The 106730-nt window shown below is 47.9% G+C and overlaps 8 protein-coding genes across 25 annotated transcripts; 5 read left to right on the top strand and 3 right to left on the bottom strand.

The window, feature by feature from the left end:
- Positions 1-811: 811 nt before the first annotated feature.
- On the top strand, positions 812-6429 carry arg1 (arginase 1). The gene is made up of 8 exons (XM_023831017.2): positions 812-1018; positions 1183-1255; positions 3935-4109; positions 4192-4351; positions 4580-4674; positions 5158-5262; positions 5626-5762; positions 5873-6429. Exons 1-8 carry the CDS (start codon positions 914-916, stop codon positions 6034-6036), a joined length of 1014 nt encoding a protein of 337 aa, XP_023686785.2. The 5' UTR covers positions 812-913; the 3' UTR covers positions 6037-6429.
- Positions 6430-7029: 600 nt separating this feature from the next.
- p4ha1a (prolyl 4-hydroxylase, alpha polypeptide I a) lies at positions 7030-26120 on the bottom strand. 4 transcript variants are annotated; one of them, XM_072703720.1, is made up of 16 exons: positions 25931-26120; positions 19330-19440; positions 18769-18865; positions 18418-18569; positions 18004-18141; positions 17637-17876; positions 17164-17354; positions 16505-16681; positions 15409-15479; positions 14662-14727; positions 11580-11679; positions 11261-11314; positions 10999-11064; positions 9057-9125; positions 8863-8959; positions 7030-8134 (listed from the first exon to the last, which is right to left on the bottom strand). In XM_072703720.1, the coding sequence occupies exons 2-16, from the start codon at positions 19409-19411 to the stop codon at positions 8064-8066; spliced, it is 1671 nt and encodes a 556-aa protein (XP_072559821.1). In that variant the 5' UTR covers positions 19412-19440; positions 25931-26120; the 3' UTR covers positions 7030-8063. The 4 variants fall into 4 exon arrangements, with proteins under 4 accessions (XP_072559821.1, XP_023686784.2, XP_023686783.2 ...); XM_023831016.2 differs by lacking the exon at positions 15409-15479 and having other exon boundaries at positions 14662-14732; XM_023831015.2 differs by lacking the exon at positions 14662-14727 and having other exon boundaries at positions 19330-19436; positions 25931-26119.
- Positions 26121-27381: 1261 nt separating this feature from the next.
- Positions 27382-32144, top strand: nudt13 (nudix (nucleoside diphosphate linked moiety X)-type motif 13). Of its 5 annotated transcripts, none has more exons than XM_023831054.2 (10): positions 27382-27466; positions 28016-28131; positions 28348-28490; positions 28731-28838; positions 29430-29536; positions 29709-29834; positions 30272-30383; positions 30600-30754; positions 31044-31243; positions 31462-32144. In XM_023831054.2, the coding sequence occupies exons 2-9, from the start codon at positions 28052-28054 to the stop codon at positions 31230-31232; spliced, it is 1020 nt and encodes a 339-aa protein (XP_023686822.2). In that variant the 5' UTR covers positions 27382-27466; positions 28016-28051; the 3' UTR covers positions 31233-31243; positions 31462-32144. The 5 variants fall into 5 exon arrangements, with proteins under 5 accessions (XP_023686822.2, XP_023686823.2, XP_072559844.1 ...); XM_023831055.2 differs by having other exon boundaries at positions 31467-32144; XM_072703741.1 differs by having other exon boundaries at positions 27437-27466; positions 28016-28227.
- A 124-nt stretch (positions 32145-32268) lies between these two features.
- Positions 32269-36297, top strand: LOC111853771 (uncharacterized). Of its 3 annotated transcripts, none has more exons than XM_023831060.2 (4): positions 32269-32674; positions 33542-33758; positions 34620-34917; positions 35151-36297. In XM_023831060.2, exons 1-4 carry the CDS (start codon positions 32631-32633, stop codon positions 35555-35557), a joined length of 966 nt encoding a protein of 321 aa, XP_023686828.2. In that variant the 5' UTR covers positions 32269-32630; the 3' UTR covers positions 35558-36297. The 3 variants fall into 3 exon arrangements, with proteins under 3 accessions (XP_023686828.2, XP_072559840.1, XP_023686827.2); XM_072703739.1 differs by lacking the exon at positions 32269-32674 and adding an exon at positions 32684-33323; XM_023831059.2 differs by lacking the exon at positions 32269-32674 and adding an exon at positions 33188-33459.
- Positions 36298-37111: 814 nt separating this feature from the next.
- On the bottom strand, positions 37112-39750 carry dnajc9 (DnaJ (Hsp40) homolog, subfamily C, member 9). 2 transcript variants are annotated; one of them, XM_023831049.2, is made up of 6 exons: positions 39651-39750; positions 39006-39194; positions 38733-38873; positions 38315-38569; positions 37888-37971; positions 37112-37746 (listed from the first exon to the last, which is right to left on the bottom strand). In XM_023831049.2, the coding sequence occupies exons 2-6, from the start codon at positions 39177-39179 to the stop codon at positions 37636-37638; spliced, it is 765 nt and encodes a 254-aa protein (XP_023686817.1). In that variant the 5' UTR covers positions 39180-39194; positions 39651-39750; the 3' UTR covers positions 37112-37635. The 2 variants fall into 2 exon arrangements, with proteins under 2 accessions (XP_023686817.1, XP_023686818.1); XM_023831050.2 differs by lacking the exon at positions 39651-39750 and adding an exon at positions 39524-39642.
- LOC111853766 (uncharacterized) lies at positions 39725-45513 on the top strand. Its single transcript, XM_072703830.1, has 6 exons — positions 39725-39838; positions 40149-40489; positions 41805-41997; positions 42584-42645; positions 43742-43841; positions 43937-45513. The coding sequence occupies exons 2-6, from the start codon at positions 40295-40297 to the stop codon at positions 45064-45066; spliced, it is 1680 nt and encodes a 559-aa protein (XP_072559931.1). The 5' UTR covers positions 39725-39838; positions 40149-40294; the 3' UTR covers positions 45067-45513.
- A 1208-nt stretch (positions 45514-46721) lies between these two features.
- On the bottom strand, positions 46722-58116 carry LOC111853765 (protein NDNF-like). 5 transcript variants are annotated; one of them, XM_023831043.2, is made up of 4 exons: positions 58009-58116; positions 49968-50166; positions 49352-49473; positions 46722-48659 (listed from the first exon to the last, which is right to left on the bottom strand). In XM_023831043.2, the coding sequence occupies exons 1-4, from the start codon at positions 58100-58102 to the stop codon at positions 47287-47289; spliced, it is 1788 nt and encodes a 595-aa protein (XP_023686811.2). In that variant the 5' UTR covers positions 58103-58116; the 3' UTR covers positions 46722-47286. The 5 variants fall into 5 exon arrangements, with proteins under 5 accessions (XP_023686811.2, XP_023686813.2, XP_023686814.2 ...); XM_023831045.2 differs by having other exon boundaries at positions 58001-58098; XM_023831046.2 differs by lacking the exon at positions 58009-58116 and adding an exon at positions 52270-52382.
- Positions 58117-58254: 138 nt separating this feature from the next.
- Positions 58255-99065, top strand: LOC111853763 (serine-rich coiled-coil domain-containing protein 2-like). Of its 4 annotated transcripts, none has more exons than XM_023831040.2 (12): positions 58255-58828; positions 68271-69477; positions 69875-70077; positions 78335-78434; positions 78831-78912; positions 79149-79326; positions 83766-83852; positions 84680-84766; positions 86711-86815; positions 90529-90613; positions 91498-91537; positions 94341-94544. In XM_023831040.2, exons 2-12 carry the CDS (start codon positions 68313-68315, stop codon positions 94399-94401), a joined length of 2193 nt encoding a protein of 730 aa, XP_023686808.2. In that variant the 5' UTR covers positions 58255-58828; positions 68271-68312; the 3' UTR covers positions 94402-94544. The 4 variants fall into 4 exon arrangements, with proteins under 4 accessions (XP_023686808.2, XP_023686809.2, XP_023686807.2 ...); XM_023831041.2 differs by having other exon boundaries at positions 91501-91537; XM_023831039.2 differs by lacking the exon at positions 91498-91537 and having other exon boundaries at positions 94341-94604.
- The last annotated feature ends 7665 nt before the right edge of the window (positions 99066-106730 follow it).

The raw sequence follows: 106730 nt of genomic DNA on the forward strand, positions 1-106730 counted from the left end.
CCAGGACCACACCCCTAAATGCATTGAAGCAACTGTCATGTGATTGGTTGATTAGATAATTGCATTAATGAGAAATTGAACAGGTGTTCCTAATAATCCTTTAGGTGAGTGTATGTGTAGTATATTAAGCGTTCCAAGGCAGTAGTTAAACATTACAATCATATTTGACTCAACAGTGTTATAAGTGTCATTATTAATTACTGATTGAATTTATATTGGAGTTGCATATATTGGATTTGCATAATAATTTTCTCCCACAAAGGAACTCTACGAACTTATCGAGTTCAGGGCAGGTTCTTCTGAGCATTGGAAAAACCTGACCCCTGACAACTATCAATATGTATAAAATGGAGTACATGCACACTTTATAAGACATGCCTGCCTCATTTGGTTTCAGAGCTATTAACCCCTTAGTGTGTTGCCCCATTGCACTTTAAATGGATGCAATATAATGATTAATATATACAGACAAAATAATCTGAAAATCCAAGGGGTGTGCATTGTTCCCTGTAGTCCACTGATAAAAGCACTTCACTAGATGTGCCTGTCTTGTCTAGTTTTAAAGTTATTAACCCATTCATGTATTGTCCCATTGCACATTATACGGATACCTTCGAACATTCAAAAATTAATAAAAATTCGTACGTAATTAAAGCATGAAATGACATTATGGTAGTGATTCGTTCAGGGTTGAGACTGTCCGAGCTGGTGCATGAAGGGGCATCATTTTATGTCCCAGCCCAGTGCTGCACCGTCCTGTCCTGTAATGCCCTTTACTGTCCTCCTCTCCCCTATCCTGTCCTGTTCCGTCCTGTCTTGCCCCATACCGGAGCTGCGCCGTGTCGTCACTTGCAGGCGATGTCAGCCCCTTATTACCGCGGACCGGCCATCCTGCGCACAGTCCCTCGCCGAAATGCTCGCAGCCCGGATGCCCGGCGCAGTTCGCTCCGCCTTCCATATCCATAAGCGTCCTCATCACTCAGTCGGCATTATCGGAGCGCCGTTTTCCAAAGGGCAGGTGAGTCCATGCTGACATTTTTATCCCAATTAATAACAGGCTAATAATGTCCTTTAAGTATTTCACCAAAGTCCCGAACTCGATACTCGTTTTACAGAGCAAATGCCAGCACGTTATTTTGTGTTTTTACGTAAAATATTTAAGTAGCCTATATCTCACGGCAGCGAAAGGATGGTGTCGAAAAAGGACCTGATCTCATTCGAAATGCGGGACTGGTGGAGAAGCTTAAAGCGCAAGGTAAAGACCGGACCCCGGGTTATTTATAGCTATAACTTATGTTGATCTTTTTTCTGTTTTTTTTTTTATAATCGAGTCAATATTTTCTTTATGTTGTTTTAATAGTGTTCCGTTAGAATTAAGGCTTAGCCTACTGTAACTAACCAGCTAAATATTGCATAAACAGTTCTGTCATCTTAATTTTCTACCCTGTCTGTTTCAACCATGGAAATAAGTTGTGCTAAATATTGTACTAAATTGGATATTAATTTTTGTTCCCGTTGAATCTGTAGTAATAATAGTAGTAATGGAGTTAATCAGTCATATTCCTAAACCACCTTTTGGGTATTGATTGATTAAAACGTAAACCATTATAAGAAACCAAACGTATCCTCAGCCTGGATACAGATTATTATTTTAAGGTTGATACTAAACATTAACTATCCTAGTATCGTTATTCCGCTTGGATTTTCCGGACTTTCAGAAAACTATAGTTGTTATAAGATTGGCTAGTCTTTAGTGATATATTGTTACATTTGCCGAAATTGAAGCTGTCACCGAATATATGCTTGTGTCTGTAAATTAATTTCGTTCCGGCGTCTAGTAAATTGTGCCATGACCCAGTTGAACTCGTTCCAGAGCTGTGCAGTAGTAATGCTATAGTTAAGATGTCTTATTTTGTGACAATGCACTTGTAACATCTTCCTGGTGGCGTAGGAAATGAATGCAGAACGGAGCGTCTCGTTAACCGTCTGCTGAAAGGTTGAGGTTGTATTTGATATGTTTTGCAAAATACACCGTGCCACATTTCAGTGTCCAGTGAAGTGGTTTGTACTGTGGTAAACACAGTAAGGAACATTACATTCATATTTGCAAAAAGGAATATTTAAGGGAAATGGATACTTGAGAGGGCAGCTCGGATAGGGATGGTACCTGCATGGGTCTCCACCAGCTCAGGCACCCTTGCTGCAATCCTACTTAGAATAAAGTTGGGTAACTTTGATTGCACAGTATTGTTATGCTAGTAAATATGGCCTAACACCCATGTGTCTTTTCGTAAATCAGGCCTAATTTTGTTCAGACATCAAATAAGTTGTGCCACAGTTTTTACACAGGTGTTGTTAAAATCGTGCACACAAAAATTACATCACAGTTTCTATGCTCGACTTTTAGCAAGATTTTGTTATCTTCCACTAAACAAATGTGCACCCAGTGAAAGTGGAGTGTGCTTTATTCACAGCGTACACTGGATGTGATCGGTGCAGTCTGTGTCAGAAACTCCCCCCTGACACCAGAGGCCCGGTGCTGGTCTTTACTCGGTGGCTGTACGGAGATATTTTGGACGTCTCTGAGAAGCCTCAAGCATTACACTGGCACAGGATCAAAAAACACTGTCAGGCTGGATTTTGTCCGGCTTTACTTTGAATTATAACAGCCAACTGACAGAGGCCTTTTCTCTTTCAAAATAGCACTTCTCTGAAAGACATTAGTTCCTAACAAGCATCCTTTCATCAATGTTTCTTTTCCTTATGCTCCGACTTCAGGCCTTAGTGTAATTTGGCAAAGCATAACTGGTTTAATTGTGCTGAATGCTCAAACACAGCCCCAGAGCGCCCCTCATGAAATGCCATAAAGTTACTCAGTCTCAGTCTCAGGACTAACGACCACAACTGTTGATTTGCTCGGTTCCTCACCCCTTGATGAAACATCAAGAGTAGTTTTGTATTAAATAAATTAAGGAATTAACAGTTTATTCACTGAATATTTAAAACTACTTGTGTCAAACCTTATCAGTCATGGACACATAGCACAGAAAATGAGGAGATAGGTGCAGGATGGAATGTTCTAGACATCAGGAGTGAAAATTGCCATGGAATTTTTGGCACTAGACCTACAGTGTTGCTGGTATTACCGGTGTTGCTTGTAAACATCACCTTTGGATAACCTTCAGGTCTAAAGTCTTCGTTTCAAAGAAGTTTCTCACGTGCTGCTGTATGACAGAGTCACAAAGTCTTTAAATACTTTAATACTGGGAATTTATTTTAGAAACGGCCACAGTTCAGACAACTAAAACGTGCTAATTTTTCTCAATTCATTAGATGTGACTGACAAAGCGATAATGTATATGACTTGCTGTAAGATTCGTCAGTTTTTTTCTTTTACAGTGAACGAACAACATGGTCAGAGGGTACATGTACTTAAAATAAATTGTTGCACTGCTCAGTGGAAAACTATGTTCACCTAATGACACATATGAAACGGTAACCATGTTATATAAGGGTTGCCACAATATGCACTTTACACGGTCCAGTGTATTAGGAGTACTTTTCTTGTTGCATGACAGGCCTTGTGCTGTCGTCAGGCATATGCAGCGACAGAAAGATCAGTGGGTGTGGGAGCTGAGAGCCAATCAGGTGACAAGTTCCGGTTTTATTCACGAGTCGTGACTCTGATTGGCTGAATCCAGTGACCTTGTGCCACCCACATATATGTCAGGACAATGGCAGCTTGTCAAGCATGTCAGCAATGTTTCAATTGATCAGCAGAGTACGGGAAAACAGGACTCTTGGTTATACATTAATCCATGCTATGAGAAACATTATAGCAAGTTTATTTTTCAGGACAGTTCATAAAGGACCTCAGCTTTGTTACCTTGTAACATGGCGTAAGTTAATTCCCCTCTGGCTGTTGTCCGTACAGGCTGCACTGTTAGAGACTATGGGAATCTGAAGTTCGAGGACCCAGCAGATGACCATCCTGTTGGTAAGGTGCAGAGGCCTCGGACTGTGGGCCTCGCCAACGAGCAGCTAGCTAAGGCTATTAACACCATCAAGAAAGATGGTCACACCAGCCTGATGCTAGGGGGAGATCACAGGTAAGCCCGTTCCTGAACCGACCGGCTGGCATCGCAGAGCTGTCGTCAGCTTCAGCTTGGGCGTGTGGCGGGTCTCTCCTAGCTTGGCGATCGGCTCGATCCACGGACACGCAGCCTCGCAGAAGGACCTGCGGGTGGTTTGGGTGGACGCCCATGCCGACATCAACACACCTCTCAGCAGTTATACGGGCAACATCCATGGGCAACCTCTGTCCTACCTGATCAAGGAGCTCCGCCCTAAGGTGACATCACGCAGCCTGATTCTCTGATGTCTAATCTCGCTGTAGGGGACAATGAAGGTCCCATAGGCAGCAATGGGTTGCTTAGTAACCTCTGCATACATCTCCAATGCTCTAGTGCTCGACGTGAGACATTAGGATCGAGTGTTGCCAGGTTGTTCTTTTTTGTAGACAAACGGATCAGTGTTGCATATCCAGATTGTAATTATAGTTTTATGCGCCCCGGAGCAGATGACAGCCTTGCCTGGCTTCTCATGGGTCACACCCTGTCTGTCGGCTGCGGACGTCGTCTTCATCGGCTTAAGGGACGTGGATCCTGCGGAGCGGTGAGGTCATAAACGCGACATCACAATCAGCTGGGCCTTCGCTCTACAGCGATCCAGTGTGTCTAAGGCAAAAATATGGCCACGAGTAATACAAGTATTGTCTTATTGGAGCCCCACGATAATTCAGCTGTCAAAGGCAAATCATGTGAAATGCACTCTAGTTGTAAAAAGGGGATTTCTTCTAGCAAAAATTTTGGAAATACCTGAGAAAGCTCATATAGCTTGAGCAGCAATGCATTTCTCATATAGCTCTGTCCCCTGACATATCCAGGCTTAGAGCAGTGTTTCTCAATCCAGTCCACGGGGACCCCCAGACAGTGCATGTTTTTGCTCCCTCCCAGCTCCCAGTAGCACCGTCTGGCAAGGAGCCGGAAGGGAGCAAAAACATGCACTGTCTGGGGATCCCTGAGGACCAAGCTGGGAAACACTGGTATAGAGTATATTCTCAATGCCTGCATGTGGCATGTTCCTGTCTGTCTGCAGCTATATCCTGAAATTGGTGGGGATCAAAGCTTTCTCTATGACTGAGGTCGACCGCCTTGGAATAGCAAAGGTGATGGAGGAAACGTGTGACCACATATTTTCAAGGTTAGCTATCTATGAAATCCATACAGTTGGGATCCGAGTATCTCAGTGTTCCTAGAACTTACTCCTAGAAGCTGGTATTGTGTAATATTATGCATCTATTTGTGTACCTAAAGAAATACTTGATTAAAAGGTTTGACTCGCAGTTCAACTGCCGTAAGGCGAGATAACAGTCATTCCATTCCCAAAAGAGCCGCGCCAACTACACCGTCAAATAACATTCTAGATTTAACCTGTGGTCTCAGCTGAAGGGACAGACTGTTCTAGAGTAACTCTACACATACATGCTACAGAAATGATATACTACAGACAATGGGCATTTGGAAAACCTGGGAGTGCCATGCCGACTGTTGTCTGTGAAACCAGGGGGAAGAAACCTGTGCACCTGAGCTACGACATTGATGCCCTCGACCCCTCTGTGGCGCCTGCAACGGGCACGCCGGTGGTGGGAGGACTGACTTACAGAGAGGGCATTTACATAACAGAGCGCCTATGTCAAACAGGTAGGAGATTCATGCCAAGTAGCATATAGTGAAGAGTGAGCAGGACACACACCTAAGGTCAGCCTGAAGCGTTCATCTTGTGCCTGATTAAAACTCCCGTTCTTCTTCAGATCTGCTTTCGGCAGTGGATTTGGTGGAAGTGAACCCCAAGCAGGGTAAAACGGAGAGCGAGGTCAGCTCCACCGTCAACTCGGCCGTGGACGTTATCCTGGGCTGTTTCGGTCGGGTCCGTGAGGGATCTTTCCCCGCAGGTTATACACTGCCTCAACCTTGAACATGCCGGTCATTCTTCATACCCCAAAGAGTCACTCAACAGTCGGGTTTCCCTTCTAAAGTGACTGCTTTTGTACTGGACTTCACACGTTGCCTTACTGGATTTATCCACCAAGTTAATATTTTTTTAGATTAAAATATGTTTTAAAGTATTCTGAGTGCACCTCGATGACCTCTAAAGTGTGGTTCCATAGGACATTCAGATCGGAAAACAGGCACACTTACTGTATTCGAACAACCCTTATTAGAATATGCTACTCTACAATGTTGCATCCAGGACTTCCACTCACCCATATATACGTGTGTCTGTCTCTCAAGGAGAACAAGACGGTATATGTGAATGCCAAAGGATTCCTATGTACTTGCACAAATGACAAATAAAGTAGTATCTTGACAGTGGCGGTCACCAGGTGAAGGAGTTGTACACAGGTCCTTGGTCTTTACTGGTTACTAAAACACCAAATTTTACAATGAGCAACAGACTTGTAACAGGTTGGTGACCCAGTTCTCGAGGTTTGGGCCCATTTGGTATGTTGATTCAGGACCTGAACTTCAGTGCTAAGTGTACTTTGGAAAACGGTAGTCATGAATCCTGAGAGTTGCTCTCTTGAGCAAAGTACTGGAACTGCATTATTACTTGTCAAGCTGGATAAAAAGTAAAACTTTTCTTTGAGCTTCCACACTTCCAGCTGCCCAAACATGGGGAATATTCACATAACTGCCCAGCCAACGTTCACTCGTATCATATATCGGTCAAGCGGATCATCGGGTCAATTGTCTTCTCCATCAGTCTTCTGAACTGTCAGGTCATCAATCCGAACTAATCCTGCGGTCGGCCATCTTGACGGCACATTGATGGTTACAACTCAACAGACTTGAGTTTTTCAAAGATCTCAATGGTTTCATTGTCAGATCATATGAAGCGATACTCAGACAATGTATTGTGAATGTGCCAAAAAAAAGAAAAACTGAGGAAAAATGATCAACCGAGGCATCAGTGACATAAAATTTATTTCTGTAGAAAACATTTGTTTCACTCGTACAAAACATCCCCACACCTTTTTACAGGACTACCTTTCAGAGGAGGTAAATGCCTTCTTTTCTCCATAGAAGTCCCAGGGTACCATAAGGTTGGAGTGAATGCAGGATATGTGGAGGAGTCATCCATTAAAACATCCAGTCGTACTTTTGTCTCTTCCCTGTTATAAAATTCTCCACAGTTTTGAGATCTCACAACCTAAGTGGTGAGCCATTCCCTGAAAGGCCTCCCAACTCAAAATCCGGTTGGCCAATGAGAAACAGCCTTGAGTGTTCATTGGATTATTTTCTGGCCTGGGCCATAGGGAGTGATCACGCAGGGGTGTTCTGTAAATGTGGCTTTAAAATTGTCAGCATTTTCCCACGTAGCAGGCCTAGCATTAGTCCCAGAGTGAATGGACACAGTGAGAAAGTATTAACCAGTAGTGCAAGGGTGGGGATACACAGGATTAACAGTTTGGGGGCTAATCCAGAAAGATCCAAAAGATAACCTGACACAGCACTTAGTCATAGCAACCATGCATCATAATTGTTGTCAGTAAGCCTGACCTTCTAGCAGCTTCTCTACAGCCAACTGGCTTCAAGCTCCAGTAACATGAGTCACCAAAACAAATGCTGCACAAAGTTATGGTGGGAGGGGATGGGAAGAGAGAATCCTTCCCATCCATGGGAGCAGACATGGAGTGATGAGAAGAGAGCTGGAGTGAAGCAGGGGATTCTGGGAAAACCCCATGAGTAATGCCAATAGAGTCCAGTGCTAAATGTGGGTGAGCTGGCGCTCCCAGCTCAGTGCCAACGGAGCTCGGACATGATGAGGGACAGACGTCGACACAGATGGCAGGCGTGAAAACCACCCCCGCAGCGCGATTTAGGAACGGAGGTGCGTCACAGACCTGTGAGGGGTGTGTGGAGGTGTGCTGGCAGAAATGTGCACTTCACAGCTCGATATCTGTATGGTTGAGGGCAAAGGAGTCCTGGGGGCTTGTGGCATCAGTCTGCCTCATCGAGGCCACATGGTCGCCTGAACTCCTGACCTCGCTCGTGGATCCACTTGTTAGACACTGTAGAGGAACAGGGGGCAGGGCAAAAGGGGGGGGGGTTCAGCTCCAGATTGCAGGGCTATTAACTGGGGGGGGCATTCTCACCAACTCGTAATATTGTTATTCTCTCACTTTTAAAATGAGTTTTTAGACTGACTCAAATTATACTTCGTGTTCTGAACTGTCGATTTCGCCTCTGGGGAAGTTAATCAGCTTTATTATATTACCACTTGTTTTTGTAATAAAAGTATTTTATGAAATCCAGGGCAAAACTGAGAAAACAACACATATTGTATTATACAAGTTCATAGTCTCTTATGGGTTACATGCAATAAAGTTGAAAGATTTACATTTTATCTAGTTTTGCGTTTCACTTCCTTAAAACTGTTATGGAATGGTAGCCAAATACTGTAGTAAAATTACTTAGGCAGTAACTAAAATCACGAGTTTAAACCCCCCTGAAAATCTGCTTCTGCCCCCCAGTCGATGAAATCGACCAAGACAGACCCCGCCCCCCCCCCCCCGCGACCCCACTGTCAGCAAAATCTGCTCCCAAAATTTATTTCTTGCTACCACAGCCCTGCATCGGAGCACAATTACAGCATTTTAATATACCTAAAAAGTATATTGCACAAAAGAACAGACACTGTATTTCATAGTTTTCTTTTCATTTGGAGATTGTGAGAATGAGCCGTGCATGAGGTTAGAAAAGGGCCAATGGGGAGCGGAGGAGAAGCCGCTGGACTCACCCCACTTACTGCCCACCAGGACTGGGCAGGCGGCGTGCCGCGTGCTGTAGTCTCCCTCCCCGCTGGCGAACAGGTTGTACCAGAAGACGGCGGTGCCCTGCGGCGGACAGTGCGGGGTTCACTGCAAAGCCAGTTCACGCACGCATACGGCGGCGGTATCCCGGACGCTTGCTGCTCCGCGTGACGAGCCGTACCTTTTTGGGCCACACTGCAGCGCCTACTTCCGGGAACACTGTGGCGCCCCCTGCCTTCACGTCGCTCATCTGCAATTAATACAATTACGGAATGCATTCAACGTACGACTAAAAACCGCACTGCGTGACGGGGTGACTCACTGGCTTAGGCATCTGTGCCCATGTTAGATCCCTCTGGATTAGGGGGAAATGATTCTGCTGGTACTTTGTTCTCATAGTGCAAGATTAAAACAACTAAACCGAGCTTAAATATCAAATGCAATATAAAGAGTAAATCTGACGTGGAAGTGTGCATGTGCAAAAAGGTGTAAACAGGATATCGTATACAGCGCGTGCCAAATAGGATGGGATGAGACAATTATGATGCATGGTTGCTATGATGTTATATAAATATTAATGAGACCAGAATCCAATGGTTTTGGGAAAAGCAGCGAGAGTCCAGTGCTTCTAGTACTTTTGCGGAGGTCTGCTTCTGACCAAGTAAGATTTTTGCGACACAAACGAGCACAAACGCAGCACTAACGAACGAGCCCGGTTTCACATCTGAACGCCTTTGTAGGGGGGCTGGCTGAACTTTCGACCTTTACAAAAAACCTTTAATATCTCATTAAGTAAAAGAGATAGAACACTGATTTGTGTGGCACAAACAAGCAGTTCGTTTGTGCTCGTTTGTGCCGCAAAAATCACTGTCCTACCTTTTATAGTTTTAAATAAATACACTTAAAATATATGCTTTAATAAACTAAAAGTGGGCCAATTTAGTCGCATGAAGTATACTTAATAAAATGAACTTTAAGTATACTTTTTTTTGGTAGGGAAAGGCCCTTAACCCTGTCTACTGGAGGCCAGCTGACCCCCCTTTCTGACCTTAGCCCCTGTCACTTTGGATGAAGGCATATGCCAAACAAATGCATGCCAAACAAATGTGACTTAAACAAGCGTATGACGAAATGCATGTCAAACAAATGTGACTTAAACAAGCGTATGCCGAACAAATGCATGCCAAACAAATGTGACTTAAACAAGCGTATGCCAAACAATTGCATGCCAAACAAATGTGACTTAAAGAAGCGTATGCCGAAATGCATGTCAAACAAATGTGACTTAAACAAGCGTATGCCAAACAAATGTGACTTAAACAAGCGTATGCCGAACAAATGAATGCCAAACAAATGTGACTTAAACAAGCGTATGCCGAAATGCATGTCAAACAAATGTGACTTAAACAAGCGTATGCCGAACAAATGCATGCCAAACAAATGTGACTTAAAGAAGCGTATGCCAAACAATTGCATGCCAAACAAATGTGACTTAAAGAAGCGTATGCCGAAATGCATGTCAAACAAATGTGACTTAAACAAGCGTATGCCAAACAAATGTGACTTAAACAAGCGTATGCCGAACAAATGAATGCCAAACAAATGTGACTTAAACAAGCGTATGCCGAAATGCATGTCAAACAAATGTGACTTAAACAAGCGTATGCCGAACAAATGCATGCCAAACAAATGTGACTTAAACAAGCGTATGCCAAACAATTGCATGCCAAACAAATGTGACTTAAAGAAGCGTATGCCGAAATGCATGTCAAACAAATGTGACTTAAACAAGCGTATGCCGAACAAATGAATGCCAAACAAATGTGACTTAAAGAAGCGTATGCCGAAATGCATGTCAAACAAATGTGACTTAAACAAGCGTATGCCAAACAAATGTGACTTAAACAAGTGTATGCCAAACAAATGCATGCCAAACAAATGTGGCTTAAACAAGCGTATGCTGAACAAATGTGACGTTAACAGATTCCTGTCTGATAAAACTGCTGAATGCAGAAACAGGAGTGATGGAAAAGAGGAGCAGGGAGGGGTAAATAAGGGCATAAGGGCGGAGACAGGATGGGGTGTAGAGCCAGAGATCCATGGCACACACACGGGACACTCACATAAAAGAGCCAGGTCGCGATCCGGTTCCCGGTGCCCAACTCCTTGAAGGCATCTGGTTCATCTTTCTGCGGGGGGTCAGGTAACAGAACCGTCAGAGCCGCCCAACTACTTGTCTGGCGCCTGTTTCCATGACAACCTCCCCCACACCGCACCACCAGGGTTGGCTCAGTGACGCCCATACAAAGTGTGACCACGCTAGCGGCGATCAAGCACTGACGTGTCACATTTAGCGACTAGAGACCCGAGGACGGCTTCACTCACCCGTCCGAAATCGAAGTGCGGCTCATACTGCCCCCCCATTCCGTAGTTCGCCACCTGGTGGGAGGGGATGAAAGGGTGCGATGATGTTAACATCATGGTTAGTTGTATTTTTGAATGAGAAGCTTGACGGGAACTGCTCTGGGATGCCGGACGTGTGCAAGGTGCTTCAGCAGCTAAAGAACACATGAGGGCACCCAGGGGTAAGAGGCACAGAAAGTCCCAAAAGCCGGCACCCGACGACAGAGGCTGCCTGACGTCAGCTTCCCATGATGCTCAGCAGTTTGTCCCCCAGACCCCGAAGGCGCACGCAGAACGTCACCTGGAGCTCCTCCGCCGTCTTGACGTCCAGGCCGGTGAGATCCTCGATGCGCTGGTTGATCTTATCCACCACGGGGTGCTCATGCGCAGCCAGCCAAGCACTGGGATAACACGACACAAAGACGAATGATACGACAGCAACCACACGCCCTCTCATCCGGGCAGACCACAAACTCATACTCAAGGTCCACCCTCAACTCTAGAGATACCCATCTCCCATCATCTACATGAAGAGCAATATTCATTCGAACACTATTTTTTGTATTATAAACATAATGCTATGATGTGTATTGATAAATAGCATTAAGCTCTATCTAAAGAAATGCTTATACAATTCTAAATCTATAGCAATGCTTATACATTTGAAAGTGAATGATTATATAATTGATCTAAATTGACATTACTTTTGTTCATTTTTAATAATGGGTCATTTTGCTATCCTCTCACCCTCTGGATAAGGACAGGCCTGCTAATTTATCCCATCACTGATCAGCATGCAGCAGATGGAACAGAACTTGGCACCAATTGGCAGAGAAGCACTCATCTGCATACTGTATAAGGTCCCGTCACTCGGAAGTCACTGCCACCCCCAACCTTCCCGTAACCAGATGGCGACCAAAGGTTCATATGTAAATATGGCCATTTGCATTATTTTAGTGAAAAATGTATGAGTGCTATGGGAGTATCTTTGGATTTAATCATCCTCCCAGAAATGGTTCAATGCTATTAGAGGCAAATGTCACAAGATGAAAATGGTTTATTACTCGTTCTCACTGCAATGCATTCATTTAACCAAAAAGAGGGACACGGGTATTGAAATGATAAAATTCCTTTTTCTAACATAATTAGCACGAGAAATAATGATGATACTATCAACTTATTAGTCTATGGACAGATCAAAGGTACAAAGCACTGATGCCCCCCCCCCCTCTTCAAGGTCTTACAGGAGCTTATTTAACACTTTATCGCATTCAACATTGTCATGAATGTTCATATCAATCCTAGACAATCAAGCACACAAATTAAGTTACACATGATGTGAAAACGGTGAAAGTATCATCAAAAAAAATAAAATAAAAAATCAATGAAACACAATAGTTGTCATCAGGCAGTCAGCATGGTTAGTAAGAGCATGTCTTGAATATGAAGCGGTTAGTGGAAAGTGGAGGAGGAATTAAAGGTTGTGGCCCCACAGAATCTCCAGTCGGTTTTGGGCGGGTTAATCTCTGGTTGAAGCTGGCCGTTTCTGCGTGAGGCTCGTATACCACCCCCAGGAATGACCTCATGTTTCCACCTCTCTGATGGAAGTTCATTCAGGGTTACTGGGGCAGTACCTTGTGGTCACAAACAACAGTGCGCTTGTTGCCACGGCGACGGGCCAGGAGATGGCAGGTGGGCTAACGGTCATCTCCAGCCGTCTGTCGTCTTACCCTCTTGTAGAGAAATTCTGGTCTGTCACTCAACTCGAAAGGGAATTGATTTAAATTATAACTTTATGATACCGCCGCTTTCATTATGAACATTTATAGTACTTTATCATCTTTAATACATATGCCATATATTTCTGGTTGTTGTATTAAGTAAACCACACAACGTTCTTGACAGTTGGTCTCACAGTGAACAGAAGGTTCAATTCGAAGGAAAAATTTATGTTTTGTGACACCACTAATCTTACTCCATGAGGAGGTGGACAGGTATGTAGGTCGGTGTAGGTCAGTACTCCTCCACCTGTGGAGGCTGTTCTCTGCTCTGAAGCTTTTAGGGAAAGTTACTGTGACTCTCCATCTTTCGCCGGCAAAGTTATATCAGGTCTTGAACACCCCTCCTTGTGGAGTGGGGGGGACACTACACCCACACTCCAAAGAGAAAGGGCACACACACAGCTGAAGAATCTGACGGCGGTGCATGCAGGCTGGAGTTTGGGTGCTGATGGAGGCGTTTTTTAAATCTGTGAGCCCATCATAGGGTAGTTAATCAACATAGAGGGTCATAAACAGCTCTGTTCTAGAATGTTCTAGGGGCTGCAGGCTTGCTCCAGAACCAGAAATCTTTAATATCCTCCCGGTAATGCCAATATTTTTTTTAAAAAATATTCTGGCTTTCTTCACTTTCTTAAAACGTGACTGTGGCATTTGCCTTTCTGAAACATTTTTTTTGACTGTCTGATTTAACGTGTGTTGTTTTAACGAGTTTCACCTGCAGGGGGAGTGCTGCGACCAGAGACAAAGGATCCCTAGATGTGTCACTGCATGACAGCAGATTCTGACTGACAGACAAGCATGCGGTCTCTTCAGCTTCTGGCAATGTTACATAGGGGAAAAATCCCCCCCCACAAGTCTTGGGACCTAAAGCTCGATGGGCGGAGGAAGGCGAATCGCGCTCTTCACGACAAATGTGGCATCATTCGAAGAAACCTGCAGCTCACACTGGGACAAGAAGTGGGGGGCTGGCGGCACGCATCTCATAACCTGGGGGGGGGGGGGGGGCAGACTAATGAGAAGTAGTTTAATTGGGCATTCCAGTTTGAATAGAAACAAACAAGGAGTGAGAGATGGAGAAGATTCACTATAGTTGCAAGTGGATAAGCTAACAATGGGGCTAGGGTAACATGCTAACGGATATTAGCTAGGAGACAGATGTATTGTAAGATAGATTTTCTTCTATTTAAGGAGTCTAATCACAGCTTTAACAAACAACTAACGATTCTGGTCCATTTGTACCAGTTTCGTCCGACTGAGGACATCAGTGATGCTATTAGCATATTGACGGCGTGCATTGTGGTGGGACCACATTTACATGGGGGGTTGCTGTTGAGCAAGGTTAGAGTACTCGGGAAGGAGACCTTGTTTTCCGTGGTTTCTTTAGGAGAGCTGCTTAAGCTCTAAGCGGGCTGAAGGTCAGCCTGGCTGGAGAGAAGTTGCAGTATGGTTAAGCCTTGCTGGTGTTGTAATGCCCATAGAATGGTTGGTGAAGAGGGGCAGAAAGTTCAAGAACTGGTTATGACCACTTGGGGCCATAACCAGTGTCCAAGGGGCAGACGGTGGAGAGTGAGTAAAGCCCAGCTTTGACCATTGACCCCTTACCTCTTGGAGACTCTGTACTGGGCCGTGGTGAGTTTCCCAGTTTGGGGATCATGCACGGTGGCGCGCCTTAGCTACCTCCCGGGGGGGGGGGGGGGGGGGCACGGCAGAAAGACAGAGAGAGAGAGACAGGGCGTCACTGGCATGAGGGGGGTGAGGTGGATCCTAGGCCATATCTCGACCCTTTTCCAACGCGAGGCGTCAGCCTGGACAGCATCAGCCCAGAAATGTCGCCAATCCCACTTTGCCAAAATAAGTTACATCACTGCTGTTGTCAGGCCAAAGGCATTATACGCGGTCATTTTGGGGAAAGTACCTTTTCTTCCATCTTAGCACTCAACACAGCATTGCTAATCCTTAGCATGAGCAAGCAAACAGCCTTTTATCTGCTAGCGGTTTTTGCTGGCATCTCTTAAAACAGCACCGTTTTATTGGACTTCACTGTAGCATACGTTTGATCTTCAATTTCATGGATGTGACACCAGAACCAAAAATATATAATTTTGGTCAGCACTTATTGTAAAATTCTCCCTTGGCCAGCGAAGGACCCAAAAAGTGTTTTAAGGAAGGAGATGCCTCGAGGTGGCCCTCTTTGGCCTTTAAGTGTACCAGGAAACTGTTGGGTGCTCATGCTGGACAGTTCTGTCCCAAGATCCTGTGGAAGAGAGGCCAGTATGGTGCTGGGGTGGGTTAGGAAGCAGGCTGTGTGGGGCCTATAGCAAGCCTGCCCCCTGCACCTGTGAGCCTTACCTCTTGCTGATCCTGTAGGGGGCGGTCTCGAGCACACCAGTGATGGGGTTGGAGATGGTGGCCCGACGCAGCTGTGAAGCCAACCGGCCGAGAGGAGAGGGGGTTACACAGCACTCACACCAAGGCTGCGGAAACCTCACCTCAACCTCCTTCGAGGGACCCAACAAGACCCCCCCAACCATGACCTTGACCTCCAGCAGTAAACCTTAATCTCCACAGTACCAAACCATCTGAAGGCCATATGAGCCCCACTGTCAAACCTCAACACTGCACTATATGATGTCTTTAGCTTCAAGGTCATGCAAGCGGCCGACCTCCTACAATATTGCCAGCCAAGTCTTATTTTGGTAAAAGGTTCTTACGTTGATCCCCTCTTAAGTGCCATGATTCTTAAAGGTCAAGAGTCTTGTTTCAAGCCAACTAAATTCAATTAAGCGTCACTGCCAAGTCCTTGGACACCGAAGGTGAATCCGAGCCAAAGATCCACTCAAATTGACATAATCAAAATTTACAAAACTTCCAAACCTGGTTTTGACTTAATGCAGATGAGTAATAAAAATTAAATAAGAATTAGGGTGACCAGATAATCCATGTCAGGGAGGAGACTTCGAGCCAGGACAGGATTTGTAATCATTCTGATACCAAAACTACAAACAACAAACGGTGCCACTTTACAAGAAGGCTACCCATATAAAGAGTTTATGAATGGGTTGTAATCTGGTTAATTAGGTTGTAACACTTTGTAAATTATTAATAGGCAATTTTAAACAAGTTATAACGTTATATAATTTTTATTAAAAGTGGCAAAAGGGGGCGTTATTGTATAGTGGTACCCAACAAACACAGGCACCTAGGTTGACCAACCCTATGACCATATGTAGGAATTAACTCAATCTGTCCTTCTATCTTTGTAATTTCTATACATTATTTGGTGTCCAATGGTAAAGTAGATTTTTCTTGGGAGTGCTGCTCCAAGCCAAGTAAACCGCTTTAAAACAAACTGGGGCTAAATCTACAAAGGACACAAGCAATTAGACAGCTAACTGCTCTGTACAAACCAGGAACACGTGGAGACTTTCCCCAGAGCCAAACTCACCCTGGGCTTGGCCAGCTCCTTGACCTTCTCGATCTCGCCGTCGGAGATGATGTCGTGGTAGCGGACAATGCGTGGGCGGTCCCATTCGTCCTCCTGCTTGACGGGGCCTAGCAGGTACCATGGGTGCTGGCCGTTGTCGAAATAGCGGCAGAATAGGCGGCTTTGCCTGCGAGGCGTCTGTGGGCAGTGGGGGGACAGTGGGGGGGAGGCAATGTGCGGGTTAGCAGGCAGCCATGTTCCCATGGCCAAGTAGCTGCTCCTACATCAATGGAAGCAGTAGACCACTGCCAGGGCACACGATCAGACCTGCCCTGGGCTGGCCCAGGCAACTAAGGCAAGTTCTTGCTAGAGGATTCCAGGATCTGGGCCAACATTGCCTTGAACACTGCAGACTATGGATCACCAGGAGTTCATGGGAGCAGGATCATGTGTGCACTTGGAATGCGAAGTCCCAACCATTAATGTAGTCATAAAGAAAATCCAAACCAGGATTTTGTTTCAACCAACCAGCTGAGTACTCTGTGACTGTGATTCATTATACTCAACTGGTTGGCTGAAACAAAATCCTGATTTGTATTTTTACTTTCTGGACCTCTGCTGAAGTGTTACGTTATTAATATTCATTTGTGTTGACTTTTTCAAGAAGTAGCCCATCTCACCAGCTTGATTCCTTCTCCCCGGCACAGCTCCTCGTATTTGTGTCTCTCTGGCAGGTGATCCACGGCCTGCCTCCTCTTTACCCGGCCGCTGCTGTTCTTCTTCACTCCCGACTCTGCCTCAGCCTTCCGTTGCTTCGCCAACTGGTACTCAAAGTACTTTAGGTTGCCATTGGCTCGCTGGTGCTCTTGATCTTTAGGGGCAAGGCAAGACAAAGGGAGGATAAAAGCCACATACATTCCAGACCACAAGCTTTTTTAGGCTATGCGTCATCCTGCCACAAATTTTGTTCCAATGGTATAATAATAAAAAATTTCATGCCTAGTACTTATATCTCATGAAAGTGGTCAATGATCAAAGGTGTGTCTGACTAGAGTGCCTCCAGCCCACTGTACTTCTCCTTGATGAGTCAACTGTGGCTCTTCTGATTTTCCTGCAAGACTTCAAGGCATCCAGCTTGGTGAGATGGCCTTACCCAGCTCCAGAAGCCTCTTGGTGAGCTCCAAGGCTTTCTCAAGGTCCCCCTGCTGGTATACTGAGTAGCTGAGGTAGTCCAGCACTGAGACCTTGTCAATAGGAGACTCCTCTCCCTGGTCCAGCTGCTTTAGGGCCTGAAGCATCCACAGTTCAGTGTGGTAGTAGTCTGCTTCTGAGTAAGCAACCTTGCCTAGGTCGAAGCAGTCTTCCACTGTGAGGGTGGCCTTGCATGTCACACCTGCAGAATGGGCAGCATGAGTGGAGATGCGGGGGGAAAAAGGCACTGAAAGTCCTACGCATCCCTTCAAGCGGCCAGCCCACTCTCCACCCCCTGGCCTTTATGTTCTCTTCTAGCGCCCTCTCACCAGGCAGGTTCCCACGGGATATAGTCTCTGTTTCCAGATGGTAGGTGTCTTGTAGCCTCAACAAGGCCTTGGCTGCTCCTATCTCGTCCTCGTCATTGGGGAAGTGCTGCCTCTGGATGGTCAGGTTGGAGATAAACCCTGGAGAACGAAGGGTGTCTGTTTATAGCCCATAGCCATGACAGATGTTCCAACCAACACTGTAAACCAGGGTAGTTAATCCAAAACCCTTCAAGGACAAGAAGATCATGTTAGACTCAAGCCAGTATTCTTAACTACCCAAGGCTGTGAGCAAGCACTAAGACCAGGACAATAAATTAGCATATTAGCATGGTTAATGGAAGCCTTGGGAAGTCTCACAGCTAGACAAATACCGGTGCCCGGTATTGGTTGGATGGGCAGTGAAGCCATTCTAACCATCTGACATGTCCCTGAGCACCAGGTTCTCCAGCTCGCCCCACTCGGTGTTGAGTCTCTTCATCAGCTTGAAGGCATTGACGGGATGGCCCAGGAAGCCCTCGGGGTCCTGGGTGGCAGTGGCTGTCAAGGTCTCAAGCTTCATTGCCCAACTAGACACATACGGAACATTAGATTTTGCAAGTCCTTAAACACCACTGTAAAACGTAGATAGCTTAATGAATTATCAACTGGGTAGCTGGGTTTGGTGCTCATGAGATGCATCCAATGCACAGCAATAATCACTTTAGTAGAGCATGTGAAAGCAGGCGTTTGTGTGTCTGTGAGTATAACTTCTTCGTAGACCCTCACCGTTTGACCTGCTCAAGTTTGCTCTCCTCTGCCAGAATGTAATCCTTCAAGGCGGTGACCAGGTCCTTCTCTGTGTAGAGCAGATCAGTCATGTGACCTGGGAGGGGGGGGAAGATCACAGTCAGCATTCACTGCAGCTGTTGTGGGCACTAATTAGGAAGGCTGATAATTAGACTGGGATTTGTGGAGGACAAAAGAAGTAGCGCTTATATGCAGTATTACATACATTATAAGTATTTCCTCAGTAGAGTGACTTCGTTGTGTTCTGCGAAAAATTGTTCTGGGTCATATGGTGGAAATTTGGCCCTACTCAGCTCCGGACTTGACTGACCCCCTCCTTACCCAAGTGCTGAGTTGGGCCAAATTTACTATGTCAGCAATTTATGGACCATGGTTAACATATCCTGAGAGTCTTCAGCCTGCTGACTGTATAAGAATGAGGAAGCATGTCTACGAAAACAAAAGTGACAAAGCATGACACTTCGGGGGGCGGGGGGGGGGGGGGGTACAGGAATAGATGGTGTCCACACTCTCTCACTCTCCCTCTCACTGCTCGCTTACCGATCGATGTGAAGAAATCGTTAGCGGAGGATGTATACAGCAGGCAGCTGAGCACCAACAGACGGCAGAACGGCGGCTTCATTCTCAAAGCGAAGGTTCACCCCTGACTGCCTGGCAGATTGGAGAAGTGAAGTCAGTTACTGTTTTACCCTGAGCACGTCTAATACAGTCTTGCGAAATTGCTTGGGGGGCTGAGCTGGCGATGTAATCACGTCAAAAACATCAGTCAACGTGACCAGCTGCTACGGACGAGAGGCTGGTTAGGGTTACGGTGTATCGTGTAAAGGTGCGAATGCCTGTCAAAGTATGAGATTAGTGCACAGCCCCTGCTCCTACGAAAGCTCATGTCAATGGAAGACCAGCCCTTGTAAACTGAGACTCAAAGGTTAGGATCCCACATAAAATGAACCCCCCCCCCATTCTCACTGAAGGTGGTAAATTCCACTAGAGCACTGAAGGGGGAGCACTGGTAGGCGACAAGCCTCATTCCCAGCCTGTCCACTGCAGTTACAGAACTCCAGTGCCACAGGCTACCAGATGACTCTGCCAGGAGAAACCTCCTGCCCTTCCATATTTAGGGTTATTGGTGTCACCTGGACCCCCATTCTCACCCTGATACGCTAGAAACTGATCCGTGCAGATATACAAGATACACATCTGCTTCAATTTAAACATCAGGTGTCTGTTTCAATCAGAAAGCTACATCGATATCATGGACGAGCCAGAAAGCAGTGGCTCGGTGCCGGGAAAGTGGAGACATCGCAGTGCAGACACTGAGCCGGACCTGGCAGCGAGACACCGGCACACGGCCAAATACGGTAAGACCCTGTGGGAGAGAACCGTGGCACCGGGGTCTCCACACGGCCCCTCTCCTCCCTGCCCATGTTCAGCCACTTTCCCTGCCTGCCGCCTGCCCCCTAATCTTCCGCCAAGTGCCGCCACAGCCCGAACATTCAGTCCTATTGTCTCGGCACTGACGCTACCGAAGGAAAGTCACACAGCTGTGACCTGAGGGGCAGGGGCATCTGCTGGCCGCCCCTAAGCCCTAGTTATCTCGCCGAGAAAGTTCAGGTCCAGAAAGTGAAAATCCAGACCAAGATTTTGTTCCAAGTGACCCGTTGAATATAAAATATCACAGTCACAAAGCACTCAACTGGTTGGTTGAAACAAAATCTTGGTCTTCTGGATTTGTACTTTTTTGCACCTGAACTTTCCACCTCGGCTCTCAAGATTCCCTCATATCACACTGAAGGTGTTGAAGCAGGGTTCTGATTGGAACCACTCCAGAAGGCTGCAGGCCCTCGAAGAAAAACCAGCATACGCCCTTGCCTTCTAAATGATTTACTGGAGAGCGGAGCTCTTTATCCACAGATTCCTTATTGCCATTGAGACACACACACACACACACACACACACACACATATATATATATATATAGGGGTGATATGTGACTACAGCCGCCATCCATGTGAGCAGAAGGTCGCCGGTTTGAGACTGTCCTGGGCATGACAGTCATATCTGTGGGTCTGTGATCAATGCCCTTAACCCCCAGCTCCATGGGTGCAGCTGCGGGCGGCTGCCCAGCTTCCTCTCACCTTCGTAAGCGTCTGTGTGTCATAGAGAGCAAGATGGGGTAGGTGATCTACAGGGATCAATAAGGTGTCATTTATTTAAAAATCCTTACAAGGTTCTCTTTCCTCAAAATCAGTGTAGAGTTTAAACATTTTACCCCGATTATGAATCCTGCTGCTCCACTAAAGTAGTTTTCTTAGACGGCAGCATTTTGCTGGCGGAATGGGTGTCAAATAACTGGAGCGTTCCAGAAGACAGGCATCCGACAAAATCGTAGGCAAACACACCCAGAATACCTTGGCAAGGGATGCACAATGTTTCGGGAATCTGCTCCTGATCTTTCATGCTGTCGGAGACACCGGTTATGCAGCCAAGAAAGCATTTTTAAAAAGTGAACCCAAGTCAGGCAGGATTCCTGTGTTCGGCAGCACTCGAGCCCGTGTCTCACTGAGAGCCGATTTTGCTTTGCCGGCAGAACGAGAGTTGCCATAGGGTGGAGGGGCCGGCTTCCTGTCTGCTACAACAGGCACGCCAGCCAATCACGCGGCATTTAATAAGCGGTATTCACGGCACAGAGATTTTTGGCATTACTGGAGCAAGCAGGCGGTGATTTGGAGTTTGCCAGCTGCATCAGCACCAGTGTACATGGTATTGGACTTTCCAGATGCAATATTGAAGCAAACTGTGCAGGTCAAATAATGGCTCTCCGCCCTGGTCATGGGTACCCATCATGGTCACGGTTTGGTGACCGAGTGTTGTGGACTGGCACCGCTCTCAAGGAGGGGAATGTCCTTCAGTTCTGCATATTATTTGTGCTATTCAGAGTCAATGGAGAGACCGAAACTCCAAGAATAAAGAAAAGTAAATTGTTTTCCTTTTCCCAAACAAGCCCAGGTATTTAGGGAATGCAGAAAACTTGGGGGTGGGGGGGGGACAAGGAGTTAGCCATCGGTGAATTGTGAAAATTATCTCTGGTGGCGCAAGAGATCACGGGGAATCCGGCTCGCGCCAGAAGGGGGCGATCAGCACCACGCAGGCTAATATTAACCGTGGCTGCTCCGCAGCTGGACACAGGGAGGGCCAGCAGCATGTGGCTAGCAGCCAGTTAGTGTGGGATGGTTCTCTGCAACAAGGCTTACGCCCCCTGCTGGAAAAAAGGTGCCAAGAAAAGGCAGGGGTAAACAAGTTGTGTATCCCTTCTCCGGCCCCTTGTATAAAGACAGCTGGGTGGACGACCACGCTGATGGAATGTCACCTCCTTAATGACCCCATCTGTGCCGACCGACGCGTGCCTGTCTGTTTGGGGGAAGGGGTGCTTCACTTTAAATCACTCCTCACAAAAATGCTCTGAGGGCAGAACGAAAAATGATTGGTTCAGAGAGATAACTATTTACATTGTAGAGGAGGCGGGCCCAAGCAACTAGAGAAGGTGGCACCAAGACATCTGATTGGTTCATTTTTCATCCTGCTCTCAGAACATTTTTGTGTAACACTCCCGTGAGCTAAATGCATGACCACAGCAGCTCAATTCCACAATCCTTTTGTATGTTTATTCCTCTAAATAAACCTTGTCCCTCAAGGAGTATTTGCTTGCGCCCTATTGCTGCATGGCAGTACTAGAACTAGAACACTGAAGTACGTTCATACTGCATGGTTCTCAGTTCCTCTGGAGGCAAACACTCGTGCTACCCCCCATCAATTTACAATTTACACTATGGAAAACCCTTTCAAGATGTACATGAATGCACCATCACGTCATACACAGGAAGTGCGTTATGTAACAAAACAACAGGCAATGAGTAATGCACTGTGTGATCCACAGGCCATTCAAGGGAAGAAATGAAACATGGAGAATTCTATAAATATCAGGTGGAGTTTGCACAGGCATGAAAGGGTCTGCAGATCTGCAGCAGACATGTCAAGGTCGTGGGGGCGGGGGGGGATGATGGCAAAAAGAGAAACCCCATCTCACAGCATCGCTCATTCGCTCAAGGCCAGCAGTACAGCAGCAGCACACCCTAAGAGCTAATTAGCACCTCTTCATCAAAGGATCTCATTTCCTTCGACCATCCACTAATCTGCAGTGAGCTTGGCTATGAAACACACTGTGTTTCAAGTGGTCGTTTCACTGGATAAGGGCTCCCTGCTTCTCCCAGCAAGCAAAAAAAAAAGAAAAAAAGAGAGAGACAGAAAACAGAGTGTGGCCAAATGTCCCCGCAATGTGCTGAAGCCTGTTACTTTTTAGCTTGTGAAGATATTTTTTAGGTCCCCACAATACACACCTCAATTTTATCAAAATCTGTGACTGCAATCAAAAAGCATTGGTTATGGTTAGGACCAGGTAGGGGGTACGGCTGGCATAGCTCGCTCTCCTGTTTTTCTGTGGATCATTTACAAAACAGTTTTACCACTATGACCTCACAAAACCCACCGCATTAATGCTCATCAAACAGCAAATATCATTCAGTACGTTTACATGCACAGCTAAGCTAAGCCACGGTTATAGCTCGACTATGCCATTGAATCAGACTACGGTCCTTCTCACAGTATATAAGCACGGGAGGGGAATCAATTTATTGACCGGAGTGTGTCCAACTCCGCTACAAAAGGTGAAACTGAAAAGTTGACCTATTACATCACAGACCTAAAAAAATAAAATTCATAACGATGGATGCGTGTGCAAATGAAGTGACACAAGCTTTAACAGCGATCTTTAAAAGTCCAGCTTTAGTCGGACTAACACAATAGTTCAATTTTCTTAGTGTGCATGTAAACAAACTGAGTGATGGAGACAGCAATGTCACACCTGCCCCTGGTTTGAGCATGCTCTGGCCTGGGTTCAATTAGAGCCAACATTATTTCAGCAGTTCTTCTCAGCCAGCATTGTTGATTTTGTGCATGGGGCTCAGGTAACTCAGGCAGAGATTAGTTTTATAGGGGCTATGGAGCAGGTATTTTCCAGGTACTGCCTGGGTGGTTTGGTTGACCTGCTTGGTTCTTGCTTACCAGCATTCTGCCCTGGGGTTTCTGGCCAACTGGTTTCTGCTTAGAGCATCCGTGGGGTGTTTCTCAACACCAAGAAGGCAAAGACTGTACTTGTGATCTTGGCAAGACCGGTCTTGCTAACTTGCCTTCCAACAACAAACTTGCGGGGCAAGGAATCATGGGATCGGTCTCATTTGGCGGGGATGCAAACGATGTATCCTTGATATCTGGGGAGGGGCAAGAATGACATCTGGGGGATTTTACAGTCTTCTGTACTTCTATTCATAGTATTGGAACTGTTCTTCAGCCATGGAAGACGACGTGAGAAGGGTATGTGAGAACACAAGTATGGCCAATATGAATAGAGAAACACCAATGATTCCAATGCCCAACCCAGAGTTATACCCTGGTTCTCGCCCCTTCGGGTTCCCTAGTTTAGTCTAGGCCTACATCCATCAGTCTTCTGTGGAGGCTGCCTTCTCCTTCACCTCATCCTGTGGCTGACCTTCCAGTCAACAGCCCCAGTCCTCCTGCTTCCCTGTCTCTAGCAATGGTGGGACTGTGGGTCTCGAAGGGCCAGGGGCCAGAAAACAGTAACGCCTCTTAAGACACTTGCCTCTTAAACATTGAAATCTGTTGATAATTAAGGCTGTGGTAGGCTGTAAAAAAATTTAATGACAAATGGGTTCCATATTAAATTAAATTCACTGGGAAAATGATAAATTGAAAACTGAGGCTTGCCGCTGGTGAGCAGTACATTTCTGCAATTAGCCATAAACGCACAAGCTTTCATCGACAGCATATTACACTTTTCTTTACCGCGTGTGAAACTTCGGGAAAAGCTGTTTCCAAAAAGCATCGTTTCGGAGGCAACCCGGGCAGCATTTTAACACAAGATAAAGCACACGATAGGTGACAACTGATCACTGGGAAACTTGACAGACTGACGACCAATTCGTTATGTTACAAACAGCAAGGGTGTCTATGCCGCCGATACTGTTCATTCAGAAAAGGGAGAAGACTGCCACGTCCGCGCCCCTCCCCCCACAGTTCCGGAATGGGAGTAAAATATCCTGCCCCCCAGTCCCAACAGCAGCCAAAGCAGGCTCCCTTATCCATGCGGCCGCCAACTGAAGCAGGATTGGAAGACCCCCCCGCAAACGGCTCATTCCCGCAGCATGTACAAAACCACAAATACCTGTAGAAACATGTACATGTGCATGTTCAATACTGTGCACAAGTGTACAAGCATGCAATGTGCATGCACACAACTGTGCAAGAATGCACGTGTGCATGCGATTGTACCGCAACTTCGCCTTCCCGAAGTCAGTTATTAAAGTCTTTAATTCATTTTCGCTATTTAGTTATTTAGTATCCTTAGGGGCAGTTCATTCTCCATTAGCCTGTAGCTTGTATCACTGGTAACTTAAAAAAGTTCAGCATGCACGCGCCGCGACACAAGCGGTGGTCAAAGCAACGGAGTAAAATGACCACAACATGCAGAACTTATTTATCTATGTGCTGCATTATAATATTTGTGACCAAGTGGCCCCCATATTGCTCAACACATTCGCAGCTATTCTGAGACTATTCTAAAAATACAGCCATCACACCGCAAGCTAATACTGTATATTTAAAACGCAGGTTAGAACTACGTCGCTTCCCGAATGACTACACAACTAGATTTTAATATTTTTTTTCTCCACCACGCAAGGGTGGAGAAGGAATTTCAAGGGACTGCGGCAGCCGACTTGCTCCCCATTTTCGCCGGCCGAAGGGCGTCAGACATACACGCCGCTTTTACTAATATCACTTCCAAATAACAGGATTAAATGCTGGGTCATCCAGGACGTCCCCGTGCGGGTTATTGAAACATGGATCGATGAGCGATCGCACCGGAGAAAAAGAGCAGGGCATCACCAATCAGGATGCAGCTACTTCGGATAGAAGAAATTTCTAGACTTCCCCCGTAGAGAGCTACAGGCTATTAGAATCGCTAACATTACAAGCAATTCCTATAAACTCAAAAGTAACAACACCTCACCCTGCAGCTCCAAAAATGACAGTGATCGCAGTTATCTCTGATTTCTTTCCCTTCGTGCCCTCATCCACCGCCTATTTCCCCGCTCCGGGTTCGCAGGCTCGCCGACTCCCCAATCCCCGACGCCGGGCTCCGATGATCCTAACCGCACGGCTGATCCTGCTTTTTATATCCGTCTCCCCTCGGCGTCTCCTTGGCCTTCTTATCGCCATCTGGTGGCTGAGTGCAACATAGTTACGTGCAGGAAGTCACACACTGCAGGGTTTGGGACACACGGGGGAGGTTGCCGGCCTACTGATGGGGAGCACGCATCAAAACTAAATGATATTGGACGTTTATGACAATGATGCTTAATAATTATTGTAACATCTGAAAAGAGGAGATTATTAGACAGACCAGGATTCGTACTTTGCTCAAACCTCACATCTCTCCCATTTTTATTTAACAAATTATTGCCCTGTACTTTTACATTTAAAAGTTGCGTTAAACAATTACTTTGCAAAAGTAAATCAACAGTCAACATAGCAGGCGAAATAAATTATTTCTGAGGTAATTTTAAATCACATTGTACAAATAATACTCTTTGTAGATATCAGCTTGTGTAACTGATTTTATTTTCAGTAATTTTTTGTTTTACCGTGGATATGATTACAGAAGTGACCGAAATTAAAAATAATTCAAACTGTTTATTCTGTCTAAAGCAATGAATTCCAAATTCCAGAAACGTCATGTGCCTGGGATATTTGTGACCAGTCTTTAACTGGGAAAGATTACTGGCTAGGACAAAAAAAATTTTTTATTTAAATTGTCGATATATTTAAATAAATTACAAATCTAGACTAGATTTAAAATGTTTGAGACTGCATTATTCCCTCTATAAATCTCATTTACTATGTGCTTGGAAATGCAATACAAACGAATGTGTCAAATTCACAAACTAAAAACAATACAATTAATTATTTCGCCTTTCTAACAACAAATGTTGGAATGTAAGCATGATGTATTGGTTAATTACTCGCACAGGTTTGGTTATTATAATACCAGTTAAGTAACTGAATCGATATCAGTGGGACTTTTTTATAGGCTTTCTTAGTGTCAGGGTGGGGGCATAGACACTCTGGCAGATTCAGGGGGTCCAGCACTTTGTAGTGCAAACATTTTGTCAGTAATTCAGGCAATAAAATTTTATGACTTGTAGCACAGGTACGAAAATACAAGATGTAAAGTTAAGGTAATATATGGACTTGCAAATATGAACAGTGACATGTACAGTATTTTATTCATAGAGGATTGTGTAAATAACACATTGAAATGACTGTTAGTTGAAATAAATACAGTAAAACCCAGAAGGAGTGAAAGGTCTGAATACCACCAAATTGGTGCCAGGGTGTTGCAACAGCTGAAAAAACATGCCGTTTGCACAGCTGCATCTCACCTCTCGAAGAAGAGAGATTGCTGTGCGCCTGCGCAGTGCTAACAGTTCCTGTGTACACAGCGGATCCACTGCGGGTCCCCTTTTGATGACGACAGCTAGCTGCAGTAGGTATTTGTTCAAATTAATCAGGCAGGATTTTATTTCGCTACCTGTGTCGAAAGGGTCGTAATGCAAATCAGAAAACAGTGCGGCAGTTAGAAATCTATATAGAAACTATGAAAGAGCATCCATTTGATTTTTTTTACGGAGGCGGTGCGACTGCCGATATTTTAGGGAGAACTTTACGGAGAAGTTTGTCTTAATTGAGTGTAATTGGCGGTTTCCGAGTAACTGAGGAAATCGGTTACTTTGTGTCGATTAATGGGATCGTGAAAAATTGTTGTATTTCTTTACGAATAAATAGGGTGTTGTTAAAGAAAGTAGTACACACTGGAAGTCGCTCAGCTAGAACGTAACTGATTGACATTGTTAGAGTAACTCTAAAGTAGGGGATCTCTACCGCTCACGATCTATGACTCTGAATCTTTGAATAATGCAAAAGCAGCAGAAATACAAAGGATGGCAAGCAATGTTTATTAATTTATTTGTTTGTACCACGCCACACATGGGTCACACTTTGTCAAATATCTTGCTATTCATATTGTGTCTTGTAGGTCCCCGCTCGCTGCTCACTTTCTACGAATTAAAGTATGCGCTGGATCCGCGCGCTGCCCATTAAAATCCAGCCGCTTGGCTCGCGCTGCTGCTCGAGCTACGTGTCCAGAATGAGGTCCCTGACATTGATTAGATGTTTCCAGTCCATAAAATGACCAAATCTTTCTTTCATCAATGTGTATCACTGTCGATTGTTGTACTGAAGGTGAAGGTGAAAATGCAATAAATAATCTGTCCTTTTGAACAAATCCTGGGACAATTATTTTTTTTTAAAACACCGGGGCTAAGGGACCCGCATTCAGTCTTTGATCTCTTCCGCTTGTCCATCCAGGTACTTAATGAATCTGAAGGAGGATGATGAATTGTGTCGCAGGGCTCTGCAGTCTGGTACTGTGCTGCTCTACCACAAACTGAGCCCCCTACTGCAGAGGACAGACAGGGGAGGGTACAAGCTGCCCATCTTCCAGGTCCCAGGTATTTTCTAGAAACACTGGTCACACCTTTTGCAGTAATAAATGAAATAAGATGCCCAGCAGTGACAGTTGGTGTTGCACCTAAGTTACGTTTTCACTTGTTGAATATCGACATGCTTATACACATTTTTACATTAAATAAATGGCTTAGTGTCTGGATCCTTTGAGCCGTGAGACTGATTTAGAAATAGCAGCCCTGCAGCACCATGGAAAGACTGCAGGCTTTTCTGACTTTTTTCAGTTGTAAATGGGATGCTGGAGAAGCTTGGGAAGGACGCCGAGGTCATAAACAGCTCTGTCCTCGTCGGCTGTTCGGACAGCCTCCTCGCACAGTTTTGCCTTGATGTTGGTAAGAGTGACAACCTTTTATGAATCTGAACGTCTTCTAATTGGTATAAAGTTACAATTGCTTAAAACAATAGATAATAATGGATGAAAATGTTTTTGAAATAATACAAATTCGCAAAATAATTTTACTGGTGTTGAGAGCTGGGGGGCGCAAAATAATGATTGGATGATTGGATGTCACTACAAAAGTAAATGCATTTTTATATGACAAAAACATAAACAGATTTTAAAAACATTTGAAAAGTAATTTTCTTCTGTTTCCTAGCATTGATAGTAGTTTCACCCTACTATCAATGTCCAGACTTTTTCCTCAGTATTCAGGATTGTAGCTATGGGCCTTGCTGGACCCTCTTCACTGGGACACGTGCCCAGTATTTATGTGCTGTGCTCTAGTCAAATCTCATGTTCAGTTTTTAAAGTCATATTAGTAATGGGGGGTGGGGGAGCAGTTCCCCAGTAGAGCTTTATGTCTAGCAACACCTCTGATTGTAGCTAAAATGGTTTGACAGCATTACCGTTCCATATTACCGTAACTTTGCTAGAATTTTTTGTCGTCTTCTCACTATTTGATGTGGAACAATCTGTGTTACAGCGGAGTTAGAGCAGAATGCCATGGAGGAGCTCTGCCAGGGCGTCTTCACAGACCTGAGGAAAGCATTTTTTCTCCTGAGGAGTTCAGAGGTCCCACTTGTGACCAGGGTACTGCGTGTGCCAGTTCTGCTTCTGACTAATCCACTTTCACAAGGCTGAAACGAAGTCCTTTCTCTCGTTCATTTACCATGTATGATGTACATTTTGTCTTTTTGCTAAGAACGCGTAGGTAATATGCACTGTAAGTGTCTGACTGATCCAGTGCCCGTCTTGTGTGAAGGGACAGGCCTTGCTTCGCTGGCATCAGACCCACAGCTACTGCAGTGCCACTGGAAAACCCACCCAGCGGAACCAGGCGGGTAGCCAGCGAGTGTGCCACAGCAGCGGAATTACTTATTACCCTCAGGTGCGTGAGCAGGGAATGGTGAATAATAGTGAACGTGGGCTTATCTCCATTTGTGACCAGCATGACTCCAGATCCCTAATATTTTCTGTCACTATAAAGATAGAATGGTACTTATATAGCTCCGGAACAAATTAAGAGACCACAGCAAAATTTTCAGTTTTGCTCTTTGTAAGAAACTCCAGCCTGGCTCTTCCCTGCATCTCATTGATGAAGGGCTGCTTCCTTGCTTTATGGGTCTTCAGTCTTCAGTCCTGTCTGTATATATATATATATATATATATATATATATATATATATATATATATAAAATATAATATATGTATATAATATTTTATATATATATAAAATGGCAAAATAAGTTGTACTGCACTAGTAGTGTATCTGTTGTATGTGTGTTTTAGATGCTTACACTTGTAATTGATGTGTTTCTCCTGCAGATGGCGCCTGTGGTGATAGTTTTAGTATCTGATGGCGAGAGGTGTCTCTTGGCCCGGCAGCCTGCTTTCCCGCGGGGCATGTACAGTGCACTGGCAGGGTTCTGTGACATGGGTAGGCCAACGCACACCACTGCGCCTAGCAATCCTAAAGCGCGCCGTGTCTCGGGATATTGATATTGCAGTGCATGTCACGGAGTAGCTTGTAACGTTCTTGCGTCGGTGGCACAGTCACCGCGTGCGGTACCGAAGGTTATTACCGGCAGGAAGTGTTCTGTGTCCTTTGTTCTGTGACCTGCTCGCTTTGACTCGGTTGCGATCGCCTCGGCAGGCGAGACGGTGCTGGAGACGCTGCGGCGGGAGGTGGCTGAGGAGGTTGGCCTGGAGGTGGAGTCGGCGCAGTATTCCAGCTCGCAGCACTGGCCCTTTCCTCAGAGCTCACTCATGGTGGCCTGCCATGCCACTGTCAGCCCTGGAAGCTCGCAGGTTAGAAAGACATACCAGCTGTTTGTCTTGACATGAATCCATGTGTGTGTGGGGGGTCATTTACGACCCACTTGCTTTTCAAGGGCATATTTTACCCCTCTGTGGCAACAACCTGCCAGTGTTAAATTTTGATTTTATATAGCTATTAATCCATCAATCTCCCAACCATGAATTGTGGGAGCCTATCCCAGGCAGCATGCCAGTCCATCACCTTGTAGCTACTTAGGTGGATAATGAATGTCGGGTATACTAACTGTTAACGGGCTTGTTTACTTTTTTTCCACGACAGATAAATCTGAGTGGGGCAGAGCTTGAGGATGCACGTTGGTTCACTCTGCAGGAAGTCCAGGAGGCCCTGCAGAGGAATAGTCCGCCACGTGACATCAAAGGGGAGGCTAATGTATTCTGGGTCCCGCCCAGCTCAGCCATAGCCAATCAGCTTATACAGGAATGGGCCAATCAGCAGCTCAAGTCATAGGCAACATTCTGGTGGGTAATAAATTACTTTAATTGTTTATTAGAAAGAGCCTCAAGATAAATGATTTTAGTAGGAAAATATAGAGGCAGGTGACATGATAAAATAAATGGAACTCAGGTCAGACATGCTGTAAAGACTAAGCAGTTACATCAGTTCCACGTTATTTTTGTGACCGTAAACATTACTGGGTGTTGAGCTACTTCTGAATTCCTCTTCTCTACTTGTCCAGGGCAGGAACATTGTGAGCCTGGAGTCTATTCCAGGAAGCAGAGGACAGGTTACATCATGGATGAGATGCCAGTACATTTCAGGGCGCACAAACACACACACACACACACACACACCCACACCCTACAGGCAGTTCACCTAACTGCATGTCTTTGGATCATGGGATGAAACTGAAGTAACCAGAGGAAACCACAAACGGGGGGGGATGCAGGCTCCAAATACAAAGACCTGGGGGTGGGTTCAATTTGATATTTTGTCAGGGGCCCAGAATTTCTAGCTATGCCCCCTGGTGGTGGGATTCCCAATGTCCAGCAGCCAATGATACTGGTAGAATGTAAAATTCCCAACCATAGGATTGCAACCTTTGTATATTATAAACACTGCCTCCAAGCCTGAATTTATATACAATACTTGATTTTAGTTTGTTTTGAGTGATCAAATGTACTGTTTATGTATGTATCAAACGTGTTTCCTTGCTTTTTAATTGTAAATAGATATTAATCTGGTTATTGGGTGAAGTAGATCATTTATAAGCAGGCAGATTTTAAGTATTACTGGTGCCCGGGTCTGTAACAGGTGCCTTAGTTTACTGAAATATCTCCTGAAAATAAAAAATGCCTTAAACTCTTTGTGATAGTAACTTCTGACGAAAGCATATACGAAATAAAGCAAAATATACAATAATTTGTGCAAGACCATTGCATTTTTTTCTGTTAAATGTCATTAATTGCAGTTCACCTATAATTCATTTACGCGGTATAATTAGAGAATATTGCATTCTGGGTAGAAAAGAAAAACAATCTTTTACTAACCTGCGCTGCTGCTGTTTGCACCCGTGATTGAAAACAGTTTGTACAGAGTCTCTTAGTAAATGTTTACCTGGAAGTTTATGACAGTCTAGTCCAAGAATAAGGATCTAATTAGTAAACGGTGATAGATTTTTTTTTTTATTATTGTTTACCGAGAGTGGATTGGTGACCACCCTGCAGTGCATTGACCTACTTGCCTGGTTAAATTATACTTAAAAGTGAAGAAAAAGAATGTTACTGAGGCCTAACATCAACTGAGAATATACATTTAAAAATATTACAAAAAGGGAGAACAGAAGAAGATGACTTTATGGATGTTTGATTTTTGTTAACCGACCAGGGCTAAGAGTATAGACTGTGCATGACTGACAGGGGAGATTCAGCGGTGGGGAGACGCTTCAAAAGGTGATTCATTTATTATTGTTGTTGTATGTACAAATATATAATTATCATCGTTGATTGAGTCAAAAGTTGACGTCGACTGGATGTTTATCGACGGATCGTCACTAAGCGCAAAAAAGCCGATAATTAAAACGACTGTGGCTTTATAGGATACTGTAATTAAAATATGTTAAATTACACGACAGTCCTGAAAAGGAATTGTAACTTGATTGTAGCAAAATTATACGTAGGCCTACTGAAAATAATGAATAAATGTCTTTAATATCTTGTTAAACTGCACAGGTTTAACTTGCGTATAAAATTATATGCGTATATATTTATTTGTTTCAGTGAATGCGAAAGCGCTGAATGTTTAATGTAGGATTACACTGCCTGCGAAATCAAGGAGGAAGGTTTAATAACTAAATGAAAATAGTTTGTAAAATATATATTTTACGTCTTCTATATGGGTCTAGAGAGATAACGGGGACCTTCGCCTTCCTAGTTGCAGCTGTGTAATCATTAACAGACAGCAAACATAAAGTGCCAAGACAATGAATAGCATCCATTTTACGTACCTCCTCCGAGTATATAGCTACAACCACTTTATTTTGATACTGTTGTTTTGTTTGTTTGTTTGTTTAGTGTTTTGGTTATATTACCTTTATGTCAGGTATAGCATATTTTACATTGGCCTATAATGACAAGTATCTGATAGTGTAGTGTAATGTAATAACTTATTTTATTAAATTGATGCCGTTCAGAGCTCGCCGGAGATGCACGAGTGTTTTTTGGAAGATATTGCAAAGGTTAAGTATTGACTTAAAAAAAAAAAACGCCTGCAGTATTTCTGTTTTCTGTGTTTCGGTTTAATCTTGGTGTCCTTTACAGCCTGGCCCGGGCTAAGAGGAGCTGGAAGCTGCCTACTTCGTTACTGGGAGTGCTTCAGGCTGGGAAATGGGAAGCCATCAGCGTTGTCACTCAGACGGGCACCATCCTGTTCGCCCTAACCTTATATTCCCTGAATACCTGGCTGTACAAACTGCTCACCCAGATCTTCGTCTCCCAGTACCGCTTTCCTTATGCGGTTCAGCTCGCGTTTGCACAGGTAACGGGGGGCATGGCTGTTCTTTATTCATCCAGTAGAGTAGTGTTTCCTAGTCCGGTCCACGTTTTCGCTCCCTCCCGGCTCCCGGTGGGGTGAATGATAAGATGCGTGACAGGGTTAATGTTACTGCTCTGTCACTGTGTTGGCTACACGATTAAACAATAGCACAATGATTTATAATTATACTAGGTGTTAACTAGTAGTTAAAATTATACATGATTATTATATACAGCTAATAAAATTAAAGGTGTATAATAAGTTTAATTTTATGGACAGTACTGTGACAAAGTCTTAGGCAGTCAAAGGACATGCTTTAAGATATTTATCTAGGAAGCAAGTGTATATTTGCTCAGAATATGAAAACAATAAACAATACAATGAATAGAAGAAAAATAAATAGAAGAAAAGGGAATTTCTATTGTTCTCCAAGAAGTTACTGATTTCTAGTTGGATGGTTAGATGAACCGCTTCAGTTCCCAAACCTCTCCTCAGGGGCACCTCAGCCATTCCATGTATTTGTTACATTTCACCACCGGCTCATTTAATTAACTTAATTACTTAAATATCTCAATGAGGTATTGATTAGCCAAACAAGCCGTGCTAGTGGTCCAGTCCAAATATATATATATATACGGTTGCATTGGACAATTCTTGCAAATACTGGGGTGACTGTATTAGAGCTTTCGAAATGGTTAACCTGACACACACTGACGTACAAAATATCGTAGTTGTGCCCCAGCATGTAGATCATTTCGACATCTTGTCTGACTGCCTAAGACTTTTGCACAGTGCTGTATATATAACCATGAGTGTGTGTGTGTGAGCGGCAGGCAGGCTGACCCCAGCTCATGCTCTTCCCAGGCCCTGCTGATGCTGGCAGCCCTCTCCAGCCTGTGCTCTCTTGGCTGCCTCCCCCTGCAGCCGTACTCGCTGCACCTGGGTGAGCGCCTACTGGTGCCCGCCATCTGCCAGGGTGCTCATGCCGCGCTGGCACTGTGGGCGCAGGCCAACGGCGCCGCCGTCCTGCATGGACTCGTCGAGCGCCTGCTGCCCCTGGCCTGCACCGCCTGCTCCCACGCCCTGGCTCTGACCCCGCCGCTCTCTGCCCGCTCCGCCGTCCTGTTGGCCACGGCGGTGCTCACATCGGTCTCCCTCACCGGTAAGCGCCATGTGCCACGTGGATGCCCGGTGGGGGTTTTCGATGGGCTTCTGGGCAGGAATTCTTTCACCCCGGCTAATATGGGCACTACTCACTCTGCGTCTGGCTGCCAGAGCTTGTACCCAATATAATTCAGGGCTTTTTTATTGGACTGGTTTGCTTTAAGTGCGTACCTTTAACACACAGTAAATCTGTATTGTTAAACACTACGCCACCTGCTGTTCCATTTGCAGTCATGCAAGCCTCACTCTGGATTGATGCCCTGATATGCCTCTATGCCGCACTGAGCCTCTTCCTGCACAGCCTCTCCCTCTGCTGGCTAGCCAAGGTGGGGGAGGGCGAGGCTGTCTGTAGGGGTGGGGGGAGGCGGGTCTCCTCGCTGGACCTCTGCTTCTCCATGACCATCAACAAAAGCCTGGTGCTGGGTTTCCTGTGTCTACTGCACCCAGACGGTGCGCCGGCGCTCAGTGAGGGTTCCTGGCAGAGCCTCCTGTTTCTGGCCTACCTGCTGGGCGTGCTGTTGCTGGGCGCTCTACAGCACCTCCTGCTGGCCGTCGCGGCACTGCGCTGCTCCCCTGTGGCCGCTGCGCTGCTGCACACCGCACAAGGCCTCGCAGAGCCCCTCACTAGCCTGTTATAGGCCAGACATTGCAAGTTCCTCCATACCTGAGATATATCACTGCCATTAATTTCAGCAGAGGTGGACAATTCAGGTCCAGAAAGTACAAATCCAGACCGAAGTTTTATTCCAATTAACCAATTGCGTCCTCTGTGACTCTTCATGCTGAACTTGTTGGTTGAAACAAAACCTTGGTCTGGATTTGTATTTTCTGGGCCTGAACTTTCCACCTCTGAATTTCAGACTCAGTTACTGAGAAAATGCTGTTGTGTTTAGCTTTTTAAGATTATTTGTAAATAACTGTGTAGAAGTTAGGTAGCAGGTTGGGTTTATGCCTATAGCATCCTTACCTCACACCCCCATGGTTGGGGGTTCAGATCCTTGCCCCACTCTGCATGTGCAGAGTTCCTCCCTTTGTATGTGTGTGTTTTTGTGAGGCAGAGGTGGAAAGTTCAGGTCCAGAAAGTACAAATCCACACCAAGATTTTGTTTCAAACAACCAGTTGAGTATAAAGAGTCACAGTCAGCTGGTTGGTTGAAAGAAAATCTTGGTCTGGATTTATACTTTCTGGATCTGAACTTTCCACCTCTGCTGTCAGGTATGGAGGTCACATGTAGTTGGATGAGTTGGCATGACCAATTCGCCTGTAGCCTCACTATGACCCTGTACTGCGGATGGATGGATGTTCAGAAGTACTTAGCCTGACTGGATGTCACATTGCTGTTTGTGTTAAAACCAAGTAAAGAATTACATTAACGAATCTGGTATTGAATACCTTGATGTGTTGTAACACTGAGTGATGATCATGCAGCCTGATATCGAGATGGGTTTCAGGAGAGAGCTACGTGACGTGCTTTGGCTGCGGATGGGGGTCGTGGCTCGTGGTGTCCCAGCGATGCCGGCGAGTCGTGTCACTCACAGTAATGTCACACTGACATCCTCAGGCCCTTAAAAACCGCTGCCTGGTTTTTATGATGAATGTATTAAATGCAAACTGTGCAGTCAGTACCTCAGATTCTTGGTACATTGCTGTATTTGGAGAAGCCCGCAGTCACAATCGAAAGACAAAATTTTCATTTTAAAGCTCGGAGTAAGAGTCCAGAGGAAGACTACAGTCCCTAGAAACAAATCATACCAAGCGCCTGTCATTCAACTGCTGCGCAGCTGCAAATCATCCCTGGAGATACGAATGGTCAGTCATTGTGTCAAAGTCATATTCATGCAACGTGAGCGTTGTGTAGTGGGGAGATAATAGCCATTTGCGGTCCTCCAGGTTCACATTGATAGCTTCATAGCAGGATCCCGAAGAAGCTTCTCTCCTTCGTTAATGTGGCATGGACGGACATGTAATTGAGTATTTAGATTTCACCTGCACAAGCACCTGTTTTTCATGCACTTTAATCAGGGTTGCTCTCTGTTGCCCTCTTGTGACTTCAATGGTTAACACCAATAGTAATACTCTCAGCGATGGATTTTATACAACTTTTTAAACCTTTAAAATGTTATTCTCCTGTAAGCTTATCTGTACCGTTTGTTGTGAAACAGACATGAGTAGGAATGACATCACATAAAGGTGAGTGAGACTCAACTTTATTTTCCTTCAAACATTTCTAACTTAGAGTCTTGAATGTATGACAGAAATAAAACGCATTAAGTACAAAAAAATAGGGATTGGACAAATGGGTTAAATCTTGCGGGTGCAACACTATCCCAAGCTGCTAACGTTACAAGATTATCTCCTATCAAAGTGACCTGTCCCACTGCATGCTCCTTAAGGTCGAACAGCAGAGTGTTTGCTGCCACTGGACACTAACTATAAACTTTTTTCTTAGCCGTTTATACAAGACTTTTCAGTTATCTCTACCTGAATGGTGAACAGCCGACATAGAGCATGATAGAAGGGGTACAGCATACTTTTACTCCCATCACAGTACACACACACACACACACACACACAAACACAGAAGCCAACAGCCAGCAGCCTTCAAACACTCCTGAATAAATTTCGGGACTGATACATTGCCCTCTCTTCAATCAGTCCCTCCCACTCAACAAGTTCCTACATGCACGAGCCCCGGTCCTTGTACACATCCGGAAATCACTTCTTCCCCTTCTTGCCGGCACTGGCTTTCCCTCCCTTCTTGGAGTATTTCGCTTCCAAATCGGAGAGGAAGGAGTCGAACCCCTGTTCTCTGGACTTCTGCCTTTGCTACAGTTTACAGTGGGTGGAGAAAGTACAGCATTAAGCAAGATGGCGATCAGCTGGAGTCACGCATGACCTGCACTAGGCAGCCCGAGACGAACAGAGCGTATGCAACAGGAAAGCTCAGAGTCACCTAAGCAGGCCTACCTTCAGCATCGCGACCAGGCTGTCCTCGGAGTTCACCCCCATCTCCTTCTGCATCTCCTCCGCCTCCTTCTGCTCCTTATCAGCCTGACGGCACAAACGACACCCATCAGTAGGGGAGAGTTAGTCCTTAGGTTATCCTAGGCTATAACCTAGGGCCCTGGCAAACATCAGCCTGCCTTGGGAAACACTGAGTGATTAAATTGATTAAATTTCAACTCAAAAACTAGCTCAAGTGGCCTGATTGGGAGAACACCCCTTAGCCATGTCAGCCCAGAGCCCCCAAGGCCGTTAATCTGCCCCCAGGGCCGTTAATCCGTCCCCAGCTCATTAGTGACCATATGCAAAGCTAATGGCTACCCAAATCCGGGGGTGGAGTGAACCAGGAACCCCAAACATTCATAGGGTAGGGGGCTGGCAGACGTCGTACCCTTCGCTTGCGGGACTTCTTTTTCTTGTCGCTCTCGTGGGTGAAGGTGCGGAAGGTGGGCACGTCGCCGGCGTCGATGGCACCCTGGATGATGGTGGCGATGCGCGGCTCGTCCTCGTGGGTGCAGCAGAGCGCGGAGCCCATGATCTGGTCCATGTCGCCCTCAAACTGCACGTACAGCCTGCACACGTCGTGCTGCTCCTCCTCTGTGCCCTTGTACTTCTTTTCAAAATTCAGTATGTCCTCCACCGTGATCTGACATGGGGGTTAATATGCACAATCGCTAATCAGGAATTAGCTGGGCTTGATTAGCAGACAGAGTTGTTGGACTGTTTTCGTACTTCATAAATCAGAAAAGTGACTGATGTTTCAAAAACACGCATTAATTATTTACAATAAGTATACCAGGAAAAGTCACCTTGGGGAACAACAGTCTCCAGTACTCCTCCCAGTTACGGTCCTGGTCCACAGAAACGGACTCTTCGTCCAAAATGCCCTGCTCGTCGTACACCGCACGCTGCTCTTTGTCACTCAGAACGGCGTACACCTTACCCAGAGCCTGCAAACGGAACGGACCGACAGCACCGGTTCTCAAACGCCAAGAAAAAATAGCAAGAAAGGGAAAGGCTTTTGATGGGACAGGCGCGCACACGCCATGTCTCCGGGCGGCCACGCGCACGCACACACGCACCTGGAACTTCTCGGTGGCGCGCCGGTCATCGGGAGCTCTGTCGGGGTGCACCTGCAGAGATACTTTGTAATAGGCGCGGCGGACCTCAGCATCCGACGCCTCTTTCACAACGCCCAGCACCTCGTACAGGTTGGACGTCTTGAACAACTTCTCGCACTGCTCCAGGAGGCCCATTTCCACTTTGTACACCTTTACCACAACGCAAAAACGCGGTCACATGAGTAACGTTTTAGGCCGGAAATTCAGATCACAAACACGACAGAAGGAAAAACAGACCAGCTAGTGATAATTCAGATAACTATCCATCCAGATTAAGCAGCTGACGGTACCCAAGCACGCCTGACCTAAGGCTACAGGAAATCTTTCTTGTAATATCAGTACAAACGCGCCTTTGCCATGGTGCAGTCAAGCGTAGTAATAGCTATCCTGTTAAAGAAACTAGCAAATCAGGTTAACTAAACTTTACCAAAACATTAATAACCCAGGCTCTCATTCAACCAAGGCGCTGCAGCAGCTACCTGTGTCTTGATTTACTGTCATATAAAAACAATGAAAAAAATCAGTCACGATCATTGAACATGGCGTGTTGCAGAATAACGGATTAGTTGTCGCGGATAACCCGTCTTATAAAAGTAGTTTACTCACTTTCCGTAGCCGACAACTTCACCTCCTCCTTCTCCACGACAAAATTTGGCGCGTTACGTCATTGCGTCCTAAGCCCGCGACGCCGTCGCAGCACTGTACGCATGCGCATGCGCACACGCACTTCCGCCCGTGACCCACGCTGATAAGTGTGCGAGGTTCAAAATACACGCCGAACAACGCTGTAACTAGTACGCTATTATTGGCTTTCTCAGCCAATAATACAAATATTAGTATTTGTTTGTCTGACAGCGAAATCGCTTAACGTTATGGGGAGGATAATCTTACTTTCACCGCTCAGTTTTTGTCCATATCAAAATGATTGTGTTTGATTGCGAGCATTTTGCATGGAGTTTGAACTTGACTGACTTAAGGAACTGTTTAAGGATTTTTTGGTTATGCGTTTATTTAAAATGACCTACTTATCCAGCAGTAGTATAGTTAAAAACTGAAGTCCTACAGGCCCCTGTTTTTTTCAACCTTTGTTTTTTTCCTTTACAGTAGGTGGCAACAATGAACATTAAAGTTGTAAAACGCGCCAACGTAAAAGGGCATTGAACAGCAGAGCTGATAGCACATCGCACCCCTTGACTTTTCATTATTTGCAAACACGCCAATAAAAAGGTGGACTTTTAGAAACCAAAAAAATGTCAAACTGTGACTCTTTCAAGGTGCAACTAGTCTCCATCATGGACATGTTTGTCCAAGAGGCCGTACTGGCGATGGGTAAGTTGTTTGACGAGGGCTCTTCGGTCATTTTGCGTGTGGAGTTAACACGGGATCTGGATGAGGACGCTGAAGTTTTAAGGAAGAAATTACAGACCGATAGCAAACTACGGACGGTAAGTTAATAATGAAAGGCATCACCACCCTCTGCCTGATGCACAGTTTTGTGTCGCATTTGCTTATCCTCTTAATCACTTCTGCTTTTGAACATCGCGATGAATTATGATGTGATTCTTATGACGGCGTATACCTTTAACTTTCACTGGGTTTCGGATTAGCTACGTCCAGTTGTATTTCATTTTTTGGTGTTGTCATCCTTCGGTTAAAGTCAGAGGATGCAGGTTTAGTGGTAAGTCTAGAGGTGATCTGCATCACAGTGGGTACCGAGCTGCAGCTGTTACAGAACAGTAGATACAACTGAAGCTGACTGACGGTTTCCTGAAATGTTAATACTCAAGTAAACCCGAACACCTGTTTTTAAAAGCTAGGAAAATCACTAGCATTTGTCCAGTTATTTAAATAGAGTGACCAAATAATCCATGTAAGGGATGACACTTTTTCAGCTACTACAAGATTTATATACTATAAAATTGAAAGGCCCCTATGCTTGGATAAATAGTTCAGTTCTTCTTGTGCTTAGTTCAGTTCTTTTTGTGCTTTGACTGGTTTGTTTCCTTGATTGAAAGACTCATCCAGCTGTTTCACATTAACATTAGTGAAATTAATGATTAATGTTAATGACAACATTAACATTAATGATTATAGGAGACTGACTAATCAGCACACAGCAAGATCTCACTGCTTAAGCGAAATCCAGGTCCTTTTAATAGAAACGGAAACTTAGAAATCCTGTCCTCTCTGAAATTGATTAGTCACCCTAATTTAACCCACTCCACTCCAGTCCTGGAGGGCCAGAGCCCTGCACATTTTTGGCTTTCCCCTCATTTAACACACCTGATTCAACTCTTTGTGCTAAATTACCACACAGCTCTTGAGCTGAATCATTTATGGTGGAACACGGAAAGAACTAAGCTATACAGGGCTCTGGCCCCCCAGGACTGGAGTTGGGCACCCCTGCATACACCATGAGGCTTCTTTCAGTGTTTAAGTATAGTCCGTTTGTAGTTTAAACTGGCACATGTTATTTGCTTGATTAGTAGTCACTCAATTTACTGGGCAATTACTGAATAAATTGGCTTTGTTGTCCCCCTATCTCACTTGATCACTCATGCAGTTTACACTCATGTTTGCATTTTAATTAGGAGAAACGTTTGTCCAAAGTGACTAAGAAGTAAATAAAACAACACATGACAAATGTTCGTGCTGGCGAGGATTCGGCTAGGTATAAGTACAGCAACAACAACAAGAACCTAATAAGACTATTCAAGGGCCAGAAATGCAGCATTTACAGGAATGTTTTAACTTTTCTAGATCCGATTCGCGTCCGCCCTGGAGACTTTGCGTAATGTTGCCGTGGAACAAATAATACAACTGGTGGATGAGACGAAGATGCTGGTGCTGGCGCGCGGCGCGGAGAGGAGGGCGACTCTGCAGGCGCGCGAGGGGAGCGCGCGGGCGGCGGCCCCGGGGAGTCGCTGGCGCGCCTGCGCAGTTGGGCCGGGCGGTGAGTGAGTGCGGTCTCGCCGGCCAGCCTTTGGAAGCACTAACCGGGGACCTGCTGTGTGCGTGGCTGTTATCTCATGATGTTGGCTATTCGGTACGAGACTCAGTGTGCTTCGGGTTCATGACCGACTCATGCCTACGTCACACTTTCATATGGGCTCCTACTTGTAGCAATATGGTAATAATATGCGACATACAATATGTTATAGTATTTTTTTCTTGGCTCAGATATTGAGCTTACTTTTTTAAAACTGGTAACTATACAATAAAATTATTCTGTAACTGTTTTCAAAAGATGCTATAAAATATATATTATAATATAATACAGTTATTAAATTCCAGTTTGAGTGTAATATGATTTGGTAAAATATTGAATTCATTTTTGCAACATAAAAATTCCCATTTTTACACTACTAAATCATAGTTTTGTTCCTCCAAATAGGATTTTATTTCTGCTTTATATAGTGATTTTCCAAGTTCTTTGAACAGGACAATACATAAGTATTTGCTTTATTAAAACTTTAGACCACATGTTCATAACTAGTGATGCTCAACCCTTTAACAAAACACTTAACCCATAATTCCAGAGAGAATGTCCTTGGAAGAAGAAGAAGAAGAAGAAAACTCTAAATCCGCTCCGAGGAATGAGGTCAGTTCGTGTTGCTGGGTCTGGTTAGGATGTGATTCTTTCCAACTACTTACCCACAATGGTTTAGCAATTTTCCCCACTTTGTGGAAAGTTTATTATTATTATTATTATTCATAATTAATAATAATAATAATGCTTATGTATATTTCTCTTTAACATACACAGTAATTTTCATTTTTGGCTATATTCATGAATGAGTGTTCTATTCCACTTATAGATTTCCAGTTTGCCCTGCAGATTTCTGTAGTTTTTATAAGCGAGTCATAGATTCCTTGCGTCGGTCTCCCCAGTGTGTGATTGTCTGGCACCCGGTAGCGCACGCTTCTGTAATAAGTGAGGGTCGCTCGCCATCCCAGGCGTGTCAGCCTAAATTAGGAAATGAACCAATTCAGTTGGAAGCTCCAGTGCCTAGAAATAATGAACATCTGCATATATCCCAGACCCGTGCTTGGTGGAATCCAGCCAATCGTTGTATCCGTGGCTCAGTCCATGTGACCTCCGTCCCCGCCTCCCGTCGCTCGCACCACATCGCTCACATGCTCTTGTTCTTTGAAACAAGTAGAGCATAAATAAATCTCCCTGACAGATGGGAAATAAGGGCGGTGGTGACTTTGAAATGGGAAGTGGAAACGGTTGGTTAGTCAGTATGATTGATTTGACCGCTAGTGTGTTCAACACACTGTTGTTTATTTTGTCTTTCGTAGTTCTTCCTGAGCTTTGACAAATCTGACCCATATAATTTGTGTTAAATACTAATTTATATGTTAAATACTGATTTCTTTGACTGTTGGATGCAGGCAGGGAAATGCCAACCATAGTCTTTCTAAACTTAAGAGATTTGCTGCTGTTGATTCCTAATGTGTTTCCTGACTGTATGTAGCTCAAGAAGTAGAGTTCTGCACTAACATCACAGAGGTTGTGTATTCAAGTCCCAGAGTAATAATTATGAATGTGGTGGTTGTCACGACGGCGCTTTGTGCTGCTGATGATGATGGCGATCCTCCACGATGGCGGTTTCCCGTTGCTCTGCATGCGTTCAGTGCAGGAGCTGGTGTGACGCTGATGGTGTCGCGCTTGAATGAGTTTCTGTGTTAAGTCCCCAGACACAAAGGAGGATGTTTCTGAGGTGCTCTTGACTGGAGAAGCGCGGCTCAGAGATGCCCTTGGAAACGATTCCCCGGAAGGCGCAGCAATCGGTAGGCGAACTGAGCTCGTTAGGCAGGCTGCATAATTTGCAGTTAATGACTGGCTGTTTCTGTCCTGACTGATGGTGCCTGTGGTCTATCTGCAGAATCTGCTGGCAATGATGGAAAGGGGACCGAGCATCGAGACTCTGGAGGTGTCGATGCTGACGGGAACGGCCCGTTTCCGGAATCCGGGCTTGGCCCTGAGCGGCAGCAACCGACGGGCGTAGATCTGGAAGATGATTTTGATGTCGGGGAAGACGACTGCCACCAAAGCAGCGGGTGTTTCGAGGCTCTTGGGAAGGCGGGAAGAGGAGAGAAACCGTTCAGTTGCAACAGCTGTGAGAAGTGTTTCTTTAAGCTTAGCCACCTGAAATCGCACCAGCGAATTCACACGGGAGAAAAACCGTTTTGCTGCGCCCACTGTGGGAAGAACTTCACACAGAAACACAGTCTCACTGAGCATCAGAGGATCCACACGGGTGAGAAACCGTACGGCTGCGACCTATGCGGTAAGAGTTTCAGTAAGGCTGCCCACCTCAAAACTCACCAGATAATCCACACCGGAGAGAAACCGTTCAGCTGTACTATATGTGGAAAGAGCTTTACTCTGGCTCAAAACCTAAACAGGCATCAGCGAATCCATACCGGAGAGAAGGCGTTCAGCTGCGTTGTGTGTCAGAGGAGTTTCACACGAGCCGTCACTCTGAAAATACACATGCTGATTCACACGGGACAGAAACCCTTCAGCTGCGTTACCTGCGGGAAGAGTTTCCGCCAAGCGGTCAACCTGAAAATACATCAGCGGATCCACACGGGACAGAAGCCCTTCAGCTGCTCCATGTGTGGGAAGAACTTCCGCCAGGCTGTGAACCTTAAGATCCATCAGCGCGTTCACACGGGAGAGAAACCGTTCGGCTGTGAAGATTGCGGAAAGAGTTTCACTCAACAAAGCAACCTGAGTTTGCACCGGCGAATTCACACGGGGGAGAAACCATACAGTTGTGTTATCTGCAGCAAAAAGTTCAGCAACGCTTATAGTCTCAAATTGCATCAGCGCATCCACACGGGGGAGAGACCGTACAGTTGTGACAAGTGCAACAAGACTTTTAGCCAAGGTAGCCATCTCCGGACACACGAGAGAATTCATACGGGCGAGAAATTGTACATGTGCGATAAATGTGGGAAGAGCTATTCCGACCTGCGAAACCTTAGGCTGCACAAGTGTGTTTACTAGTGAAAGAATTTCCATACAGCATATGGGAATTTTCACTATCATTTTGCAGGCCCAAATTTTGTTTTGAGAGCAGTTGAAAACTAAATTTTTTCCCCAAATTTAGATGATAAAAGATATGTTTAAACCAGATTTTGGTTGTACATTATTATTTGGATTTCAATGCATTTTATATGTTAACAGACTATTGATAAGTAGGGCGATTCCTTCATATCACATTCCTAACTTTGATATTCCCGTCATCCATTTACAGAGCTGGAAACTGGTATAATCTTCTTGCTTGGGTACATTATGAGACCTGTTCATGACTCTGCCTGCTACCTGCTGCCTGGGTTGTGATTAACCTTTCATATGGTGTTTTTGAGGTATCTCATTATTATGCACCCCGCTGGTGACTTTCAAAGTCTTTACTTGGCCTACAAATAAAATTCAATATATAGCGGACTTTTTTTTAATTTTTTTTTACGCCCGTGGCACATACAGCAGAATAATCTGCTCTTCGTAGATGCTGGTCATGACGGCGGCACAAAGTGGAAACTTGCTGACTGTGTTGTGTTTGTATGTGTGCTGAACGTGCAGCAAAGACGGGAATTGGACAGGAACGAAGCCCAGGTCCAGGTGGCTGGTCTTCCTCGTTCAGCAGCCTCCCAGCAGCCAAAGACCAATCAAGACACTATTTCATACATTTACTGAATTTCCAAATAACTTGACGCAAGTGTTTATTGCAGTTTTAGTACCTTTTTTTTTTAATTGCATCACTTGCGAAAGGCAAAGGCTTACAGGGAAATGAAGGTACAGGCCACGGTAAATTAGCTGCGGCAGAGATTACCGCTGCTATCGCTAAGTGGCTAAATCGTTGCTGCAGATCTGCTTAATGAAGCAAGGCCGTGGATAACCTGACTGGGAGCTGTTAGCTTTTAAGTTAAGCTCTTTGTCATGCTGCACATTTAACATGCTTATGAACCTCGTTGTGCTGGGATGTATGTGTTCTTGGGTTAAAAAGACCTCTTTCTGGTTGATATTGGCAAGATTCGGCAACGTTTTTGCATCACTTTGAATAGTGGGAGTGCAGTTTTGTATATATAAACCCCTATGGGTTGTATTTTTAACTTGGTTTAAAGACATAACATAGACTACTGAAAATAGTCTTCATATGTCTCAAATGTTCAGAGAAGTTCTCTTTGCAAGTCCCTTGCATAAAATAAAATGTACCATCCAAGTCGGCTGGTCATTCAAGAAGCTTGTTGGGGATTAAGGTAAGTATGCCGTCTCCATACATCCATTCATTTTCTGCATCCGTTTACCTTATACAGGGTTCTCAGCTACCATCTCTTGTCTATTCATTTAAAATATTTATTGTGTCATTTGCCGTTACGGTCAGGAATGTTGCATGAGCGATGAAGGTGACCCTGACCCACCCACTGGAGTAGGTCCGACAAAGCCATTATGTTGGTGTTGCTGGCAATATGGATTGGAGACCGTCAGCTGGCTGGCTTTCAAATTACACTGTCTCAGTGTAAGGGATTACCAGGGTGGACACAGAATCCAGCATGTGACGGCTCGTGACGAACCTGCATGCTGGAAAATTCCATCAGTCCCACTTTAACACGTGCCTGGCTAGTCTCACCAGTGAATAAAAATTATTTAAACAAAATAGATTTGTTTTTGTATTTTAACCTTTATTGTTATGGCAGGGAACATTGCATACGTAACTAAGACACCACAAACAGAGACATTGTCATAGACAGGGTTTAATAATGACAGTTCAAAGGATCACAGACTAATAAATTGGTGACTTGTGTGAAATACACATCTTTGAATGCAATGACACTACAATGAAGTGTGGAATGGAAATCCAATGAATACACTGAAGTAACACACGGACCCCTCAAGTGATTTAAAAAGCAGACGTCAGATTCCCTGGAAAGCCATAGTTGGGATCTTCTCATTTCTTCTTCTCCCTACTTGTGTTTACACTCCTAACCCCTTAGACCCATGTTTCCCAATACAGTCTGAGGACCCACAGACAGTCCACCAGGAGCAGAAACGTGGACTGGCTGTGGGTCGGGGGAGGACCGGATAGGGAAACTGCCTTAGACGGTATCAGTAATGCTGATGCATACTACAGCATCGGCGTTGGAACAGGGTGTCTAGCCTGAAGCTGTGAGTAGCATACTGCCCGTCTGTGGGTGATCTCTCCAGGGAATGATAAATCGCTGGTTCTCAGCAGTCTTTTTTGGTGCGCACGATCTTGCTGTGGTATTTGATCGCGATCCCGAAACGTCTCACCATATAGACGTCGAACAGGTAGGACGTGCCAGGCTCCAGGCCGCCAATGGTGGCAGTAGAGACGGCCTCCTGAGGGTTGAGGTCCTGGAAGTACTTGCAGACGGCCCGCTCTGTGTCGCTACGGGACTCCGGGCCCAGGCACTGCTCGAGGCCTGTGGGCCCTCCTTGGCTGTCCAGCTGCTGGTGGTAGACACAGTACAGGTTCCTTTCCTCAGTCCCGTGCCAGCCGACGGTGACGGAGTTGCAGGTCTTGAGCTTGCTATAGGACTTCACGGTCCGGAGAGGTGGGAGGACAGGGGCTTGCCGGTGATAGGCGGAGGAGGCCTGGATTTTAACAATGGCCTCTTCCGCCACTGTGGCGGGGGACTCGTTTTCCAAATATATCAGGTAGGATGGACTTCCCTGGAGCCATATCTGCACTGGTTCCTCAGCCACGATTTCTGCTGCCAAAACCTGCGTCTGGCCAGAAGCCGTGACCCTGACTTTGTGGGGGCTGCACACCTGCATGGTGAGGAGAGCTCGGGGCGGCCAGCTGCGGGGTCGGAAGCTGAGGAGCCGGCCGCCGTGCGGTGCCAGGGCCACCCAGCGGGGCTTGCTGTCCCTCAGTGCGGTTCCCGTGGGCCGGGCCTCCTGGTGCGTGCGGGCGGACGTCCCAGTGTAAGCCGCGCTGCTGCCGCTCGAGCTGTCGAGCAGGAACACGTCAAGATAGTAGAGCGTGTCTGGCTGCAGCTCCGACACGGTGCATGTGTTCTCCACACCCTGGCAGACACATGGTAACTCCGGCGGGCCGTCCGGAACAGGAGCAGGGAACACCACATCCTTCCTGTGGGGCCCCAGCTGCTGCTTCCACGCCTTGGGTGTGGGCCACAATGTCGCTCCCTGCCGCTTCACCTCCTCTATCTTCTTATCCCTCCTCAAGGCCTCCAGAGCGGCACAAAGGCCTCGGTAGTTATGCTTGAGGTTGACCAGCACGCAGTACTGCAGGCTGGTGTTGCTCTGGTGGACCTTGGGGACGGAAGGGCTGGACGGCCAGCGGAGAGTGACGCTGCTCATTCCCACCCCCACCACGCGGACCTGAGGGTCAGGGGGCAGCTCCGGGAAGACCTTTGGAAGCCCCGCCCCCTCCTGCAGGTACACAGATACCTTGGTGCTGTGCTCCCTTGACTGCAGCTTGACGACATAGATGGATGCAGGCGCGTAGGCTGGACCTCTGTAGGTGTCCACGGCGTTGCCTACGTTAGAATAAACCTTGATGTTTTTCCTGGAGTTCCCCCACCAAACTTCTGGCATGCTCTTCTTGTAGGTCCCTAAAAGAGGATTTATATTTTGAGTTTAATCAAACGATGTTGGTCAAACCCAATGCTGTTACCCAAACCTCTGCCCTGCCTTGTTGCTTTCCATCTCTGCGTGATGACGCTCATTATATGAACTTTAAAATCCCACAGTATGCCACCAGACCAAGGCTGAAATGGATACCACATGTGTACCTGCATGAGTGCATCAATGTTATGAAAGAACAAACCATGGATATCCTGTCTGCAAGCCCTGGAATGCATATAATCAGGTCAAAACTTAAATATACACATTCTTTAAAGGAGCCAAATTCAACTCTGCCGCACTGTGATCTGAGGTTAAAGGAACTGGAAGTCTCACTCAGAGGATAAGTTTCCAGGAATAACTAAGACTTCTTTTGTATTTCAGGTAAAATATTGTCTAGTGTTTTGTTTTCCACCATTTTAAAAATCAAAGTACTTTTGTAAAAAATTAAAATGAATAATGGTTATTTTTTAATGTTATGCTACTTATTCTATTCTATTGTCCTGTTTGACACTATTAGTATGTGTGATGCTTTAACTAGAAAAGTACTACCTCATTTTGAGCACATGTGAACAATGACAATACAGTTGACTTTGAATTTGACTTTATGGCTTCCTTGGATATTTGAAGGAAGGACAACCTTCTGTTCCGCTGCTGTGAGATTTTGTGGGGTGCCACTCACGTTGCTGCTTGGGGGGCTCGTCCTCTGCCGTCCTCACCATCAGGCTCCATTCGACGGGCACGTCACAGGGCACCACGGTCACGGAGAAGGCCGAGGTCTTCTTGGGCAAGGTGAAGTAGAGTCTGTCGGAGCAAACAGGCATGCTTCGCAACCGGAGAGTGGTGGCATTTCGATAAACACGGACTATTTATAAAAGCAATCAGCGTTCTGTCGCTACCCTGGTCTGGTAGCTTGAGGTCAAATCTATCGTGGAACAGACTGTGGCTCAGTGTGACCCACTTCACAATTTACACTTGGCAGCTCTGGATGTGACCCGAAAGAGTCCGGGGAAAGCTGGCTCCGCTATCTGGTCCTTGGTGTTATAAATGGGCTTCGTATTCAGAGACTGGATCAGAACGTACTTCGTTGGGTCCCTTCCCCCATTGCGACGGAGTAACAGCTCTTTAGCATCACCCACGAAACTCATGCTAGTCGCCTGAATCACCCCAGCTTGTGTTCAAACACCCCCCCCCCCCCCAAAGGGTACCTGAGGAATTACATCCTCAGCAGAAGCGGTCATCTGTTAAAGTCCCTCTGTCCACGAAGCCGCACCACTGCCCCCGCCTGCCCCGCTCACCTCCGGGGGCGCTCTTTGGGCAGATGGATGGCTGTGATCCTGCCTTCTGCTAGCCACGCAGCCGTTTGCAGGGGCACGTCGTTCTCGGCGGTCCGCCCTGGGATCCCTGGGGGGCGCTGGGTCCGTGCCGGGCCACAGAGCATGGCCGCCACCAGGGCCCAGTGACACAGAGCCATGTGTCCGCAGGCTCCTCCTTTACCTGCGGAAGGTCAGAGGTCAGGCACCAATCATTTCAAATCAAATCACTTTATTGGTCACATGACTTGACACTTGGTAAGTACAGCTGAGTGAAAAACTTGTGCGCGAGATCCCAACAGCAGCGGCGAAATAGTGCAAATGGAATTACATGTAAAAATGACAACACGCAGCATTGTAATAACGAATAATGTGCAAGTTAGAACAGAGTAATACAATGAACAGCCATATAAATGTCAGTATGGGTCAGGTGGACATGGAGGATAGAATGATTTTATTGATCAGAATTCAGACAGGTGGAAAAATCTTCCCAGAGTCTGCTGCTTTGGGCCTCATACTGCAGCACCGTTGGCCTGAGGCAGCAGTCTGGTAGTGTTCTAGTTCATTAAAAGAGCCAAAATCCAATAATCAACAGTGTAGAATTTAGCGGACAGAGAAAAGAGAACACACTTGAAAAATCGTGGATTTTTCTGCTGCCACTGACATGCATTCCTGCTTCTTTTTATTTCATTTTTTAAATATCAACTACAAACATCAACTGGGTCATTTGTGACCATTGTCTTGTCTTAACTGTGTATCTACTGTGTGTTTGAGAGCCACTGACAACCAGACATTCTCCCCGTCAGTGTGAACAAACTCGGCCAATGAACCTGATTCCTGAATCTGAAATAAGCAAGTTGTGAGGACAAGACGCCTATTCGCTGTTGCAGTCGGGCGAAGACGATCCCGACATCTGTTCTCATAACGGCTTCTTCCCTGGCCCGGCGCTGACTCCCAGCCCGAGCGCATCATTACTGGCTCGCAGACGTTGCTGAGAAGGAGGTAGACTCAGAAGAAGACGCCAAGGAGATGCAGAGGCCCTCCAAAAGAGCCGATTAGCATCCTCCCTCCCAGCACGGTTACCGGGCCTGTAAGCCAGCGCACGGCGCTGATATGCAACCTGTCTTTAGTTTATTACCTCCTAATTAGGATAGTGCAGGAAAGTCGGCGGGTTACAGCAGAGTCTTGGAAGTAAGCCTGCTCTAGGACTCATAAACCCATAGAACCTTCAGTTAAATGCTTAGTTGATGGACAACAATGTGTTTCTCCAGGCGATAGGCACATGCTGGTTTAAGCATATGTTTGGGAGCCCCAGAGCTGTTCTTAGAGGTGACATTCAACAGTTTTGGTATTTGGATGAGCCCCATCTACAACAATGTCGAATAAAGACATTTAATGATTTAAATCTCCCAGCAGCCATTAGGATATCCTTATAAATAAGACTGTCTTTGTTTGAGACTGGAAATTTCCAGAGTGGAAAAATCTTCGGAGGGGATTAATACACTGGAACGATTACAGCTCACTAAGTTTCGGTCCTTCCACCTTCTATTCTTTTCAGTCCCCTGGTGACTAACTTACTCAATTTCAAACATTTCAACTTGTAATAACAAGCCATGGGAGAGTGAGAAAGAGAGAGAGAGAGCAGAGTCATAGCATCTTTGCATCTATTGTTTTTAAACAGAAGTAATGTATTCTTCACAGAGATTATATCTAAACTGAGATTTTGAACAATTTTGCATAAATTTTACATTTATAAACATTGCTATTTAATGATGTAGAATGAATTCTTAAGGGATGCATCTTAACAAAAATCACGCTACAATTCTCCAGTCAGAATGACAGCCTCTGAACATTTCTATTACTCATTACCGTGTCAACTTGATCTCAAAAGTAAAAGATCTGAGACAAGAGTATTCCCGTTTTTTTCGTCAATCAGACCTCTACACGCCTGCAAAACTTCCGAATACAGAGAAGTTGAAAGTCCGACAGCATGAAGCCGAGGCTGCAGACTCGATGACAATGACAAAGACCACCGCCCACCGCCCCACCCACCAGTACCTGTGCTGGACCGCGTTTTGCGGCCACAGAGCGGGAGAAGATGACGACGAAAGGGTGCCTACGCTGGTGACCCGCCTGGCGTGGATTTCAAGGCGTGACAGAGGTGGAGAGCTGAGCAGTGCCCTTCCCCACCCCCCACCCACCCACACCAGCTGTGCTTCAGGTGTGAGGCTCCAGCCCCTGGAGTGGTTCCTGGCCTCCCTTAAGGATCCTGTTGGCTGAGGCTCACCTGCACTCGCACCCTGACTCAGACCCGAGCGACTGGCCAGTAAAGCTCCACAGATCAGCAGAAGGAAGATGAAGACCCAAGCACACGTATGTGTGCGCGTGTATGTGCGTGTGCGCGAGCAGAAAGTGTAACAGGGGGAGTAACAGGGGGATGGTGGGGAGGTGTCAGTGGAGGGGGGGGGGGGTGGGCTGTCAGGAGCGGTGGTGGTGACTGGGGGGGTGGTTAGTGGGATCCGGCCATGCATAAAAATCTCCCGTTAACCATTTGGGTGCCATGACCAGAGGAGCAGCGAGGGCTGGGATTCGATGGATTCGCCTCCCTTCCATCGGCACCCGGTGGGTGTGATTTGCAGTTTTTCTTACTCATTTATGACGAACCAGTCATTGAAAAGCGCCATGTCTTCCAGCAACCTGCTTTCAAGATCTCCTCCATGAGCACTGTACTGACCTTGGTCGTGGGCTCTGAAAGAACTTGACTCCCCTCTGTTTTACAGTTCTGCAATATGCAGGGTGTGCTTGCAGAGAGAGTGACAGCGTGCAGTACACAGGAGCGGAGCCTGGGCACGTCCACGTCCTTCAATACACTGTTTACTTGCCTAGAAGATACTCGGTCAATTTCATCCATTTGTGCTGCTATATATTTTTGCGCCACCCAAAATGACCTCGCTCAAAGGTACAACAGAAGTTCCCCAAATACTGGAAAAGGAGCTAGCAGTCCATTATTTACAGTTCAAAGACTAATGCAGGCACCCCCAAACTGTGCAATACTATGTAAAATCTCTGTGCAGTTTTTTTTATACTTGATATGTGCATTTTAGAGAGTTGATCCCTCTCTTAACTAATGAGATTAGAGAAAGATCCCCTCCATCTATTCTTGGGGCATTTTATTTTTCCATTTAAAAATTTCAAAACGCTAGGGACAAATAAAATCAGAATCACATGCAGCTTAAATGTGAGATAAAACCCTTAATCGGGGCATTTAACACCTAACGCAAATCTCACCTGCAATATATTAACCAACAATTACACAGCAGCCAAAAAGTGCTTCGCTAAATAACCTTTCCCGTGGTGCATCTCTGGCTGTTTTCCATGCGTTCATATGTCACATCCTGGAACGACGCCAGTTGACAATTTAATGGGTGATGAAAGCTATTGGGAGAAAGATGAGCCTTTATCTATGGCTGGAAGGGAAATGCAGGTATGCTGGATTTATTTGTTACATTTATAGTTCATTAGATTTCATGCTTGGCGACAATGTGTCCTACTGGCTCTCTCCAGCCTGCCAGGGCACGTGGATAGGATGGGCCTGCAGGGTGCATTATGGGAGAAGGCGCTCACGAGAATGGAGCCCTTCAGCACAATAGCCAGTCAGAGGAATGAAACGCTGTCGGTACATGGGGGAGAGAAAATCGCCGGTGCAAAGTGAAGGACACCTTTCTGCTGACCTTCAGCACACAGCAGAAGAGAGAGGTCCATTTGCAAGCTATCATCGATAATGGTAGACCAAGTAGGATGAGATTCAGACCATCACTGGAGGTCAATGTAGTATTACGGCATGTAGCATCTCCTCCCCCCCGAGATGACACCTGCATACAAACGAGATTACAACTGCCCTCTTTTTCACCATCATGGCGCCATTTTGCCCAATGAAACACCGGGATGTCTGGGACTGTGGCTCTGCGGTCGGCGACGGTAACAGAGAACGACTGGTCTCCTGTACTGCTGTGGTTTCTTAGCATTTCATTGTTCGTGGAGGAACTCTGCTCATCTGCATGTGTGCTAGAAATTTACTGAATATTGCATGATGCTAGGTGATGCCTCTGGCAAGACTAATGAGACAGAAGAGCTGAATCTGTAGGATTATCTCCAGCCAAGCAATTTCTAATTATTTCTATAATAATGAAATATAATTAAGTCTGGAAGCAACAGCCACTGAGAATTGCAGGGTCTGTACATTAGGATGCCCTATATTACACCGTATTGGACTATTCTGTCTTCTACGTAGAGTGAATTAATGCCATTCATTATCACAGTCTCTGCCTTTTTAGTGTGGTGTGCATCTTCATTAAATTTCCATGAGATATTTTGATGAATATTTTGAAAACTACTTACATCGAAGTTTTAGATGAAAAGAAGGGGAGGTGACTTTGAAGGCGATGCGATTGTGGCCAGTTTGTCTCTGAAAATGCTGTCCCAGGAAACATCGGATTTCAAATGGAACATTAATAATGTCGCCTGGTGGGAACGGCGGCACTCAAAGAAATGCCTGAGAGTGCTGGGAGAGAGAAAGCGTGACAAGTTTATCAGTGCTTGAGAGCATTAGGTGTCCTTAAGGGCCGCTTCTGGCCGGGTGACATACCATGGGTTGGGTACTGTGGATGTGGTACAATGTTCTCGCAGACCCAGACCATTGCTGATTCCATCAGACGTGATAACACCTTTCAAGGTAGGATGAGGAACCTTGTTGTTATTCTAATAACATATACGTGATACTCTAGTAAAATCTCAAAGTCAATTTATTTTTATATAGCCCCTTTCACAACATAGGTGTGTTCTAACACATTCCTGCATCAATTATACAGAACAATTCAAAACACCCAGTATTTAAGAGATTTTACTCTCTGGTATGAACTGACAGTTAATTGGACCTAGTGTTGACCTGTAGAGTGTATCTTTTTCAGCAGGTGTTGTTTTCTAGTACCTCAAATGGCCTAACTAGAGCTTTGGGCAAACTTGGGGAACCAAATATGGATATACAAACACCCTTCATATACACCTGCTGGGTCATTCTTTGCTTTCCGAGTCAGATTAGCTCACACAGAGGGTAGAAGCATGTCAAGTGATGCACTCTACTGAAGAAAACAAATTAATGGAAATGAAGACCCTCCGTGATACACGCACAAAACCCCATCCCACCAGGTTGGTAACTATGGAGACAGGCTTCCCAACCGAGAGAGCAGATTGGGGGAGGGTTCTCACTGGAGGAGGTGTGGGGTGCAGCCCTCTTGGGGCATCTGCTTGTAAGTCGGCTTATTTAAGTCCCAGTGAGGCACATGCCTAGTTAGAGACAGGGTTAGCTGGAAGACACAAAATAAAGCCCCCCAGGGCAGACAGGCAGACCAGAGGGGTGTCAGAGAAGGCTGAGACATTGAAGAGGAGGCAACCAGTGTATCAGGGCAGAAGCTGGTCTGCACTTGTATCCTCTTATAGCTTCTGTCGCACTTCATGTCTGTCTCTGCTTTTCACCCTCAGCCTCTAAAAGGCAAGAAGATGCACTGTGATGTCAGTCTACAACCTTCTACAATCAACAGTGTGAGGAAACACAGGAAGGAATTCTTGTGTGTCTGATTTAACCCACGCACCCAGATCAACAGCGCACTTATGCTGGCCATGCCCCCGCTCTGCTCCCTCCCAGCTATTGGTCTGTCAGGGGAGTGCTGTTGTCATGGCATTGTGCTGTCCAGCGTGAACACGCATATTCATCTCTTGCTGTTTATCACCTGCCAATCATGTCCTTCCTGTAAAGACCTTAATCTTTCTGCCTTAGACTTGGGTTACGTCCACAATGCAAGTGCAGTGACAAGTGTGGCTTTGTCTAGAAGATGCCCTTTAATAATAATAATAATAATAATTAATAAATAAAAAAAATAATAATAATTTTCATGAATTATAATCTTTTAAATTTATTATGATAATAATAAACATCTAACTAAACTATATGAAAATAAACATGAACACTGGATTTGAAAAGCTTCCACTGTGAAAAAAACATTATATGTATATTTTTAGAATGTTGATTCAGAAAATATGTCCTACTAATCCTTAAGGACTTGTTTGTCCCATCCTCTGTTTATTTGTACATTATGCTGCTGTATCTTTAAAACATTTCATCTGAATAGTTTTTCAAGAAAAAGAGAAACACAAAGCTCTCCTGGTTTCAGATGTTTAAAAGCATATGACCGCAGGGACTAAGCACAATAAATGGCTTTCTAGCTTTTGTGTGGATGCCCTCACACACTCACATGACCTCTCAGCCCCAGGTCTTTCTCTTTATGTGGCTTATGGACCTCTGCCAGGCTTTGTGATGGCCATCGCCTATCCAACCATGCCTCACCTCAGAGCATGCATAATTTATGTCACCTTGGACACAAAGCCCACTGAAACCTGCTGAAATCAACAATTTTGAGGCAGAATCCATTTTTGTCTATACTTGTTCATCCTAAAATTCACGGTAAAAGCAATAACTGTGCAGATTTGAAAATATTTATAGTGCATTATGACAGAAACAGAAGAGACCTGACACAAGCTGTAAGTTTTTTGCACGGTGGAGTATTGTTGCCATCTAGTGGTTACATTTATTTTGCGTCAACAGTATTAGAGTCAACAGTTCCACCAGTGCCAGCTAATCTGTCAGTCCAGCTACTTGTTAATATTAAAATGGCACTTCATTTGCTATTTGTACAAGCATGGGTACATAGGAATTCTTTATTCACAGATATCCTGTCATGTTCTCTCAAGAAACACACAAGTGATGTGATCACTTCTCCACCCACGACATTTGACCCAGAATCGGTTCGATCACATGCACTAACCAGCAAAACCACCCCAGCCCAATTAGGTGTGAATCAGATTTTTGACTATTCAGTTTATTATTTGTAGTATCAATATACAACACAGCATATCTGGTCCAAAGGGTTTAAAAAACTATGTGGACAGCATGAACATTAAGCAAAGATTGGACTTATATAGTATGATGTTTGTTATACAAAGACAAAATGTTGGAAAGCCATGGTCAAATGGTTGACCAATCCCCACTGAGCATGACAAAACACGTAATTTAACATGAATGTTTCTGTCCAAAATGATCTGCTGTGGATTCGCTATACACCGCATCACCATGGGGATAAGGCCTGAGGGTACCGTTGACTAGTGGCTGTGAAACTGTTGCTTCTTATCTCATCGTTTTACAGCGGCCCCTAATGTTCACTAAGCACCTAGAGGGATGGACGAGATGAAGCATTTTCTTGCGGTGCGGTATGGAGGTGCAGATCGGCAGCGGGTAGGCCTACCAGACCACATGTGAGATTGATTGGATGTCATGAGGGAGATTATTATAGGATTAACTGACCATTCCCAAAAAGATGGTTAATTTGATAAAGGTAACTTTTACACGAGACTTTTCAAAACGCCATCTAACAGTATATAAAATTATATATTTAATTATAATTTATAACACTAATATAATAATATGACACCTGCTCTCTCTTGAAATATCTTTAATATTAAATGTAATTTGACATTTCCTCTGCGTCATTTAATATATTTCCAGTGTCGTGTCGATTTCGTCTCGGTTAGCACGAATAACCCACGTGTTCGGTTTGTGTACGACGCCTAACTAGTCGCGGTTGACAAACGGTACAGCGCAACACGAGTGGGGGCGGGGCCGTGGGCGTGCCCGGGGGGCGGGGACAGGGCGGTAAAGTCTGTCGTCAGGGTCAGCTGTTTGGCCGTGTGTGAATGATTCAGCGAGTGCTGGAATCGGGAGACGCCGGGGAAGGAGGGGAGGAAGGAGAAGAAAAAGGGGAGAGCGGACAAAAAAAAAAAACCAAAACAAAACAAACGAACTAATGCTGATGAGAAACGATGGTGAATGTGTCTGGGGGATTTTAGACAAACGCATTACGTACATAAAGCCGCTACCAGAGTCGGCGGTAGGGCGGCCGTTGTGTTACCTTGTTACCTGGCCGGCGGGCTTTAACGTGGGTAGCTTCATGTCGTGTTTCGGTTCGTCTCACATCCACGTCGCTGCTCCGTGACATCTCTGGAGAACACATTTGGAGGGGAGCCCCAGCCTCGGAAACGAGCTGCGGCGATAGGCGAGCCGTGGCCACCTGCCTGCCGTCATCCCCAATTAGATTAGTGACCGCTTATTTCCGGTTTTTAACCCGTATCGGGGAGGCGAAATGCGGCTCGAGGCCGCGCGTCTCGTGCCTTTCGCGCTCAATTGAACGCGGCCGGTCGGCCGGCACGTTCCGCTCGGGCCGCCGTTTAACGCCGGTAAACGCCAGGGTCGCTCGGGTTTAACGCGGTCAGCTAGTATACTTGTCAACCGCAGGTTAGCATCCGACACATGGCTGCGTTTATGCGCAGTTCGCCGTATTACTAGTATTGGTTATGCTGTGTCAGTCTTACTAACCGGTAGTCCTTCCACATCTGGATTTTTGCTATATTATTCCCGTTTCGCTGTCATGGTTAGCGGTATTACTAGTACTGGTTAAGGTGTGTGAGTTCTCTGTTCTTCCTAACCCATCTACATCTAAGACCTGACTACGTATTCCACCGTCACGGGTAGCGGGGTAACTAGTACAAGTTATGGTGTGTAAATTCAGCAGTCTTTCTAACCGACAGTCCGTGCATCTCTGTATCCTGACTTTGCTGTAAGCGTTTGGCCGTCCTGGTAGCGGTATTACCAGTACTAGTTATGGTGTGTCAGTTCTCTAGTCCTCGCACCTCTGGATCCTGACTCTGGTGACTGCGATGATGCTGTGAAACGCCTTGAGGTAAGAGCATTTGTCGTGTGACTTTTAAATTGATATTAATATCGTTTATCCTGTACTGAAATATGGCAGTTAGTGTAAACTGTCAGTCCATGTCCTTGGATGCAGTTTCCCAGAAACTGATTGGGGCATTGCATTGCTACAGCCACTTTGACACACAGGCCCGGGGGCTGGTGGTATGTGCTGCTCCCAAAACCTGAATCCTTTTTTCGGTTTGCTCAGGCTTTTGCTCTTCATTTCTTTATGGTTGTCGCGCCTGGTTAGTGCTGGTATCATGGCTTTCACAGCTGCCATTCAGCAGAGTCATGCCGCATCTCTGGCAGATAGTGTGCCACCACACCACCTGGCAGGTCTAGGGTATTTTCCGCGGTGTCGTTTTACCTGCAAGGTGCATGAAGGGATGGATGTGACATCCCTGTCTCTCTGATTCACCCTGCAGTGTCTGGACTGTCTCTCTTTCCTGGAATTGATCTGCCAGTGTCCTCTCCTTTCCAGAAAAGTTGACTGGGGAAGTACATTAAGTAGTCTGTAATGATTAAGTCTTTGACACCTTATTGTTACCATATGACTGTTCAGTTTGTCCAAAGTGTAAGTGATTAATAATAATAAATGTGCCATAATGTAGGTGCAGTTTGTACTGTTTCATGTGCATCTTTGTCCACTAGTTTTTACAGTACCTCATATGAACTAAATTATGAAAGTTGAAGTCCATTTTAAATAATCTGTAGTGACTGAGAAGTCTTTGACACCTTATTGTTAACATATGACTGTACAGTTTGGCCACAGTTTACTCAATGAATAACAATAATAAATATGTCATGTGCATGTTTGACCATTTGTTTTTAGAATAAGCCTCATGAATTTACCAAATTGTCAATGTGGTATTCAGTAGAGCCCTGTGACCCTCACTGGACAAGCAGGTATCACAAATAGATGGATGGTATTGTGGAGGTCAAAGGAAACGGGTTCTGATAGAGATTGCTTGGTTGTCTGTGTTATGGTTTTTTATTTTTAACCATAATATGGAAAAGAGGAGATGCTGGAGTGCATTTAGCAGGGAAAGAGAGGCAGATGTGCTTTGGGTCCCTAGACAGATGGATAGATGGGATGCTGATTTCCCCCCCTGCTCTGAGCCCAGCATGTTGCGTGTGGCAGAAGTCTGGTCAGGTTGCCATGCCAGCCCCCCCCCCCCCCCCCCAACTGGGCTTGTCTCTATATGCTGTGGCTTCTATGCTGTGAGTTCATCTTACAGAGATGTGATTTTCTTCTCATGCCATGCGTCAAGTCATCACTTACGGCCCGGCCCTGTGTTTTGCGGTCACATGCCGAAACTGCAGCTGACGCCAGCCGCCTCGCCACCCCTCAGGGTGTGCTGTCAGCGGCCGATAACTAAACCTACGTCTCACTCTTCCTCTAATGTGCTCCTGACTGTAAAGAAGTCGGCAGGCATACTTTTTTTTTTTATTTTGCTGGGTCAGGTCCTTCATCATGACAGACTCCCAAAGGAGCTGAGCAGCAGTGCTGCATTTTGCTGCGCACTAACTTGGTGATTTAGTTCATAGCAGCGATGTCCTGGGGTAGCGGAGTAACTATTGTACCAGTGCTGCTGCTGTGAATGCTCTGTGCCTGGTTCCTCTCATACCATGTGTTTGCCTTTTGTTAATCGTTAAAGGGCCACACCCTTCTGCCCCCTGCCTGGCCTAATTTTGCTTTCCATGGTATCCATCAGGCTGACTGAACGCACTGTCCTATTATCTTGCATGCTAATGGTTATGGGTCATAAGCAGCTAAAAGCTTGAAGTACTATCCCAAGGGGACCCCCCCCTTGCTGGTGTAACAATTATAGAGGGATAAAAGCATTTATGCACTGTGATGGAGGCCAGAACTGCTGGGGAGAGACTGGCCTCGGGCAACATGACACTCCCAGTAGACCAGCTGTGGCACAGGCCAGTGGTATCATCTTGCTGAGCTGTACATAGCAGTTGTGGTGGAACGTTTAGCCATATATATCTGAAGCTTGCGAGGGATTTCTGCTAATGATATTCTTTAGTGGAGTGTAAAATGGGTACTGCATGCAATAAGAACATGCTGTAAAATTTGTCTGCAACGTGTTGTATTTATTAGAAGGTCTGTCTGCTGTGGGGCTATGGAATGTATGAAGTTGGTTCCCTTTATCTCTGTGGTTTTCTCTCAGGGCATGCCTGCTTCTGTGCAAGAAAACATATAATCTCTGCATCTTTAACCTTCTTGTTAATAAGTGCTTTTTCTTTAGTGCAGAATTAAAATAAAACCAGTCGAAGGTCGTGCAATGTTTAAGGAACAGGGCCCCTTGCCCAAAACTTACAGGTCAATGTTTCTGTAGGAGCTGGGGTCCTGCTGTTGAACTAGTCCTAAAATCTGGCAGTTCAGATTATTTTAACTTAAAAAAAGCAGATACAGTCTCTCTTCCTAAAGCAGTGACTGCAGTACAGCAGAATATGAATGACTTTCCAGGGATGATTTTAATTAGCATCTTGGATATTCATGTCGTGCTAGGTCTGTAAGCTGAGGAATGGCTTTAATCACTGGGGGGATGTGATTAACAGTCTTACCACACTTGGTAACAAGATTAGCAGTTAGCCTAAGCACACAGTAGCCGTTGCCCTTGCCTATGTGATGGCTGTGGGGCATGGCACAGAGAGTAGTGTCAACAGTGCAGCTGTTTTCTCTCGGGCTTCTGTGGTCCAACCACCTTGGGGTGGGGCATTTGCATGCCACTGCTGGGCTAGAATGAAGGCGGGGAAGCCCACTTGCAAGGAGGGCAGAAGTTAAATATAGTCTTTTTATGGATATACTTTATGGATCTCAAGCGGGAAATTCTGGAAGGGACTTATCTCGGCTTCATGAGACTGATAAAGAGAACCAGAAATTCGGTCAACCTAGGTGGTGTTTCGGACCCGTGAAGGCGGGCTGCCATTCGGAGCTAGTCTCTTCAGCTGGCTGTGGTGAATTATTACCCAGAAGGGCTCTTGAGTGCTTGTGTGGAGAGGGATCTTCTGCTACATTCACGGGGTAGAAAAAAAGAACAGAAGGCAGGTCTCACTTTTGTGCCCTGTCAGTGTGGCACCCGGTCAGGCAACACTGTTGTCTTTCTCAAAAAGGACAGGGGGTCAAAGTTCAGCTTCTGGTACGGAGGTCAGATGGGTCACGAGTTTTCCAGGTTTTCCCCACTGCTTATAACACTCGCGTTAAAGGGAAACCCTTATCTGTTGGCCCCATCCCATGGCCTTTGTCTCAAGCGAAAGTGATTCACAATGCCGGCCCACACTCATCTCTCTGTCCTGTGAGGCACGTGAGCTTGCACCTTGATATCTGCTGAGTAGCCACGTGCCATCCCTCATGCCCTCCCCCTTTCTCTTTATGAGCTCAAGGCCTGCCTTGTTGCTGTGGATGATGCCTTTGTGGTCGATTTTGTATTGCGGTAGATGGCTATTTGTGACCTGTGTGACTGAACTGGTTTGTGTTGTAAAAGCTGGAGATATGCGTGCTTACCATCTAATTAATGATGTTAATATGCAGTTTCTATTGGGTAGTCTGAAGAACCAGATGAAGACAAGTCATCCTGGAGGAATGTCATGTCTATATCAGTTTTACAGCAACTATTAAAAATTCTTAAGTGATTGATTTGTTTATAATAGAAATTGGACATTTTTTTTAATGGAGCAGTTCAAACTATGGCTCTCTTTAGATGCTGGTGTAAACTCCGAGAACATATCTGTACTTTAAAATGATGTTGCTTGACCTTGCCGCTGTCAACTGCATAATTGTTGTCTGTGGTAACGGAGACTTCTGACTCACCATAGCATCAAGACTTTTTTGCCCTGGTGCCTCCGTCATACCTGTTAGATAACTGTCTGCATCTGTGGCACGCATAGACAGCCTCAAAAATGCCCAGACACACACACAGAGGAATGTCCTTAGTGACACACTCAAAGAGCCTGTAGCACAGTGGATGACACCTGTAGACACACCCCGTTGATATAATATAGTCATCTGTGTACATTGTTACAGAGAATGTGCACAGACGGGCTCCCAGACTTGAAAACATTCTGTTACTGTCGGGCTTACTTTTGTTAAGAATGCCAGTTCGTACAGTTTAACGTTTCTGGAAGTTTTGGGATTGTGGAACTAGTTGCTTTAGGGATCTCATTGATATGGGTGAAGTTAATTGAGGAACTGAGGTGAGAATAATGGGTCCTTTTGTGTGCAGCTGATTGGGAAGAGCGCACACCGAGGTCAAATTGTCTCCCGGAGCTCCAGGATGGAAAAGGGAAAACAGGAGCCTCATGAGATGTGTTCAGCAGAGGAGGCCCCTGTTTTCTGGTAGCTGTGCAGTGTGTGGGAAGGCTTGTTGTTAGAATACCTAGTTTATCATCATCAAAGGCTGGGTCACCTTTATCCAGGTGCATTCTTGAAAAGTGACACTCGTCTGTCCATGGTGGGTTTTTTTAAATGCATGTCCTCAGCAGTTTGTAAACAAATTTCAGCCTTTATTTGGAAGTTTCAGCTACTAGTTAACTTACTGAGTTTGTCTTACATGTATTACTTTGCAAGAGTATTCATGGAACAAGGCATTAAATCTCACATGGTTTTGGATTATCGTGTCTGTTACCCTCTAGTTTAAAACCCTTCCTGGCTGATTATACTTGTCTTTCAGGGTGCATGCTCCAGAAATAGGGCTGCATGATATATCGTGCACACATGCAGTAATCACATCGCTTTTGTTGACACTGCTTGTCTGTTGACACAATTTGTGGCACCACCACCAAATTATTTGACATACTCTGTTGGTGCATAAGTTATGTTTGGCTAGAGTTTATTTTGAGGAATTTCATCTCTTTGTTATAAATATCACATTGTTACTCGTGGAAATTTCACTTATTGCGATATGATATCGTGCAGCTCTATCCAGAAATGTAAGTTTCTCGCACCTGAACCTAGGTCAGGGCTGTCTGTGTACCTGATACGTGATCGTCTAAAGTCTCCTGGCTCACCCGTGCACCACGTGACTGCCGCGTGGTCGCAGATTACGGAAATGTTTGGGCCATCCGTCGTAAAAAATGCATGATGTCTCAGTTTGGAAGGGATTTGGATGGGAGTATTGTCTAACTTTAGTCACCGAGGCTAATGGAGACGTAATGGCTTCATGATTTATTCAGCCTGATTGGTTTGATTTCATAGCCGTTCGTAGAAGTTGTCTGCACACATTGAATATTCAAGTTGTGTGGGAATGAAAGGATTTTGCAGATGGGCTTTGTATTGTATTGTGCTGGCGAACAGTGTGACTGATACTTAGTTTGTTATTAAATAAGGAGTTCATGTGAAAAGCTTGCAATGGTCCCTATTGTTATGGTATAATCAAATAAAGAACAGTGTGTTTGGCCTCCAGTCCTCGATGGGGGTGGCTTTCTTCTGCTGCTACATCGGTCAAGTGCTCGAAGGACATTTGACTTCTCCGGATGCTGTGATGTTGTGGTGTTCCATCTAGAGCAAAGCTTGAGTGGTGCTTGCCAAGGTCAGAAGCCAGCTTCTGCGGGCCCGGATCCGGAAAGTGGCGGACACGCCCTGCGGCTCCGACCATCTGCCTGCGAGCGCGGTGCCGTGCCGTCCCGCTGGTCTTCATCGCTGTACACTATCAGTCTGCCGCTCGTATTTCCCTAGCTAGCACGCTAGTCTCTTTGTGATGCTGTCAGTCTGGAAGGAGGCTGTTACAGCTCAGCTTGACTGCTCCAGCCCCACCCTATTAATGTGGGCTGCAATATTTCCTGCTCAATCAATGACATATTACTGTAGTAATAAATGAAGTGCTTAAGACTCATCTAATCAAGCTAGATTTCATTAATGTTATATAGTTATATTTACATGTCTTTAAAATAAATAAAAAACAACTATTAGAATTTAATAGAAGTGTTGCTGGATATGGTAACTAAGGGCAAGTGCCCGGAAAGGTCAGTTGAATAAGAGTGCAAGCTTGGTAAATACCTTTTATATTTGACCCTCTGGTGGGGAATTGTGAAGGCCTCCTCCTGTTTGTTTATTTAGTATGTTGCGTTCAGTTTAATTTGTCTTCTCGTGGGCTGTGGGTAAACTGCTCGTTTGCAGTCTTCTGTAGCAATGCTGTTCTCAATGTTTCCCTCTCCCTCGTGGCCTGCATTGATCCGGTCAGTAGGCTACACCAACGGTTAATGGCCCGTTATCGATGAGTACGTAAACAACAACAGGGCTGCTTGTCACCGGCTGCCCGTCGTGCCAAGGAAGCGCCCTAGTCCAATCTCAGGCCGAGTGCCTCCATCAGTGGGAATTACCCTCTTAGTCCGGGTCACCTAAGCTGAGCTCTGATTTCCCCTGCAGTCAATGAGCGTGCCTGGAGAATGCAAAGATCTGGGTCTAGGTGGTGATTCCTAAGCTGTTTTCTGCAATGTTTTATGAGGGATGCCAGTCCTTACTCGACGGCGTCTTTGTTTGGCGGGACACCCATGTAATGGAGCAGTAAGGAACTGATGGAACGGTTTCTCATTCTGTTTTTTCTTCCTGTGGGCCTTCCGAGTACACCTGACCTTTGTTCCAGTGTCTGCTAGAATTGCTCCAGTTCCAGGGTCACAGTCCCGAAAAGGGGAACAAAGTTATCGATGTGAACGACGCGCTGTGTACAACAACCTGACTGCCTCGTGAGAAGTCAGCAGCTCCCACCCCTCTGCCTTGGGGAGGCACAGCTATGCAGCTATCAAATATTAAAGCACCTGCTTTCAAAAGCTGCTGCTGGGATCATGGCTGCAGGAAGGGGGTGCACAAGGGAGGGGTCCTAACGTCTTTTTCCTCTAACGGTGCTTTGCTCTGTTTTTTTTGTGTTATATAATTCTGGGGGGCGGGACAGAGAAGATGGTTCAGTGGAAGGATTTTCCCCAGCTGCAGTGAGGGTGTGTAATACTGACACAGTAACGCAGGATGCCACCTAATTGGCTTATCCCAGACTTAATCGCTGTCTGCTGTCAGTCAGCCCTCACTAGTCCAAGGAGGCAGCTCCCAGGAATTTCGGCAGACGCACCTCGGTAATCTCCCGGCGCCTCAGTGAAACTGCAGGGCACGGCATCGTGCATGATACCGCACATCTCCAAGACCCATTACAGAGTGTAGGAATAGCCTGCATCTTCTTCACCTGCAGCGCCACCCCGTGGCCTCATTGCACCATAAATAGGTATTGCTCCTCACTGCAGCTAGTTTGCTCTGGGTACATTTGATACGAAGATGCGATTTTTGTGATGGCGTCACGTCAGTGTAGCAGTGTCACTTTCGCAGTTCCACATCTGGAAATGAGGCCATGTGTGGCAGCAGCCATGGGTGGGTTTGGTGTGGTTTAAGGTTTTCTAATCCAGCTATTACATGGCATGTGATGCTTCTCCAGGGTGCGGAGTGGTTTGAGCTCAGCCTCTTTTGAGCTTCTAGCCCTATCCTGTTGTGTCTTTGACTTTGATTGGCATGTGATGTCAAGCTCCAGCAGAAGCCTGCATGACATGACAAGCCTTCAATGGCTGCACAGCCCCAGTGACACAGCCACAGTGGACCCCCTGGCAAGAGGGAGACAGGCTGTCCAGCAGAGCTTCCCCAACCTCCTGATACTGATCAATGTTTAGCATGTTAACAGAAAACCGTTTGAGGTCAGGCTTCTTTTCCTCCAAGAGATTGATGGCAAAGTAGTGGGTTTGGCATGGTAATGTTCCTCTACCATGGATTGGAAACCGGTCTGCTGGCACTTCTGGTTTGCCCTCTTTGCTGTAATGCCTCACGGGCACCAGAGTGGACTGCAATGGCTGAGGGGAACCTCTTCAGGACACGTAGAGGGACTTGGTGCCCAGAGCCGTCCCACTAAGCAGAAACAGCCTTTTCTGCCCTTCAGAGAGTCCCTGCTGTCTCCTTATTTACCTCCAGAATCCCTGTGGGTAAAGACTTCCATAAACACAAGTGCCAAATAAATCTGATTACACCAGTGGGCTATAGATATAGATATGCTGTTTTAGATCTTTGGCTCCCCTCTCCCTGATTCATTGTCAGATTTCATCTTGGGTGTCGTCCCTGTGCGTAATTACCCACGCTTCTGTCTTTCTGTCTCCTGCACCCGAGGGTGTTGCAAGCCGGGGCTCCGGGATCTGATCAGCGAAGCGTCATATCGTAACTGTCTTTTTTTTGGCTTACGCCCCACCCCTTCCCGCCACCATCCCCCGGCCCTCGCCTTGTTCCGCATGTTTATTTGCTCAGAAATGTAAACAGATGCAGAGGGGGACGTGTGCAGAGCGTGGGCAGATATGTGCAATAAAGTCCCTTCCTCCTCCTCCTCCTCCTCAGGGGGAGGATTTTGACTCCATTACTTCCCCAGCTCAGGTAGGCGGCTGTCATAGCCGACAGGCCTGTGGTACATTGATGTTGGAATAACGTCTGATCTGCAAGCCTGTTTCAGCCTCCCCGTCATGGACTAATTCTCATGCTGGGAATGACCTTTGGGATGTTTCTTGTCCCCAACTAACGGGATGGGTTAAAACGTGTTGGGTGTGACTGTTTTTAATGATCTCTTTCTGGTGTTTTGTATGACTGCGGGGTGACGATCTGTGTGTCAGAGGCAGCACTGTGGGGTTCGCCCGCCCCGCCCTGCCTACAAATGTCTGTCTGTTCTTCAGCTCGCGGCCTCCTCATTTGTTAGCTGACCGGTTGTACAGTGTCTAGATGGACGGGTGACAGATTGTGAAAATACTAACAGGGTCTCCTTTGAGTAGATCTTGGGTCTGTGATAACTCACACTGCTTATATTTACATATTTTTATGGGTGTGGGCAGGTCAGGCAATGACTACTGGAAGAACAGGTGTGGCTGCATCGGTGTTTGATGGTGCTGGGCGTGTGAGTGGCGCGGTAACAGCACTGGGACCTGCTTTGTTGTGTTTTTCCCATTTGTGCAGAGCTTTTCAGCACTTATTTGGCTGACAGAAAGTAATACAGTGGTTCATACTGGCCTATTGAGTATTTTAGTCTGCTGTTTGATATCACATTTGAAGTACCATGTTTTTGATCTGTCTCTTGTCAGAATGTTAGTGGCTTTGTCATGAGTGAGAGAAACATGTGTGCTTGTGTTTCTGTGTGATTTAAACTCCCAGGAGTGTATGTGTTTAGACAAGCCTGTGCTCCCGCGTCCTGCCTTGGGCACGGCCCATCTGTCAAAGGACACGTTTCAGCGGTGATATTCCTGCACAGATGTACTGTGCTTTGGCTCTGACTTCTAAGAGCCATATGACTTTCACATTCGTTAGAGGCATTAATTAGCCTCACTGAATCATGTGCTAATGGAATGTTCTTAATGTTATCTTCCTCCTAAGCTCTCCTAAGTCAGCGTTACATTGAACTTCACTTTCTCTCTTCCAGTTTCATCCGCCGGTCGCTCCTCCATGACACCGCTAACAGCTGATGGGAGAGAACCTATTCCACAAGCCCACCATGGTCTCCAGGCTGCCAAAATTTGGTGCCCGGCCTGCCGGTGGCACCAGCCCCATGTTGAATGGATCCGGCCAGTCCACACCTAGTGTCGAAGGGAAGGTTCCCCCTCAGGGGAAGATCAACGGAATGGTGCATGTGTCGTCCCTCCCCGCCCTGAAAAGAAAGACCGGTGGTGGTACTGCCAGCGTGCCGATGCCAAGGTCTGAGCAGGACTTGGAGGAACAATTGGTGGCCATGACGAGGGAGGTTAAGAATGCTCCTGCCACAGCCTCCCAGCCCCGACGCGCCTCCCCTGTCCCCAGGGGGACCCCTCGTGGAGGTCGTGTGCACGGTACGCACAGCAGCAAACTGAAAGGTTCGAACGGTGGCCCCGCACCGTCCCGCTCCAGCCTGCGGCGTTTGGTACCTGGCCCTAGCTTGCGACAGGGCCTGTCTCGGTCCAGCGACAGCCTGAAAGCCTTGTCCCTAGACAACATGGTACGTTCACAGAGCTTCAGCCATTTCAAGCAGCTTCCCTCCGCCAGTCCCTTGCCTGTGTCCAATTCCCTGTCTTTTAGCAAAGGCCAGGCACGCTGCAAGCCTGTTTCCGGCAGACCCTCCCCTAGCACTAAGGATCCTGCAGCAGCTGTTGGTCTGGCGCCCCCTAGTGTTCCAAAGAAGGCTCTGCTACCCGGGAAGCCCTCGGTATTGAGCTACAAACTGACCCGGCCTTCCATGGTCAAGCATCCACGGTCATCATCGAGGCAGGGAAGCAGGGACTCCATGGTGACGCCCCTCACCTCCCCTGATCCTCCAAGTGACCTAGGGGGGACCCCGGAGGAATCCCCGGGCCCCTCGGAGGCAGAGCATATCCCTCAGTGCCCAGCAGAGTTTCCGGAAGACATGTCATTGTCTTCTACCTCCTCCTTGGAGCATGTCGACACCAGTGAGGAGTACCTGGACGACTTTGATAACCTGGGGGACGTGAACGGGCTGCTGCAGGTGCTCCCGCCCCCCAGGGAAGGGCTTCTCCAATCACAGCCCCATGCCCTTATTGACAACACCCCCCCCAGCCGGCAGGAAAGCACGCCCAGCCAGACGAGTCTCCACAGCTTGCTGTCCGACGGTGTGGATTGGGCAGAGATGGGCCTGACAGGTGAGAGCAGACACAGCGGGAGGCCCGAGTTGGGGGGGGGTTTGGCTGCTGCAAACCTGAAAAGGCTGCTTATTCCAAGCTGTTTCCCATGATAGTGCCAGTTAGCCATACAGTGACAAGCAAAAAATATGTCTTTAGTCAAAGTAATTTTAGGCTTAATGCAAAACAGTGTCTTATACAGATTGTAAGATTATGTGTAAAACAAGTAATTTGTGTATTATATTGGACTGTGATACATGCATGAAATATGAATCACTTGTTGGACGAGCACTTGGTGTTTACTCGTTTTTTGTAGTGGTGGATGAGATTCCATTACAGAGTCCCCAAGCAAGAAAGAATTGAGGCCCTGGACAGGGCAACGACTGTACTTCTATGCCCTTTTGTGCCTCACCACCAGGGGGAGACAATGATTTCGGACTGCCGAACTGCCACAACGACCAAGCCCTGTCCCCGGACGTGGGCTACCCACACGGCTCATCTTTAGACCTCTCCCCCTCCGACAGCTCCGGGGGCACCTACATGTGGGACGAGGAGGGATTGGAGCCCCTCGGGGTTCCCACGCACCCCTGCGGCAGCTATGACTCTGACATCAACAGCATGGTATGCGGGCAGCCATCTCCTCCTGCTCCTCTGCTATGAGGGGAGCCGCAGGCGTCTCATCCTCCTCTATTCTTCAGTGTAAAATGATGTTTAATAGATCAGACTTCATTACCTCCATTACATATATGTGTTCTGGATTATCAGAGAGGGGTTTCATTCGAATTTTGGACAGCTTTCGTTTGCTGGTGAAAAATGTAAAAATGAAAGACCTACCAAATACGCCTAATGATCTGCAAACATATTGGCACTCATGTTTGACCCTGAATATGGCTCAGTACCGACGACTTAGTTGAAGGGTTCGCTGAAGTCACGTTTCCCCTTTTTACGTGCTTTTTTGCAGCTGCGCAGAGACGTCCCGTAGGTCGGTTCTGCTAGGCAGCCGTGGGTCGAGGGCGTGGCTGACACGGGGATTGCGATTCTCTTCGTCATGCACCTGGGGCATTGTGGCATTGTTGTTATGCAGCGGAACGCATGACTGGAACATTTTATTGCCAGCAGACAGTCTTGTATGTGTTGGAAAAAGCAGTCTGGGACAGGACCTTGCAGGCTCATCATTTGTATTCTGCAGATGAAGGTGCTGAAGGTGGGGGGAGGTGTCAGGGGTTATGTGGACCTGGAAAGCCTGTCCCACCCCCCCTAATTGTTCCTGATGTTAAGGCTTATCAATGAAGTGATGTGAGGCTGGAATAGAAGGCCCCTGCCTTAGCCCTTACTTGAGGCACATTACCAGTAGATGACGTTGCTCTTTATCGTCTTCCTTCTGGAAGACGCCAAGCGTTCGGAGTGGAATGCAATACGTAATCTTATTAGCTTCCCTTTTGTCAGGCTTTCAAGTTGGCCCAGGAACCATTGGCTCAGCTGAGCTTTATTTTGTGTTTAGGTGATGGGATGCATTAGTAAGGCATTCTGCGGCTGAAATAATTCTCTCTTTGTGGTGCGTGCGCTTCTGTGTGGCTGCCCGTCGAAGTAGGATGCAGTGTGTGTCGCGGCGGTTAGGGGCTCCAGCTTGCAGGGTTGCTGCTTTGAGACCCAGGAGAGCCTTTCCGGAGCGACATCCTTAACTTCTGGTAAGCTGCTCTGGGGTTACTTTACTTTCTTTGGTTCCCACATTCTTGTGAAGGAGTTCGTCAGAGGGCCACTGCTCTCTTACCCAGAATCCTTTGCCCCATGAGATATGGCCGTGTGACCCAGCTTGCATCTCCAAATTGATTATTTGAGTTTCCCTGCGTCTTTCACAGGGCTCCATATGTATTGCATGCGTGCAGGACTCCATTTGTGTTTGAACTGCGTTTGCAAAGATATGCCAGGACCATTCGAGGCTTTAAGACACCTCCCTGGAGGCTCGCTCTCCTTATACTGCAGTGTTTCCCAGACAGTCAGAGTCTAAGGCCTTATTTGGGTAATGGTACTTAAATGTACAGATGCCCAGAGGGTCTTCTAGAACAGCTGTCCTAAGAATGCCGGCTGTAAAATCCATACACTATGCAGCAGGTTATTTTGTAGGTAACTGTAAATACCAGAGCCAAACGTGCTTTCTTCATTCCTGTGCTTTTCGTATCAGTTTGTTCCGGCCCGGTCATGAGTCTCCGGACCTACGAGTCGCCCTTGGCTTCCTGAGTCTCTGTGGTCCTCATCCTGGCAGGGTGGGGCATAAGTATCGCCAGTTTATTATGGCAGAACGTGTACTTTCACTAAATGAAAACTGACATGGATCAAATGTAGTTTATGTGTCTATAGCAGTTTCATCTTAAAGGCAATTTAACGGCAGAATTGTGTTTCACTAAAACCTCCGGTAACAGCCTGACACTGTGCCAAAATAACTCGTCGTCTGTCAGACGTATTAGGGAGAATTAAGGTTCTGAGAACTTCATCCTTTTATCCTTGACCTGCGTTACACTGACATGAAAGCTAAAAAACGTAAGGAGTTTAATTCCCTTAAAACAATGTGCCTGTAGGAATTGTGGCCTCTACAGGACACCGTATCATCGATGCGAGGCGCGGTCCAACGGGTCATGAAAAGCAGGCAGGTGAGGGTGGCTGCTGCAGTGTCACGGCGCCGCTGCCGTCTGCTTCATTTCCCTGGAGAGTCAGACTCTTTGACTTGTTGAAACATTGACACTAGGCTTGGGTGGTCTCAAAGGTCCTGGTCAGGTTGTGGTAATAGAGGGTTACTCGTTTTCTGGGCCCGGTCAAGCAGCAGGCTGCACTGCTCACATTGGTAAGTTCAAGGACAGGTGGCGCTGGGAGGTGCGTCTCCAGTTCCCGCTCTGAGACAGATAAGCTGGATTACATAAAGTCCTTAATCGCGCAGAAAACCAAAGAGCCTTTGACAATGGCTGACTTGGGCCCAGACTCAGAGCCACTTTCACGGATAACTCTATGTGGTGACTGTCATCTAGCTATCACTGGTCACATTGATGTCATGGTAGATATTCTTTGATTAATAAGCAAAAAAAAAAAAAATCCAGATTCAGAAGTGAAAAATATTTAATCAATGTCAATGACTCCTGAACCCTGGACAAAAGTCTTTCGTTATTGGCTGTTCTCAAAGCAGCGATGGCATTGTAATGTTTAATGGGGAAGTCAAGAGTGCCTGAACCATTATCCGAACGGTTCTCTAGGCTCACTTCCTCCGATGGAATTTTGGAGGGAAGTGCTTTTATCAGTCATAATACATTGTCTGCTGAAATACGAGCAGGAAAGGATCTGAATAGGCAGCTTTGCTTTTAGATACATGCGGCTGGGTCTGAAGCCCGTATTGGGGGGGGAGTTATCACACTCATTTGATTGGGATTTGAGCTGCTAATGGAATGTGCTGCCCTGTCTGCTTTAGAGGAAGCCATCAGTAAGTATCCCCATTTCCGTTTAGTAATGCTCGTCTGTAGGCAGCATGCTGTGAAGAAGATTGTCTTCACCAGACTGAATTGATTACCATTATATGACAGGAAGTTGAATGATTTCCAGTGGCCCTGGGTTGTTCTGGATAGGAGTAGGCAGATGTTTTTTAGGTAGGAATCCTGGTGTTATACATGTGATCCCTCCCTTTCTTGCCATCTTGACAGACCCCTGTACGGCACTGCATCCGGCTAAACCAGGGGTGGGCAAACTTATCCACAAGGGGCCATTGTGTGTGCAGGATTTGGGGGTAACCTTTAGCTCAGCTGTTCAAACCCAGGTGTGAGGACTCTTCAGCCAATCAGTCCTCTAATTAGTAACCTAATTGGGGAGTTGCAGTGAAAACCCGCACACACAGCGCCCCTTTCTGGATAAGGATGGCCACCCCAGGACTAAGCAGTTTGTCCAGCCTAGGGTGATGATGTCCTGGGGAGAAGTGGTGGGAAGGGGGTTTCTGATGGGTAGGGGTGTGAGAACAGCAGGCGTAGGACGTCTCCTCACCCCTTCCGGTTCTGAGGACTCCTTAGGAGAAGAATGGCGCAGCTGAGATTCAGATGGATTCATGACAGCACTGATCCATCACCCTCCTATCCTGTATTTCAAACTGTTTAATGAAGCTGTCCGGTCCCACCTTCCTGTATTCCTTCTTTATTTCACCTGATGTTATACCTTCCTAGCCAGATATGTAAAAACCTCCTCCAGGTTTTCTTTTGTGGATTTCACCATATTTTGGTTTTAATTCAGACTTTTGTGGCATGAGATGTGATAAAGACAAACTAACTTTTGTGAGTCAGTCAATGTTTTATGGTTATGTTCCTGAAATTCTCGGCTCATGGTGAGCTGTCCTGATGTCTTGGCAAAGGTGAAGCAGTGCTGAAGTCTGCCACCAGATGGCAGTGTTGCTCTAGGCTGAGTTTCAGGCTGCCAGTGGGACTGCTCAGGTTGTTGGCCCAGAGAAACGCACGGGCTGTCACACCGAGCCTCATTCATGTCTCTCTGCAGTGCCCCTCTGGGCTCTTGGCGTCCCGTTGCTTTACATAATCATAATCATTATAATTATAATCTGGCTGGGCTGACTGTAGGGAGGCAAAGCACATTATCCACTGAAAGACTGAGCTGGCTGAAAATAGTCCCTCCGAGCCCTATTGTTTTGTGCAGGGTTGTGGTGGGCAGTTTGTACTATCTGGTTTTAAAGAGGCCGTGTGTGCGCTCAAATTCTGTGTACCTGCAGATTTGTTACGAGGGACAAAATGTTGTAAGGATTCAGAACTGCGTAAACAATTGGGCAACAACACCATAACATCACTTATCAGTTATACTGGCCTTTTAATTAGCACTAAGCCCCGAAAATGGAAAAATGTGTAAAAAGATGTGTACTGTTAGAGATATTCAAAGTTCAGTGTTGCCCTGAGTTTGGATTGCTCCCCCCCCCGCCCCCCCCCCGAGTTCCAGAATCTTCCTTTTTGCACATTTTTGACCAAAGCCAAGAGAGCAGCGTGAGCCAATAGCCCTGAAACAGCTGAGATTAGGATCTCTGATCAATGGCCCAGTAGTGGTGATTACTCTCCCAGCCGTAGGCTATGAATCCACAACCTTCGGGATACAGGCACAGGTCCCTGTCGCCGAGCTGCATGCTGCCCCCCATGTTAGATCCCCATTCTCTTTTCTGCTATAATAGTTGAGCCAGAGTTTAGTCTACGTGTGTCAAAGTTCCAGGGTTCCACGTCTGATCACAGGCAGATAGTAACTCATCAGGTAGGATGGCCCCCCTCCGAAGTGCTCCTCTGCCCTTTTCTGGGTGGGGGCTGCAATTGTCCCTGCGGTGGTCCTCCTGGGGTTCCCGTGCCCTGGGGGGCCTCTGGATGTCTGGGGCCCGGGTCTCCTCCGTGTCGGCTTCATGTCCTGGGTGGGCGGGGCTGTGGCTCCCCACACACACTACTAGACATTTACATGGAGAAACCTTATGAACACCAGCGCGCTGACACACACCAGGTGTGCACACAGGTGCTCACGGACACATGCTCACGGACACATACTGTCTTGATCGGCTGTTGTTTCTGGGCATGTGTTATAATGCTGGTTGTGTGTGCTGTTCAACAACATTTAACGTTTGATGTTTGTTGTGATTAGTACAGATGTTGGTTGTTGTCTTTCTCTTTTCAGCAGACATGGAAGCAGATTATCTGTTTTGTTTTTTTCTTTTCTTTTTTTTTTTTTCCTCTCTCTCCCTCTCTCTCTTTCCCCCTTCTTCTCCTTTGTTCCCCCCCCCCTCCTTCTTTTGAGGAAGTAAATACAAATATAAAACAAATAAATAAATAACATAAATAAATAAATACAAATAAAGTAGTCCTCTGCAGAGGGGGGGTGGAGGAGGGAATTTAAAAAAAAAAAAAAGAAAAAAACCTGCTGGATACCAGCACTCCAGGATCAGGGTTGCCTACCCCTGACATACTCCATGCAGCCAGTGGTGCCCCCCCCCAAAGGTGTGGGTATGGGCACGGGCAGCCAAACATGTGGAGATGCTGTCTGCCCACGTGTCCTGGGGGACGTCTGGTACACTGTAAGCTGCCTGAGGGGCCTAGTGTAAATTACTTTTGTGGTCTGGATGTTATAAGAAAATGAGGATTCATTTCTCCTGCTTCAGAAGGTCTGGCCCCACCCTGCTGGGTATACCTGGGTGAACCCTGGTAATCGGCGTGGCGTGCCCTGGATTAACTCCCCCGGGGAGCGCGCGGGTGATTTAATCACCCCGTTGATGGGCCTGACCTTTCCCTCCTTTATGGACGCTAGTTAGAAATTTCATTACCCCCCCCCCCCCCCCAAGCTCTCTCTTCAGCGCTCATGACTCATTTTAAATCCAAGCATTATAGTGCACTCCCCATCATGACCGATCTCGGCATCTTCAGAATTCAAGCGCTCCCCTCTGCTCATGGTCCTATGCACAGACTCTCCACTGCCCCCACCTGGACACTGGGAGTATGACGCATAAGTAATGGACCTGCTACTCCCCTTAAATGATGGATGAGTCTGAGGTGGCTTGGCTTGACGGCGCTTGGATCCGGAAAGATGTTTTATTTATTTGTTTTGTATATGCAGGCACGCATAGTTTTATTACACCCCAGCAAGCAGGGCTGTCTGAACGGCTTGCCGCCTGCACCGATTGTCGGTTTGGTTTGGTTTGGTGGCAGGACTCGAATTGCATCGGGGCTCCAGCAGGCCCTAACTGCAGCCTTTCGTATCTCCCCGAATGCACGGCCCCTGTCTCTCGTGCGGTGTTTCTGTCCAGAAGCCCCCCCGCCTTGGCATGTGAGTGCCGGGAACCATTTCAGCAGATAAAGCTTGGCAGAATAAATAAAGCAGGCGAGAGATGGATGCTGTGAATGGCGCTGCGCGTGCGGGGCCGCAGAGGTTGTGCTCGGCGTGCCGAAGTTAATCCCACATCTGGCGGGTTTGGACACCAGCCGCGGCACGGCGGGCGGCCCTGTCCTCATCCGCATACGGGCCGCGTCACCGGTTCACAATGGCAGCGCACAGAAGCGAGCTCATTGTTCCGGAGAGGCCAGCGGCTACATAAAAATTGTAGTTCACATTCTGCAGAAGCTTTGCACTGCTTTTTCTTTTCTTTCTTTTTTCCTTTTTTTTTGAGAGGAGATGGGGAAAAAATGCCCTCAGACTGGAGCGAAACATGAACATATCAAGGCTGCTCTTAAAGGAAAGTGCAAGCAGAAAGCGAAAACTTGGCCGGCCAATAGAAACGCAAGGAAATCAATGTGGCCGATTCCAGCCTTTCTCCCCTTGTTTTTTTTTTCTTTTCTTCCCTGCCTCCCTTCCATTTTGAGAGGAGTATTGATCGTCTGTTGAGGTTATTTTCTAGCTCGTCTGGAAGATGACGCCATTGTGAATGGTGAACCTGGTCGGCGTCGGCGCGGTTGTCTCCGCTGGATGGAGGCTGCCTGTGGGGGGGGGGGGCATCTCGCCCGCGTGGGCATGGCGTGGGGGACCGCTTGGAGTTATTAATGCAGCTTGATCTCGCTCATGTTCAGGCTGCATTAACCTTAACGCCAGTCCTGATGGGAACTAAATAGTGTAACAATTAAGGCCTCAGTAATCCCCCTGGCCAGTGTAGAAAGGCCCCCAGGGGCGATTCTAGGATTTTTTTTAAGTTGGGGGCCATAATTCATACAGAGGGGGTCAACCTTATTAACCAATGATACGTTTTGAATCGGTGAGTGACAGGGTAGGGCGAACTCTGGAGCCAGTCTGCTCTCCCCCGGTCGCGAGTGCCTTATATACGCCCCAGAGGGCTTGATGTGGATAGAGGTGGTATATAACCTTTTTATAAATAAAACCGAACATAAGACAGCTTACTTGGGTGGTTAACTAGGAATGGCACTCATAGGTGGGGGATTTTTAATTCATTTAGTTCATCGGCTGCGTTAAGCTCCTACAGGCTGCAGAGCGTCGAGCCCCAGAACTGCCTCCCTTTTCCCGCGCGGAGATAATCTCAGCCCTTCCAGCACAGACTGCTGGACCCCCCCCCCCCAAAAAAAAAAGGGAATGCTTCCTGGGGAGCAGCCCGCTGTGACTAAGCCCGACTCGGCGGGAAGCACAGGGGCGGAAAACTGGGGTAAACGCCCGGAAGATAACCAAGACCTTTCCGGTCACAGACCAACACTGTTATTAATTTTGGATGGAGAGTGCACTATAGTGCTTGGATTTAAAAGTAAGAAAATAGAAAAATGAGAACTGTAGTGTTTCTCGCCAGACTTCGATTTCCGGATTCAAATCTATATCGTAAACTGGCGGGGTTTTGTACTGCTTAGAGCGACTGATACTTCAGCCGTGGTGCCCTGCACTGGGCAAAACCCTGGCAACTGTTTGAATGTTTACAAGGAGGATGGTGATGCTGTTCGCGCCGGAAACGCCACTGCTGTGGCAGGGCTCTGTGGGTGGGGTGGAGGTCTCGGGCACTCTGATTTCACTGGTGATGGAGCACTTCTATTATAGAGGTTCCGAACTTATTGATTTGTGCCCTGCCTTTATTTTGCCTGCTTATCTTCCAACTGCTGGGGAAGAAATTCAGCAACTTCTTTCTTTATATAACAAAAGAAAATGTTGCAATTAATAGCAGGGGTTTTATCCTTATCCTTTTCTTTTATGGATTTTTTTTTTGGGGGGGGGGGGGGGGATTTAAATGCATTGAAAAACTTGTAGTCTTTGACTCCCAGGACTCTACCTGTTAGAAGTTAATATGCTTCCTGTTAGGGGAGCTACAGTAAATCAGTGTAGTCAGTAAAGCAGGAAGTTTTCTCACATTGTAATCCCTGAATCTTAGCCGTAAGGTTTTCTCTCTCGCCTGCAGGACATTTTGAACAACCTAGACAACCTGGAGTCATGTGACTTGGAGGAGGACGACCTCATGCTGGATGTGGATCTCCCCGAAGACTGCTCGCTGCACAGCGGTGAGTGCGCCTCGTACCCAAGGCCTTCGCTGATCTGCCGCTGTGCCTGTAATGGGTTCGGTGCTGTGCGTTTTTTTATTCTGTGCGACCTTGGTTTCACTCCTCCTGCGTTGCTTGGCCGCCTTCGGCCTCTTGGTGGCAGCACACGCCCACACTTCTCTAGCAGCCCGCTGATGTATGGCGAGCGAGCGGCAGCTTGGCTGTCTCAGCGATGCTGGAGCCGCCGTCCGCGGCGGTGCCCCGCTCTTGGCACTTTTGTGAAGTGCGACCCGTAGCGGGGTTTTCAGGCTCTCGCGCACGTGCGAGAAACGCTTCGTGAAGCGCTTTGGTGCCTTGGTGTGACCGCAGGGTGCCAGGATCGGTGGCTCAGCGGTCACACGGTGTCCCCTTTCACAGATGCGGACATATCGTCCTGCACGGAGGGGCCAGGCGACCCGGGGCTATGGGGGCGGTCTGGGCAGGGCCACGCCTCTGACAGGTGAGCAGACTGCGGTGTCCCTGTCAGAACCACCGGCTTGACGTGTTTGAGCCGTGCTCCTGCCCGTGTGTGCTTGCAATGTGCCTTTGCTGGGATAAGAATATATATCTGTCTACATATATATGTTATATCTGCAGTTATGTCAGTGGGGCTGGTTGGGATGATACAGGCATCACCGAGAACCTGGTAACCCATTCAGCTCTGTCTCCCCGTCTCTCTCTCTCACCGTCTCGCAGAGAATCCATGTTTCCGGAGCTCGATATCTACTCCGCACTGGGAGTGGACCAGCATGCCGGAGGCTGCGTGCCACGCTGCACCAGTCCGTCCGACGTCGAGGCGGAAGCGCTGTGGGACCTGGCCCAGGACTGCTCCACTGTCAAGGCCCAGCTGCTCCACCTGAAGGGGCTGCTACAGGTGTGTGAAGCTCCTGGGGCTACCGGCACCCGCGCACACACACACATATTCGCATGCAATAACACAGACCCACATGCAGGGGGCGCACCATCACACCCATGCAGCACAGGCTTGGCTGGGATCCAGCTCGCTGAGATTTTAAAGGAGCTGCGATCCTTCCATAAGTATGACCACATGATGTGCTTTTACCAGAGGATGGGGATGTGTAACAGAGACGCCCTCAGACGTGGGTTTGGGAATGCTGAAGTGGCCTTCGTTGACGGTCCGACTGTGTTGCTCTCAAAACACATCTGTTGATACCCTCCATCTATCGGCAGCCTTACGCCCATCTCCACCCTATATCTAAATCACTCAGGTCTCCACTTCCGCCACCCCTGGGTGTCTTCTTGCTTTAAATGCCAGGAGCCCTTCAGAGGGCAGGCGTTTCCTGCTGCGCATTCAGCCACATCCTCTTCAGATCAGGGGAGTGCACCCCGCTGCCCCCCTACACGTCGTCCTCGACCGGCACAGAATCCCAAAACCCGGCTCCTCGCTATCCTCATGCCAGTCCGCCTCCCGACGCCGGCCCGTATCAGATCTTCCGCATAATTAGTTTTGTTTTGGTTTGGAAATGTCATTTTTAGCGGTGTAATTATTTAATGAATGTAATTGTTTGTTTTGCTTCAAGTGGTGGAGATCAGGGTAATTTCCAGCTTGAGAGTTTGACTGGAGGTGGATAAAGAAATTTCAGTGAAGTCAGGTAAAAGCGAGAGATTACATCAGTATGAGAGAACGTCAAAGTGAAAAATATGTATTTGATAGCCTCTCGATTTTGTTCAGACACATGTGGACTTGGATGGTTTTCGATAAAAACCGGCACCACGGGGGTGCTAAAACTGTGATGTCTTTCAAATCAGTTACATGAAAGTAAGACCTGTAGGTTGCTTGGAGATGTCTTTTGAAGTACCGAAGGCGATTTCATCGCTTGGTCTGCGACTTTTGGACAGAGGCTTTTGGGAGGACTTTGGAGTGAGGGAGGGCTTTCTAAGTTCCCCAGTGTTTTTGGTTGCTTTAGTTAACTTTGAAATGAACCTTGAAAGTTTTCGCATGTGCCAAAAATGAATAGGCTATGCTTATGATGTGATGACCTGGCGTGAAGCTTGGGGTGGGATAATGACAAAGTGGTATAGGGACCTACGGGCTGCACAGTCACCAAGAAAACACCTTCTGCAGATGTCGCCAAACGTCGGCTATGACCCCACTGTCTAAATGTCATTAAAACCTTTGACAACCGTGCCATTGTGAACTCTGTTCCCCCGCTGCCATAATGTGGAAATTGCCGTGGTAATTTTGGAAATATCCATATCTAGAGGCTGAAGTGAGTTAGCTGTTGTGTGATGCCTTCCCTACCACTGGCCCACCAAAGATTGGAGAGATCCCCCTAGTGGAGGGAGGTATGGAGTGCACACAGGGACACAGGGCGTGGTACATGGAGGTAATGGCCCTGAGAGCACACCTCCCTCAATAAATAACCATGGTGGCTGTATAGTTATTTAATTCCTCTGCCCCAGGCCTGTATATGGATATTAAAATAGGAATTAGTGAACGGTTCGGTAGAGAAAACGACATGCGTGTAATTAAAGCACCGTTGGAATGATTGCTTTGCCTTTTAATTTTGATGTGTAGTTTATATATAAGCTCTTATAATGCTCAGAGTCGTGTTCCTGCACCCATGACAAAGCAGCGAGAAGCTGCACCACTCGATCCATAATCACTTAATTGATCTTCGTCAGCTGGAACAAAATAATTAACGCGGGGGAGGAAAGTAAATGCAGTTGTTGCTGAGCGGTGCCAGAATTTCTGGCAACTTCTGAGCCCGCTGCGTGTCCCAGCAGGGCATAAGTTGCTCGTTTGGGCACACTCTGCAGGCCGTCGGCCTGAAGTGCGGCTTCCTGCATGGGCAAGGCGTGGTTCCGTGTGGGTGTCGCGTGGGTGCAGGGTGACACTGAGCTTTGGGGGTACTCTTAATGGTGATGTTTCTGCCAGTGCAGTTGTTAGAACTTGGCGCAAACCTGGTACTAGATTCTGTAGTTAATGGAGGATCACCTCTCACTCCAAGGGCCTTTTCGGTTCAGCTTGAGGCTGAACGGTTTGTGACAAGTCGCTTTGGCTTTTCGGAGAGTAATAAATGGCAGGTGGCTGTTTAACACCAATGCCGTTTACGCGTGTCGTTAAAGAGGCGGGCTTCTGGCTGCGTTTGCATCTCTGTTATGCGACCAGTCGGCACAGAGGAGGATCCTGGGTAATGGCTTCGTGTGGATTGGAGGTTGCAGCAGCCAGCTGGTGCCGGTGATTGTAATGAGGGCGGTTTGGTTGCCTGCATGGCTCCAAACCTCCAGAGGTTGGAGGTTAGACTACATCCTGAGTCCACAGGCACATTTTCTTCCTGCCTTCATATGAAATAATACCAGGAAACTCCTTGAAAATCCTGATCTGAGTGATGTAAAACGATGGATAATCGGCACGACTGGATAATTTTCGATCAGATGAAGAAACATCACAGGGAAATCAGTTCTGGGTCCGGAGCTTTCCACCAGGAGGTGCTGTGAGTCTTTCCCCCTGTGCACGAATGCGAGGGTCTGTCAGGAGGTCTGTATGTTTATCAGGAGCTGAGCTGATCGCTACCCTGGAACTCCTCTGCAGAGTGTTTTCCTTCCAGCATTTTCCGGGGCTATGCAACATACAGGATCACAGTCCAGCTCTGCAGTACCCCCCCCCCCCCCCCCCCCCCCGCAGATACTGCATCCCTCCATCTTTCAAACTCTTATTTTGAGCCGGATTGGCGGGGGTGGGTTTCTTGGAGCCTGTCACAGGTAGCACAGTCCACAAGCCAGAGGTACATGGGCAATTTATAAATCATAATGTGCTGATTAGCTGTGCTGGCCTGCACAGTTTTTCTATGGTGGCACATCGGTAGTCTGTCCCAAGGTGTCCTGTCTCTCACTAAACGACTGTCACGAGGACTGTTCCGGGAAAATGTTTAATGCTAATTGTGGAAATGACACTAGTCCATCAGCCTATCAATTATGTATGCTCATTTTAACTGGCAGACATTTTCATAGTAGGGGATTTATTCATGCATAATGCAGGGTCCCTCCACTGCGTCCTCAGCTGCCGTCCTTCTTTTGAAAGGCCTGATATTCCTTTGTGAACTATGGAGGTCTTTGTGGCTTTAATTGGCTCCTTGACTGTGGAGACAGGGCTCAGGTGTGGTGGGCCTAAATGGCGGCTGTTTTGGCGCAGTGCGAGCGTGACTCTGCAGCACCCTGCCTTAGGCTCTCCGCCCACCTCCTTGGTCGGCGCACAACAACTGGAGGGTCAAGATCTGGTCGTCAAGGCCGGGAGGGAATGCCACCAGGACGCCCAGCAAGACTGCAGTGGCTGCAGTGGAGAGGACGTGAATCTGTATTTAGGAATGGGGACTAGTTAACGCACAAATCACATGACCCCTACTGAGCGCTCACTGGCTGCAGACAGAGCCCCCTACCCTCCGTCCCTGTGACACCCTCTTACGGATTGTACCCCTGTTAGAAGAACAAACATGTGCGTGTCTGTTTTCAGACTCTTAAGCTGTCCTCTGGATGCTTCCCTCCAGCTGGCATCATCAATCAGGGTCCTTGGCCTGAGGAGAGATGGATTGCTGCTCCCACTGTTCTCAGAAGCATCTAGAAGTGTCCTGGCGGGCCCCCAGGGACTCCATGTTCTTTTTCACCACATCAAAAGGGATCATTTTATATGTTCATACTGCCATCCTTAACCCTACAATCCAGTGCTACTCTGTGGTTTATGTGCTTTAAATTGCCCTTAATATCCTCACAACCGTTCACTCATGGTCCAGTCACTAATGGCGAGGCTTCTGAACATGAAATGGCGGTTCGCGCCATTGCTGCTCTGTGGTGGGCAGGGGCGGGACCACAGGGGCACCAGCTGAAAGCTGATTGGCCCCCGGAATGCCCCTTCCCCTGTCACTCACTGATTCAAAGCATATCATTGGTTGCCCCCCCCCATTCGAATTGTAATAAGCTATAATAGGCTCAGTGCATCACATGCCTCTTGTCACACGTTGATTTACTCGCAATATCAGGATGTCAGGGCCTGATTTGCACACTGGTGGTGCTCTCTGCCTACATTAAAATCCAGAGAGTTGCTTACCGCTACAAACCCAGATCTATTAACATCTGTTTGCTTAACTGGGAAGCCGCAAGTTCGACACAGACCGAAATATTGATTTAATCTTCATGTTATTAACGAGGGTGTAATCACACACATGGAGGGGGTAGAGAGGTTTAGTGGAGCGTGACGCAAGGGGGGGGGTTAGCGGCTGGCACCAGAAGTCGGGTTCGATTTCCAGCCTCCATCTCATTTCTCTTTCTCTGTCTTCTCTCCCCCCCCCTATTCAGAGTGAGGCTGAGGACACAATACAGGAGGCCTTGCAGTCAGATGCCCAGAGTCAAGAACCAAATAAAGACTCCAGTGCTGCCTTCCAGGTAAGGCCACCGTTCCCTCCGCGCCGCAGTGCACCGGAACCTGCCGTGGTCTGTTTTTGGCTGCCTGCGTCCGAGAGTGAAGGGTTTGGGTTTTGCTGGCTCGGTCCTGTGGCCCCCCCGCCCCGTTTGTGGGAGGTGCAGGAATTGCTCCGCTGTCCCGGGGGCTCTCGGGGATGAGTCAGCGAGCCTCTTCCCCTCCAATCTCCCTGACGACAGCGGGACAGGGCCTGCCGTCTCCCTCCCCCATCCACGGGAGTGACACACGTGTTATATATTCCTCCTCGTGAGCTGGCGAACATCAGTCCTTGAAGGAGGAATCTCACCCGTGTGACTCGTAGGTGGCGGCAGCCTCTGGGGCCCCTTGGGAAGGCTGTGGTGTCGAGGAGGCCAGAGCGTGTGGTGACCGGCGCCGCCCTGGTGGGCTGGGCCTCATTAAAGCTGCATGCAGCATTCGGTCGGGGTCCCTTATATGACCCACCCTGCGCTTACCCCATCTCCATTGGGACTGGCACTGGGGTCCCACAGTCCAGGGGAGCTACAGCTACTGGGCCCACTTCCCTTCAGCAGTGATAAACCTAACAGGGGGGAGAGGAGTCTTTGAAACCTGCAGAATCGCCCAGGGACACGGCTGCCGTTGGGTTAAAGTGGACAGTGATGGAGAGTGTGCGGTAATGTGCCCCCCCCCCCCCCCCCCCCCCCCAAGCCACGCTTCTGATAAGACCTGGTACGGGTTCTGAGCGCTGAAGAACAGCTGCCGCAGAGGTATCTGTCACGGAGCCGCGGGCTCTCGCTAAGGTGCCTGCCTTTGTGTGACATTTCTGTGCCAGGTGGAGGCGCTGTTGAGGGAGGTTCAGGAGCTGCGGGAAGAGCTGAGGAGTAAAGAGGAAACCATCTCGCTGCTGACTCAACAAACGGTGAGAGATCTCAAGCGGAATGTTCCAGGGAAAGCCTTGTAACTTGTTTTTCTGTAACTAAGCTAATGGTCAGGGATCCCCTGAAGCTGGATACAGTGTTCAGCACAATTAAAATAATTACTGAGTGGTGTTAAGCAGCTAGCGTTCATTTCATTACATAACTGTTACGGGATATTTAAGGTTGTGCTGCTAGACAGAATCGAACTACCCAAAAAATACGTATTTTGTGGACTGGATTTCTTTGGTTTTTTTAAAAGCTGTTCAAGGTTTTTTTCAGCGTTTTGTGAGAGAGACGGCCAGGCCTTTCCTGTCCTGTGATTACCGTGAGTCTTCAGAGATCTCCTGAGAAGACTGGGCTTGCAGAGAATGGGGAGTTTGGGCCATCATAGTGGATTTTCCAGTGGTTTAACTGCAGAAAGACCTTATGAATGCATTCCCATGTGTCCCTGTTGTCAGTGCAGCCCGCTCTTGAATCTACCTGGAACGTTTTGGCTTTGATGTGAATAACCTCCTTCTGCGTTACCTGGCTCCTGTCCTATCTGCCCAGCACCTGGCCCGGCCGCGGCCCGCTTCGCTCCGTTCCAGTCGGCTCATTAGCTAATGGTGCCTCCCCCGCCATGAGCTGGCCACTGTTCTGTCCTCCAGGCACAGCCCGAGCGCCGGAATGTTCTGCCACCGCCGCTGCCAATAGGCTGTTAGGGCTGTGCCTGCACGCTCTCGAATCTCGGGTTGTGATGGTCTGGGGGGGGGGGGGGGGGTGCATTCACCTGAGCATGATGGTTCTGCTCAGACCTGCAAGCCCCCCCCCCCCCAGAACATCTATTAATGAAGCGCCTGAGAGCTTTAGCGCTTTAACATCTGCATCTACCGTATGGTGAAGGAGGAGAAGCGTAATGCCCCAAGGGGACATAAAGAGGAATTAAAGTCACCTTAAATTTACGTTGGAACACGCCCTGGTGTGAAGTTCAGCAGAATAGAGGAGTTCGTCCGTCGGTACCTTGCACTGAGGGTAACATTACAGGTTACAGACCGGCCCTTGGCACCCATGGCCTTCTGGGAAGACACTGGGCGGTTGTTGCAAAAATCTGTTCGCTCTTTCACTCAGTTGCGGGGAAAATACGAGGGAAACCTTCATTACTTTATTTCCCTATTTCCTGGTATATTAAAGCAGGGAGCTCGGGCACGGCCTGAATCTCCCGAAGTCCTTTGTCTCTTTATTCATACAGCCTGTGCCCTTCTTTGTGCTTTCTTAGCTTTCTTAGTATTTCTGTAGTTTTGAGCTCGGCGAGGGATGCACATCTTTTTCATTCATAGTGGCCAAAGTCTCTTGTTGGCTGAATGTATATGATGTATGTAATGCCTCTAATGTCATCATGCTGCTCCTCCGCTTCCTGGTCTCCTCATGTCACCCCTGGATCTATGATCGCGTCTCTCGCCCCTCCTGATGTGACGGAGCTCTCCTTAAGCCCTCTGTAGCGGGTCGAACGGCCTGTCAGCAAGAAGTCACAAGTTTGATCCTTGTGTTTTTTTTTTATTCACCTGCTTCCGGAGCCGTGAGATTGGAAGCTTTCTGTCTGTGTCGTGATTCGCCCGCCCTGCCCGGGTACTCAGCCACCCTATCCCTTCGCAAGAGGACCTCTGGCCGTACGAGTGGCGCTCCTGATTGGTTGCGGTCCAGCCGTGCTCAGACACCTTACCCTCTGTATCTCCCACTTTTCTTTTTCTTATGAAAATGTACATGGAGCTACTTCAATAACGTCTGGTCGAGTCTTCATCCCTCAGCAGCTGTAATTGATTGATGTCATTTCCTCTGCAGGCCCCTCCCTCCAGCTGGGAGGAGGTTTGAGAGCTAAACATAACAAGCTGCGGCGAGTGGCTCCGCGAAGCCGAACCGCCCCACCGCGTGTGGCCCTGACGCAGCCATCTATGCCTCTGTTTCTGCAGTCTGCGTCTGTGCAAGCCGGCGGGTGCACGTGCCGGAGGAGAGACTCCGGAGAGAGACGGAGCAGCAGCGACAAGGCCACGCAGACGCCCTGGACGCGGAGTGTGGTGAGGCCCGTTTCTCGTCTGAATCAGTCCGAAAGTGCCGACGGGTCCCAGGGACCCGCTGACAGCTCCGCCCTGAGCTTAATCAGAGGTGCTTGATCAGAATCGCTACAGTGCTTCCTCTGTAAATTTGTGACAGTGGCTCACTTCAACCACTATGCCCCCTGGCTGTCTGAACTGGGATTCCAGGTTTCATACCCGCCATGCCGTTGGCTGTGTGCAGCATTGAGGCCCATGCTGGGGTGGGGGTGAGGCGCCCACGTTTCTGGATCTTCAGAAGATCTGTCTCGGCACCTGCTGGGCACCTCCTGGGCCGTGGGTGTGAAGCAGTGGCGGGCGGTCTCCACCAGGGGGCGCCCTCCTTGTGGTGAGATGGTCCCAACTGGTTTCAATGCCACTGGGCCTGGCTCGTAGAGTGGGGGCGGATGGGTGCATTGCGAGGCAACGGCAAGTAAGATGGCTGCAGTACCCAAAGACTTCCGGGCCTGTTTAATCGTGACGAGAGGCCTTTTTTCTAGCTGCCTCTGTGTTTCTCCCCTTATTGTGCTTTTTGTAAAGCCCCCCCCCCCTTTATCTTCACAGCTGCGATTCAGAAGAAGCCGCGTAAAGGAGAGGGGAAATTGGTCACGCTCCGCGGCCCCATTTGCTGCACACCTGAGTGGGACGATAAAGTTCCCCCGGACAGGTGTTGGTATCAGGGTGGGGGGGGGGTGGACGCTCTGCCAGCGAACGGCAGATAAGGCACACGTGCCCCGAAACAGCACACGGCAGCTGGGGGCTGGCTAGAGAATCTGTGGGCCGCTAATTGAATTCCACTGCGCTTAGAAGGGGGTGCCACGAACGGCATGCGGAGATAAGTCGGGGAAAGTTAAATTAAAGCGTGGCATCTGCTTTTTCCGTGTTTCTCAAGCCAGGCGTCCGTCTGTCCCGATAACGGTCGCCACGTGAATGGAGCACCCCCCACCCCCGCTGTTTAGTTCCACCAAGCCGTGCGCGATGGGGAAGTAAGCCTGCATATCTTTTTGCCTTTGTCTCAGATAATGAACAAGTCGGAATGGGTAAACAAGGCGGTTCTTGCTCCAGAATGTTCCTCTGAAGGCCTTCAATTCGCTGGGCTTGTCAGCGGGATGCATCTCGCTTGCCCCCCCCCCTCCCCCCCCATCCAGGACTGGAGAGCCATGACAGTCCCGACCCACCCCCCCCACCATCACCCACCACCCACCACCACCGCCTTCGGCCCAGAGCATCACAGATATTCCTGTCCCTGACATTTTTGCTGATCCGAGGCCTCCGGTTTCCCATCGGAAGGTGAAAGAGGGGCCTGCTTCCGCCACATGGCCGGACCGTTCCCTGCGTGCCGTCTGGGAAGCAGACTGCATCTCCCCCGCTGCCGAGGTTCTGGCTCCGCACGCGCTGCTTAGCGCCAGTCTGATATTCAGGAGAAACGGCCGGTGACATATTCCTGCTGCTGGTCACAGACGCCCACATCGTAGACACTTAATTTAATGTCAACCGCTTCACTAACCGCTTATGGCCAGCATGATGTGGAATGTAATGTAAATATAACATAAGCGATAAACTGCCACTTTCACAAGATGAGCTGCTGGTGTTACTGGGGTGATTAATTGTGTCCATTCCATGTGCGTGAGGATACAGTTCAGTGTATATATAAATAGTTCTCGCCATTCAGCATCTTTACTGTGGTTCCAGGGTCTGTGCTTCTGTGACCGTGTCCCTTGCGACGTACGTTAGAGTGCCAGGTGCTGTACGCTCTGCTGCTGGGACGTGGGCCGACCTGCCTGAGGTCCAGCAGCATGCGATAGCTGCCGATCGCATGTTAGTCTGTTAGTCTTGGCTGTATTATGAGCATTGTCTGCCTGTGGCTTGGTTAGTAAAGACGGTTAGACGGCTGTAGACAGTAGAAGTGACAGAAAATGGCCAAGAAGGACCCCAGTGGATTCGGTGTCCAACTCCAAGCCAGTGGTGCTAATGGTGGCGCTCGTACAGCTTGCTTCTGGAAGGCTGTAAATGATGATCCGGGGTCAGATCTTCCAGAATGCCTGTGGACCTCCTCGGAGCTTGGCCTGACTTCCTACAGCCTCCGACAAGATGATGAGACCAGTCAGGAGTAGCACAACGCTTCCCTCTGGCTAGAAACTGTAATCTTTGGAAATATTTATGGAAGTATAGAATGGTTGCGTTTTTTTGCATCACCTTCTGGGGAAAGAGGAGAAAACAAACATGCTGTATGAGAAGCGCGATGAAGTGGAAAGCAGCCTTCAGTGATGGGTTAAATAAGTGCATTGATGGTATTAGCAGCCATAATGTTAAGCATTTGGGCTAAAGGCACGGTGATGGCATGCACATGTGCACAAGCATCTCCTCCTGTAAGCTCCTCCAGCGTCTGAAGGCATGGGTGGAGGAGTAGAGGAGGCGGCCGCTCGCTTCCCACATTCTGCCCCCTCCTCACCTCCCCAGCAGGTGGCGCTCTAGCCAGATGGCTGTCAAGCAGGGGGTTGAACATAATCACGTTGTTCATGGAGACTCGCGGCCTCGTCCATGCAGGAAATCGACTGCAGATCTGGGGGGGGGCTTAGGAGAGCCGCAGCCACTTTTGCCCTCCAAGCCTGCATTTGCCCAATTTGAGGATCCTGACAGAACTACCTAGGAACAGATTATGACGACTGTAGCTCCTTCTCCCTTGCTCCTGCACCCCTGGAGAGATCCTCCATTCACTCCCCCTGCTGTGATTACTGTCTGGCTTCTCCTCTGATCTGGGCCATCGACGTCAGGCCCCTTTTCTTGTGTCTTTGCTGGGAGACGGGTGTCCGTGTGACAGGCGGGGTGCCAGCGATGGGTGAGGAATGAGGAAGGTCAACAGGATCGCAGTATCTGTCTGCGGTACCGACCAACGTGGGTGTGTTATAAATATTGTCAGGCTCACGGTGCTAACTGACCTTAGGTCTCTCTGGCACCCAACTGAGCGAATAAACCTCACAGCAACTCTTCTGACGCCTTATTGTCTCTCTTCGTTACATCAACCAGCACAAATGGTACTTCTCCATACTCTGCTCCAGGGACAGCATTGTTGGAGCTTCAGCCTGTCTAGTGCTCGTGTTGGCAGTGCTGTTGGGTCTATTTTGCCACCCTCAGCGTCATGCTTATAAGAAAGTCTGACGCCTAACCTCCCGCTTCCTGTCTTCATGCCCTAGCCCCGCCCAGCTGTTCCTTACTCTGACCTTTACCCTTAAAGCTGTCAGCCTGACTCTACCTCAGCCTCGTCTAGCTTAAGTCTGCCCCAGTTTTCTTCACTTCTCTGTGGATCTGTAGGGCTGGAGGTCTGGTAGCTTCTCTAAAAATGTACCCGTCCCACACTGTCATGGTGGGATCAGCTGTGGGTCTCTCTCAGTCTCTCTCTCTCTCTCTCTCTGTCTCTCAGTTTCTCTCTCTCTCTCCTCTTTGTCTGTCTCTGTCCTCTTTCTCTCTCTTTTTATTTCCTCCCTCTCTCTCCTCTGTCTTTTTCTGTCTCTCTCTCTCTCCTGTCTGTCTTCCCTCTCTGTCTCTCTCTCTCTCCTGTCTGTTTCTCTCTCTCTCTCCTGTCTGTCTTTCTGTCTCTCTCCTCCCTCTCTCTTTCTCTGTCCTCTCTCTGTCTCCTTCTTTTCCTCTGTCCTCTCTCTCTCTCCGTCCCTCTCGTCATCTGTGTTCTCTCTGCGCAGGGTGTGCTGCCTGTCCCCCTCTTGTACCCCTGGCAGGGCTTGTACCAGGGGACCCCCCAGGCCTTCGTGCCTCACCGCCAGCAGAGTGAGTTACCCGTGCCGCCCCCTCTCACCCCCCCTGCCCCATTACCGCCTGGGTGTTGCAGTGCCACCCACCTGCCCACGTGATCGCTTGCTTGCCCCCCATCCCCCCCACCACTCTGTATAGCCCTTGCTCTATTGGTCACCCTCGTCCCCCCCCGCCCCGCCCACATACCACTGTCCTTCTTGTGCCAGTGCCCCTTATTTTTAGTGAAGGATCACACTGATGTCCATATCTATTCGGTAAAAGCAACAAAAAAATCTGCTTTTTGTTAAAATCGAGGAAATATCTCTGGTCTCAAAAGAAAAAAGGAATCCGATTTGCTCTAAGAACCTCAGAATGACAGTACAGGCACTCCTACACACACGTATACGTGGGAGTTTTCTCATGATTATATCGATACATGTAAATTTCCATCCGAGTTGAAAAGGGCTGTTGTCCGCCCCCCCCCCCCCCCCCCCCCCAATTCACAGCACATGATGCACTTTCTCCTGGGACATCCCTCCACAGGACGTCTGGGACACAGTGCCCGCAGCATCGCTCAGTCTGGTGGGGGCATGGCACCCTGCCCCCTGCCCGCTTGTCACAGATCTCTGCCCTGCATGTGTGTATATGAGGGGGCTGCTTAATTGTACATACTGGAGAGAGTGCAGAGGATTTTGGTCAACGTGGACTACTGTTTGTGTGTGTGTGTGTGTGTGTGTGCGCGTGTGTGTGTGTGTGTGCGCGTGTGTGTGTGCGTGTTGTCATTGAGTGTGTCTGTGGATTTGCCACAGTTTTAACATGCAGATGCGGTCTACATTAGCACCAGGCACTGATATCTGTGTGACTGAGCTTTCCTGTTTCTCTCCCTCTCTGCCTACGTCTCCCATAATGCCTTGGGAAAGAAGTGGAGCATCTAGTGCATTACTTCCGCGATAAAGCGTGGTACAGTACTGTTTTTTTTTTTTCTCCACTTTTGTCTACCACCATCCCTATCACAACCTCCACCCCACCATCACGCCCTTTGCATGACCCTGGGGGGTGTCCATTGCTGCCCCCCCCCCTCCCGTGTTTGAAGGCCAACATTGGGCCCACTTTGCTCTTGTCTACTGTATCAAGCTCACACCATCTTCCCTCAGACTACCTCTCTCCCCTGCCAGTCTCCCCCAGTAGTGCAGCACCATGCTGTCCATCTATTTAACCCCGCCCCCTTATCTGCCTCTGTGTCCTCCCGTGCTCTTGCGGTGGAAAACGGGCCATCTCAGGAACCTCGTTTGATGTCCCGGAGTGTCAATCAATCAGTTTCTCCGGTCTGGTTTTGCCGCGATGTTTGTTAGCGCAGTGCAGAGGCACAGCGCTACATGGAGCCTGGGGTATGGAAATGTGCACTGCAAGATCTAAAGTCACGCACTGCATGATCTAACGTCACGCACTGCATGATCTAACGTCACGCACTGCATGATCTAAAGTCACGCACTGCATGATCTAACGTCACGCACTGCATGATCTAACGTCACGCACTGCATGATCTAACGTCACGCACTGCATGATCTAACGTCACGCACTGCATGATCTAACGTCACGCACTGCATGATCTAACGTCACGCACTGCATGATCTAACGTCACGCACTGTGCTAATAAATGCTGCCAGGATGCAAGTATGAAACACACGAAGTTTAAATGCAAGCGCAGATGATGAAAAATTGCCCAGGTGCTGCTATGATAAATTCTGGGAATTAGCATGTTCGGCTCAAGCTAATCACTGGAGAGGAAATGAAGACTGTAACAGGCAGTGTTTGTTTGGGGAATTGCTCTGTGGAATGAATGTTTGAGTTTTAGTTATTAATTCTGTTTGTGTTTCGCGAATACGCTAATTCAGAAAGACTTAGGGCCGCCTCCCCACCCCACCCCCCCCACACGCACATGCGCACACACACACACACACTATTAAACGAATGGCGGGAAACTGGGTTCATTTTCCCCGAGAGCTGCATCTAAAAGCAGGCTGGTGCTTTACTGATTTGTGCTTCTCACTGCGACTTTGTTTTCATTTACAGTTGATTTTCTCCTCCTCCTTGCCCTTTTAGTCAGTGGCTGACTGATAATTGTCTTTTCAAATATCATTAATCGTCAAATATCAGCAGTTATTTAAAGTGATCTGCGGCCGTTGAAGTCGCTTGTGGCTATCTGTCCTGATTATTCAAACGGGCCTTCGGTTGAGTGAGACGGAAAGGATTAAAGCGGAGCAGTGGGCAGTAGCTTCGTGATTCAGCGGTCAGCAGCCTAGTAACATCAAGTCTGAGGGGTATTTGGCATTAGATTGGGCGCAGGCAGGGTCCCCAATGAGAAGATGAGCTCTTCTTTAACACGTTTTTTTATGGCGACGTGGGGGGGCGGGGTCACTCTATGGCTGCCAGTGGGTTCTGTTTGCTTGGGTATAATTATAAAACCTTGCCTTGTTTGTTCACCCAGAATTTGCACAGGCAACTAATACTGTCCCCAGTAGGGAAACTCGAAAAAGGGACTTTTCCCACTCCCACAGCTGGGAGCCGATCACCGGCAGGAGCTATAGCCGCGGTGTAGCGTGTTCTGCCCGGCGAAACAAAGATGGAGTGCATCGAGAGGGGTGCAGTGTGAAGTGGCGGGCAGTAGGTGGTGCCGTTAAACCAGAGAATCTCCCTCTGCGTGAGGGCCGGGTGTCGATGGGGCTTAGAGCTGCAGGAGCTTTGTGCGTTGCCATCAGCTTTGATGTTAAACCTCAAAGCCGACCGCGCTGCCCGTGATTATGTACACAGTCAGATTTGCGTGCCGTGGATGAGCTGTTGAATCAGTGGCACTTTAAAGCTCTGGTGGCTTCACTGCCAGGACGCACTGGATCCTCTGGTCTCACGCCGCGCTGAAAGGAGAGGGTTTTAACTCTGTTAATGATGACTCGCGGAAATTTCCTACGCAAGCTAAGAGATGCTGCAGCCATGTTGTACGGATTAAGTCAGATGTGTAAAGAACGTTCTTTTAAATTTAGGACTAAAAATAATTTGTTTTTAAGATACTGTATAGCCAGACGCGAGTGGTCCTTGACCTGTTGAGGAATACAGAGCAGCAGAAATGGCTTTATGGAAAGCTTTCTATTAGTGGCCACCAGGGGGCACTGTGCAGCGCGCTTCGGTGGAAAGGTGTCCCCGATCACAGCTGCCGTTCACTTCAGTCCGGCTCTGACGTAGCTGTCCCCTCTTTGAGTGGCGGTCAGCCCATGTAGCACCCTAAGGCCGTTTGTCCAGAGCCAGGAAGCGGCTCTCATCTTCCTCCTAACGAGCATCGTTAAATGTTAACGAGGCGGGCTGAGGGTGCCCTGGTGCCATGTCACAGAGACTAACATTTCTGTAAATGAAGGTGCCTCGCTGTGCTGCTTCCGGTCCAGATTACCGCCCACCTTTTTCTCTCCTTGTTTGTCAGCCTGGGGGGGGGGCTCACAGGCTTTTTTCTCCCCCCTTGAGGAGCCCGTGCCTCTTTCGGCCACACCGCTGCTGCAGAGCTCAGCCATGCCGTAATCGTGTTCTGGCCCCCAGTTCTCGGTGAGCTTTACCATGCTACCAGACTGGAAGGTCTGTCCCGAAACCTGCCATCCTGTCCCATCCAGCGCGTTGCCCGCCAGCTTAAAGTCACGGCGGCAGGTTAAGCATCTTTTGTGTGTTTCTAGTAGCTTCCATTCCTCTTCGGTTTCTCACCGCCTTTTGTTTTTCCTCACAGCCTCAAATACTACAGCCTTCAGGCCCCCGGATCAGCAAACACCTTGTCCAGGGAGCATTAGCCGGAGAAGCTTCTTCACTAGACCCCGGAGACCCCTGCTCATTCCCGCCATCAGATGAGGGCACGCCAGGGAGCCGGCCCCGCTCCCCTCTCGCCCCGAATGCCGCCGCCGATGCCCGCTCGGAGCCAGGGCTCTTCCAACCCTGCCAGCTTCTTGAGTTGCCTCCCAAGACGGAAGAGGCTGGGAAGTCCGTCTCAGACTCTGGTGTGGCCGTGAGGTCCCTCGTTAAGTCCCAGGCAGATGGCAGAGCTCGTACCTCCTCACGGCACCTTGGCCCAGCACGGGGAATGCCTGCCTCCAGGCTGCCCACCTCGGGGGGCGCTAGGAGTATTCCAGGTCCCCATCTGAGGACCAAGCAGCTGGCAGCCCCCTCCAGAGGCTTGTCCAGTTTTACCCTCAGGCCTCAGACATCGGGATCCACCCTGCCTGTCGCCACCTTTGGGGCCCCCCGGCTGCGTGGGCTCGGAGCGGGTTCAGGGGGCAGGGAATCTGAGTGCTCCTTGGCCAGAGCCAAAGGGCCGACCTCTTCCCCCCACTCCCGTCTCCCCAAACCAAAGATACATCAATAGTCTGACTGGCAAACCCATAACACCAGAAACATGGCCTGTAACCCTCACCGAACCCTGCGGGTCATGCAGATAATGAGCGACTGGACAACCAACGTTCAGATGATTGAAACCCTGCCTCTCTGCTCTTGTTTATTCCCTTAATTTATGACTGAATGAGCGGGAGAATCTTGGCCAGAGTGAGAGTCGAATCGTAGACATTTGAGCACCCGAACAAAATAAACAATCCCTATGAAAATTGCAGCACAGTTGAGCTGCCCCCTCTTGAATGTGGGAGAGGCGAAGGCTGGGTCAGTTGTCTTCTGAGTGCAGTTAATTTGTTGCCTGTAGATAGCTGTGCAGTTTATTGACGGTGTCTCTGTGTTCGGGGGGGAGGGGTTGCAGGCCAGCTGTTTCCTACAGTTCCCCTTCAACTACCGCTCCTCCCAAAGGCCTGTGACTGAAAGGTTTCCAATCGATGGTTTTTCTCACACGCCACTCGTTGTGAGGTGAGGGGGTGAGTCGCCACAGAGGACAGTGAAGCAGCGTGACCACGATTTAAGACCCTATGCTGGATGTGTAGGGCCAAACATCAGATGTGTTAAATGACTCATTCCATGCCCTGTCGATGAGTTCCTGACTTGGAGTGCATTCTGTCAGTCAGCAGCCTGTTCTCACATCTGGCTGGTGTGGCCTTCCAGATGCTTTCAAGAGCTTAGCCGGTATTGTGCTGGGGGGGGGGGGGAGAAACAGGCAGGTAAGATTGTAAAAAAATAAAAACAAAAAAACGTGCTATACAATCTGGAGGGCTTCAGCATTCCGGATTCTTTCCCGAAGTTCAGAACGAAAAGTAGATTGGTGTTTCCATTGGATTATTGGTGTGTAAGATGCCATCTTACAGACTTCTGCCCCTGTGCTGGTAATCATCACCTCCCATTGGTGCGTTTCAGTCCATGTTGGTCACCGTCCAATCAGATACCTCCTCCCAGCCTGTTCCCAATGCCCCTCCGCCTACGCTAGATGCCTCCCATGTAACAGATTCCAAAAAGTTGATCCGCGAGATGCAGAAGTACATCGGAGGCTTCGGCTCGGCCCTGTTGAGCCTCAGATCTTGTCCCTGGTCTGACCCCCTCCTAGGCCCTCCCACCCCTGGGACAGCAGAACCGTTGAGGTAAAGCAGGAGTGAGTCACATTGATGAGTCTGACTCACTATTGGAGGACATATTAAACAAACAGCACTGCAATGGCAAACATTCATTTGTCATCGAAACACTCACAGGACACGCTAAATACATACAATCAGCCTCTCAAAATGATTGTCGCACCCGCCCAGCAGTAACTGGGGAATCGGCTTGTACCCTAAACATCTCGCTTTCATCTTCCTCCCCAGTCCTGCACCCTGAAACGCTTCCTCCTGTCTCCCAATATCACTGCGTGGTTATGAGATGCGCAGGAGGCGAGTTCAATGAAAGCCACAGTGTGTACAGCCCTGGCAGCTCTCGATTTTTAAAAGCCGCCTAGATTGTGTGCCAAGGATACATACAGCCAAGGTCTGATGTCCAGTTGGCATTCCGCTGCTCCTGCCCGTCAGACGGGTCCTGTTGAACTTCAGGCCACGTTTTGGGGTGGGGTGGGGTGGGGTGGGGGCTTGGGCCCCGGTCCGTCACATTGAAATCTTAACTGTTGTCGTCGGTATTCCCTGGGTGCCGACGGACGGACGCTCTGGCAAGCACCACGTGGTCCTGGACTTCAAAGTGTGTATATGCAGCTGAGATGGTAGGGAGAGGATGCCTGATGCTGGCAGAGGTCAGCATTAGCCATGGTTCCCGCTCCAACATCCTAGCGGAGGATCTGAGTCAGGACCACCCCCACCAGCTCCCCCCTCCCTCCCGCCATGGCATGCTGCCAGCTCTGAACAAATTGCCTGACAGAGTCCCCTCATCCTGTCTTGTCTCTATCTTTGAAAAAGACTGGCTAAGCATACTTATCCCTGTGCCGCTGTTTGTACAGCTTCTTTAATCCTGCCGCCTCTGCCCAGGCCGTGCCACCCCGGTCCGGGCGCCCTGACCAGCGGAGGTGGCATGCTCTCGAAAGGCCTGTGGCAGCCCCCGATGAGCAGTTTCGCCTGGAACCGGGCCCAGCCCTGCCTGGGACGGGGGCTGTTATCAAGAATAATTAGCGAGGAGCTTGTTAACCTCTGCGCGATAATCTCCGAAGAAAGGTTTTATCATTAAAGTGTTTCCACCTGCCTGTTCTTGCATTTCAGCTGCATACACACACACACACCCCCCCCCTACACACACCTCAGTGCTCAGTTTTCTTCCCCCTCCCCTGCATCCTCAGTTACCCCAAATGGCAAAGTAATCACCCAGTGCATCAGCATATAAGGCCGAAAGCATAGGGGCAATGCTGCCCAACTCCTAATCTGCCTGATCTCGTCTTTTTCTTAAGTATTTTTTAAACCAGTCTTGACCCCCAACCCCCTGAGAAGGTCTTGGGAAATCTTTGTGGTTTTAGGAGGCTCGTTTAAGGCAATAAATGATCATCATTATTGGTTTGTTGGGATCGGTTTGTTCCTGGTTTATAGTTCCTTGTTTATAGCCTTTTGGACAAATGTGTATGTATAGCAGCCTGAGCCAACTTTAAACGTCCTCTGCAAAGGCACAGAATGCAGTTCATGCTGCGCTGCTATACTACCTGCTGTCGCATTTGCATCGCTGGAAACAATCGCATTAATATATCAGCCGCATCACACAATGGAAGCCGGCAGCGTTCTCTTTATCGCATCCATGGTTCTATGCTGAAGGTTCTGCTGTGGAGGGATTTCTACGAAACGTGCCCTCGACCTAAACCGATTGGTCTGCCTATCAGCAGCACGCAGACTCTGTGTGTGATGACTCTCCTCACCATTGCATGTCAAGGTGGGTCGTGTCTGTGGCCTGGCAGGGTGGCCAGTGAGGAGGGGGCTGATTACGGCCAGGCCGTGTCCCCCCCTGCGGTCTGCCTGGGACCCAGCGGTGGCCTCCTGGAACACTTTAATGACTCAGCCCACCAGTTCCTGCAAGTGCACGGCGTAGACGGCTTTAGACGGTCGTTTTTGCTGAATCTGCTCTTCTGGGGCGGTCGGGGCTGCCGGTGTCCCGTGGGGCCGTGTTTCTCTCTGCTGTTCTTGCTCGAGATTAATCTCCAGCCCATTTCTCTTTTCCCTGTTATTTAAGAGTTTCAGCCAGAAATGGCTAATAGTCCAATTTACAACATATCAACCAAAACAGCGGGATACGCCTGGAAATCATTATCATTTATCCCTTTATGCTTATTATCATATCATTAGGGACTTATTTACACTTTTGTACGTTTTTCCCTGGCAGTGGTGGGGAGTCGGGGCCTCGTACCTGTCACTCGCACCGGCACCGAGGTCATCCTCATTTGTTACGTTTCTCCCCTGGGGCCACAGACGGAAACCATAGTAACGTCATGAACGAGTTACCACGGACAGTGGAGGATTGGCCAGTGCTGCAGTAAGACCCCCCCCCCCCCCCCCCGGGACGCAGGATCTGGTGTCCACTTGTTATCCTTTGGGACGCCTCCCCCCCGCTGACCCTCTGTGACCGTCACTCTGATCACATCCCGTTTAGCGACCTTACCGGTCATGCGTATGTGCAGGCCCAGTGTTTCCTCGGTGTTTGTGACTTGCCCCTATTCCCCCCCGCCAGCCGGCCAGCACCATGCTACGCTATGCAAGGCCGCACTTACGGCGCCCCAAGGTTCACGTATCCCAGGACTCCCTTCGCCGTTGTCGCTGGACACTGTATCGCAGTCTTTAAGATGTGCACCTACTCATTAGTAACTGTACTGCCACGTCTGCTGCATTCTCATATCTTCCGGTTGTAAAATTTGTGCAATACTGTAAAAAACCTGACTACACGCTCTAATGATAAGTATGTATAGATATTGAACTCCTACATGTAATTGTCTGTAATTTAAAGGAAACTTGGATGCACTTTAAATGATGTTTGGAGATGCTGGAGGAGAGCAAACATTAAGCATATTATACTAATTTGTTCTTGTTTTGTTCTGGTCTGTATTTGTGAGCGTAAATAAAGATGGCAGCGAATGAGAGTCCTGAGTCTCTTTGACTTTTTTTTACACTCCTGACCTAAAGACTTAAGGGCTCGGTCAGCCCCCCCCCCGGGAAAAATCATCACTTCGGTCAAGTTGTGCCATGAACACCCCAAGTTTTTAAATGTGACCTCCCACCAGCAGTGGGCGCCGTAGAGCCGTCAGTTTCGGCCTGGTCTTTCTGCATAATTTTTTCTGTTTGCGGTGGTGTGCAGGATCACGGACGAAAAGCTAAACATCGGCGTTCCTGTCACCGTGTCCCTGTCACACAGTCTTCCCGGGAGACTGCGTGAGTAGGTGTTTCTGCGGATGCCCCCCCCCCCCACCGGTGGTTGCAGCCTGTTGGTTTTAACTAAGCGGCTCACTCGTTGCCAGGGGCTGTGACTCCTTCCAAAAGGGGTGGGGGCTGTGACACTCCCCCTCAGGCTTCTGAGCGCGCCACAGTTATTAATAAGTGCAGCTCTGGATTGCTCCCTGAAGGGTGCCTGTTTGATGAGTTAATTAGCGGGTGATCAGAATACGATACCGGCGCGCAGATCCTTTAAACAGGACTGTTTACATCAATGGCACCGCCCTCCGTCTCTAGTCCTCTATCCGTTGGCTCCCCACGTTCACCGGTTGGTGGGTAACCAGCGACACCTTCCTGGCATGAGGATGACCTTCGAAGCAAAGGGCGTGTCTTTGAAGGGCCCCATCTGGTAAAGTGTAATGTTTGTGTAACGGTGACAGGTGGACGGGGCGGGATCGAGGGCCTTGGCTGCTCGGGGGAGAGGGAACGTGGCGACGGTCACTAGGGTGAATAGGATCCCCCATAAGGGGGTGAAAGATTTTCCAGGGCCCAGACACTGGGGGGGCATGAGAAATACTAGGATCGGCAAACAAGACACGTTATAGCTTGACAGGGACCCAGGCAAGTCTTCGTGTGGCTCTGACGGCAAGCAGTCGATGAACAGGCACGCACCAGTCTAGGGCTGGCCTTCGTCGCACTTTGAAGGGCTCCCATTCATAGAAACAATGTAATTCCCGTCACCTGTGTAGGAGTGAGGAAGACATCAGATGTCACCTTTCAGCGCTGCCCAGCGCTGCCCTCTAAAGAATCAGTCTCGCAGTTCCTTACCAGATGCGGGCAGATCGGACCTTGGCCGTTTGTTCGGGTCTGGGCGTGGGTGGAGAGGGGGTGCGTTCTCTGTTTTTGAATTTTAAGACCCATACAATGCATACAATGCTTTTCTCTCTCATTTAATTTTTTTTTTCTCCCCAGAAAAGCCTTGAAGCAACGCCAGCTTCCAGCCCCCAGCGTTTGAGACATTTCCTCGCATAAAATGTTAACATTTAATAAGACCTCCGGCAAAGATGTGCCTGCGTGCATGTTAATGAGCCCCGTTTTATTTACGCCGGATGCCCGTTTGAATCTTTAAGTGTATTGTTAGCCTTCTAATTATGAATAAGCTAAAGCCATTAGCTGACTTGGCTGCCTTCTAAAAACAACAACAGAGGAGTGTGGTTTATTTATCTAGCATCTGCCTGAAAAGAAGTGAGGGGCAGCAGGTCAGGATGTGCGTCGTTGACTGACATCTCATTGACTTGGGTTATGTTTTGCCGTTGGGGCTGGGATTGCAGTGCGTGATCTGTAGAGGAGTAGTGCTGGTCGGGGGGGCTTGCTCTGTTTCGCACTGCAGCTCAGTGATTGGCTGCAACAGCCAGCTGGGGGGGGGGGGGGCAGTGGACCGTGAGTAACAGCTGAGGGGTTTTATTTTTATAATGGCATCTTCATCTTCTGTTGCCATCAGGTGGTGAAGATGGCTTTTCTGTGGGACTGAAACAGGCCGCGGATGGAGATGCCGTCCACACGGTGGTGATAAACCCTCTCCACTCCACCACCCCCCCCCCCCCCAACTGTCATGGGGACCGTGACCGGACCGCCGAGAGCCCATCTTTCATCGTTACGGCCGCCGGACTCTGGCGATGATCCGGTGGAATGGAGAGGAACGTAGAGGTCGGGCGGGATGGGAACGCGTGACGGGGGAGGCGGACGATTCCGGCCATCCCTCACGGACAGGAAGCTCGTTTGGGAGCTAGGGCATGGCCAATATGCCAGTGGTGATTTAAAATGGGGGGGGGGTGTGTTAGCTGAGCACGGCAGCCTGCCTTCTGTAGCTGCAACGGTAGGGCACTCCTGAGGGACACATATGCAGGATCTGCCCAGAACGCGTCTCAGAAACACCAGCGTGCTTGTAAAAGGAAAAAAATGTCTCCCTCAAAAGCGGAGCTCCATCAAAATCTGTCTATCTATCTATCTATCGATCTATCTATCTATTTAATCTATATATTTAATCTATTAATTTACTGTGAGATCCTCTGTCCCAACAAGAAAAGCTGAAGAATGACTATTTTAACATAGATGTGTTTCTCTCTTCACTGTTACGTTTCACTTCCTGTCCCCATACAGGTGGCTCATGCCGAAATCATCCGTGCTGCACCCCCTCACACTTTGCTCCCCCAGCGTTCCCGTCGGAGAACTTTGGACAGCGAAGGAGCCGCCCGCAAGATTCAGTCTCCTTCACGGTACGGGGACTGCAGAATTAGCTCCTGCCGGCAGGAAATGGGCATACGTACGTACGTGGAGGCGTTAAACGGTCTTGGAGCCGTCGTGCCAGGCCACTCTTTTTACAGGCATGAAATCATCCTGGTTCCTGTGTTTTAATTCACGTCGCGGTGACACCATTCAGCGGCATGTGGTAAATCAAAAAACCTTTTAAAACATTGCCTCAAAAGTTTAAACCGCCCCTCTTTGGCGTGCAGAGTAACCCCGTAACAATTTCCCCCGTAACAATTTCCGGCATGATGGTAAATTGCCGTCTTCGTAGCGCTTGTCTTTTTATATCCGACAGTATTCCGGCTGTAGGTATCGGTGTCTCCCGTCTGTCAGTCGGAATGACGACGAGCGTTTGTAAATCACCTTTAATCCGGGGATCACACTGGATTCCGCACGGTGCCGGGTGCTGGGTGCAGCCCACACCTCCGTCGTAATAGAAAGGCTGGGATTTAATCAGACAATTATGCGAGAGGGAAATGAGATGGAGTTTGACAACCTAACCTGGGTCTGATGGCGCCCCTTCTTTGCCGTGCCTGTCGTGGTGTTTTTAATGGCCGCGATAAGTTGGCTCCGGAGTCCGAGGTATGGGTTCTCCGTGATGCGTACGCCTGTTAGCGCCACGCTAGACTCTGCGGTGACACTTTCTCCGGGGGCAGGAGAGCGACTCTGCCATCTCCAGCGTGCCTATTGACCCATCAGGGCTGTTCATGTCCCTCTGCCTCTTTTAAACCAGAATCTTCATCGTTGGAAATTGAGCATGTGGTTTGGTCAACCGCCGTCTGCAAATTGCTCAGGGTGTGTGACCGGGAGCATGTGCCCTGAGGCTGACTGGCATCCCATCCACAGGGGGTAGCCCTGCCTACTGCCTACTGCCCTGCCTACTGCTCTGCCTACTGCCCTGCCTACTGCCTACTGCCCTGCCTACTGCCCTGCCTACTGCCTACTGCCCTGCCTACTGCCTACTGCCCTGCCTACTGCCCTGCTTACTGCTCTGCCTACTGCCCTGCCTACTGCCTACTGCCCTGCCTACTGCCTACTGCCCTGCCTACTGCCCTGCCTACTGCTCTGCCTACTGCCCTGCCTACTGCCTACTGCCCTGCCTACTGCCCTGCTTACTGCTCTGCCTACTGCCCTGCCTACTGCCCTGTGCTCCAAGCTCCTCCACTGCACAAGTGGGGATGGAAAATCAATGGATGGTTTTTATTACTCTTTTTCTTTCTTTGTTCTTAGTTTAGAGCAGGTTTCTGACTTTGCTCCCAGATGACATATTTGCAGATGCAGCTAGAGAACAAGGAGGGAAAGACACATGGGTTCAAACCAGGCAAAAAATGACAGTGGAGTGACATCTTCACAGCGAACGAGTGTCTCCTTGTGGGCCCAGGTTCTACATCACCTCCTCATCTGTACCAGGTTCTACATCACCTCCTCATCTGTACCAGGTTCTACATCACCTCCTCATCTGCACGGTACCCACTTCTGTCCCAGATTTTGCGTGGCAACCCATAGACTCCTTCCGATGTTTATTAATCTCTGTCAGCTTCCGGTATGTTATATGTTTCTGGACAAGCAGGTCTTGTCTCCATTGTCGTGATGTTTCACAATCAGTGAATTTGGCTAGAGTGACGCCGGATTTAATTCAGCGCTCGTCCTTTGAATACCTGAGCGCTGTTCTCTCTGGTCTCCTTGCACTGTGTGTGATTCGTCCCTAAATGACCATCACCTCCTCATGTAATGAACAGATACTGGTGTTCCATCAAATAGGGCTGTATCTCAATGGAGGGAAGACACAGCTTCATTACAGCTCTCTTAAACCTCAGCTTTGAAGGCGAAGCCCTTTGCTCCACGTTTTAGCTCCGATGCCTGTCTCGATGAGTCTCTATGGCCAGTTGAATCATACACGGGACGTTAGGAGCTTGTTACTAAAGGTAACTATTCCCCGTGGGGACGTAGCTGTTAGACCCCTGAGATGTAAGTGCAAAATTGAGAGATGGAAGTCGCTCACAGCTGGGAGTATCTGGAAAGCAAATAAAAATGTAATAATGTGAAGCCTTTGATGTCTTCCTGTCCTGGCTGTCTGACGGCGGCTGTCTGTCTGCCCCCCCCCCCGCTTCCATTCTCCCGAGCCGTGCATCGCATCGCCGCGTCGTGAGCTGCCTGTGAATCCAGCTCTAAAGTTTTAAACACTTCAGCAGGTATCTGCTCAGCCGGGCCTGGGAGAGGGACCTCATCTGCTCTGCTCTGCTTCTAGCCACTGGCTGGTACGCTGCCCCTTTAAGAGGCCCTGGCTCCGTTATTTTCCTTCTGGCTATGCTTTCAAAAATTCACATGGCTGCGGGCGAATCAGCTCCCCTGGTCGCCTCACGTCTCTTTCAGGGTCCGTCTCTCTCCCCCTTCTCTCTCTTTGCGCTGGTCATGCGAATTCGGCCGTCCGCCCGTGGAGTGGGTGGGGTGGAGAATCAGTGGGGTGGGGTGGTGGTGGTGGTGGGGGGGGGAGTTGTTGTTACTAGGGATGTGGTGCAGCAGAGCTGGCGAGGGAGAGATAAGGTGGAGCTGGTAGGTGAATGTGCTGTCATGCTCTCGTCGGGTGCAGGGTGTGGTGGGGAGGGGGGTGATCGCAAAATAATAGGAGGGAGATTTAGCCTTTCTGGAAATAACCCTGACAAAAGCTGCCAAGTTTGTTCCGCTAGGTGACCACCATGGAATAAACAGATATGGAAAGATGGCATAGCGGAAAAACGGACTGCCTTTCCTAAAGGGGGAGGGGGCAAACTCGACAGACGATGTCCTTAGAGTATCCAGGAACAGGGTGTGGGTGGTGGGTGGTGTCCCGGACCTTCTCATTCTGCGGTAAAACACACGTCACTCATGCTGCAGCAAACGCTCCGCTCACTTCCGACAATCGTGGCAGCCAGCCATGCCGAATCGTACAGAAGCTGGACCCCTCTCCTCACTCGTGGTCCCGATCTATGTAGCATGGTGGCTTGTGGACAGATGGAGAAGGTTATTATTATACAGGGGGTGGAGGCCGCAGAGACTGAAAGCTGATTGGCCCACTCCACTGTCACTAACTGATTCGAAACATATCATTGGTCAATGATGAGATTAGCCTCTCTAAGTTATGGCCCCCTCTTTTTCTCCCCACCTTAAAAATGTCTAGAATCGCCCCTGGTTTCCTGTCATCTGCATTCCGCATCTCAATGAGCCCTTGGAAGTCTACACAGGGGGCGGGGTTTAATTCCCTGGTGTCACCTGATCAGCCCACCATAGGTCTCAGTTACACCCACGATGTATGGCCCACATGTCGCCCAATCAGCATGCTGCCTCGCCTCCGGCGTCCGCCATGTGGTCTGTCACCCGGTGACGCTTTTCTCCTGGGCCCCAACCCGTGCAGTATCGCCCCCCCCCCCCGAGCTTGTGGGCGGCATTCTCAGCCTCCTTAATCTAATAATTAAAATAAGAAGTATCAAAATAATAGAAAAGTATGTCTGTCCTGAAGTGATACATCACTGACTCTATTACTGGACAGTGCAGTAATCAAGATGGAGGACGTCATCCAAGCCCTTAGTGGCCCCTTTAAAATTGAAGTTACATCTACATCACAAAAGCATATTTAGCTGGAAAAACAGCATTCTCATGTTTTTAAATGAGCGCCGAACTCTCATATGCCGCCTTCTGAAAGGTAATTAATTTTATTATATGTTTTTAAAGCTTTATCATCGCATGTTGACTCCCACAGCCATAATTAGTAAGCAGCGTGGTATATGTACCCCCCCGCTGGGTGTATACTGCCCGAGGGGGGTATCAGCAGCAAACATGTGGTGCTATGTATTGGGTGTATCAGAGCGTCTGCTGTGCCCAGCTAGGACCAGGAAGTAACCACAGCGCCACGCAAGACCCACACGGCTTGTTTTTGTGTTCCGCAAATATTTACTCATCGTGAACAACAATCACGGGCTTTTCGCCGGACGATTTACATAAAAGCTTGTGGCATTTGCTTCTGTGTGAGGCAACGCCGCGTCATCCGTTTGGGAGAATGTTCCACATCCAGGTCCGCTGACAACTTTGCTACACGCAGAACCGCCAGAGAAGGCCTAATAGGTAGGATCGTTTGGAAATAGTTTACCTATACTTGCAGTTTTTGAATTAAAAACACCCTGGGCAAACTATCTGACAGTTTGTGCATGTTTTGTAAGGGTGGGGGGGGGGGTTGACAGAGCTGTACTGCGATTACCAGATTATATCTGGACAAGAAACCAGGGTCAGTGATTTACTGAAAGTAGACCAACACAAAATTAAATGTAATTATGTCACCTGGCCCAGAACTCTGCGGATTGAGGGCCACGGAATGAACCAGTAGGCATTTCTCGTGGAGTTGTGGCTTTCCGATCCCGGGGACGGGCCTCCGGTTACCTCCAAACCATCTGCCCTGAGGATCGTGTTGTTGTGGGTAATGAGCGCAGCAGGGAGTGAGAGGGAACTCGAGAGCACCATTTCGGGCAGGTCAGCGTGTTCTGTGTGATGGTGGACAGAACCCTAGTCCGCTTTTGTGAGCCTGGCGCTGTTAGCTGCGGTTCTGGCGTGTCCCAGCCGTGTCCCCCAGCCGTGTCCCCCAGCCGTGTCCCCCAGCCGTGCCCCCCCCCCGCCCCGCCTGAGCTTCCGCCGGCCCCTGCATGTAGATCGCGGAGGGCATTCGGCATGCCTTTGTAAATCATTAGTGCTTCCGTGGAGAATCGATGCTTTGAAGCAGATGTTGAACATCGTCTGGTGTCCAGCCCATCTTCGATTCCCTCTTTTCGGTGCCCGGCGCTGGCATCAAAGATCCCGACATAAAGTGACGTGCCGTTTCAGATCAAAACAAAAAGACAGCAGTCGGTGGATTAAGCAATCTGATTATCCCTAATTAACCACTAACTCATCACTTCTCTGTGTTTCATAGGAATGATAATGACTGGTAATATACGACATAACAGATGTCATACCTCACTGTTTGTTTGTTTGTTACGGTATGATTTGTTTTGAAGAAAATTCACCTGGGGCCTCCTGAAGATAGTCGTATATTTAATAGGCTG

This window comes from Paramormyrops kingsleyae, chromosome 20 (genome assembly GCF_048594095.1).
Source record: "Paramormyrops kingsleyae isolate MSU_618 chromosome 20, PKINGS_0.4, whole genome shotgun sequence".
In the NCBI taxonomy this organism is placed as follows: domain Eukaryota; kingdom Metazoa; phylum Chordata; class Actinopteri; order Osteoglossiformes; family Mormyridae; genus Paramormyrops; species Paramormyrops kingsleyae.

Coding starts and splice junctions, on each gene's coding strand:
- arg1 (XM_023831017.2), top strand. CDS start 914: ATGCTCGCAGCCCGGATGCCCGGCGCAGTTCGCTCCGCCTTCCATATC. Junction 4,110..4,191: donor ATGCTAGGGGGAGATCACAG/GTAAGCCCGTTC, acceptor GGTCTCTCCTAG/CTTGGCGATCGGCTCGATCC. Junction 4,352..4,579: donor TCAAGGAGCTCCGCCCTAAG/GTGACATCACGC, acceptor GCCCCGGAGCAG/ATGACAGCCTTGCCTGGCTT.
- p4ha1a (XM_072703720.1), bottom strand. CDS start 19,411: ATGAAGCCGCCGTTCTGCCGTCTGTTGGTGCTCAGCTGCCTGCTGTAT. Junction 15,480..16,504: donor AGGAGCTGGCCAAGCCCAGG/GTGAGTTTGGCT, acceptor TTGGCTTCACAG/CTGCGTCGGGCCACCATCTC. Junction 8,135..8,862: donor CCTGGTGGGCAGTAAGTGGG/GTGAGTCCAGCG, acceptor GTTCCTCTACAG/TGTCTAACAAGTGGATCCAC.
- nudt13 (XM_023831054.2), top strand. CDS start 28,052: ATGCGCTGGATCCGCGCGCTGCCCATTAAAATCCAGCCGCTTGGCTCG. Junction 28,839..29,429: donor ACAGTTTTGCCTTGATGTTG/GTAAGAGTGACA, acceptor TCTGTGTTACAG/CGGAGTTAGAGCAGAATGCC. Junction 30,755..31,043: donor TCAGCCCTGGAAGCTCGCAG/GTTAGAAAGACA, acceptor TTTCCACGACAG/ATAAATCTGAGTGGGGCAGA.
- LOC111853771 (XM_072703739.1), top strand. CDS start 33,205: ATGAATAGCATCCATTTTACGTACCTCCTCCGAGTATATAGCTACAAC. Junction 33,324..33,541: donor TTATATTACCTTTATGTCAG/GTATAGCATATT, acceptor TGTCCTTTACAG/CCTGGCCCGGGCTAAGAGGA. Junction 33,759..34,619: donor TTCAGCTCGCGTTTGCACAG/GTAACGGGGGGC, acceptor TGCTCTTCCCAG/GCCCTGCTGATGCTGGCAGC.
- dnajc9 (XM_023831049.2), bottom strand. CDS start 39,179: ATGGGCCTCCTGGAGCAGTGCGAGAAGTTGTTCAAGACGTCCAACCTG. Junction 38,874..39,005: donor GCGCCACCGAGAAGTTCCAG/GTGCGTGTGTGC, acceptor TTCCGTTTGCAG/GCTCTGGGTAAGGTGTACGC. Junction 37,972..38,314: donor AGAAGTCCCGCAAGCGAAGG/GTACGACGTCTG, acceptor TTGTGCCGTCAG/GCTGATAAGGAGCAGAAGGA.
- LOC111853766 (XM_072703830.1), top strand. CDS start 40,295: ATGTCAAACTGTGACTCTTTCAAGGTGCAACTAGTCTCCATCATGGAC. Junction 40,490..41,804: donor CCGATAGCAAACTACGGACG/GTAAGTTAATAA, acceptor TAACTTTTCTAG/ATCCGATTCGCGTCCGCCCT. Junction 42,646..43,741: donor AATCCGCTCCGAGGAATGAG/GTCAGTTCGTGT, acceptor TTCTGTGTTAAG/TCCCCAGACACAAAGGAGGA.
- LOC111853765 (XM_023831043.2), bottom strand. CDS start 58,102: ATGTGTTCTCCAGAGATGTCACGGAGCAGCGACGTGGATGTGAGACGA. Junction 49,474..49,967: donor CCCAAAGAGCGCCCCCGGAG/GTGAGCGGGGCA, acceptor TTGCTCCGACAG/ACTCTACTTCACCTTGCCCA. Junction 48,660..49,351: donor CGAGCCCCCCAAGCAGCAAC/GTGAGTGGCACC, acceptor ATCCTCTTTTAG/GGACCTACAAGAAGAGCATG.
- LOC111853763 (XM_023831038.2), top strand. CDS start 68,313: ATGGGAGAGAACCTATTCCACAAGCCCACCATGGTCTCCAGGCTGCCA. Junction 70,078..78,334: donor ACTCTGACATCAACAGCATG/GTATGCGGGCAG, acceptor TCTCGCCTGCAG/GACATTTTGAACAACCTAGA. Junction 83,853..84,679: donor ACTCCAGTGCTGCCTTCCAG/GTAAGGCCACCG, acceptor TTTCTGTGCCAG/GTGGAGGCGCTGTTGAGGGA.